The sequence below is a fragment of the Chiloscyllium plagiosum genome, unplaced genomic scaffold, assembly GCF_037043375.1.
Source record: "Chiloscyllium plagiosum isolate Xiang-an unplaced genomic scaffold, Cpla_swu_hap1 HiC_scaffold_31, whole genome shotgun sequence".
Taxonomy (NCBI): domain Eukaryota; kingdom Metazoa; phylum Chordata; class Chondrichthyes; order Orectolobiformes; family Hemiscylliidae; genus Chiloscyllium; species Chiloscyllium plagiosum.
This window is the reverse complement of record NW_028270169.1, coordinates 17,197,734-17,322,562: the sequence shown is the minus strand read 5'-3', so window position 1 is coordinate 17,322,562 and position 124,829 is coordinate 17,197,734. Positions and strand designations below refer to the sequence as shown.

Genomic DNA, 124,829 nt, shown 5'->3' with positions numbered 1-124,829 from the left:
CTGTTCCAGGGCAAATATAACAGTTTCTTGGTGGAAGACATTACCAGCTCTATTGTTGTACATGTAAGATTGTGTTTGAGACTTGGTGGAAAATTGAAAGTAGTGTCATATTCAAGTCTTAAATTGGAACAAACGCTGACAACTATGGAGTCTCTTTTTATCTCTGTCAGTTTAATGCTCCTTTCCCCTTTCACTCAGACACTTATTTAGCTTTCCCTTAAATAAATCCCTGATGTCCACTTCAACTAATGGCTGAGATAGAGCAGTCCACAATCTCACCAATCCCTGCATAAAGACCTTTTTTCTTTATTCCCCATTAGGTTTCTTGTTGTCATATCCTTATTCTCTATCTTTGCTTTTCCCACAGTTGGAAACACTCTCTCAGTGTCTTTCACTTGGTAACCCCTTAGATTTGTCTTTTTAAAAGACAAGTGATCCAGCCCAAGCCTCCTTCCCTGAGACCTCACTTCCTTTGTGTTAGTGTTCTAGATTATAACAAAGCCAGTGTAACAAAGTTAAGGACAGAATGAAGAAGTTATTTCTTCTGTTGCGAATTTATATCAAGAGAAGAAAGAGATGGTTGTTTTGGCTGTTTAAGAATACTGAGACTGATGTTACAGCAGCAGAGTCCAAGCTCTAGCTTAATGGAGCAGAGCAACAGCTGCATTTTGCGAAATGCAGAGCATGATTTATTTCAAAGCTGCTGCTTAACTAGATTGTGACAAAATTTCTAACTTTTGCTTACTTCTGTTAATACTCATGGCTTGTACTGTGATCGACACATATCACAATTAATGCGTGCTTGTAACTTAATTATTATTAAGTTATTTTCTTTGTTTCTGGCAATTACTTTCTTATTTGCCCGCTAGGAAGTAAAACGTTTAAAGCTGCATGCTATAAGAGGCACTACTTATACAGTGACTCTACAATAAACTATTGCTATAAGGAAGTTACAGTTGGGGCCTTTGTAAGTATGTCATTTTCTTTTATAAATCTGAAGTGGTTAAAATGGACATTTTATTTGCTGTTTGCAAGGATTTATTTTCGCAAAGTGACACAGGGCACTTTTGCGGTGAAGTCCTCACACACCGATTTCCAAACCTGTAATTTCCTCTCTGATGAGATCCCATGAGAACAAAGATCAAAAGAACAAAGAAGGTTACAGCACAGGAACAGGCCCTTCGGCCCTCCAAGCCTGCACTGATCCAGATCTTGATCTAAACCTGTCGCCTATTTCCTAAGGATCTGTATCCCTTTGCTCCCCGCCCATTTATGTATCTATCTAGCTACATCTTAATTGACATTATTGTGTCTGCCTCTACCACCTCTGCTGGCAACGCATTCCAGGTACCCACCACCCTCTGCGTAAAGACCTTTCTATGCATAGCTCCCTTAAACTTTGCCCCTCTCCCTTTGAATGCATGACCCCCTAGTAATTGAGTTCCCCACTCTGGGAAAAAGCTTCTTGCTATCCACTCTGTCTATACCTCTCATAATTTTGTAGACCTCAATCAGGTCCCCCCTCCATCTCCATCTTTCTAATGAAAATAATCCTAATCTACTCAACCTCTCCTCATAGTTGCACCCTCCATACAAGGCAACATCCTTTTGGTCATGTGGCGACCAGAACTGTACACAGTATTGCAAATGTGGCTGAACCAAATTCTTATACAACAGTAACATGACTTGCCAACTCTTGTACTCAATACCCCATCTGATGAAGGAAAGCAAGCCGTATGCCTTCTTGACCACTCGATTGACCTACATTGCCACCTTCAGGGTATAATGTTCCTGAACAGCCAGATCTCTATGTACACCCCATGGTGGGGTGATTTTGAGTGTCTGGCCATTGATGTCAAGAAGGGAGGAAGGATGCAGATCAGCCAAAACACCTCTAACTGACAGGCAGAAAATAGCATTAACAAAGCTGAAACACTAGGAACTTATCTTCTGGACAAAATGGTGTATATGGCATGGAAGTAAAGGAATAAAGGAAGGATTATCTGGCCATGGAATTATTTCAGATAATTTCATGTTATCCTACAACCAAATTTAGATAAACCACTCAAACTACAAACATTGCTTCTCACTGAAGTTCGTTTTGTCACTCAAGTAAAGGCAAAACACTCTGGATATTGGAAACCTGAAACCAATAGAGAATGCTGAGATTCTCTCTGCATTTGTTTCACGTTTTGTCAATGTTGACTTCACATGAAGTCAAATGTTCCCTTCACTTCTTTTCTTATGCTAAGTAATTTCAAATTCAAAACCTCGTCAACCCCTTTCTAACTGATTTGAACTCCAGCAAACAAAAGAGCAACTTTTTTTTAACAGCATCAGCCTGTCATCATTTGTAATCCTTTCCAGAAACTAGTCCAAATGCTGAAAAGAACAGCTTTCATGTCAAGAAAAATACTGGTGACCAAAGAGCTTATTCTCCATTGCAATTACACTCCAGTGCAGTTGGTTAAATGCCCATGGGAAAGAAAAGCTTCTTCAATGGAAGATGCAGATCCATGAAGAGATATCTAGGAACAGGAAAGGCCATCTTGGTAAAACATAATGATCGCTTATTGAACGTTTTATCAATTGTTGACAAAGCCTCACGAATTTAATGAAGACATTCTGTGGCAATTTGACCACTGAGTTGTCCCATGCTTTAGCAGGCGATGCTGTTTCACTGATTTCGATGGAGTGTGAGATTATCTCAAACCCAAAACACAAGTGAACAGAAATGTTTGCACCAACCCGTTCAGGAATATTGTTACTACTCTGGAGCAGCTTGGACTTGAACCCAGGTCTCCTGGCTCAAACATAGGGGACCGTCTTTATTCCTTCATTCACATCTTGAGGGTGCCACTGACTTGACCAGCATTTGTTGCCCCATCCATAAGGGGTCTGGAGTCACATGTAGGCCAGATCTAGATAGTGGTTTCTTCCCCTAAAGGACATTATGAACCAGATGAGTTTTTCATATGTATATCTCCATACACTGTCTAAACTTTGCTGTGCAATATCATATTTGCCCTCAAAAGCCCAGGGGACTGCATTGGTCTGCTGAGCAAACAGTTGCATTGGAAATTTATTGCACCGTAACTATTTCTTTCAGAGAAGCAGCACACAACATGCTTTAGCAAGCAATATCAGTTTCTCTAAATTATAATGTGAAGGTTTACTACAGCTTGCATTCAAAATTAACTCTGTCATCCACATTTGATTTTAATGGCTCTCAGACCGTAGTCAATAATCAGTAAATCAGTGCGAGTGAACTGCAAAACACAAGTGCAAATTGAGTAAGGTGTATTGAAAATGCAGCCAATCGAAATATAAAGCTCTTCAAAACAAACCTAGCTTGTAAATTCCTCCAAAAGAAAGTGAGATTTAAGGTTTTGGGGGTGGTTGAATTAACAAATCTTCCAGAGTCGAAGAGTGTGTCGCTGGAAAAACACAGCCATTCAGGCAGTATCTGAGAAGCTTCTGACATTTCAGGCATAAGCCTTTCATCAGGAATTGACAAATCTTCCAGTGTAGTGTGATAAGATTTGATGTACATTTAAACAGAATCAGCTCTCACTCATTATTGAATGTTTTAATTGCTTGTTTCTTTTAACATATTCCTCCTCCCTCCCCTTTGCTGACAGTCCCTATTACCATGCTGGAACCTTGTCCTGCCTGCAGTCTCTTGCAAAAAGGCTGTTTATAGGAAAGCAACCCAACAAGAGGTCTCTCCCTCTAATCTCTCTTCTCCCTCCCTTTGCCCTGACAAGGAAGCCCCCAGACTTCGCCACATTATTTCCCTGCAGGAATGCGGCTGATGCTGTAATTCACCGTATGGAACATTGCAGTCAGGATCCATTACCTTCCACACTGGCAGTGGCAGAGGGGTTGGCTCGCCATGACCTGCTGTGATTTTGGATGAAGCCACACCAAACCAGAATGTTGGAGATTGTGTACCAGGGCTGTGCTGAGCTAGCTCCTCTGATGTAGTCCAACAGTGAGAAGCATTGTTATTGCATCCGTGAGGTAGTGCACTGGAAACCGAGCAATGCTTTTCCTGGTGTCATCACAATGTTTGTAAAAAACATAAAGGTTTGCCGATTTTCCTATCTTTTAGATGTGATTGACAAGGTTTCTGTTCTTAACAAGAATGACAATTTATTACAAATAAATGCACTGGAGCTACAGATAAACCTTTATGAGCTGTCAGCATTTAACAATATTAGTTAAGATTTAGGTTCAGCAATCCTGTCATGTCTGGTCATGAATGGTGGTGAACAATTGACCAACATACTGGAGCATCAGGCTCCTCAAACATCCCACCCTCAATGATGAGGAAATTAAGGGCAAAAGACAAGCCTGAAGCACTTCTTCAGCCAAAGCTGTTGGTAAGCGTCCTCCTGAAGTCCCCAGCATCACATATAGCAAACTTCGATTCACTCCGTGTGATATGAAGAAATGGCTGACGACACTAGAGGCAATGTGCCCTGGCAACATTCCAACAAGATTTACGCTCCAGAACTAGCCACCTACCACCCCCCCCCCCCCCCCCCTCCCCCGCCAACACAGCAAACCACCCCCCCAAACACCGCCCACTAAGTACAGCTACCTAGTGATGTGGAAAATTGCCCAGTTATGTCCTGTTCGCAAAAAGCTAGATGAATCCAACCTGGCCAATTACCGCCCATCAGTCAACTCTGTATTATCACTCAAGTGATGGTAGGTGTTGTTGACAATGCCATCAAATGACATCTGCTCAGCAATACCCTCTCACAGATGCTCACTCCGCTCTTGACCTGCCTCAGTTCACACATGGACTCAAGAGCTGAATGTGAGATTGGAAATGAGGGTGACTAATTTTGATATCAAGGCAGATTTTGAACATGCATCAAGGAGCCCTAACGAAACTAAAGTTAAGGGGAATCAGAGGGAAATGTCTATGCTGTTCAGGATATTACCTAACACAAAGGAAAATGGTTGTGATTGCTGGAGGTCAATCATCTCAGCTATAGGACAACACTCAGAGTAGTGTCCTTGCCCAGGGCTGGGACAGTAGGTGACATCAGGGCCTATTAACTGGAGTGGGGTGGGGTTGGGGGGTGGGGTGTTGTGCTCCTCTTTGGTGTGGGGCAGCTGTGCTTTGCTCAGGGGGTGGTGGCCTGCCCTTGCCTGTGCACAACATTAGTGACCTCTCCTCCATCATAAGGGCAGCAAAAGGGAGGTACACCAATGATTTCTCAATGTTCAGGACCATTCACAATTCCACAGATTCTGATGCAGTCCATATCCAAACACAGCACGACCTGGACAGTGCCCAGGTTTGAGCTAAAAAGTGGCAAAGACCATTCATGTGAGAGAAATGACAGGCAATGCCCATCTCCAGCATGAAAGAATCTAACCCTTGTCCCTTGACATTCAACGGCATTACTGTGACTGAATACTCCACTATCAGACACTGGACCATCCATGTAAAAATGTGACTGTGAGTGTGACGATGCTGCTCCGTTAACAAGGTTAGGGTGTCCTTGCTGTTGTTTTTCAAGAGGTTATAATGACACAGACTCCAAAATGTCTGCGGTTGATTTACTTGAGAATGCTTTCAAGTTTCAAAAAAAAACTTGTACAATGAAAGGGGAGCGGCCCATTTCTCCCAGCTCAGCTTTTCTCTGGTTTCATTTGGGAGTTTAGAAATCTGGCTGTTCACTGAAAGCAGTCAGTTCAGTTTGAGGTTACTGGTCCAAGAAACGGCTACCTAAAAGAAGGTGCTCCACCCTGCCATCTCTCTCTTTCTCTCTCCTGCAAGACCCTGTGTTTGATTTTTGCTTTTTTTTGCCAAGGGGTGTTTATGGGGATTGTTGCAGGAATTTGGAACAGTATCACTAAGTTGAGATAATTTGTTGGGTTCTCGGATAGTTAAGTTATTTGGTATTCCATTCTCTTTTATTTGTGTTTCATTCAGTAACCTTGTAAATAAATTCTGTTTTGTTTAAAACTTGCTCTGTAGAAGTGGAAGTGGAACTTTCCACTTAGTTGTGAAAAACTGTCTGTGGAATCTGAGGATGGAGGGAAAGTGCTTAATGTATACTTTTCATCAGTTTTCACATTGGAAAAAGGCAATGTTAGTGAGAATAGGGAGATAGAGGCTACAAGATTAGATGGGATTGAGGTTGACAAAGAGGAGGTTTTAGCAATTTTGGAAGATCTGAAAATAGATAAGACCCTGGGGCTGGATGAGATTCATTCTTGGATTTTCTGGGAAGCCAGGGAGGAGATTACAGAGCCTTTGGCTTCAATCTTTGTGTCATCATTGTCGAAAGGAACGGTACCAGAAGACTGGAGGATAGCAAATGTTGTTCCCTTGTTTAAGAAGGGGAGTCAGGACAACCCTGGTAATTATAGGCCAGTGAGCCTTACTTCGGTTGTGGATAAGGTGTTGGAAAAGGTTATAAGAGATAAGATTTATAATCATCTGGAAAGGAATAATTTGATTAGGGATAGTCAACATGGTTTTGTGAAGGGTAGTTCGTGCCTCACTAACTTTAGTGAGTTCTTTGAGAAGGTGACAAAACAGGTGGATGAATGTAAGGTGGTTGATGTAGTGTACATGGACTTCAGTAAGGTGTTTGATAAGGTTCCACACGGTAGGTTATTGCACAAAATACGGAGTTTCGGGATTGAAGATGATTTCGCGGTTTGGATCAAAATTTGGCTACCTGAAAGAGGACAGAGTGTGGTGGTTGATGGGAAATATTCATCCTGGAGCTCAGTTACTAGTGGTGTGCTGCAAGGATCTGTTTTGGGGCCACTGCTGTTTTTCATTTTTATAAATGATCTGGAGGTGGGCAAAGAAGGATGGTTTAGTAAATTTGCAGATGACATTAAGATAGTCAGAGTCATGGATAGTGCCGAAGGATATTGTGGGTTACAGGGGGACATAGATATGATGCAGACCTGGACTGAGAAGTGGCAAATGGAGTTTAATGTGGAAATGTGTGAGGTAGTTCACTTCAGAAGAAGTAACAGGAATACAGAGCACTGGCCTAATAGTAAAATTCTTGGCAGCGTGGATGAACAGAGAGATTGTGCTGTCTAGGTGGATAAATCCCTGAAAGTTGCCACCCAGATTGATAGGGTTGTTAAGAAGGCATATGGTATGTTGGTATTTATTGGTAGGGGGATTGAGTTTCAGAGCCACGAGGTCATGCTTCAGCTGTACAAGACACTGGTAAGGCTACACCTGGAGTATTGCGTGCAGTTCTGGTCACCGCATTATAGGAAGGATGTGGAAGTTTTGGAAAGGGCTCAGAGGAGATTTACTAGGATATTGCCTGGTATGGAAGGAAGGTCTTACAAGGAAAGGCTGAGGGAACTGAGGCTGTTCACCTTGGAGATAAGAAGGTCGAGAGGTGACTTAATCGAGACGTATAAGATAATCAGAGGGTTAGATAGGGTGGCCAGTGATGGCCTTTTCCCTCGGATGGTGAAGGCTAACATGAGGGAATGTGGCTTTAAATTGAGGGATGATAGATTTAGGACAAATATTGGGGTACTTTCTTTACTCAGCAAGTATTAGGAATGGCCTGCCTGCAACAGTAGTAGTCTCATGGACCTTAAGGGCATTTAAATGGGCATTGGACATACATATGGATAATAATGGAATGGTGTAGGTTAGTTGGGAATCAGATTAATTTTGCAGGTTGGCACAACATCAAGGGCTGAAGGGCCTGTACTGCGCTGTAATTTTCATTCTAAAACTAAGGGGTTTGATCAGCTGTATCTCTCCTGGAATATCCATGTTGCACCTGCTTAAAACAACCAGCAAAGTTAGGGTCTGGGCTACTTCCTTGAAATGGTTTAATGGGGTCTGGCCTGGTCCATAACATATGAAAGGGTCAGAGACTGGGAATTCTGCCATGTGCACTCCCCAAGGCCTGTCCACCATCTACATGGCAGAAATCAGGATGGATGTAGCACAAGTCATGGATGAATGTAGCTCTGACAATACTCAGCAAGTTTTATACAATCTGTTTGGCACTTGAACCATTACCTTCAACATTCATTCCCTCTGCACTGATGCACAGCAGCATAGTGTGTATCATCTACCAGATGCATTGCAGAAATTCGCCAAAGCTCACCATGATAGCACCATCCAAACCCACCACCTCTACCACCTAGAATGACACGGGCAGCAGATACGCAGAACACTTCCATGTGTTCTCCTCTAGTCCACATAACATCCTGCCTCAGTAATACATCCCTGTTCCTTCTGTGTGGCTGAGTCAAATCCTGGAATTCCCTCCCAAACAGCATTGTAATTGTACCTATACCAAATGAATTACATCAGCTCTAGAAGACAGCTCACCAACACCAGACCAAGGGAAACTGAGGGCTTGAAATAAATGGTGGCCTTGTCAGTAACATTGAATATCAAGGGGGAGGTAATGGCCTTGCGGTATTACTGCTGGACTGTTAATCCAGACACTCAGGTAATGTTCTGAGAACTTGGGTTCGAAACCCACCATGGTATATAGTGGAATTCGAATTCAACAAAAGTCTGAAATTAAGAGTCTAATGATGATCATGAATCCATTGTCAATTATTGGAAAACCCATCTGGTTCACTAATGTCCTTCAGGGAAGGAAACTGCCATCCTTACCTGGTCTGGCCTACATGTGACTCCAGATCCACAGCAATGTGATTGACTCTTAACATTTCCCAGGGATGGATAATAAATGCCGGCCTAGCCAGAGGTGCCCTCATCTAGTGAATGAATTTTAAAAAAACAATGTGTGTATGAACAAAAAAACAATCACAAAGAACTTCACAGGGGTTAAATCAGACAAACATTGTCACTGAGGTGGAAGAAAACAAAATCAAGACTGCTGACCAAAGAAATAGATTTTCAGAAGTCAATTGGTATCAGGAGGGAATTCCAGATCTTGGAGTTTGGACAACAGAAGCCGACACTGACACCAGTGGGGTGAAGAAAGTTTGGAACTTTGCAGGTGGACCTGCCTGCCTACAGGGGTAATGACCTGAGTTGTGTTAATTATAGGTTGTTATACTATGGATACTGGAAATTCAAACATGCTCTTCCCTTGATTCCCATCCACTTTGAATGCAGAGAGATGAACATCACCAAATTGGCCCAATGTCTTTCTGGCACCAAAGGTGAACACAGCCTCCAACTGGGAGTGTGAAAGCCACATTGGTTGGGAGGTAACTCTTGAAGAACAAGGTAACCCAGCTGAAGATATAGATGCAGCACTGCACTGGATTCATACTAAGCTAGACCAGTCTGAACCACTTACTCTACATCATCAGCAGCAATGTGAGAAGATTAACAAAGGTTGGGGGTTGTAACAAGAGACACCATTCCTGATGCATTACACAGTTTCCAATCACATAAATCTGCCTGTAATTCACAACCATGTCTTCCTATCCATTATGATGGTGAAATGTATGCTGGGGCAATATGATTAAGTCAGAAAACAGACTCAATAATTAATGGTCTAAATATGGTAGAGTTTCATGTCTGCTGGGTTATTTATAAACTCAGATTAAGATGCATTATAAATATAATCAATATGCAGCAGTGCGTTTGAAAGCACTTAAATAATCGAGGTCGTTGTCCATATGATCGTATTGAAAACAATGGACTGCTGGTAATGGTCTAAAAAGTACTAAACTCGTTGGGGGGGTCCAAAGAGCATCGTAATCTATCATTTGAACTCAAGACTGGACCACATCCTGTGATTCCTCTCTCAAGTACTGCATGGTGGTTTCATTTCCAGCACGGTTAATGTGCAGTTTCCACTGTTCAATTTTCTCTGCCCTTTTTAGCACTTGGACAGCTCATATGTTAGATTTCAGTGATGATTCCAACATAGACTGCTATCATCTCAGCTCATCTGAGTTTACAGTACGTAATTTGTACACATCTCCCATGCTAAAATAGGAAGAAAAGTCTTAAACATTGCTCAGCCATCTTAGAGCCACTGTTGTTCTATAATAATCTTTTCAATGTACTTCACAAACCAAAAACTGATTGCAATGCCTTTGGGAAACATTTTAACCTAATACACCCATCATGAAGCTGCTACCTCATTCTTTTTAAACTCTACTCTCCCATTTAAGTCAACAGTCATTCAACCTCTTCAGCCTGTTCTGGAATATAATCCGATTTCTCAAATTTGTCAAACCATGCATCCATCGTCATGCACTCATCTTGAACTCTGCCTCTGTAATCAATAAACATTTGCACAGAGCTAATGAGATAACCAACATATATGATTGAAATGAGCCCAAGTTACTGGAGCATATTTATTCTGAATAATTCTGGGACTTTAACTGCCTTATGTGTTAGAATAGCTAAGCTGCAACTGAGTCTTGAGAACTGAAATGTTAACAATTGGGCTGTTCAGACCTTAATATTCTTAATGAGCATTGACATTATTGCTTTAAAAACATAAATCAGATCCAGTGAAGTTATATGGATGAAACTTAAAAATAAGAAAGGGATGATCACCTTGCTAGAATTTTATTACAGGCCCCCCAATAGTGAGCAGGAAATTTAGAAGCAAATTTGTAAGGAGATATCAGATATCTATAAGAAAAATAGGGTTAGAATATTAGGGGATTTTAACTAGATTGGGACTGTCATCGTGTTAAGAGCTTGGATGGGGAGGAATTTGTTAAGTGTGTTATGAAGATGTGGTTGTACCTTTAAGAGAGTTAAAAGCAGCAGAATTAGCGGACACAGCACCAAGTGTTCTCAATAAGGCAACAATGTAACACTGGGGGAAACAACTTGATACATTTGTTGCTTGGAGACAAAAACAAATTCGAATTTGGCCAATCAATTTAAATTATACCCCCAAAAAATACCAATTTCCAATCAAGTTTGAATTAGTATATTGACAATCTTAAAAGCCAGTGACACAATCCGATGCTCTTGGGTATAAGACCAGGGGGAAATTGACCAGTTGAGAGGAGAACCGCCAAGTCCTAGCATGTAACAGACGGCAGGAAAAAAAAATCTCTCTTCAAAGTACCTTTTTGATCAGTAACATGTGATGCAGAAATTCCTAACAAAGAAGACACAGGAAGATTCAAAGAGAAGAACCTACAGCTGCCTGGTTTTGAGATAAGAAGTGTTGTTTTGTAAATCTTAATTGGGAGTTTTATCAGACTAGTATTGTAGAAGGGAAGGTAACTGATTGATTAAAGAAAGAAATTGTAAATAGTGGTTAGCTAATTATTCTCTGTTATACTTTAAGAAATAAAGTTGTTAATTTTTACTTTACATAGTTCTTGGCCACTCGAGTTTTCACAGATTACAGCATGGGATAAATCTTTTCTGTGTTGCTGGTTTTAAATTAAGCAGTAGATTTTACCCTATGTCATAACAAGTGTGTACAAGAAAACATTCTTATTCATTATGTGGATGTACCTATTAAAGAACAGCAATACTTGATATTCTGTTGGGAAATAAGGCAGGGCAAATTATAGAGGTGTCAGTGAGGGAGCACTTTGAGGCAAGTGATCATTATTCTATTAGTCTTAAAACAGTTATGGAAAAAGATAGAACTGATCAAAAGTTCTAAAATTAAAGTTCTAAATTGGAGTAAGGCCAATTTTGACGGTATTAGTCAGGAATTTTCAAAAGTTAACTGGGGGAGGCTATTCACAGGTAAAGGGACGGTTGGGAAGTGGGAGTCATTTAAGAATGAGATGAGTGTTCGGAGACAGTATGTTCCTGTTAGTGTGAAGGGCAAGGCTGGCAGTGTAGGGAATGCTGGATGACTAGAGAAACCTAGACTCTGGTCAAGAAAAAGGAGGCACATGTAAGGTAGACAGCTGGGATTTATGGAAAGCTGGGATCAAGTGAATCCCCAGAACAGTGTAAGAGCAGTAGGAGTATGTTTAAGAGGGAAATCAGGAGGGCAAAAAGGGACATGAGATAGCTTTGGCAAATAGAGTCATATAGAGATTCTATAAACTCATTAAGGGCAAAACTGTAACTAGGGAGAAAATAGGGCCCCTTAAAGATCAACGTGGCCTCTGTGTGGAACAAAGGGAGATTGGTGTGATACTAAACAAATGTTTTGTGTCAGTTATTACAGAAGAGAAGGAAATGGAAGCTAGGATACTTGATGAAATAAATTGATATTTTGAAAAGTATCCATATTACAGAAGAGGAGGTGCTGGGGATCTTAAAATGCACAAAAGTAGACAAACCTCTGGAAGCTGATCAGGTATTTCCCAGAACTTTGTGGGAAGTTAGGCAAGAGATTGTTGAGCACCTTGCTGAGATATTTCTATCATCAATAGTCAGGGGTGAGGTGCCGGAAGGTAGAGGATAGCTAACATTGTGCCATTATTTAAGAAAGGCTCTCAGGAAATGTCAGAGATCTATAGACCGGTGAGCCTGACATCAGTGGTGGTTATGTTGTTGGAAGGGATTCTGATGGACAGGATGTACATGAATTTGGAAAGGCAAGGACTAATTAGGGATAGTCAACATGACTTTGTGCATGGGAAATACAGTCTCACTAACTTGACTGAGTTTTTTGAAGAGGTGGCAAACACAATTGATGTGGGCAGATGTTGTCCATATAGACTTTAGCCAAGCGTTTGACAAGCATGGTAGACTGATTAGTAAGGTTAGATCAGATTGGATCTGAGGGAGCTAGCCAATTGGATATAAAATTGGCTTAAAAGTAGGAGACAGAGGGTGGTTGTGGATGGGTGTTTTTCAGACCGGAGGGCTGTGACCAATGATGTGCCACAAGGATCAGTGCTGGGTCCGCTGCTTTTCATTATTTATATAATTGATTTGGATCTGAATGTAGGAGTAATGTTTCATAAGTTTGTAGTTGGCACCAAAATTGGTGGTGTAGTGGACAAGTGAAGATTATCTCAGAGTACAATAGGACCTTGATCAGATGGGACGATGGACTGAGGAGTTACAAATGGAGTTTGATTTAGATAAATGTGGGGTGTTGCATTTTAGTCAGGCAAACCAGGTCAGGACTTACACAATTATTGGTAGGGCCCTGGGGAGCATTGTCAAACAGAGACCTTGGGGTGCAGGTGAATAATTCCTTAAAAGTAGAGTCGCAGGTAGATAGGGTGGTGAAGATGTTTGGTACGCTTGCCTTCATTGGTCAGAACATTGAGTTTGGGAGTTGAGATGTCATGTTGTGGTTGTACAGGACAGTTGTGAGGCCACTTTTGGAATTCTGTGTGCAATTCTAGTTGCCCTTCTATAGGAAGGGTGTTGTTAAACTTGATAGGGTGCAAAGTATTTACAAGGATATTATTGTGTCTGGAGGGTTTGAATTATAGGGAGAGGTTGAATAGACTGGGTTTTTTTTTTTACTGGAGTGTTGGACACTGAGGTGTGACCTGATAGAGATTTATAAGAGCATGAGGGTAATAGATAGACTGAATGGCCAAAGTATTTTTCTTAGAATGGGGGAGTCCAAAGAGAGGGCATAGTTTGAGGTGAGAGGGAAAAGATTTAACAAGAACCTGAGGGGTAAATTTTTCATGCAGAGGGTAGTGCGTATATGGAATGAGCTGCCAGAGGAAGTGGTACAATGACAACATTTAAAAGGTATTTGGATGGGTCCATGAATAGGAAGGGTTTGGAGGGGTATGGGCCAAATGCTGGCAAGTGGGACTAGGTCAGATTGGGATATTCAATTAGCATGGATGAGTTGGACCAAATGGTCTGTTTTCATGCTGTATGACTCTATAGCTCAATAACTCGATGTAGAATCCTTTTTGTTTAAAAATGCTAAACAGTAATAAATATTCTCTCTCTCTTTCTTAACAGACTCCAGTGGAATAACACAGGAAACAACGGAGCTCAAGAAATAGCACCTGTGACAGGAAGACATGGTATTCTCACTTTGATTGGATTATATCATATAGCCACCTTGCCCTCACTCTTAGACAGATCTTGCTGACTGCGCAGGATTAGTGCAACCTCCTGCTGGAAGCACTTTATCTACGGCCTGGAGCCCATCGGAAAGAGATCACGGATCATCCAAACGATCAACTATTCCACTGAATATTGATCTGACTGTTTGAATACATTAAATTCTTAGAAATAACCATTTGGTCAAAAGTGCTTTTGGGTGACAGAGTGAACCTGAGCATTTTTTTAAAGTTGCTTTCAGGCAACTGACTCCAAGAGCACTTTATTTAAAGCACATGAATTTGTTTGGCTCAATATCCTGCAACGAATAAAAGTTGTACATTTATTGTGTGAGCTCTATTTGCAATGTACTTGGTGCACTGCTCAGGACAGGGTGCAAATGTCACCTTCTGACCCTACATCCTCCATGTGTTAGTAACTTCGATTCAGACAGTGTTTTTATGGCTTCGGAATGTCAAAAGGGCTTCACAGCCATAGAGTTACAGAGTCATAGAAATATACAGCATGGAAACAGACCCTTCAGTTCAACCTGTCCATGGCAACCAGATATCTTAACCTATTATAGTCCCATTTGCCAGCACTTGGTCCATATCCCTCTAAACCCTTCCTATTCATATACCCATCCAGATGCCTTTCAAATGTTGTAATTGTACCAACCTCCGCCACTTCTTCTGGCAGCTCATTCCATACACGTACCACCCTCAGCGTGAAACAATTGTCCCTTAGGTCCCTTTTAAATTTTCCCCCTCTCACCCTAAATCTATGCACCTCCAGTTCTGGACTCCCCCACCCCAGGGAAAAGACCTTGTTTATTTATCCTATCCATGTCCCTCATGATTTTATAAACGTCTATAAAGTCACCCCTCAGCCTCCGATGCTCCAGGGAAAACAGCCCCAGCCTATTCAGCCTATCCTAGTAACTCAAACCCTCCAACACTTATAAAAAGCCAATGAAATACCTTTGATATTTTGTAGCTCTGGTGCACAAGAGAAAAACAATTTGTGTGCAGCAAAATTCCAGATCAACCAAGTGGCTTGTTTAAGGAATAAATTGTAGTTTATTGCAAGATCTGGACATTTTGTTATAGTACACTCTCTGTAGGGAAAGAGTAAATAAAGTTAGTTTAATATTGGCTGTCTTCCTTACTGCAGTGCACACTATAAATGTTGCCTGAGACACCAGAATAAATTTCCCTGCTGTTTTGCAAATGGTGCTGTGAAATCTTTGACAGTGCTGGAGAATATCAGATCAGGCCCTGGTTTCACAATTCATTCAAAAGACAACATTCTCCACCAATGTAGCCTATAGCTGGTATAATCTCTCTGTACATTACAATGAAAAAATGTAGACAGACCAATTTGACAGTAAGTCTAACTAAATGATGAGCTCAAGCATCTGAAGGAGGGCTTGAACCGATAACCTTTGGATTCATTGTCGGAGAAATTAGCCCAATAAAGCAGAGATCACAAAACACAGATCAAAGTGAAATTAACAAACCATTTATTAACACAGTGATATCTGGAAGAGAAATTGACCAAACTGAAACAGCACAGGCAGTCTGTCCAGGTAGCTGAAACTCTCTTCCCCAAACTGAGAATCAAGCCAGTTTGTATAGGAATACAGTACAATGGTGTGAATTGAAAATGCAGTGGTCTTGATAGTCAAGTAGGTAAAAACAAGGACTGCAGATGCTGGAACCAGAGTGTAGATTAGAGTGGAAAAGCACAGCAGGTCAGGCAGCATCCGAGGAGCAGGAGTCAAGTAATCAAGTTACGATGGTGATCATCGCAAAGCAGTAATCAGAAGAATGCCCTGAATGTCAATACAATGAAGTGTCTGGCAGCATCCATCAGTTCTTAATGGGATCAGGAGACTCCAGCTTTCATCGAGAGTAGGTGAGAATGTCCCTTTTCTTGGCAGTGAGGTGTTTCCATTGTTGATGTCCTGTAAGCGAGGTATTCTACTGCCTCTCCGTCTGACCTGTTCTTTGTGTGGCTTTGGTGTCACTGGCATATGAGACTGCCCTTAGAGCTTTGGGACAGTTGTGTTTATTGGGTCCAGGAAGCTTATTGTCAGTTTGTCTTGGGAAGTGTATTCCCTGGTCTGCGAGTGACTATGGTCATGCCTGGTTTCCCTTGTCAGCCTGTTTGGTCAAAGCTGAGGCATTCTGGGTGTTCCTTGTGTGGTTTGGACAACTTGATTTTCTGTGCTTTGTGTGGCCATGCTGTGGTTAGGCAGGGTGGCAGATCTTTTCCCGCACTCATAGTCAGGAATCATGAGGGTTCATTATCAAAGCTGATACTGACTGTCACACCTTGGCCTTGCTACCTCTATAGCCATGAGGACAAGAGCAGCAATATCGTTGAATCTTAATTCAAAGTTACTTAGTCACTGAGATGTACAGCACAGAAACAGACTCTTCAGTCCAACAGCTGACCAGACATCCTAAATTAATCAAGTCCCATTTGCCAGTATTTGGCTCATATCCCCCTAACCCCTTCCTATTCATGTACCCATCCAGATGCTTTTTACATGTTGTTATTCTACCACATCCTCTGGCAGCTCATTACATACATGCACCACCCTCTGTGTGAAAAGGTTGCCCTTCAGATTCCTTGTAAATCTTGCCCCTCTCACCCTAAACCTCTGCCATCTAGTTTTGGACTCCCCCACCCTGACAAAAAGACCATAGCTATTCACCCTGTCCATATTACTTGCCCGTAATATCCGCATTCTATCATTGTTGGGCTGGGGCATTCTAGGATTTTGATCTACCACCAGACACCACACCCTTCACTGGAAGGATTGTAGCAGCTGGCGGTTTAACTTTTCAGAGCAACTGGGGAGAGGCAACAATTTTTTTTTTAAAAATGCATCCTATAGTCAAAAAGAAAAGAATTCCTGTGCCTAATGAATCCCGATCCTGCTCCTTGGAAGGAAAGAGAGAGGTGGGAAAGGGAGGGAAGATGACAACCTTTCATTCATTTCCTGGCTATGTGCTAGGAAGCGTTGGAAGAAAATTGGAATTAAATACGGGTGGACGTGATGGCAGGAGATGATGAAGGAGTTGCCGTACACATAGACACACAGAAATACAGAAGAGAGGAGCAGGAGGAGGCCATTCGGCCCTTCAAGCCTGCTCTGTCATTCATCATGATCATGGCTGATTATCCAACTCAGTAGCCTAATCCTGCTTTCTCCAAATAACCTTTGACCCCATTCACCCCAAGTGCTGTATCTATCTGCCTCTTGAATACATTCAATGTTTTGGCATCACTACTTCCTGTGGTTATGTATTCCACAGACTCACCGCTCTTTGGGTGAAGAAATGTCTCTTCGTTTCACTTTGATAATGAACAAAAAGGGTGAGAGAATTGCACTTACTGGGAGCTTCACAATCTGAATAGAATGAAAGGCTGGAAGAACAGGGGCCAGCACCGCACAGACACAATTTATATGAGGTCTTTCCTGTGACGACTGCTCCTCACTATGAGTGGAGGGTCATGAACTCACCATGTCTGTCTGCAAACTGCACAGCCCTGAACTAGCAGCACACAGTATCGAGAGCTCTTCAAATAACAGCTATTCTCCCAGCTTACTCCTGAAGTCAACGTTGAATTCTCTCCTGCAGAGAAAAGAATTTTCTCTCTTGCAATCATTCACAGCTGCCTGTGGTTTTCATCAATGTCACTGTGGGAAGCCTTAACCTCAAGCTTAGTATTCTTCTGTGCAGGAATTAGCAAAGGGTTAACCCACTTATTGCAGAAAGAAGACCATCGCACAAGCTCAGTAGGTATTGGGCTACCAACCTCAACTGCACAACTTCTTTCTCAACCCCAAATACGGTCAACCAAATATGGTTAACCGATTAGATCATCTGTGAAGATTCAGCTGAATAACTGGGTGTTACAAACAATCTCCTTGGATTTGCCACACCCCCACAGCCAACATGAAAACTGTACTCTTCAACCAAACATGCTTAAAGTTTTAACCAGTGAAGAGACTGAGCAGTATAGTCAGCTAGCATTTACACCACCATGCTCACACTGTGTGGACACCACCATGCTCAGACCATGTGTATACTGCCCTGCTCTGATCAGGTACACACAGCCCTGATCTGACCATGTGTACATAGCCAGGCTCTGACCAAGTGTACACCGCCCTGCTCACACTATGTGTACACCGCCCTGCTCACACTATGTGTACACCACTCTGCTCCAACCATGTGTACACAGCCCTGCTCCGATCATGTGTACACCACTCTGCTCCAACCATGTGTACACCACTCTGCTCCAACCATGTGTACACCACTCTGCTCCAACCATGTGTACACCACTCTGCTCCAACCATGTGTACACCACTCTGCTCCAACCATGTGTACACCACTCTGCTCCAACCATGTGTACACCACTCTACTCCAACCATGTGTACACCACTCTGCTCCAACCATGTGTACACAGCCCTGCTCTGATCATGTGTACACCACTCTGCTCCAACCATGTGTACACCGCCCTGCTCTGAACATGTGTACACCACTCTGCTCCAACCATGTGTACACCGCCCTGCTCCATGTGTACACAGCCCAGCTCTGAACATGTGTGCACCGCCTTGCTCCAACCATGTGTACACAGCCCAGCTCACACCATGTGTACACGGCCCTGCTCAGACCATGTGTACACAGCCCTGCTCAGACCATGTGTACGCAGCCCTGCTCACACCATGTGTACACAGCCCTGCTCTGAACATGTGTGCACCGCCCAGGTTTAAATCCCACCTGGGCGAAAGTCTTAGAGGACCATAGGGCTCCTTTCTCATTTGACAGAGACAACTGGTGGTGGTCACCACACGCCACGCTTAAATACCAGCCTCAAAGCAACGAGAGGACACACAGGAAAATACAAAAAGTGACTCAAATACATTGTCACATTGAGACTGAATCAGAGGCTAGATCAAAGTGCGACACAAAGGTTTGAAATCAATCTGTTCAAAGTTGCTGAGACACACTCCGAGAGCAGGTGGAATTTAAGTCAAGATTAGAGTGGTGCTGGAAAAGCACAGCAGGGCAGGCAGCATCCGAGGAGCAGGAAAATCAACATTTTAGGCAAAACCCCTTCATCAAGAATGATGGGCTTTTGCCCGAAATGTCAATTTTCCTGCTCCTTGGATGCTACCTGACCTGCTGTGCTTTTCCAGCACTACTCTAATCTTAACTCTGATCTCCAGCATCTGCAGTCCTCACTTTCGCCCAGGTGGGATTTAAACCTGGGCCTTCTGGCTCAGAGATAGGGACACTACAACTGCACTACAAGGGACAAAACAATTATACATATATACAATACTCAATGTGCTGACAAATTCTCATGCAATGTAAGGACATTTGGTGTCTCCAGATTTCATTTTTAAAATACCTTTCCAAGGAATTCCTCATGGAATTTAGTTTGATCATTTTGAAGAAAAGGGTCAAGATCTTGAGTAGAAAAAAAAACAAACTTTCAATTTGTGCATTCCTTGGTGTGCAAGTGTGGAACAATTCACCTCAGGCATCAAAAACATGATCAATATTGACACGGAATATTTAAGGCCCTTACAGAGCATTCCTCTGACTGCTATCTAAATGGATCTGATGAACTGGTTGAAGAGAACCCTGATTGTAGTTGTGCTGAAATAATGGCTGGGGAAAGATTTCTCGGAATATTGGCTGCCTGTTGCCAATGTGACAGGTAATTTTCCAGGTTTGTAACTCACAAAGTTTTCCAGGTTTGTAACTCACCAGAAGGCAACACTCAGATAGAGAATTTTGTTTTGATTTTTGAGAAGTCAGAAACAACATTTACAGTCCAAATTGAGTTAAAGTAACTAGACAAGTTAAGTTTCTGTGGAAACCAATAAGCTGCCAAGAAAGGCAGGGAGACAGCACAGTGGCTCAGTGGTTAGCACTGCTGTCTCACAATGCTAGGGACCCGGGTTCAATTCCAGCCTCAGGCGACCGTCTGTGTGGAGTTTGCATGTTCTCCCCATGTCTGCTATTGGGTTCCTCTGGGTGCTCCGGTTTCCTCCTACAATCCAAAAGATGTTCAGGTTAGGTGAATTGGCCATGCTAAATTGTCCCTAGTGTTAGGTGCATTAATCAGAGGGGAATGGGTCTGGTTGGGTTTCTCCTCGGAGAGTTGGTATGGATTTGTTGGGCCGAATGGCCTGTTTCCACACTGTAGGGAATCTAATTCTAAAGGTCAAAAATTAGAAACAAGTAAATGGTGATATTTCAACTTCCCAATTTAAGAATGAAGAGGTAAAATTCTATTAAGTCTCTATTGCTAATAACTCAGCAGAATAACGCAAGAATGTAAGAATTACAAGCAGCAGTAGACAATTGCCCTTCAAGCCAGCTCCACTGTAGAATATTAGAATTATTCTCATGTGTACTCAAGTACAGGGATACAGGAGTACAGTGAAAGGTGTATGAAGTCACCATTCTCCAGCACCATTTGGGTTCCTGCATAGACACTCTTAGGTACAAAATAGAAAAATAAAGAATTCAGTTAAAAGTTCACCATTACAGCTCTTCTTTAGCCATGGGCCTGCAGACGCACCATGCTGAGCTGTCCCCAAGAGGGCTCCATCTCTCTCCCCCTACATTGGGTTTGATTTCAACCCCAACCCCAACCCCAACCCCAACCCCACCCATGCTGGGCTCGATCTGTCTCCCCCCTACTCCCACACTGGATGTGATCTTCCCCCTGCCACCACACCACACCATGCGCTGCTTTCTCACCACCCACCAGCAGAGTTCTGCCCGGCTCACTAGCTGCAGAGTGCCAGGGTCCCACTCTAACCCCCCCCTCCCCTGTGCCATGCTCTGACCCCGACGCCATCACCTCCACAACCGAGCTCTCCCCAGTCAGTAAAACATACAAAATAGAATTTTTTTTTAAAAAAGAAGAAAAATGAGAAAAGCAGTAGCAAAAAGGAGAAAAGAAAGAAAAATGGGCGGAGTGGATGTGCCCTGTGTTCAGAGCACAGACACTACTTACTCCGCTGCCGCCCAACTTGCAACGTGATGATGACTGATCCAATTGGAGCCTCAACTCACCTTTCCTGCCTGCTCCTCCCTAACCCTTGATTCCCTTATGGATCTAAAATCTGCCAAACTCAGTCTGGAATACATTAAATGAATCATTGTTCAGCATTCATTGTTTTCTGAGGGCATTGGGATGTCAAAGCAAGAGGGTTTACTTGGGGTTGGGATATCAAAGGATTGGGATATCAAAGCAAGAGCTTGGCTTACAGCTCTCCCCCTCTCTGTACACCGTTCGTAACACAGTGACCAGCAACAATGACAGAAGTTAGATTAGATTAGATTCCCTACAGTGTGGAAACAGGCCCTTCAGCCCAACCAGTCCAAACCGACCCTCCGAAGAGTAACCCACCCAGACCCATTTCCCTCTGACTAATGCACCTAACACTATGGGCAACTCAGCATGGCCAATTCACCTAACCTGCACATCTTTGAACTGTGGGAGGAAATCGGAGCACCCGGAGGAAACCCACGCAGACACAGGGAGAATGTGCAAACTCCACACAGAAGTTGCAAAGTGTTAGTTACATTCTAGATCAGAAAGAATCCACAGTCATGGATACCAATGCTTCTTACATTGTAGCAGCTTTCAAAACATGAGGCACAAGTATGCAAAAAAATCAAAAAAAAAATTCTCTACTGCTCTGCTCTCATTTTATCACGTTTGGTTTTTGAGAAGATCAATCTCAGCTCAGAATAAATAGCTTTATAAAAGGAACCTGACAGGCAAACTCTACACAACTATTCACTGCTCACCGTGAGCTCAGGAGCTGATTCTTTTTTTGGATCTGCCTGGTTTTGTAAAAGGCGGCGCATTTGCAAGTTCTATGGAGGAGAGGAAACTGATTGATGGTGCATTAGATGACTGAAACAATAAAATGCAGCTGATACATCTTTGTCTTTGACACTGGCAGGCTGCCAGTGGCAAGTAGCAATGTATGTGAGAGTGTGTAAGAGAATACTCACCTCCATTATTCCTAACTGCTGTTTGAATCAATGCCACTGCATTGTTATGGATATGGAGGAGCATTTGGCTCATCCTGTCATTTCCTCCAGTGCTCCAATCAACTATTCCTCAAAATATTTGAGACTGCTACCTCTAATACCTGAGTTTTTGGCTTAATGCTAACATTCCCATTTCTAAGTAAGCGGGACACAAAACCTATTCCAGACAGTCCCACTAGTAAAGATCAAGTTTTTGGGTTGACATCCTGAGTGATGCAGGAAATCACTGTGTTATGTAGGTTAGGGAGCTCATTTTCTGCACTATTTGCTATTTTACAGATTTCTATATCCCCGTTCAAGGCCAAAAGACAAGATTTCTCAGTCTTTCCTCCTAATGTAGTCCTTTCATGGTATGAATCAGTCTCATAATTCAAATGAAACTAACATCGTCAGCTTTACCCCATTCAGTCAGAGCTCCAGAATACCAGAATAAGATAGAGAGTGAATGGAGGTCTCAACCCAAGTAAATGAAAGCTGTACAAAGAAGGAGGATACAAATCATGAGAGGAAAGGCAAAGGTTATCAATATCTTATTAATGATAAATTTAATATAAAGGCCACTGGGAACTGGATAGTAGATCAGACTTGAACAGTTCCTTTGCTTCTGAAAGCTGGGTTTGATTCCAGTCCACAATGAGACAAACGTCTCTCATGCCCGATATCTAAGAGACCTCCATGAAATGTCTTTGTGTGAACCCAGCTTTAACTTCATACAAATTCCTGGCACAAATCTGCTAGTAATCCCATGCAAATTGACACTGAATTGGTAGTTTGGCACTGACTCAGGAGGGACTGAATGATAGTTTGTGCAGGAGCCAAGAAACCCTCCTGCTTATGCAGTAGAGAGGGAGTGCTGATGTTAAGCCAAAGTTCACTTGTTAGCAATTTTTTTATGCATCAGTTGGGAAAGATTTTACTGGAGTGGAGAGTCCCGTGAAATGATCCATTAGGGAAACTTATCTGTGCACATGTAGATTTGTTAAAAAAAAATACGAAGTAGCTAAAAATGTGAACTGATAAGGTGCAAAGTAGGCAACAAGGCATTTTATGACTTAGGTCAATGACAGGACCAATTCTGTACTGTACCTCTTAATTGTTTACAAGAAAACTTTGCATTTATATTTCACACCCATTGACTGTGTGCTGCACTTTATAACCAACTTAAATGCTTTTGAGGCGTAGATAAGGTCAACATCCAGGAATGAACTTGAAGAATTGAGAAACAAGGGAAGGATTGAAAAAGAGCAAGAATTAGTGGCTGAATTCAATATCAATTCAGGGACAGAAAGAGAAATAAAAGTGAAGTAAAAAGACTTGAGTAAGTCAGGGAGAAAAAAAGAGGAACATGATGGGCAAGATAAAATTGAAACATTTGAATTTTTAAAAAATCAGATAACTGCGTGGCTGAAGAGCTGGTGTAAAGGGCAAGGATTCACATTTTTGGATCATTTTTACCAGGGGTAGAAATGACCTGTATAAGAGGGACAATTCCATCTGAATTGCAAGGGATGCAATATCCTGATGGGGAGATTTGCTATAGATACACGGGAAGCTTTAAACTAGTAAGGCAGGGAGGGAATGGGAACCAAAGCAACAGTGAGAAATGAGAGGAAGAGAAGTGGCTAAGGCTGGTGCAGTAGGTAAAGAGAGCAAGTCAAATAGACAAGGGAGACAAAAGCTTGGTAGAGAACGGGGTAAGACTGATAAATTAAATTGCATTTACTTCAGTGCAAGAGGCCTGACAGGTAAGGCAGATGAACTTAACTGGGAATATGGGACTGAGATATCATAGCTATTACAGAAACCTGACTCAGGGATGGACCGCACTGGCAGCTTCATGCTTTGGGGTATAGATGCGATAGGAAGGATAGAAAGGGAGACAAGAGGGGAGAGGGAGTGGCATTTTTGGTTAAGGATAACACCACGGCTGTACTTCGAGAGGTTATTCCAGAGAGATCAACCAGTGAAGATATAAGGGTGGAACTGAGAAATAAGACAGGGAAGATCATCTTGTTGGGATTGTATTATAGACCTCCCATTAGTCAGTTGGCAATTGAGAAACAAATATGTAAGAAGTTCTGAGATATCTGTAAGAATAATAGGGTTGTAATGGTTAAGGGAGTTTAACTTTCCAAACATTGACTGGAACTGTCATAGTGTTAAGGGCTTGGATGGGGAGGAATTTGTTAAGTGCGTACAAGAAAACATTCTTATTCAGTATGTGGATGTGCCTACTAGAGACGAAGCAATACTTGACCTTCTGTAGGAAAATAAGGCAGGAAAAATGACAAAGGTAACATTGGGGAAGCATTTTGGGGCAAGTGTTCATAACTGTATCAGTTTTAAAAGAGTTATGGAAAAGGATAGAACTGATCAAAAAGTTAAAGTTCAAAGTTGGAGTAAAGCCAATTTTGATGGTATTAGACTGGAACTTTCATAAGCTGATTGGGGGAAGCTATTCACAGGATGTTTGGGAAGTGGCAGATGTTTGAACATGAGATAACAAGCGTTTAGAAGCAGTAACTTCCTATTAATATGAAGGACAAGGCTGAGAGGTTTAGGGAATGCTCGATGACTTGAGAAATTGAGGCATGGTCAAGAAAAAAGAGGCATATATCAGGTATAGACAGCAGGGATCGAGTGAATCCCAAGAGGAGTATAAGGGCAGGAGGATATACTTAAGCAGAAGATCAGGAGGGCACGAAGGAGACATGAGTTAGGTCTGGCACATAGAGTTAAGGAGAATCCAAAGAGAATCTATAAGTACATTAAGGATAAAGGAGTAACTAGGGAGAGATTAAGGGCCTCTTAAAGATCAAAGTGGCTATCTGTGTGTGGAACCACAGGAGATGAATGAGATAAGTATAAGTAAATAAACAAGTATTTCACTTTAGTACTTATAGTAGAGAAGTACATGGAAGCTATGGAACTTGGGGAAATAAATGGTGATGCCTTGAGAAGATTTCATATTACAGAAGAAGAGGTACTGAAGGTCATAAAATGCATAAAATCCTTGGGACCTGATCAGGTATTTCCCAGAACTTTGTGGGATGCTGGGAAAGAGATTACTGGGCCTCTTGCTGCGATGTTTGTATCATCAGTAGCCACGGGTGAGGTGCCAGATGACTCAAAGTTGAGTAATGTGGTGTTACTATTTAAGAAAGGCTGTATGGAAAGCCTTACATCATTGATGGGCAAGTTGTTGGAGGGGATTTTGAGGGACAGGATTTACGTGCATTTGGAAAGACAAGGACTGATTAGGGAGAGTCAGCATGGCTTTGTGAGTGGAAGATCATATATCATTAACTTGGTTGAATTTTTGAAGAGATGATAAAGAAGATTGATGAAGACAGAGTGATGGGTGTTGTCTATATGGACTTCAGCAAAGCATTTTACAAGGTTTCGCATGGTAGACAGGTTAGGAAGGTTAGATCACATGGGATCCAGGGGGAGTCAGCCAATTAGGTACAAAATTCACTTGAAGGTAGGAGACTGTGGTGGTAGAGCATTGCTTTTTGGACTGGAGGCCTGTGACCAATGGTATGCCACAAAATTCAAAGCTGAGCCCACTGTTTCTTGTCATTTATATAAATAATTTGGATGTGACTAAAGCAAGTATGGTTAGTAAGTTTGCAAATAGTTGGTGTAGTGTACAGTGAAGGGTATCTCAGAGTACAATGGGACCTTGATCAGATTGTCCGTTGGGCCAAGAAATGTCAGATGTAGTTTAATTTAGATAAACATGAGGTATTGCATTTTGGTCAGGCAACCAAGGCAGGACTTATACAATTAAGTGCCTTGGGGAATGTTAGGGGACACCTAGTGGAAGCAGGTTCATAATTCCTTGAAAGTGGAGTCGCAGGTAGACAGGGTGGTGAAGAAGGTATTTGGCATGCTTGCCTTGATTGGTCAGAACATTTGAGTATAGGAGTTGGGGACATGATGTTGCAGCTGTGCATGACCCTGGTGAGGTCACTTTTGGAATACTGTATACAATTTTGGTCACTCTTGGTCAGAAAGATGTTGTTAAACTTGAGAGGGTGCAGAAAAGATTTAGAAGGATGTTTCTAGGACAAGAGGCATTGAGTTATAGGGAGAGGCTGAATAGGCTGGGGCTATTTTTGCTGGAGTGTTTGGAGGGTGAGCTGTGACCTTCATAAAATCATGATGGGTATGAATAGGGTGAATAGCCAATAGGTGGGGGAATCCAAGACTGGAGAGCATTGGTTTAAGGAGAGAGGGGAAATATTTGAAAAGGATCTAAGAGATAAGTTTTTCATGCAAAGTGGTGCGGGTATGGAACGTGTTGCCAGGGAAAGTGGTGGAGGTGGGTACAATTACAACATTTAAAAGTCACCTGGATGGGTATGTGAATATGAAGGGTTGAAAGGGATATGGGTCATGTGCTGGAAAATGGGACTAGGTCAGAACGGAATGTCTGATCAGCATAAATGAGATGGACTGAAGGGTCTGTTTCCATGTGTAAGACTCGACCAGTCTATAATTCACAATCTGGAGGATATAACAATTATCTTCCTGGTGAAGATAGTTGATTATCCTGTATTGACAATGATTACATGCTAATAGAGTAATTACATTATTAATTGCTAGGCTTAATTTCCTGTGGTGCAGCAAATTCTTGAAAATTATGGAGAGATTAAGGGTGAGTTGCTGGCTGAAGGTGGAACAGCCCCCACCGGCAATCAATTGCATGATGTTCTTCAATTTATATATTATTTACGTCGTGCATTGTATCTATAACCATCTTCGGCCCACAATCATTTTCCTTCATCCTGAATTATCACTTTGGACTTCATATTTAATTCATTTCTAAACTCCTGCCAAGCCCAAGAATATATTCAAATTTAGAATCAAATATCAGCTTTTAAAGAACAAGAGAATGGCTGTAACGCTTAAGCTCGATCAGGTCAAAATCTGGAAGACTGACCTTGAGAATGATCTGGTCCTGGAGGAAAACAAAGAAGCCACACAGAAGTGAAAATATTTCCCACCAGAGGGCGCCATGAGTTCAATCCCGTTTGGAGGAAGGGTGCCCTGTCCAAGGTGCTGAAACCCTCTGGTATTTTTCTGTTTTCAATAGTAAATAATTGTTTGATTAAGAAGGAGTCCAAAGACAGAATTGTCAATTTCAGCCACCTTGTTGGGAGGTGGGCAGGTGTAAAGATTAGAGATTAGTCAAAAATAGATCTTGTTTCACTGCAAGATCGAGAGTTTAGGATTATCATGATTTAGGTGAAAGTGAGGAGTGCAGATGCCGGAGATTAGAGTCGAGAGTGTGGTGCTGGAAAAATACAGCAGGTCAGGCAGCTTCTTCGGAGCAAGAGAATCGACGTTTCATCAGGAATTTCCCCTGAATGGCTTTTGCCTGAAACGTCGATTCGCCTGCTCCTCGGATGCTGCCTGACCTGCTGTGCTTTTCCAGCACCACACTCTTGACTGTGACTATCACGATTTTCCCAACGATTATAACTCACAGGAATGAGCAGCTCGGGCATGAAAGAGAGAGTGGAAACACATGTAAAGCTTGTATCGCATTTGAGTGGTGAAGCTTCAGTTAAAAAAAAACCTCATCTCGCTCTAAATCAGAACTTCATTTAAATAGGAGAGTGCTATATTAATAGCGAAACCTGTTTGCATACTGCAAGAGAAAAAGTTAGTTTAGACTCTGCATACTAGCTCCAAGTGCAGTTCAAGAGTAAATGGGGCGGTACTTTCCTGTGGTTATGAAGTGCATTGAATTAAATAGCACCATAAGCTGTATTGCTGTTCTGTTCATTTTCAGTCAGTTGCAAAGGTCAAGGTTATTATTGTACTATCATTATTCTATGGAATAACAATCCAATAACACGGAAACAAAAGGAAAAATGGTGACATACAAAAAGTAAAGTAAGCAAAAATGCTGATGTATTAAAGGGGTAAGGGTCCTGTCTCTGTGAATTTCTTCCACGCCCAGACTGGTACATATTGGTTTTGGAAGCAGAATATTGTAGCTTCCAATTTTTACACCAACGTAACAATCTGTGGCCAGCTTTGAGGTGACAGACGGAAATTGCCGCTATTCATCTGTGGCGTTAATCACAGATAACCTGAGGGACGGTATAGAAGCGTAGGAACCCTCCAGTATAGAAACAGGCCATTCGGCCCAACAAGTCCACACCGAATCTCTGCAGAGCATCCCACCCAGACTCACTACCCTGCCCTATCCCTGGAGCCCTGCATTTCCCATCGCCAACCCACCCAACCTACACAACCCTGGACACTATGGGCAAGTTAGCATGGCCAATCTACCGAACCTGCGCATCTTTGGGCTGTCGGAGGAAACTTGGAGCGCCCCGAGGAAAAACACCACGCAAACACAGGGCGAATGTGCAAACTCCACACAGTCACCCGAGACTGGAATTGAACCCGGGTCTCTGGCGTTGTGAGTGATTTCCCTCGCCCCCCACAAACATTGAGTCCCATTTCCCTTCTGCCCTGTTACCTGCAGGGTTCATCTTTTTGGAAAAGCAATGTATATAAACTCCGGACCCTCAGCCACAGATTTCATTAGAAGCTCACGGTTAATGCAGCTGTCTGAGCTTGACAATTACTGGTAAGTCACAGACTTCTCTTGGGCGAGAACTAAATGATGGGCAACCAGTATAAAAATATAACTTCCTCCCTTTACATACATATGTTCACTTGTGGCATTTTTAAATGCAATATCCTAAGTGTGTTGGATGCAAAGTAAACAAAAGCTTTTTTGTATATTCTTAAAGATTTCTGAGCTTCTGTTTAATTAGGTTTATGTTCATTTCCCCTGCTCCCCACTTTACCATCACCGCTCAATGTGCCTCTCTTTCTGCAGTACCTGAGAGGAATAATCTCCCTGTAACTGTCACCATTGACTGACTGTGTGTTTACAGCCGTGCAGACTATGAGACTCCCCAATTCCCCCCAGAAAATGGCCCTTCCCTATTGTCAGTGGGCTCTGGCTGCAGTTAGGAATTCACCATTGGAACATTTCAAGGGAAGGTCTTCTACTCTTCCTATACCACAAGTGAAACGTGCGGATGTGGTTTAGTTTACAATGACCTCACACTGTGAGAAGATACTTTTTATTACTTATTTGCTTTGCTCTTGTTCCGATTCAACAGTACTCTGGAGAAGCTTAAAAGGATCAAAGGATGTGGGGAAGAAAGCGGGAACAGAATACGAGTTCGACAATTATCCAGGATCGGTTTGAATGGCTGAGCAGGAACGTAGGGCTGAACGGCCTACTCGTACTCCTATTCTCTAAGCTCCTGTACCATTTGAGAAAATGCCCTTCAACCACATTGAGCAAACATTGCTGCCTTTCCTCCTTGTTTTGAAGGTTGCCTACTTATTCTTCAGCCTTTCTATATCCATATGGAGTTGTTAAAAACAAGCTGAAACTCCAATCATTGGCAGGTAAACACAGAAGTGATGAGAAAAAAAACTTAATTGATGTTGAAGGTATCAATCTAAATAGAAATCTTACATGAAATACATCTGAATATGGTTCATCTCGGCCAACAGCAATTAAGGACTGGCCTATAGAGGAATACATCAATGTTGCTAATTGACGTATGTATTTGATTTAGTTTCAGACGCTCAATATTCTTTTGGCACGTGGTTCACTGAGGTGAGGGAGCCAGCTATGCTTGGTATGTAATGAATGCAGGGATCTTCCAATGTCTCAGTGACTAAATGCATGGTGTACGGCAATACTGAGTGGTCTGGGGTAGAGTGTTGATGATGCCTGCTATTGGTTGGCTGTCAAAACTCTCTGACAAGGTTCACACATGCAGTATGGGCACTTGGTACCATTAGGTAACAGCAGTTTCAGGAGCGAATGCAATTTGGAATGGATTTGGAAGCAAGAGTTGCTCATTGGACAGTGCAAGCATGTCTCACAGATTCTTACTATCATGATGTTGACATCTTACTTAACCAACAGGGGAATAAAAGTTAAAAATGCAAAACATATTGAAGAATCTGAAACAGTAGTTGGGGAAGTGAATAGAAATGAAACACAAACTTAATTTCAGTCCCTAGGCAAAAGTGAGGACTGCAGATACTGGAAACCAGAGTTTAGATCAGAGTGGTGCTGGAAAAGCACAGCAGGTCAGGCAGCATCCGAGGAGCAGGAAAATCGATGTTTTGGACAAAAGCCCTTCAGGAATAGAGGCAGAGTGTCTGCTGGTGGAGAGATAAATGAGAGGAGGGTGGGGGTGGGGAGAAGGTAGCAAAGAGTATAATAGGTGAATGGGGATGGGGATGGAGGTGATAGGTCAGAGAGGAGGGTGGGGGAAGGTAGCAAAGAGTACAAGAGGTGAATGGGGGCGGGGATGGAGCTGATAGGTGGGAAGGGAGATTGGCAGGTAGGACAAGTCAAGGGGACAGTGCTGAGCTGGAAGTTTGGAACTGGGGTAAGGTGGGGGAAGGGGAAATGAGGAAACTGTTGAAGTCCACATTGATGCCCTGGGGTTGAAGTGTTCCGAGGCGGAAGATGAGGCATTCTTCCTCCAGGCATCAAGTGGTGAGGGAGCGGCAGTGGAGGAGGCCCAGGACCTGCATGTCCTCGGCAGATTGGGAGGGGGAGTTGAAATGTTGGGCCACAGGGCGGTGTGGTTGATTGGTGTGGGTGTCCCAGAGATGTTCCCTAAAGCACTCTGTGAGGAGGCATCTAGTCTCCCCAGTGTAGAGGAGACCGCATCGGGAGCAACGGATACAATAAATGATATTGGTGGATGTGCAGATGAAACTTTGGATGTGGAAGGCTCCTTTGGGGCCTTGGATGAAGGTGAGGGAGGAGGTGTGGGCACAGGTTTTGCAATTCCTGCGGTGGCAGGGTAGGGTTCCAGGAAGGGAGGGTGGGTTGTTGGGGGGAGTGGACCTGACATCCGCCAACATTTCCGCCACCTCCAAACAGACCCCAGAGATATATTTCCCTCCCCACCCTTTCTGCAAAGACCGTTCCCTCTGTGACCACCTGGGGGGGTCAGCCCCTGATGAAGGTCTTTTGCCTGAAACGTTGATTTTCCTGCTCCTCAGATGCTGCCCGACCTGCTGTGCTTTTCCAGCACCACTCTAAATAGACAGGGTGTTTTCCCTGGGATGGGGGAGTCCAGAACTAAAGGGTATAGGTTTAGGATGAGAGGGGGGTAAACTTAAAAGGGACCTAAGGGGGAACCTTTTCACACAGATGGTGGCACGTGTATGAATGAGCTGCCAGAGGAAGTGGTGGAGGCTGGTACAATTACAGCATTTAAAAGGCATCTGGTTTAGAGGGATATGGGCCAAGTGCTGACAGGTGGGACTAGATTAGGTTTGGATTTCTGGTCGGCATGGATGAGTTGGACTGAAGGTTCAATTTCCGTGCTGTTCATCCCTATGATGCTATGGGTCTCCCTCACAGAGGGTCAAGAAGGGGGCTTACCAGGGCAATTTGGGATAAGCAAAATAAATGCTGACCTTGTCAGCAACCTTCACATCCTATACAGGCCATGCAGGTGCAGGTTTGACTGAGGAGGACAACGTTAAAAAGCAGGTTATAGTCCAACATTCATACAACTATAGCTGGACTATAACCTGGTGTTGTGTGATTTTTAACCTAACCCCATACAGGAGCAGTCTATTTGGTGAAAGCACTGGACCCAACGACTATGAGGGAGCTCTGATAGATTTCTAGTGGCTGAGAGGAGAACTTGGAAGTGGCGTTCCTTTGTGGCTGCTCCTCATGACCTTGTAGATGCTTCAGGTCATGGGCATCTCCCCCTTACAGTTGCTGGCTGCAATAGTAAGAAATGGAAGAAAAACATGAAAAGAAAACACTCCACCAGGGGAAGGACGAGCCAAAGCTGCACAAGACCCTGCCCCCCGAGGGAGGGGAGAACAGCCAGCGCTGGTTTTCCGGTCACGTTGCGCGGTGTTTACGGCGGCGGATCAGCTGCTGGCGAGCGCTCCGCCCTGTCCTCCTCCTTCCCCGGCGTTTCCAGGAGCTGGTGCGGAATTTCCAGCTGCGATGTTCGTACACTTGTAAATCGAGCTCGGTGTGTCTGTGAGGGCCTGCTCTTGCCGGGGGGGGGTGGGGACAGGGAGATTGTGCCTTTGTTCAGGGTCTGGAGAGGCGGCTTCTCCGGTGAGTGCACAGTCTAGTTTCAGTGAGATTACTAAACCCAGGGCTTCGGTTATTGGTCGCTGCAACTATTCCATTTTGTGTGTGTTTGTGTTTGTGTGTAGGTTGGGTTCGGACAGCAGCTGCTACTTTTAAAATGAAATCATTTGCAGAATGTTGCGAGTGCATTCGGAGTTAACTCAACGCTGTGGTTTGTGCTGGGCTTGTCTGGTTCGGCTTTGTTTACAATGACCCCGTCTCTCTCCTCCCCCCCCTTTATCCGAGCAAGCTCACCTTCGGGGGCCGGATTGAACTCTCCTGTGAAAGGAGAGGAGGATTTCAGGCTTTGGAAACGGTGTAAACACATCAGGTTTACCGCTCGGCGTTGAATTCCCTCGCCCGGAGGCTGAAGGTGGCGTTAAAGACCGTGCATTTGTATAGCACCTCTCTCGATTTCGGGACGTCCCCCACCACCTTTATTCAGCCGGTCAGTCGGGGAGTTGCGCGGCAGCCAATCAGCGTATAGCAAGATTCCACGGACAGTGATGGTGATGAGGGATGATTAATGGTCAGAACTCCCCTGCTCTACTGAGATCCTGAGGGCAGGTAGGTCTGTGGTTATGTTCCTGACAAGTAGAGTAGGTTGTACCTTAGTAAGTCTCTCCACCAGAGTCCTGCCCCACACTAACATAATTTTGGAGAGCATGCGTGGTGTATGGCACCTAACAATACAATCTGGCTAAATGAATTATAATAATCATCTTTGTGGTCTGGGGTACTGTTCATCTTTATCAATTCTGTGTCAATACCAAAGTGGCCAACTGGACCTGATGCTGAAATATACATCTCAATGACTCAATAACTCTGACAGGACTGCTCTGGGGTATTAGTGTGGCCTCTCTCAGTGTTGGACTTCCGCAGAATCTTCAGGCTAATGCAAGCGGGTTATCAAGTATTTCTGTGTGAAAATGTTCATTCTTTCTCCTGCACTGAAGTCAATGAGAGCCTTTGCCGTTTTTGTACAACTGTAACAGTCTGTTACTGAAACATAATTGTGCCCTCATCTCTCTCTCCCAACGCATTGTTGCATTCTCCCCTTCATCCCCAGTTGTGCCCATTTTCTCTGTTCTTTCCAATATTAAGGTGTTAGTGCATAGTATTCTGTGCTAAAGTTTCATTTTCTTTTAATGGAAAGCCATATTATTGTTATTTATATTAAAATAAATAGAAATTTAACTTTAATAAAGCTCACCCTCGGATAGTCGCCTGGCCATTCATGTTTTTGGCAATTAGTATAGTAGTCCACAAAGTCATGATAGTTAACAATGGTGAGGGCAGTCAGTTTCTATTGGGGTATGTTGCAATCATTGGATCGGAGTGCTCATGGTGATTTATTCAATGTGGGTGGCTCAGTGGCTAGCACTGCTGCCTCACAGCAACAAGGGCCTGGGTTTTATTACACCCTCAGATGACTTTGTGGAATTTGCACGTTTTCACTGTGTTTCCTCCTGCAGTCCAAAGATGTATGGGTGAGATGGATTGGCTATTCTGAATTATTTGAAGTGTCCAGGTAGGGGGTTAAACATGAGAAATGTATGGTTACAGGGCTAGAATTAGTGGGTGGGATGCTCTTTGGAGGGTCAGTGTGGACTTGATGGGTTGAATGGCCTGCTCCCACACGGTAGGTACTCTATCTTATTAGTCATTGTGCTTGTTGTATAATCTGTTGCACATATGAGATAGTTATGGACATGTGTTGGTCGAGGAGTCTGCTGACATTTAATACTACCCTGCAGGAAATTACAGCCCTGGATTTATGTCATACCCACCAATTAGAAAAGCATTGCTAATAAGGATCATTCTGGGGTAGGTTCCTGTGGGAGTTCTAAATCCAAGCTTTTGGGGGTGAAATTGAACCTTATGAGGATGCAGATCAGGCAGAGTTGTTTTTGTTTCGAATACATGTCCAGTTTGCATGAGGTCACTGGGACTGAACAGATAGCAGGCCAACAGATGGGATGACATCAGTTGGTGTAGCAGCCTCGCCCCCACTGTCACTGGAACTGTGTGAACACTCAGCATTCCTTTTGGTCATGTACAATGCTACAAATTGCAGGGGCCTTGGCTGTAACATGGGCACTGAACTCCAGTTTTCCAAGGTCTTACTTAATGCAAGGGCATTTTAATCTCACACTCATTGTCAGCATGGATTCATCCCTTGTCCAGTTATTGACAACAGAATGGTAAATCTAAAGCTATTTAACTTAGTGAAGGGAATGGGTGATGCTGAGGAACCAAGGCTAACCTCAATATCATAGAATCCCTATAGTGTGAAAGTGAGCCATTCAGCCCATTGAGTCCACACTGACCCTCCAAAGAGCATCCCACCCAGACATACTTGCCCTACTCGATCACCCTGCATTTCCCATGGCAAGCCCACCTAGCCTGCACATCCCTGGACGCTATAGGCAATTTAGTATGGCTAATCCACCTAATCTGCACATCTTTGGACTGTGGGAGGAAACCCACGCAGACACAGGGAAAATGTGCAAACTCCATTCAGTCGCCCGAGGGTGGGATCGAACCTGGGTCCCTTGTGCTGTGAGGCAGCAGTGCTAACCACTGAGCCATAGTGCTGCCCTTTTATCCTCCTAGAACTCTTGCAGTTAGACAATATACAAGGAGCCTGACCATAATCTCCCAGTCTGGGTGACACAAGTCTGAGTGTCCCCTGGAAAGTGCTTGTGTTGGTCTCAGCTAGACTCTTTCAGAAGAGATGACAAAACTGCTCACGGTATCCATTTCAAGAAATGATTTTCTGCTAGCAGCTCAAGTAAGGAGTGAAATTGATTTTTAAATCAAAGCTTTCCAATATCACAAAAACACAAGTGAGTGATAGACATGGTTAGGAGGAGGTGAGGTTTAAAGCTAACTGGGGAAAGGAATGGACAGGGGCAAATCCACCTTGGAATGTGTGTACAATAGATGCTTACTTGGAAAGGGTTGGAGTATTGTAGCCTGTCGAACAAAACAGTGAAACGGATAAAGTACCTTTATTATTTTAGGTCTAATGATGCACATTCTGGTCTCCCTGCTATAAGAAAGATGTTGTTAAACTTGAACGATTTACAAGGATATTGTTGTGATTGGAGGGTTTGAGCTACAGGGAGAGGCTGAATAGGCTGGGGCTTTCTCCCTTGAGCGGCAGAGGCTGAGGGTGACTGTATGGAGTTTTCTAAAATCATGAGGGGCATGGATAGGGTGAATAGCTAAGGTCTTTTTTCCAGGGTAAAGGAGTCCAAAACTAGAGGACAAAGGTATAAGGTCAGAGGGGAAAGATTTTAAAAAGTGCCTAATGGGCAACTTAACATGCAGAGGATGGTGTGTGTGTGGGCTGAGCTGCCAGAGGAAGTGGTGGAAGCTGGTACAATTTAAAAGATATCTGGGTGAGTACATGAATAGGAGGAATATAGTCCAAATGCTGGCAAATTGGAATAGATTAATTGAAGATATCTGGTCGTCATAGACAAGTTAGACCAAAGAGTCTGATCCACGTTGTACAGCTCTATGTCTGTATTTGAGAGGTCCTGGTAGCTCTATAGCACCTCAGTAATAAACGCTGACCAAATGTCATTCTTTGGTTTTCCCAACATTAAAAATTTCTCCTGTTGAGGGCTGCACCTCTCTTGTGCTTTGGATATTGCCAGGTCCAGCAGACATTTACCAGCATGATACTGCGACTTAAGAGAGTTAACTTTTGAGGACAAGATGCATAAATTTTCTCTGTATCCCCATTGATTAAGGACATGATGGGATTATCATATAATTTAAACAGATTTAATGGGGTGGGTTCACTGGAAAGATCCCCTCTGAGAGGGGATCGACAACGAGCATCTTTAAATGTGAATGTGGCTATTCAAGAGGACCATTCAGGAATCACTTGTACATAATTAAAGAAGCAGAAATCTGGAATTCTCTTCCCTGCAAATTGTAGATGCCAGAATAATTGGAGTTATCGAGACTGAAATTTGTTAATGTTTTGATAGGTAAGATTTATTGAGCGATTTGGAGTTAAGATGTGTATCAGTTACAATTTGATTGCAGAAACAAGGGGATGAGTAGCCTACTCCCAGTCTTATTTTCTACTTTGAATCAAAATGGAGTCACTTTAGGGGCACACTAATTCTAACTGACTAGCTTTAAGTGAAATGTGGGACAGAATACATGATAGACAGTATGGATTCAATTCCCACACAGGCTGAGGTTACTATGAAGGATTCTCCTCATCTGAGGTATGGTGACCTTCAGGTTAAATCACCACTAATTCTGAGTGTGTGTGTGTGTCTCTCTCTTTTTGTGTGTGTGTCTCTCTTTTTGTTTGTGTGTGTGTCTCTCTCTTTGTTTGTGTGTGTGTGTCTCTCTCTTTGTTTGTGTGTGTGTGTCTCTCTCTTTGTTTGTGTGTGTGTGTCTCTCTCTTTGTATGTGTGTGTGTGTCTCTCTCTTTGTTTGTGTGTGTGTGTCTCTCTCTTTGTATGTGTGTGTGTGTCTCTCTCTTTGTTTGTGTGTGTGTGTCTCTCTTTGTGTGTGTGTCTCTCTCTTTGTGTGTGTGTCTCTCTCTCTCTCTTTGTGTGTGTGTCTCTCTCTCTTTGTTTGTGTGTGTGTGTCTCTCTCTTTGTTTGTGTGTGTGTCTCTCTCTTTGTTTGTGTGTGTGTCTCTCTCTTTGTTTGTGTGTGTGTCTCTCTCTTTGTTTGTGTGTGTGTCTCTCTCTTTGTTTGTGTGTGTGTGTGTCTCTCTCTTTGTTTGTGTGTGTGTGTGTCTCTCTCTTTGTTTGTGTGTGTGTGTGTCTCTCTCTTTGTTTGTGTGTGTGTGTGTCTCTCTCTTTGTTTGTGTGTGTGTGTGTGTCTCTCTCTTTGTTTGTGTGTGTGTGTGTGTCTCTCTCTTTGTTTGTGTGTGTGTGTGTCTCTCTCTTTGTTTGTGTGTGTGTGTGTCTCTCTCTTTGTTTGTGTGTGTGTGTCTCTCTCTTTGTTTGTGTGTGTGTGTCTCTCTCTTTGTTTGTGTGTGTGTCTCTCTCTCTTTGTTTGTGTGTGTGTCTCTCTCTCTCTTTGTTTGTGTGTGTGTCTCTCTCTCTCTTTGTGTGTGTGTGTGTGTCTTTCTCTGTGTCTCTGTCTCTCTGTCTGTCTCTCTGTCTGTCTCTCTGTCTGTCTCTCTGTCTGTCTCTCTGTCTGTCTCTCTGTCTGTCTCTCTGTCTGTCTCTGTCTGTCTCTGTCTGTCTCTGTCTGTCTCTGTCTGTCTCTGTCTGTCTCTCTGTCTGTCTGTCTCTCTGTCTGTCTGTCTCTCTGTCTGTCTGTCTCTCTGTCTGTCTGTCTCTCTGTCTGTCTCTCTGTCTGTCTCTCTTGTGAGAGTGCAGCCTTATGCTCTGTTAAGACTTTGGCCATTTTACCCTTGTACAGGGTAACCATTATTGACTAATATATTATTCATTCTGAACTAGCTGTTCTAGCACGGAATTGTGCTCCCGACTACTTCCGTGATGTTTGGAGAAGATAAAATAATAAAAGGAGTCTAAAACTGTTCAAGATTCGCACCATTTCACATCGTAATCCTCCAGAGCTGTCAATAGTGGGGCATGCTAGGAATATATCTAGATATAGTTAGACAGAATGATGCTATTTGTGAGGCCAGTTAACCATTTTGAGCAGTGTCTATTTAAAAAGAATAAATTTTATATGCTTACATTCGAATGAGGGAAGCTAAATTATCGAATCTTCGCTGAATTTGATCCCTGTTGGTTTCATTAGTTGGGTGATAGTATTGAATGTTAACTTTTTCAGATTGGGACTTGTTTCAGGTGACATTTAAATAGCGATGTTGCTAAATATTCCTCGCTAATAATTTGAACCTTTAAGCCATATTGTGATAGCTGTCTGATGTGAATTTTTAAAAAGAAATGTCATATTTTCATATGCGCAAGTGTTTCGCTTGCAGCCCTCAGTTCTAATGTGGCCCGTCACGTGCTCGCGCACACATTTCCACTGACTCGGAAGTTCACAAGGGTGATGTTGTCACCTTGGATTGGAAAGAAACGTCCCACTTGTACTCGCTCCTGATGGCATTTCAATCCAGTCCTAGTTAATTGGCTTCTATCTCCCTGTATAATTAAATCCCATATCTTCCTAATCACCATATTTGCGTTGCAGATCAGTTTGATGGTGAATTGCAAAAAAAGGTTTTGCTGCTGCTACAAAGATAATATCCTTTGACACCAATTCCTAGATGTTACTGAGGTAGATTTTGCAAGGTCAGTCATGCTGTGTGTATCTTTATCACGTCTTGATACATCAGTGAGAAATGGTTACCTCCTGAACCAACTTCCTGCCCTAACCACCCAGTCTGTCCTGGTTGCTGTAATGCATTGATCCCTTGTTAGATTCCGGTTCTTAAATCCTTGGTCCATCTCCAGTATCTCACCAAATGGACATTATTCATGTGTGAACCTACACAAGGTTATTTGTCTCTGGGAGGTGCGCATCGTGCTTTACCTGATCATGTCTTCTAATTCTAAATTCTAAATTCTACTGTTCATCCGCCCAATACAGCAGGGCAATGGGAAGTTCTCCTCCCAAACACAAGGGCCCCGAGGTGTCAATTATCTTACTTGCGGCTTTGGATCAGACTAACCAATTAAGCAGATGCCATGGATTGAATCTGGGATCTTACTCCTTGTAGCTCAGTTGCTCTTGAGGTAAGTGTACAAAGTGACTGGAGTATCCTGAAATTTCAGCTTGAAATAATCTCACCTGAAATCTCACCCATGCCTTTGTCACCTCTAGACTTAATTATTCCAACCATTTATTGTTTGGCATCCCACCTCCCATCTTACACAAACTGAACTTATCCCTAATGCTGTTGCTCGAATCCTAAATTGTGCCAAGTCCCATTCCCTTGACAACCCTATGCTTTCCAGGAGAAAGATAGGACAGCAGATGCTGGAGAGCAGAGTCAAGTGTGTTGTGCTGTAAAAGTATGGCAGGTCAGGCAGCATCCGAGGAGCAGGAGAATCAACATTTCGGGCGAAAGCCCTGATGAAGGGCTTACGCCCAAAACATTGATTCTGCTGCTCCTCAGACGCTGCCTGACCTGCTGTGCTTTTCTAGCACCACACTCTGAACCCTGTGGTTTCCAGTCTATATTGACTCCAGGTCTGGCATTGTTTCAGTGTTAAAATTCTTATACTTGCTTATAATATCCTCGTGGTGATCTCCTTATTATCTCTGTAACCCGACCAGCCTGCAAGACTTTAAGATCTCTGCATGTCTCCAATTCTGGCCTCTTGTGTTTCCCTGAGTTTAGTTGCTCAACCCCTGTTGAACCATAAACTGACCAGACCCTAATTTCCTCAGTTCCTTCCTAAATTCTTTCTTCATCTATCTAACTTCCATACAGAAGCTTCTTAAAGCCCACCTCTTTGTCTAAGCCTTTGTTCATCTTGGAGTAGCACGGTGGCTCAGTGGTTAGCATTGCTCCCTCACAACACTAGGGACCTGGGTTCAGTTCCAGCCTTGGGCAACTATCTTGTGGAATTTGCACATTCTCCTCATGTCTATGTAGATTTCCTCCCATAGTCCAAAGATGTGCAGGTGAGGTGGATTGGTCATGCTAAATTGCCCATTGTGTCCAGGGATGTGTAGGTTAGCTGGATTAGCTATGGGAAATGCAGGGTTATGGGGTTAGGGTAGGGGGGGTGCGGGGGGTCTAGGTGGGTCAGAAAGTTGATGTGGACTTGTTGGGCTAAATGTAGGGATTCTATGGATTTGACCTAACGTCATCTTATAAAGCTTAGTGTTGGATTTTGTTTGATAATCTATAACCAGCCTTAGGATATTTCACTGGATTAAGTGAGCTATAAAAATGCAGTTTGTTGTTGTATATTGTAGATATTTAAATAAGAAGTATTAATGAGTTGGAATATACCGTTCAAGTGGATCATCATCACCATGGCTAATTAGTGATGTGAATAAATGCTGGAACAAAAACAGAAATTGCTGGAGAAACTTTGCAGGTCTGGCAACGTCGTTAGGAAGAAAGTAGACTTAATGTTTTGAGTCCCTTGATAACTCTTAACATTAACTCTGCTTTCTTCCCACAAGTACTGCTAGTCCTGCAGAGTTTCTCCAGCAATTGCTGTTTCTGTTTCGGATCTCCAGCATCTGCAGTTCCTTTCCTGTTTTAGTGAATAAATGCTGGCCTTGCTAGTGATGCTCAGAACCCGTGTTAGAATTGTGAAAAAAAGACCTGTCTCTCAACTCTAATGATCCAACTAAGCTCCATCTGTCTGACCAAACGACTCTCCGTCTCTGTCTTCAAATCTTCAATAGTCTCAGCCTCCACAAGTCACATACGGGAGAGTGAATTCCAAGTTCCACTATCGGATGACTTTGGACGTTGGAACTTGAAGCAGAAGTGGTGGTCACAGAGTCAGTGATCTGAGTGATTGTATCAATGACTCTCTGTTAAACTCAGATGCCAGCAGCAGCGATGTTTTTAACAGCTGTCACCTGTACAGGTTGCAGCCTCTGGTGGCTGGCAAATGATCAAGAGGAGGAGCTTAAGCTAAGGCAATGACACAGGACATCTCGGGAGTCACTGCAGCAGGAGCAAATTGCATTGGATCTCATTGTGCTTTGTTTAGCTTCCATTATGATCAGTTTTGGATGTTAAATATCATTTCTAAACCAGACTGGTTGTTATATTCAGCTTAGGATCAGCCAAACCTAGATGGGGATTGTGGGGGGTGGTGTGGAATGGACGACCGACTAATGTCAACAGTAATGACTCTTTCTGTAATAGTTTCAAGAGGGTGGCAGTGATACCAGTGCTGGGATTTTGAGCCATATCACATTATAAAGTTGCTATATTTAGCTGTAATGGTAGGGGAGCCGCACATTCTGATTTCTTGTCCTTAGCAAACCAGTGACACATTTACTTTGATTTGTTCCCTAGCCCCTTTTCACATTTTGTGGGTTTTGGTAACTTTTTGTGGTTCAGAATTTGTTGGCTGTGATTTTTGATTTTTTTGCAATCCATCAAGACTATTTCACCAATCATTTGGATCACGGGTAATGTTGAAACTCCTAACTGGTATATATTTGTTGAATATTGGTACTTGTATAACCTCTGTCCGAGCTTGTTGCTAGTAGATTAACTGACATTACTTGTAATATAACCAGCAGTCTGACTTCTTTCATGATTCGTTATCAACTTCAAATGTAATGCTGATATCCAACTGGAAACTTGGTATAATCGTTGAAAACAGAACTTTTTTACACTTTACATCCATCTGGACAGAATGCCCAGATGCAAGAATGTCCAGTTTGAAATGATCACAGCAATTTATTTTACAGGAGTTAAAAAGGCACCCTTTTCTCCCATGATATAAAATTGTTGAGATCACTTGAAATTTTGCATTGATGAAGGCAACATGAAAACGTTTGGTAATGTTACCCCTTTTCAGCAATATTCGAGTTCTCCGCTTCTATGCAGAATGTAAGCATTATTTGCAATTGACTGTTAAAAGTTCTGCAGTCATTATTTTTAATTGTTATTTGTAATGGGGTGGTAGTCCAGAGTCATGGAGATCTACAGCACAAAAAAAGGACCTTTCACCCACTGTGTCCGTGCCAGTCAAAAACAAACACCTAACTATTCTAATCCCATTTTCCAACATTTAGCCCTTGCTATTTATTTCATAGTTCTTATCGATGGAGGCCTTTGATCCCACCTTCCTTATAGCCCTAAGAAAAGTCTTAAATTCTGATTGTAAACTTTCTCCATGCAATGAATACCACCGACATCCCAGGATTCGTTGCCTGTTTAGCGAGCATTACCTGTATCTGGACAAGACTCCAAGAATGAAGGCATGTTTCAGAATCAGAACAACAAATATTGTGAAAGAAATAGCCGTATAGAAGGTTCAAAGAGAAAACTGCAAATTCTAGGAACTATAATGGGGCCAAAAAATTCACATCAGGACCATCAGGAAAATAGAATAAAATGATGTCAGTGTCTCTTACATCAGACAATTCCTGTTATCAGTTCAGAACTGTGCAATAGTATAATCTATGGGAATCATTTATTTTTCTGAGAAGTTATCATTTGCACTGTTCCATAGCAGTATATGTCAAAGTGTGGGGATGAAAGGGCAATCATGTCACATGATTTGGGATAGCATTGATAAGTGATATTTAAGTGGTCCATAGAGGCTCATGATTCAATTTCTGAAGTGAATCAAGACAGGGAAATCGAAATGAGGCACAGACCAGCCTTGATGCGTTTGCAGGCCCAAGGCATTGAATAGAATGTTCCTTTGTTGCTGTTCCCATGGAAACACTGCTGTTGGTCTCAGGATCTTTCAGTTGATGAGAGGACAAGAATGCACCAGGGATACCAGTCCTAATTAACGTCCCTTGGTTAATTTCCCTGAAGGGGAAAAAAAAGTAACAAACCAGATATTGGTCTGTCTCATCTTGTATACTTCAAAACTGGAGGGCCACCACATCCATTACCAAGTATCGAAGGGTTTTTTTTCTCCTGTGAGAAAAGATTTTGTTAGGCTTTGTGTTGTAATAAAAAAAAGATTCACCGTGAAGGGCCACATGTGTGGGTGTGGAACCAGAATTCAAGGTGAGTACACAAGCAAAAGAAATCAGGGAATTGAAGGAGGCAGGGAAAAAGGAGACGAAGAATTTGGAGTGGATCTAAAGAGTGCAGCACGTGCTCCTGCTTGGAGGAGCCTGTGGTCAACAATGTTTCTTTTTTGAAGAGGTCGTCATAGAGGTGTACAGCAGGGATACAGACCCTTTGGTTCAACTTGTCCATGCTGACCAGATATCCTAACCTAATCTAATGTCATTTGCTAGCATTTGGCCCATATCCCTTTAAGCGAAAGTGAGGACTGCAGATGCTGGAGAATAGAGTCGAGAGTGTGGTGCTGGAAAAGGCTTTTGCCTGAAACATTGATGCTTCTGCTTTTCGGATGCTTTTCCAGCACCACACTCTGGACCATATCGCTCTAAGCCCTTCCTATTCGTATACCCATCCAGATGCCTTGTAAATGCTGTAATTGTACAGCCTGTTCTTGATTTTCTTCCTTCCTGAATTGTAAAACAATGATGGGAGCTGACGGACTGGTTCTTGCACAGCTCTGCAAGCAGTCTCAGCAGGAACTGTGCCAAAGCATCCTTGACTCAAATCTCAATTTGCCAACTTTTATCTGGGGACTTGACCAGACTTGCTTGATGTTTCTTCCTGGATTGCTGGTGGTGGCACTTCCACCCTTGGCTCACTTGATTGTATAGCATTGCCTCATAAGTGTTGACTGTCTGTTATTCATGACCTGTCAGTCAGATATTCAGCTGATAATACAGCAATGCCCTCAGCTTCAGTGATTGTGGTTCTGGGGGCTAAGGCCTCTCATGATCAACTTCTGAACTCTGTCCGTTTGTACTCTCTGAGATGCTTGTTACTGGCGTCACAGTTTTGTTCTTCATTTTTCAATTCTTACTCAAAGTAATCAATTGTAACTGCATTTTTCCATCCAGTACACCAAGAAAGATATTCCACCAGGGATATTACTTGAATCGAGAAAGCTTTTTTCTAACAAGGTTAGTTGGGAAATAGAAAGAAATCCACATATCACTCATTGATAAATAACATTATTAGCAGCACTGATTCATAACATTGATGTACAGCATACAATCCACTCAACAGAGGATTATACGCCTGTGAACCTATTTTGAAATAATAGTACCATGTTTCACTTTAATGATTGGGTCAACTGTTTGTTTGTAAATTAAAGTCCAAAGACGTAGATTGACCATGCTAAATTGCTCATCGTGTCCAGGGATGTTCAGACTAGGCGGGTTAGCCGAGGGAAAAGCGGGGTGATAGGAATAATGTTGGGCGGGGTGGGATGTTTTTCGGATGGTCAGTGTGGACTCGATGGGCTGAATGGCCCGCTTCCATATGTATTGATCTTATGATTTTAAAGACATTTTACTCCATAATGTGCAGTATCAGTGAGGGCAGAAATTTACACTGTTAATATCAAACTGTTATACACCTTCCTATCCGGGTTGATAAATGCAAATGGAGACATGACCCATGTTGACCTAAAAATACACCAGGTTCAATGATCTCCACTGGGAATGATATCTAGAAAGACTACAATTTATCTTTGGTGATTCCCCTCCCCTACTCCTTTGCTGGAACAGTTTCTCCTAATTATCATCATTGCCTCTTGGCAACTGTGTCCCAGATTGATCAGCTGAAGTCAAGAATAGCCCCTTGAATAAAAATCAAAATCTGCTGGAAATATTCAGCAGGTTTGGCAACAGCTTTGGAGTCAGAAACAGAGTTAATGTTTTTGGCCGGATTCATGGTCATTACCTTGAATCCTGAACTCTGTTTCACTTTTCTCCATTGTTGTCACCAGAGTTGATGAGCATTTCCAGCATGTTCTCATTTGGAGGGTGTTTTCGAGTTGTCGCTCTGCAGCAATTTGCATTTGTATAGCCTCTTGGAGATGCCGTCGGAGAATCATGCAGCACAGGAGGTTTCCATTCAGACTGCTGTGCCTGTGCCAGCTCTTCCAAAGAGTTGGTCAATTAGGAGCAGTCTTCTAAACATACTTGGTCTTGTTGTGCTGATACTGAATATTTACAGAGTTAGCTGAAGTAAGGAAAACGTTAACTTGTATTTACTCACGGGATGCTGGCATCTCTGGTTAAGCCAGCATTTATTGTCCAGAGAGCACTTAGCAGTTAACCACATTGCTGTGGATTTGGAGTCATATGTAGGCCAGACCAGGTAAGGATGGCAGATTTCCTTCCCCAAAAGACATTAATGAACCAGACAGGTTTTTCTCACCAGTAGATTTATGGTCATCATTAGTCTCTTTAATTCCAGATTTTTATTGAATTAAAATGCTACAGTGGGATTCGAACAGAGGTCCTCAGAATATCAGCCAAGCTTTTGGATTAATCATCTAGCAATACTATGCCATTGTCTCCCCAACTTTATTGGTAAAAGTGCTTACTCAGGCTTCACGTTGTCACATGATTGCAAGACAAAAGCAAAATCATCACAGAGAAGTGATAAATACTGTCTCACCTGTGTATTAATGTCAAAGTTAACTCCTTGTACTACAACCAGCTGTCTACTTTCCCTGCAATGAATAACCTGCCACACTTGTCAAGGTAGGTCATTTAGGTTCACTTTGCAGTGGGATTGGATGTTCATGAAAACATCTGGGAGCCTGATACAGAGAGAGACAAGGAGAGGAGAACATTTTGAGTTCCATTTCTGTGACGATATGGGAGCTCAGACACCTTGAAGACTGGGTACACTAATTGAAAATAAAAGTAGAATACGGGAGAAAGGTGGTTGGAAAGATTTCACGGCATTACAGTTGTAACCAAAATATTGGTCAATGTATTGATGGCTGCAGCTTCGAATATACAGTGAAGGAGGGATTTCTGTTTGAAGTGTGAAAGGGTTAATACTTGGGCAGCATGAAATAAGGACTAGTTAATGGCTTTTCAATGGAGATTCCATCTTGTATTCATTGAGATTTTGATTTGGGGCTTGGCAGCCAATTAATGTGACAACTTAAATTATGACAACAGGTTTCATGGACTAGACTTGTACACCCAAGAGAATAGGAGTTTAATAGTGATTTGTTGAGGTGTCTGAGATTGTCAAAGGAGTTGATGGTGCAGAAAGAAAGACCGACTGTGGGGCCATTACCTTAAATTAGAGCCAGGGTAAAGTCAGGATGGATATCTTCACACAGAGGGGATTAGAAATGGGAATTGTCCCCCTCCCCTTCCTCACTCCCAACACAAACCCCCTTTAATAATCAGCTGGGGATCAATTGAAAATTTCAAAACTGAGATCGATAGGTTTTTGCTGGGGAACAGTGTGAAGAGATGTGGGATTGAGTGAAGCAGGTGGGTTCAAAATACAGATTGGCCAGGATCTAATCGGCTGGTAGAAGGTGAGTGGGGCTGAATGGCCTGCTCCTATTCGGATAAGACAAATGGCAAAGGCACAGCAGGTCAGTTAGTATCAGAGGGAGTCTTTTGGGTGGTAATGTTTGGAACTAGATGGATAAGACCTGAGGAGATTCCTAATAGACCGACCAAACCAAGGAGGCAAGGAGAAAGCAATAGGCAGAGTTTGTAGGATCAAATGTGTCAAATCTTTCTTCATTGTGTGTGGCCTGAATAAGGTGGAGATAAATTATGTTTGCCATAAATAATAATTTTACAGTTGCCGCAAATGTTTCTTATTCCTGCTTATTCTTGCTTTTGCGAGGCCAGTTATATTTTGTGGTTCACATTAAATAAACATCATTAATAAAGGAACATTAAAAATAAAGCCAAAGACCTGTAGATGTTGGATATCAGAAACAAAAATAGAAATTGCTGGAGAAACTCATCAGTGTGGTAGTATCTGAGGCTAGAAAGCAGAGTTAATATTTCAGATCCAATTACCCTCTAGAACATTTATAAAGGAGTGCTACCCTTGAATTTACAGAACACTATAATTCAGAGTGCACACACAGGATTTTGCATGTGGGTTTCAGGATCCTGCCATCGAGTTCAATGGAGGGTGACTTAAACTTTTGACTCGGTCTGCAATTTTCCTCAGCATGACCAATGAATGGCCAGAGAGCAGGCTGATTAGCCAATCAGCAATGGTGTGTGGCGGTCCAATCAGACTGCTTCCAAAAGCAGTATCAGGATGCCACATCAGGGGAAGTGAGACTGGACATATAAACTGATCTTTGTAGGCACCCAGGCTGTCCTCCAGCTCTCAGGCAACATGGAGAAGCTGAAAGCCCTCGATTCTGCCCGTGGAGAATCTCGATGGTAGCCTGGAGCCTGACTGGGGAAACCCACTTCGCCGCCTCCTTCTCTGGACCTTTACTTATCTCAGTTGGTTACTCAGAGTTAACACAAGGATAGCCCTCCTTGGGGCAAGATATCCTCCGAGCAGGTGGAGGCAATACAACACCCAGTGGTATGTGATTCCCTGTCTGTCTGCCTCAGTTCCCAACCCTGACTGGGCCTTAAAGTCCTTGACCATGTTTTTGGTCAGAGATGTGGGAGAGGCTCTGGTACTATCACTGGACCAGTAACCCAGAGGCCTTGGCTAATGTTTTTGGGGATGTGGGTTCAAATCCCACTTGGTAGCTGGTAGGATTTAAGTGCTATGAATTAATTATAATTAATAAATAAGTCTGTACTTGAAAGCTAGTTCTACTGGTGGTGGTTAATAGTTAAAAACAAAAAAAAAGTCACGGTGGTTTGGCAGTGGGAAAACCGTTTGGTTGTGTGCAATAACTCTTCCAGATACAAAAGAAAATGAAAGCTAGTCTCAGTGATGGAGTGAGAGGGCCATGAAACTGTTGATTTGTTGCAAACCATCATTTGTTTCGGTCTGGAAATTGCCATCTCTTACCCAACCTGGCCAAACTGTTACGTTCTTTTCCTGAGGTTTCACACACAAGATACAATTTGCACACACCAACTTAGAGTCATAGAGATGTACTGCATGGAAACAGACTCTTCGGTCCAACCTGTCGATGTCGACCAGATTCCCAACCCAATCTAGTCCCACCTGCCAGCACCCGGCCCATATCTCTCCAAACCCTTCCTATTCATATACCCATCCAAATGCCTCTTAAATGTTGCAATTGTACCAGCCTCCACCACATCCTCTGGCAGCTCATTCCATACACGAACAGTTAAAGTTTATGAAAGCTTGTACAAGCTAGGTGACCCCCTTTTACCCCCCTTGCAGGTGTGCGAGGTTGAGTCAAAGTGAATCACTGAACAAAGAAAACACATCCCCTTTATACAGGTCAATTGACCATGCTTACAGATACTTGGCCACTCCCACACCATCACATGCCACTCAAGACAACCCCCAGTTACTCACAATCACGTTACCCCAGGTACAATGGCAGGTACAATTATCATCCTCGGAGATAATGCAAATGCTAATGCCCTAATCCTGGGGAATCATTATGCAGATGATTTCCTGACTCAGTGATTCCCCAAGACAATGTTGTTGTGATGTGTCCGAGCTTCAGTGGATGGCTAGAAAGCATTTCTGAATGGAAGACGTTGAATGATAATAGTAGGGGGAGTAGTAGTAAATGACTGTTGAATTGGAGTGGGAGTCATTCACATTCTTGCATGACTGTTGTTCCCACCCACTTCCAGAATGTTCACTCAGTGCAGTTTAACTCTTTACATTAATGTTCAGAGAGATATTCCCATTTAATTTTTTAACATTACAACACGACTCCAAACTCTCAGCAACATCCTGGCGCTTGGATGTGGGCTTGGAATCTGCTCAGTTGAGGCAAATTGAGATGGGCAGCAAATGCTGACCTTGCTAGTGTTGTCTGCACCCCATTTTAGAAATGCCAAAATCCATAATTCATAACTGTACAACCGGAGTGCTTTTCCAAGTGGCATTTTGTAAACAGACACATGCATAATCTGTAGAGTGCAGAATAGTAATGTATAATAAATCAAGCATCATTAAATTTGCAGTGTCCTTTGAAAATGAAAAAAATGGTTTCCTTGTGAAATGCTGTTTTTTGCAGAGGAACAGTGAGGGCACTGCACAGGGGCTCAGTGGGTTGAAAATGGTTGCTCATTCAGTTATGCAAAGGGGAGGATTTATTGCAGTGTCCTTAAAGGTCTCTGAACACGTTGACTGTGCTTCACATCATCGTCTCTCCTGATCATTAACCTGTCCTTTCCTCCCGGCTCAGACTGTTTACCCGGTCACCATGGAGATCTCATCTCTGGAGCGGCAGCTGCAGAGCGTTCAACGAAACATCGCCTTTTTAAAGGGGGAACACATGGACCTACTGCATGGGCTGCACATGGAGATCCTGCAACTGCAGAAACGCTGCACCGGTGAGTCTTTGCCATCACTTTCAACCTGAAAGGAGGGGCAGTGGGGTGGGTGGGCAGGTGGCGAGGGCAACCGTGCCTTTTATACTTGGGACAGGCCCCATCTGAGACAGGGCGGTAAAGGTGCAAGATTGTACAGTTGGTTTCTCTTTCCTCATCATGGCCAAGAGCAGAGGTGCTCCAGTTAGTCATCTCTCCTTTTAAAATGATCTCCCATGACGTTGTTTGTGAATAGTCCGGGGCAGAGAGCAGTTGTCGGGGGAGGCGGAAGGGAGCACGGAAACTAGGAAATAATTGCCTGCATCCAGACTGCTGAGCTTTTCCAGCAATTTCTGTTTTTGTTTCTGACTTCCAGACTACAGGCTTAACATTTAGGAATGTCCATGTAGCATGCAGCTAGTTGGGATGTGAATAGTTCTACAGCTATAAATGTCTACTATATCTAGATCTCTAAATCTCTCCTCTTTGTTCTTCAGATGTTGGCATTGCTGTCACAGCCAGTATTTATTGCCTATTCCACATTGTCGTTCAGCTGGCAGTGTTGAGTCACCTTGCAGAGCTGCTATAGTTTGTGTGGTGTAGATACACCCATAGTGCTAATGGAGAAGGAGTTCTAGGGTTTTGATCCAACAAGATGGAAGGATTGGTGATAGGATGGTGTGTGGTGTGAAGGGGAATTAGCAGGTGCTGGATTCCTGTGTGCCTGGCCCTTGTTTAGGAAGGTGTTGAGATTTAGAAGCTGCAGAGTAAAGAATCTAGACTTTTCTTTTGATTCAGATAAAGATGAGTTACAATACTATGCACTTATGTACTCTCCCTGCTGTACCATTTAGGCAAGGCTCATGTTATCTGTTCAGTACAAGTGGGAGCTGTTTGCTGTAATTGAAGGAGAAGCCATTATTTGTGTTTTCCCATTTCCTCACAGGATCTGTCATTAAACTAGCCCACTGTACTATAATAGACAGTCAATTGCACACAGCTTTCACAATAAAATTGCCTGATCCTTTAATCCCAAAGCATTCTAATACACCAAGTTTGCTGAGAACTGTACTCCTCTTTCTAGTTTCTAACCTCAGTTCGTTTTAAATTTTTTTTTTATTCATTCACTCAACGTGGACAGCACTGTTCAGGCCAGTGTTTATTACCCATCTTTACCTGCTCAGAGGGCACATTGCTGTGGGTCTGGAATCACATGTAAACCAGACCAGGTAAGGGTTGCAGTTTCCTTCGCTAAAGGACATTAGTGAACCAGATGGGTTTTTTTCCTGATAGTAAATAATGGTTTGATGGCCATCATTACATTCCTAATTCCAGATAGTTATTGAACTCCAATCCATGGCAGGACAAACTAAAACCCACAGAACATTACCTGGGTCTCTGGATTAATAGTGTAGTGATAATATAATACAATGGCCTCCCCTTAATCTGTTGCTGACTGCCACTGGTTTGGTTTAAGGGGGAATGGGCACATGTAAATGCCAAAATGGTCGTTGAATCATTAAAGTGAAATGTTGCCCAGATGATGTGAAGCTGTCTGGAAAAATTTGGCATTATCAGCCTGTACAGGAGCTGACCTCCGGGAGGGTTTGGGGGTTTCTAAAGAGATATAAGGGACTGATTTTTAATTTACTGAAGTTGGTCAAGGGGAACCTGTAAAAGGCAAGTTTTGTACTGAGGAGAAAGTGAGGACTGCAGATGCTGGAGATCAGAGCTGAAAATGTGTTTCTGGAAAAGCGCAGCAGGTCAGGCAGCAATTCTCCTGCTCCTTGGATGCTGCCTGACCTGCTGCGCTTTTCCAGCAACACATTTTCAAGTTTTGTACTGAGTCTGGATAATAAATGTTTCTCACACACTCGACTCATCTACTTATGAAACAACAACTGCAGAGACCCAAGAGTTGTCTTATGAACCAACTGGATGCTACAATGGAGATAAGAGGGGGAAATTGTTAGGACCATACTGGATGGAACAGAGGGACAGGATGCTGCCATGTGTCTGTGAATCACCATTTGATGAGGTCCTAACTGAGCTTGGACCTTACTACATACATTAGCCTTTCCCCAAATCCCTCAATACCTCACATTAATAAAAATGGATCAGTCTCCGATTTAAAACTAATGATTAATCCAGCATTGATTACTATTTAGAAAAGTTATTTTTAACTTCTGTTGCTCCTTATGTGTAAAATGAAATCCGAGCTTAACCTAAAGAGAATGTCCTCAGCGAGTGGAAACAACAGTTGATATAATGAGTGCTTTGAGTTGGTTATCTAAATTCCAGGTTGTATAAACCCTACTTTGTTTAAATAAAAAAGGAAAATACTTTAAATTAGTCTCAGCAGATCTGACAGCATCTATCGTATGTTAAATAGAATTAATGTTTCAGGTCTGCGATCTTACATTAGAAGTTTTCATAATCTCTTGTAATTTAACTCTTAGACTTGAAGCATCATTCTGGTAAACCTGCGCCAGACTGGATTAGGTGCATGTACTCAGACGGGCTGAATGGCCTTCGTCATTTACAGTCATTCCCATCATTTTTCAGAGCTGCCTGACCAGATATGTTTTTTCATTATTCTGTCATAAGATGTGGCTGTCATTGACTGGACCAGCATTTGTCATTCATCTCTTATTGCCCTCGAATTGAGTAGCTTGCTGGACCATTGCAAAGAGTCAATCAGATTGCTGTGGGTCTGGCATCACATGTAGGTCAGACCAGGTATGTACAGCAGATTTCCTTTCCTGCAGGACATTTGACATGAACTGTCCAAGTTCTAAAAAAAATTAAACCTCAATTATATTTAATTGATAGAAGCAGTGACTTTAGGATCATATGTACTTTTACTATAGGGTCCTCATTTAAAACACCAAGCAGTATCTCTCTAAACACTGACTCAGTGCACATTTCCAACATTTATCATTTTGATTTCCAGTTACTGGCATTTCTGTCCCATTCTTGGGCAGATTTAATATTGCGCTGTGTGTGATCCAAAATAAGTGAGCAAAAGGCACGGTGGCTCAGTGGTTAGCACTGCTGCCTCACAGCACCAGGGTCCCAGGTTTGGTTCCACTCTCGGGCAACTGTCTGTGTGGAGTTTGCACATTTTCCCCGTGTCTGCGTGGGTTTCCTCCAAGTGCTCCGGTTTCCTCCCACAGTCCAAAGATATGCAGGTTAGGTGAACTGGCCATGTTATATTGCCCATAGTTCTAGGTGCATTAGACAGAAGGAACTGGGTCTGGATGGGTTACTCTTTGGAGGGTCGGTGTGGACTTGTTGGGCCGAAGGGCCTGTTTCTGCACTGTAGGGAATCTAATCTAATCTAATCTAATTTCAATCTGATTGATTGTGAAAACATTGCTGCCTCTGGTTCCCTCATTTCGAAGTGAACAATATTGCACAGGCTCTGAATGTCACCTAGTGAACACTGTGTCTCACTTAAAAACTGTCAATGCAATCTGGCCTTGCAATGAGCGCATTTATAGCTGCACAGAAAGTTTTGTTTTTAATAATGATCTCATCCAGCACGCTGACACTTCATCCTCGTTGAAACTGATCATTCGAGGGCATGGGACAAGGAGACTGTCTGTCTGATTGGACAGCAATTAGTCAACTGCATTGATCGCACAGCCTCTTTGTAGTGGGTCACTGGTAAAGGCTGAAAGCAAATCTGCTTTGTTTGGGGAGAGAGAGAGAGTCATGCATAATCATCTTCATAAACAAGCAAAGGCAAGACTTAGACAATTAATGGTCAGGCCCTGGGTAGTGTTGTAGAACAGGGAGACATGGATATTCAGATGTATAATTCTTTGAAATTTGCATTACAGGTAGACAGGATGGTTAGGAAGGCGTTTAACATGCTTGCCTTCGTGCCCTGACCTTTGAGTATAGGAATTGGGACGTTATGCTGAGGTAGTACAGAACGTTGGTAAGGCCTCTTCTGGAGTACTGTGTGCAGTTTTGATCTCTCTGTTATAGGAAGAATATTATTAAGCTGGAGAGGGTTCAGAAGAGATTTACCAGGATGTTGCCAGGAATGGAGGGTTTGAGTTAGAGGGAGAGGATGAATAGACTGGGACATTTTTCACTGGAGCAAATAAAGGGTGACCTTATAGAGTTTTATAAAATAATGAGGGGTATAGATAAGGTGAATGGCAGGTGTCTTTTCCGTACAGTGGGGAATTTCAACATATTTTTAAGGTGAGAGAAGAAAGATTACAAACAAACATAAGGGGCAATTTTTTTTTGCACAGTGTGTGGTTTGTGCATGGAATAAACTTCCAGAGGAAGTGGTGGATGCAGGTACAGTTACAGCAATTAAAAGAGAAGTACATCAATAAGAAATGTTTGGAAGGATATGGCCCAAGTGCAGGCAGGTGGGACTAGTTTAGTTTGGGATTATGGTCAGCGTGGACTGGTTAGACCGAAGGGTCTGTTTTTGTGCTCTATGACTCCAGACTTTTGCTAGACTTGAAATAGATTTACCTCAGGAAAAACTGATCCTGCCTACAAACAGCATGGATGGATCAGGCAGTTTGTCTGGTCCATCTCTGATACTGTGGATAATCGAGGCCGAGACATGGATCAGTTGCTTGTAGATGGAAAGGAAGTGAATGGTAATGGCATAAGGGGAGCCAAATGCCAATGCATAAGGCAGACTAGGAAAGTATAAAGCATGATCCAGCAGTGTCTGTGTGGAGACACCTATTCCAGCTGCACATGAACTATCTGAAGGAATCCTGTTCAGTGTATTTGTGTTGCGATGTGCATGTACCTATAAAAGAGTATATTGAAACTGCTGTCCATCACTGTCTGCTAGGGGATAGGCAGTGGATGTACAATCTCATGCCTCCGACAGAGTAAAGCTGCAAGCCTACAAACCAGGTGCCTCTACCTAAATCCCAGGTGCCCTTATGTGTGTCAAGGCCACCAGATGTATCCACGTTGTAGTCCGTGAACTGAATTCATATTTCGCTTTCTTCCCACAGATGCTTTCAGATCTGCTGAGTTTCAGATCTTCAACATCCACTGTTCTTTGTTTTATTTTGGTGAATTAATACTACTTACTTGCTTGCCTTTTTTAAAATTTGTATGATTCAAATGAAAAATGGATCAGAAGTCAAGCTTTTTATTAAACGGGTTAAAGATTGGTTTATTGCAAACTGCTGCTGAATGTTCCTAATAAAGTTATTAACTAAAGAACTAAACAACAGACTTCCACACTATGGCTCAAAGGTCCAAAAAAAGTTGATGATAGGGATGCAATTGCTAATGCAAGGAACAGTAAACTAACAGCGGACTAAAGATGAAAACAAGGACTGCTATGTTAAATAGAACATTTGAGAAGGAAGCCCCAGAAGGTCTCTGGTAGAGACCATTGCTTAGTTCCTTATTGCTGTAGTGAAGAAGTTAACAATTGATGTTGGATCCAGCATATGTGATGACTTCTGTCGGCGGAAAGTTGATTTCTTGCAGCGGTGGACTCAAGCCGGTCAGCAGACTTTGGGACGGAAAGGAGGCTACTTTGTTCTCCACCAATTCTGTGGTTTTGACAGTTTTGTACTGCGTGACCTTCCTTCAATATAGCAGTATTCAGCCTTTCCCTTGTCCTCAGTGGTTCTCACAGTGGCCTTTCGGAGACTCAATGCACCAGTTAGGTGGACGATCTATTTTCATGCAATTTCGATCAACAGAAATGCCTGCCCCAGACTGTGGACGCACTTTTCTAACTGAGAAGGCTGATTAGCCCATGTCCTGAACTCATCCGTCACAGTTTAGCTGAGGCAAACAGCTTTCCGGATCCTTTATCTGTTCAATTTGAATGGCTCCTACTTTGGTATTTGTTGGGAACAGGGTGAGCTGTTTGCATGCCAGAAGCCCAGAGTAAATTACAAACGTTTTCATTTTCTAACTTAAGACTGAGGTAACACATTTCAATAGGTTTTGAAATAATCTAGTGTAACAGTCTTAGCCGGCTGTGGCTTCCATCTTGAACAGGCTTTTTAAAACCTAATGACCAACATATATATTTTAAAGTGGAGACATTCTTATAACATGCTTTTTTTCTTTAAAAATACCTATGATATTAGAATAACCTGTTTGTAAGATGTATACCTGGTGCTGTGCAGGGATTTGTGGTGCTGGAAAAGCACAACAGGTCAGACAGCATCCAAGGAACAGGAGAATGGTCCTGCTCCTCGGATGCTGCCTGACCTGCTGTGCTCTTCCAGCACCCCACACTCGACTCTGATCTCCAGCATCTGCAGTCCTCACTTTCTCCCTCTGCAGGCGTTTGGAAATGCTAGCTAGGGTAAGAAAATTCTTGTCAAGGAATAACGTTATTGGCAAAGAGGAGTATTACTGATTTAGAATGCAAACAGGCAGAAGCTTTATTGCACAATTAATATTAATACTTGCCATTTCTCTAGTTGAGGCCTGGCACAATACACTTGTCCAACATGTGTCAGTCTTCTTTTCCCACGGCTCACTGGACTTCTGAGATCTTCTTTTGGTTACTTGACCCTGGTCTCTTCAGACAACGTGAACGTTGCATTGTTAAACGACTACAGATAGCTTTTTTTTTTAATTTTGTCAACCCGATTCCTTCAAGATATCTTGTACCTTTAATCGAAGGTGTTACTTGGGGAAGAAAATGTATGTCATTTAAACTGTTAGACAAATGAGCTATTTGTTTCACTGGTTAAACCCTGCAGGCTATAAAGATGGCTGACCTGACCAAATGCTGTGCGCAGGTTCAAAATCAGCCGGACAAATAACTCATTGCAGATGTTCATCCAAGTATTCAAATAAGATTTACCAGAGTGTTCTTGGGTATGGAAAGTTTCTGTTATAAAGAAAGGTTGGATAGACTGGGAATTTTTTTCACTGGAGCATAGAAAGTTGAGAGGTGACCTTATAGAGGTTTATAAAATCATGAGGGGTATTGATAAGGTTAATGGTATTTGGGGGCTTTCATAGAATGGGGCACATTTTCAAGGTGAGGGGAGAGAGATTTACAAAGGACATGAGGACCAAATTTTTTACATAGAGAGTGGTTTGCATGTGGAATGAATGACCTGAGGAAATGGTGGATACTGTTACAACATCTAAAAGACACTTAGATAAGTACATGAACAAGAAAGGTTTGGAGGTGATATGGGCCTGGAGTAAGCAGGTGGGACTAATTTAGTTTGGGATTATGTTCAGCATGGACTGGTTGGACGGAAGGGTCTGTTTCTGTGCTGTATGACTCTACGACTCTGAGCTTCTGTCACCAAATGTTTTATCAGATTAGGATCAGCTACAAAGCTCTTGGAACATCCTTAGGCTGTGAATACCAATGCATGTTTTACCTGTAAAGGAGGCTTCAACTTTGAGTTAAGGATTAAAGTCTGAAATCAGGTGAGAATAGCCACTGTTCATTTTAAAAAAAAAAAATACTATTTTGACTTATTCCTGTTGCTTAAGTAGCTTTAGCCTTCCGTTATACCCAGTCAAAATCTAATCATCCAACCTAAAAGTACACTGTAACCCAATTTAATATACCAATGGAATAGTTAGTGGTCAAAAACGTGTATTTGCGAAGGAATGCGAAAAGATACATGATCTATTTAATGTATTTCTGCATCTGGCAAACACAGGGTACCAAAGTTGTTCAGCAGATTCGGCAGTGTAAATATCTTTTAAAATTTTTACTAATGCAAGGGGAGGGAGATGAAGAACAAAGTGATGTAATCTCAAAATTCAGGAGAAGAATCACAAACCATTTTTCCACACTCAGTGTACAGAGGAAATCTGGAATTCTTTTCATGATTCTAAATGTCTGAGGACAACTGGACAATTTCAAGACTGAGGTTGATTAGCTTTTGAATCTGAGAATATGGAGCGGTAGGGCATAGTTCAACTGTGATCTAGCTGAAGGGTTGCACAGGCTCAACATTCCATCCTCAGTCAGTCAACATCTAATTGTTCTTCCACTCTTGTTCCTAATGCAACCTGAGACTTTATTACCATAATGTTAACACAGAACAATGTCAACACATTGAACTATTTGCTGAGCCCTTTGCCATTATCAGTTGAACAGTGCTCATCGGGTAGACTGCGAATCCTCCTGAGTCACATCACTTGATGAACAGTACTGGAGTAGACCTTCTTGAGACTCACCCAGTTTAGATGCCCATACTATGGCTCAAAGGTCCAAAAATAGTTGTTAATAGGGGTGCAGTTGCTAATCCAAAGATGCCCCCATACCCTTTTAGAGGTGAGAATGTCCAGTTGAGGCACAGTGTTAACGAATAAGAGTCGTGTTATCTTGTCAGGTGTGAAGGGCATAGTAGCATTGTGTTTCTATCAAAACCAAAGCAAACTTCATTGCTGGCCATTAGATCAGGTGAGGAGGTTCAATACAATTTCAAAATCAGACCCTTCACTTAAGCCATGGCTCCATTGTTGCAATCTCACCTCTGAGTCAGAACCCACTCCTGGAACTTCAGTTCAGTAATGTCAGGGTATTGTACTGTCTTATGGACGAGGTGTGAAATCAAGGCCCTGTCTTCCTTTTTTTGTCATTCATTCATAGGAACTGGGTGTTGCTGGCTAAGCCAGCATTTATTAGGCAAAAGTGAGGACTGCAGATGCAGGAGTAGAGTTGAGAGTGTTATGCTGCAGAGCACAGTAGGTCAGGAAGCATTCGAAGAGCAGGAGAATCAACGTTTCCAGCAAAAGCCCTTCTTCAGGATGGCAAAAGCCATTCCTATGAAGCGTTTTTGCTCGAAACGTCGATTCACCTGCTCCTCGGATGCTGCCTGAGCTGCTGTGCTTTTCCAGCAACACATTCTCAAGGCCAGCATTCATTGTCCATTTCTGATTGCCTGGAAGACAGTTAATAGTCACCCACATTGCTGTGGGTCTGTAGTCACCATTAGGCCAGACCCAGGTAAAGATGGCAGATTTCCTCCGCGTAAGAACATTAGTGAACCATATGGGTTTTTACAACAATCCACAGTGGTTACATAGTCACCAATAGGCCAGCTTTTTTTTGAAATTCAACTGTGATTCAAACTCATGTCCCCAGAAGAGCCCGAGGTTCTGCATTTACTAGTTTAGTGATGTAACTACACCAATATCTTCCTTGCTAAGTAGCTGTACAACATCCCGTAATAATTTTCAAAGTGGAGCATTTAGTGAGAGCTTGCTGTGCACAAATTACAAGCTGTGTCTCCCACATGAAAACAATGACCGCTTTTCACAGATACTTCCATATTATAAATACTTAAATTGTGAAAGTGCTGCATGAATGCATTCAATAAAACAAAGAACTGTGGATGCTGACGATCTGAAATAAAATAAATGCTGGAGAAACTCAGCAGTTCTGGCATCATCTGTGGGAAGAAAACAGTTTCAAGTTCAGTGACTCTTCATCAGAACAGGGTCACTGACTTGAAATATTAACTCTGCTTTCTTCCTACAGGTGCTGCCTGACCTGCTGAGTTTCTACATATATGCATGTCCCTCCAGTCTTCAAGTAAACCTTGTATTTTGTACATGATCTCTCATGCTTAGTAACGTTTGTCTAGTCCTTTAATACTTTCACTAATTCATTTAACTCAGCTATGTGGATGGATAGAAGTTGGAACTGTTGTGCTTGAAGAATGGAAAGTTGAGAAGAAGGGGCCTGGATTGAGTAGGTCAAGAGGAACTGTTTCCACTAATAGAATGATCAAAAGAGGGAAAGCATTAAGATAACAATTGCTTCTTTTGCAAGTTATGGATCAGACCAGATTTCCTCAAAATGTACAAGAGAAGATAGCCTAAACCTAAACTTTCTCTTATTTTAAAGGCAAGTGCCAGGCGATGTGTTCTGGATGCAATTGGATTGGTCAAACTACCAGATTTGAAACAAAACACGCTTTGTTCATAGACAATAGTTCAAGTACAACAAAAGAAAGAAGAAACTGGAAAAACCTAACTCTCTTGGAAAACTTAACAGAATAGTAGATTATTTAACTACTAACCGTAATTGTTACAATATACTAACAGGAGAAAGTGAGGACTGCAGATGTTGGAGATCAGAGCTGAAACTGTGTTGCTGGAAAAGCGCAGCAGGTCAGGCAGCATCCAAGGAAAGGAGAATCGACATTTCGGGCATGAGCCCTGAAGAAGGGCTCATGCCCGAAACGTTGATTCTCCTGCTCCTTGGATGCTGCCTGACCTGCTGCGCTTTTCCAGCAACACATTCTCAGCTCACAATATAGTAACATGCTGTAAACACACTCTTGACAAAGGCAAATTCAGTAAACTAGATTGTTTCACAGGCAATTCTCCAGTCCAGGAGGGAAACAAAATCACAAGAAAACTCTGCGAGAGAGTGTAGCAGGGAAAGATGTACTGCAGCTTCCAAAACCTGCTTCAATACCATAGCAACTGCTGCTACTGAAAACTAAAACTAAAAATCCTAGTTCTATGGGAGCTTAACCCACCCATTCAGGCTGCTTCTATCATTCCAACTTAAAAGGAAACCAAGATTAACAAACTGTCAACTCTTATAGCTTTAGTAGACTGTTCGACATCTCTCTCTCTCACCCTTTCCTCATAAAAATAATCCAGAACAAAATACTCCCCTTAAAGCCATAGTATTGTCACACAACGAAGACATGAGGAGAAGCCTTGTCGCATAATGTGTGGTTAAGATCTGGAACGTGTTGCTGAGAGTGTGGTGGAGGCAGGTTCCACTGAGGCACCTAAGAGGGATTTGGAATATTAACCCTGCACGTTCTTCCTTTCTGGTCATGGGGTTGGAGGAGGTGGAGACGGAATGTCATGAGATGCATTGCTCGTTCAGAAAGTCAGTACTGACATGATGGGCTGAACAACCTCTTGCGGTTCTCTAACAGCTATGTGTGACTATTCACTGAGGCTTGAGGAGGAAATGTGACGCTGGGGTGGGGGGTGCAGACACATCCTTTCCCAAGCAAATTCTCGTTTCCTAGTGTGCGATCTGAAAGGGTCTCCGTCTAGACTGCCCACTTTTCAATTTTCTACGTTGCCCCAATTGTTTCAGAGTCTGAAGACTGGAAATTGCTGGGAATATATGGTATGATCTATCATGGAACTGAATCTCAGCAATTGGAAATGGAGACAGACAATATCACTCTTCACCCCCATTAGTCTAGACTAGAAACCTAAGAGGTGACCAGATAATGTACCGCAACACACATGACTTTCACCAAGCGGCTGCGGACGATTGCCTCATGCCCTGGAAGCAAAAGAGCTTCTTGTAACCTGCTGCTGTCTCAGTGAATTCCCCAGTGTAGCTGCTGTAGAAATGACAGAACCCGCTGGTCTCTGTCTCCCTCTTTCTTTCTTTCTGTCTCTGTCTGTCTCTTTCTTTCTCTGTCTCTGTCTCTTTCTTTCTTTCTCTCTCTCTCTTTCTGTCACGCTCCTCTCTCTCTCTGTCTCTCTCTCTCTCTCTCTCTCTCTCTCTCTCTCTCCAGCACACCAGATTTTCAAAGTCACTGAATTCTCAAGGTACAATGAGGTTTGAGAGGAACTTAAAGCATTAGGTCAGCTGCCAGTAAACTATTGATTGAAATTCAATCCGTACTGTACAGTGCAGGAATGTAGCCAAGGAGAATGTGGTAATGCTGAATCAGAGCTGTAATACCTTGTGCCGGCACTCCACATAAACCACTATCTTCTCAGTGAAATACTGAGGACCACAAGGAGGTACTGGATTGCGTGCATTAAACAACAACATTCGTATAGCACCTTGAACATATTGGATTGCTTCAAGGCATTTCATGGGAGCATTATATTTAAAAAAAAACAAAGGGAGATATTACTACAGGTGACCAGAAGCTTGGTTAAAGGGATGGTTTTAATGAAATACTTTAAGTGTGGTAGTGAGGTAGAGGAAAGGGGCGTCCAAAGCTTGGCATCCAAATTGTTAAAGGCTAAATCTCTGTTTTTGTCACTAATGAATGGCCAAACGATCTCTGTTTATAAACAAAGGAGATGGAGACAGAACATAACAATGTATTGGGGCAGAATGGGATCTCTGCTTTCAATAAGTTGTTCGTGTTTATTAAGGATTAATGACTCTCCCTTTATTTTTCTCACAGGCCATTTAAGACTTTACCCCTGGTCACTTCTGCTTCAATTTTTATCATTATTGCCTGAATATTAAACAATAGTCTCTAAGCGCCAATCAGTTGAAGCACATGTAATTTTCTTATATTTCTAATTATATTTTAGTTTAGATCTATGATTACTGTATTTGGGAGTTTCTATTCTCAAATATGTTTGATAAAGATGTTGTGGAAAGACTGGAATATAATGGTCTCTTGGTTGTGAAAAACAAATTTCATGATTGAAGTCATGTATTTGTCTCTAATGCTCACTCCCCCCAACCTCCAGATAGGGGTGGAGTGGGAGGAGATTGATCTATCAGTAGCTTTATGGGCTTAAGTATTTTTACACTTATTTTGGCTGCTATTTCCAGACAATAGTCATTTTATGTTTTGCTCTCCTGATCTTTTCTTTTCTCTTCTCCACTGCTCCTCTTCCTAGCAACAACCTTTCCCGTTCTTCCTTCAGTCCCGACAGTGGCCTGCAACCACGGCTGATATCCTGACACAGGGACTTTCAGTTCCCCTCTTGGTCTGCTCCAGTGTGCCCATTGAAGGTACCACCTGGCCTCCTAACCCTAACCCAAGCTGTCCTATAATTGTCACTTATCAGCTGTCTTGCCCAGTATGCCCACAGGGTGCCCTACCTCGCCAACCTCCTTTCTGGTTCACTCACCCAGCCACCACTGCCAGTGGATCAGTTGTCATGCATGGAGAGGAAGGAAGCCATATTACCTTCATCACAGAGGCAAGCCACTTCCATTTCTGCTCCATTGTGGGACTCCACCAATCCGCTATGGAACCCTCAGACATGCATGTTTCACTTCTGACTTGTACATTCCAGTGGTGCCTGGTCAGCCTCTCATCCATTAACATCACCCTGTCTAAAATTCTTCCTCCTGGACCCTAGCCGACATTACCCCAGCTCACCATGACCTTGCTGTCCATGCAAAGCTTTAAACTTAAAATTCTCATCAAGTTTAAATCCCTTCGTGATATCACCCCTCCTTTACCCAGTAATCCTCTGCAGCATCTATATGATGCGTTGCTATGATTTTGTCCTTTTGATGCATCTTCTTTATTGCACCCAAAATGTATACATTTGTTCATCTCACCCCTCTTGCTTAAATAAGACCCACTTTAAAACTCTTTGGGTCATCCTTCCGATGTTTTATTCTTTTATGTCTTGACATTTATTATCTTTTATTCGTTCACGTGATGTGAGCATATTTGCAATCTCCTGTGTGCCCTTGAGGAGATTCATTCCATGGGAGTAAATACACCACTGTGCTGATAGGAAGGGATTCCAGAATCGTGACCCAGCAACAGTGAAAGAACCAAATGATATAGTTTCAAGTCAGGATGGTGAGTGGCTTGAAGGAAAACTTGCAGGTCATACTGGTGTTCCCATGTATCTGTTGTTCTTGTCCTTCCTGGTGATCATGGTAGAGGCCATGGGTTGGGCGGTGCTCTCAGAAAAGGTTTGGTGAGTTATGGCAGGGTTTCTTGTAGTTGGCATACAACTGGTGCCACTGTGCATCAAAGGTGGAGAGAGTGAATATATAAAGGCAGTTGATGGAGTGCCAGTCAATTGGCCTGCTTTGTCCTGGTTGGCATCAAGATCCTTGAAGGTTGTTAGAGCTGCAGTCATCCAGACAAGTGGGAAGTATTCCATCACACTCCTGACCTATGCCTTGGAGATGGTGGAAAGGCTTTGGGGAAGCCTCTGTTAAGTTACAGGATTCCTTAGCCTCCAACCAGCTCTTGTAGCCACAGTATTGATATGGCTGGTTCAGTTTTCTGATCAATGGTAACCCCCCAGGAGGGTAGTGTTGGGAGAATTCGGTAATATTAATGCCAAGAGGCAATGATTGGATCCTCTCATGTTGGAGATGGTTATGTCCTGGCTCTTGTGTGACAGGTATGTTTCCTGGTACTTTTTGAATCAAGCCCAGACATTGTTCAGGTCTTGCTGCATTTAAACATGGACTGCTTCAATATCTGAGGAGTTGCAAATGACGCTGAACTTTATGCAGCCACCAGTCAATATCTCATTTTTGACCTGATGGAGAACAAATGAAGTAGTTGAAGATGATTGGGCCAAGGAAACTACCCTGAGGAACCCCTGCAGAGATATCCAGTTACAATCCGTAACATGCTGGGTATGACAACAGCCAGCAGAGAGTTTTCTCCTTGATTCCCATTGACTGCAATCTTGCTTGGGTGCCTTGATGCCACACCCAATCAAACATAGCCTTGACCTCAAGAACAGTCACAGCCACCTCACTTCTTGAATTCAGCTATGATGAGATTAGGAGCAGAGTGGCCCTGGTGGAACCCAAACTGAGCACCCCTGAGCGGGTTATTGATGAGTAAGTGACACTTCCTTTCATTTCACTGATGATCAAGGTTAGACCGATCAGGTAATTGTCAGAGTCGAGAGTGTGGTGCTGGAAAAGCACAGCAGGTCAGGCAGCATCTGAGGAGCAGAAGAATCAACTTTTCAGGCATGAGCCCTTCATCAGGAGTGAGGCTTGTGGGCTGGGGGCTGAGAGATAAGTGGATGGGGTGGGGGGCGGGGCGGGAGGGGGAAGGTAGCTGAGAAAGCGATAGGTAGGTGAAGATGAGGGAGAAGGTGATAGGTTGGGGGGGTGGAGCAGATGTATGGGAAAGGTGATGGACAGGTCAGGAGGGCGGTGGGAGGGGGAGTTGAAGTGTTCAACCATGGGGCAGTGGGGTTGGTTGGTGTGAGTTTCCCAGAGATGTTCTCTGAAACGTTCTGCAAGAAAGCGTCCTGTCTCCCCGATGTCGAGGAGACCACATCGGCTGCAATGGATACAGTAAATGACATTGGTAGAGGTACAAGTAATTTTCTGTCAAATGTGGAAGGAATTGTCAGTGTCTGTGGAACTTCTCTTGTTTTTTTTTAACTCAACAAAGAGAACTCAAACAATAAGTTGTTGCTATTTTGGGATAAGACAGAGATCTTATGGTGAAAATGTTGAGTTCCTGTCAGTATGTTACAGATGTACTCACAGAGATACATTGCTGGATGTGGAGGAGGGTTATAAAGCTGATCAAATAAACAAACTGCAAATAGGATACTTTGAGTATAGTGACTCACTGGATTCCTGTTGAAAACAAATTAAGTGTCTCAATGAAGCATGTCTGACTAGAAATTGAGCTCATTTCTCTGAGAAATCCAAAATAATTTCTAGAAAAAAAATGGCAGAGCAAACCGAAGTTAGTAAGGCAGAGGGATTTATTTAATTGCAAGATGCTTATTTGGAGTGTCCTTTAGTTCTGATAAACTGTGTGCAGCATTCTGCAGTCTTGTGTTTAGTGGTCACTTGTGAGTTTAATCATTTGAGTAGTTGCAGGCTGTTAGGAGATCACAAACAAGTCCAATCTGGTCATTATCAGACAAGGAGACAGACTCTACTAAAACAAATTCACTGAAGAATGATCATATGGGGCACAACTGACCGATTTAGGTTTTCCTTCATTTGCCATGGGGTCCCCTCAAAACTGCTCTGAAAATATTGGCATTTGTATGACTTCAGGACAACCTTTGTTTCAATCCACTTCAGTAACTAACTTGGTTGAACTATCTGAATCCACAGTATTTCAAATATAATATCACATCACCTGAAGTGTGTTCAATTTTTATCCAGTGTCAGTTGGTAACACTTTGAATCCAAAGATTCAAGTTCCACTCCACGGACCTGATACAAGAACAATTGTAGACTTGACACTCCAGTGCAGTGCTGAAGGAGCACTGCGTTATCAGAAGTGCCATTACTTGAATGAGAGATTAAGCCAAGATTGGTCTGATCTTGCAAGTGGGCATAATTCCTGGCCAATATTTATCCTTGAATTGATGTCGGATTATCTAATCGCATTGCTTTTGTGGGAAGTCGCTCTGTTAAAATTAGCTTGCCACATTTCCTACACTATAATTTTTGTTTATTTGTTTACAGAATGTGGGTGTCACTGGTCAGGTCAACATTTATTGTTCATCCCTACTTAGTCAGAGGGCAGTTCATTGTCAGCCATATTACTGTGGGTCTGGAGTCGCATGTAGGCCAGACCAGTTAAAGACAACAGATTTCCTTCCCTCAAGGACATCTGTGAACAAGATGGGATTTTTTTTTTTAAAATGGCAATCCGGTAGTGGTTAGATTGTCACCATTAAACTGGCTCTTTGTTCCCTCTGCCATGGAAGGATTTGAATCCATGTATCCAGAACATGCAGAACTGATTCCTAGTCAGGAGACATTACCAATATGCCACCAACCTTAATGTCATTCAAGTACATTTTTATGTGCTTTGGGACATCCTAACATTGCAATATGTACTATTTAAATACAGATCTTTCTCTGCTTTTTATTTGTGTCTAATCTTCAGTTGGTGATGTGGGGTTTACAGTGGCACAAAACTGGTCTGAGTTTTGTCTTGTATCTCCGATAGGTGACCCAGCCTCTAGATGTTCTGCTTATCAGGCAGCTTCTGTGATCACCGTTGGTCTGTCTGCTGGAATTACATTGTCTGGGAGCATAAGACTCCACCCAGACTGTGTGTGGTGCAGCCAGTCCAAACCATCTATGTACACCATGCAGCACTCTCCTTAATGTCCCGCAACGACCCTCCATCATCAAAACCATTCATGACAATCTGCCAGGAATGACGAATGGCTGGAGACCCCTTACCCTTTTTGGAAGATCTTCAATGATCTTTTCAAACCCTAAAGTAAATTGGGGAAGAGACGGTTTTGTTATCAACATAAATACTTGATGAGCAACCGTTCCTGATTTATCGGAACACAACACTTGCAGCATCCTTTTGTTCTCTAGCTGGTATCTGTGCAACAGAGGCTAATGTGTGCACATTTTTAAAAAACAATTCTCAGTTGTGAGCCTTTTTATTTTCAGTTGCAGTGCCAATGATGTATCTCACTGCACAGCAAAATTAAAATTAAGTCCCCCTACACGTTGTCAATTTGCTCGCTGAGCTGGTGGGTTTTTATTTTCAGATGTTTTGTCACCATGCTAGGTAACATCAGTGAGCCTCCGATGAAGTGTTGATGTCTGTCCCGCTTGCAATTTATGTGCCTTGGTCTATTGTGGTGGGTGGTACCATTTCCAGTTCTGTTTCTGAGAGGTTGGTAAATAGGGTCCAAATCTATATGATTGTTCATGGAGTTCCAGTTTGAGTACCAGGCCTCTGGCCTTAGTTTAGCCCATCCCAGGATGGATGTATTGTCAAACTGGTGTCCCTCTTTGTCAGTGTGTATGGATATTAGTGATAGTTGGTCTTTTTTTTTGTGGCTAGTTGGTGCTCATGCATCCAATGGCTAGTTTCCTGCCTGTTTGTCCAGTGTAATGTTTGTTGCAGTCCTTGCAGGGTATTTTGTATACTACGTTCGTTCTGCTGACTGTGGGTATGAGATCCTTTAAATTCATCAGTAGTTGTTTTAGTGTGGTAGTAGGTTTGTGGGCTACCATGATGCCGAGGAGTCGGATTAGCGTGGTGGTCATCTCTGAAATGTCTTTGATGTATGGTAGGGTGACTAGAGTCTCTGGGCGTGTCGTGCCTTCCTGTTTAGGTCTGTTGTGCAGGAATCAGTAACTGATCGGGTAGCTTATCGGGTAACTGATCCACAACCTGAGCTACAAATCTTCTCTTAAATCCCCACAATCTACATGTTGTCTCAACTCAATATGCAGAATGATTTTAGATGTGTGCGCATTTATTTCTCCTGACTCTCAAATTTTCCTTTCCTTCACTCGCCCCAGTGCCTCAACTCTGGCTCTGTGTAAAATATTAGGCAAGTAACCTGCTCCCTATGTGTTGATGCTCCAAAGAGCAGCACTAGGGATTCGAATCAGGAAAGTCTGGAATCCTGTGCGGAGGCCCAGGATTGGTCCATCGCATCTATCCAAGAGAGTTAGTAATTTAGCTCAATTCCCCTTCTGCCATTTACCTACTGCTTCTCTGACTTTTCCCTCTGCTGTCTACCTGTTGGTTCCCAAACCTACATTGACCATCCCATTTCCTCAACCCAGTGAAAATGACCTATTGGTACAATAGAATCATCCAGTATACCAGGAGGTCATTCGACCATCTTATTAGTACTGGCATTATAAAAGCTATCCAAGTGGCCCAGTTTCACCCACACTCTCCCCAAAGCTCTGAACCTTTTGCCTTTTTAAGTAGAGATCCAATTCCTTTTTGAAAATTACTGCTTCCTCCTGAACCAAATACCACAACTCAAAAGTTAAACCATTTTTTTTCTCTTCTATCAGTTTTACTGATCTCCCACAGTTTTCGGTCATAGTTTGTGCCATAATGTGCAAAAGCTAGCTGTCTATCATCTGATTGCCACTGTGTTGTCTACTGATCAGCCTGAGCTTTCAGCTTAGTAATAGAATTAACCTCATTGGCACCGTTAACAAACTGAAGTCTCCTCACTGGCTGATGCACAAATCCATCAGTCAGAACTAATACGGTGTTGTTCTGTCAATGATAGGATTTGACAAACCTGGGGCTGTAGAGAGGTAAATATTTAACTTGAGTTTTGCCAAGGGTTCCAAATATGTGTATACACAAAGTTGAATTGCTGGTGCCAACTTGCTGCTGGGTTGAGTCCTTATCCAGGAAGGGAAAGAGAGGGAAATTCAAGGATTTGCACTTTGCCACACTCTGAGTTCCATTTCATAGTAGCTCTGTCAGAAGCCTAAAAATAGGCCCAACCAGCAAAGTGGTTCACAGGCAGGTCACGAGGACATATATGTATATATTTCCACCAATTGAAGGAAGGTCTATTGATTACTCCAGTTTTGTCAATCCCCTAGCTATCTCCTTCTGCAGATACATTCCTACTAATACCACATGCCTTCAACTTCTGGGATGTTGCTGTACATACATATAACGTGTGGTGAGACCCCTACTAGACAAAAGAAGGAAAACCGAATTCTGCTTCAGTAGTGAAGTTAAAAGAAGTGTTTGTTGGTTCAAGGATAAATGTGAGCTGTGTACAGTCTTTTGCAATAAAAACTATGTGGGAGCTCACTTCACCAATGCAGGGATTCTGTGGAATGACTCAAGGCTAAATGGTAATATAGAACTGAATCCACATTCAATTCTGTGTTCAGAAACTTTAACTGCTGTTTCATTGGACCCACAGGATTTATGTTTGTTTTTTTCTTGAATCAATAGAGCTTGCATAATAAATTTTAAAACTGCACACTTAAGGGAAGTGTTGGATTGTGTAAGGGAACCTTGTAAGTGGCTCAGCTCATAGAGAACTAGGAAAGTACATGATTCATAAAAGCTTTCTGTCAGCCTCTGGGGGAATATCCACGGAATGATAAACATCTTTTCTGCACATTTGTGAAATATGACCAACTGTTTTCCTACGTTAGTATTAGTTCTCATTTGTACGATGGTTTGGATTTTATCATGGGTGTCAGCTGTGCCTCTCCAGAGTCAGAATCATTACATTCTGCTTTTAATTCCCATTGCAAGCGCAAAAATCAAGACTAATTCGCCAGTGTAGTACTGAGGGAGTGCAGCACTGTCAGAGATGCTGTCATTCAGATAGAATGTCAGATAAATCCCCATCTTCCTAATTGTCAGGATGCAAAAGATGTCATGGTGTTGTTGCAGAGAAGAGTAGGGGAGTTATCCTTTAGTGGTATTATCACTTAAATATTAATCTAGAAACTCAGCAAATGTTCTAGAGATCTGGGTTCAAATCCCACCATGGCAGATGGTGCAATTTGAATTTAATAAAAGACTGGAATTAAGAGTCTAGTAATGACCGCAAATCCATTGTCGATTGTTGGAAAAACCAATCTGGTTCACTAATGCCCTTTTAGGGAAGGAAATCTGCCATCCTTACCTGGGCTGGCCTACAAAATGACTGCAGACCCACAGCGATGTGGTTGACTCTTAACTGCCCTCTGGCAATTGGGGATGGGCAATAACTGCTAGCCTGGCTAAAGCTGCCCACATCCCATGAGTAAATAAAAAGAGAATCGCCTGGCCAATTCTTATTCCTCAATCAACATCTCCGAAAAAACAGATTATCTGATCACAGCCGCAGTGCTGTTAGAGGGACCTTACTGTGTGCAAATTCGCTGCTGTGTTTTCTACATTCTACAGTGACTACCCTTCACATTTACTTCATTGGCTGTGGAGTGTTTTGTGACATCTGGTAGTTGTGAAACAGGTGATATCAAAGCATCTGCCTTTTCTTTCTTTATTGCACTAAAGAATTCTGGGTGGAAGGAGAGAGTGAAGGTGGAGGTGGCAGCAGAAGATGCCAAATAGTATGAAATTTATGCAAAGCTTTGGATTCTCCCATTACATGTCAGCCAATAACATATTGAGTAGGGAGTTCTCCAGTGTCTTCCTTCAATTACACCCCCAATATTCAATTAATTAGCAATTCACCACACAAGATAGAGATGTGTGATTGATTTTTGTTTACATAACAGATATAAAGCGTATCTGTTGTGCAGGTACAGGTCCAATTATCTGTTTATTAATCCTCCACACGAGCCCCATCTCTCACTATCAGCAAGCCTTCTGTAAGATTAGAAAGCTATGTGCTCTAGTTCTCTTTCAGAGCATCCTTGCTATTCCTGCCCCAGCTGAAGTACTCTCCTCTTCAACCTTGTGCCACGTCTGAGGCGCGGTGACCCTCAGGTTCATCTACCACCAGTCATCTTTTTCCCTCATAAGAAAGCAGCCCTATGATCTGGAAAGACTATTTCAACTTTTTAATGTATTTCAATTACCTCTTGAAGTAGTATGTTCCACTTTGCAAGTGCCCTCTGGACAAAGACGATTCTTCTGAATTCATTTTGTTTGTGACACAGCTATGTTTATACCGCCTAGTTTTGAAGGCTTCAAAATGTAGCAGTATTCTGTCTGTTTGCCTTATTGAACCAGTTAATAGGTCACCCCTCGACCTTCTCTCTTCCAATGGAAACTGTCTCCACTACTTCAATTTTTCTTGATAATTATAATTTCTCAATTCTGGCATCATCCCTGTAAGTCATTTGTTTTGCATCTTCAGTGCCTCATATTCTTTTTCATAATATAGAGACCAGAACTGTGGTCAGTATGTGTGATTGGACCAAAGTTCCATTCCAATTTAACATACCTTCACTTTTCAGTTGTGTTTCTCTAGAAATGAACCCCTTGCTCTGTTTACATTTCTTTATGGCCTGATTAACCTGCATTACTATTTTTAAATTATTTGGCAATCATTATAATTACAACATTAAAATTCAAGATACAGTATTGAGGTGCTATTGAAACAATCCTTCTTGTTCTCCAAAACTAGAACTCCAGCATTGGAATATATCAAGATAATGAACACAGCTACAAAGTCAGAGGAGACTACGTTTGCAGGAACAAGATGAATGACTTTAACACTCTATTCAAATACTCAACATCATAAACACATTTTGAGTCAACCCATTAATATACTGTGTGGTATGTTATGGACCAGGCCAGACCCCCCTCAAAACATTCTAAGAAAGTAGCCCAGATTCTAACTTTTCCAGTTGTTTTAAGCAGGTGTAAGTGGATATTCCAGGAGAGATGCAGCTGGCCCAACCACTTAGTTTTAAACACAACAGAATTTATTTACAGACTACTGAATGAAATACGAACAAAAGAGAACAGAATAACTTAACTGATCCAAACACCCAATGGACTATCCCAATTTGATGATGCTGTTCCAAATTCCTGCAATAATCGCCATAAACACCCCTTGGCAAAAAAGATAAAATCAAACACAGGGTGATACAGAAGAGAGAGAGAGAGAGCAAGAGATGGCAGAAGGACTCAGCATGGAATACCTTCTTCCATGGAGCTGTTTCTTGGTCCAGCAGCCTCAAAAACTGACTGCTTGCTAAAACCAAGCCCAAACCAGAGAAAATCTGAGGTGGGAGAACTAGCCATTCGCCTTTCATTGAACAAGTGATTTTTAAAAAAAAAACTTGAAAGCCTTTTCAAATAGATAAACCCAGACATCTTGGCAACTCTGCCTCGGATAACACTTTTGGAAAAAAAACCTAGGACAACCTTGTTAAAGGAGCAGCATGGTCACAGGTATTACTCATCAGGAATTAGAGGAAGCTTGTATTGTATATTATGTATTTACACTGTTAAAAGTTAGAACTAGGAACTCACGTTATGTTTAAGTCTTTCAGTGGGTTCCTTTTTCACAGCTGGACTAGGGCTAACATAGGGTTTCAGAGAACCTGTCTGAACTAGTGTGGTGTCAGCCTGCAGAATAAACAAGATGAGTTCTTATTCCTAGAAAGTTGAAGTGTGATTATTCAAATGTCACAGAACTCCTATCAGAATAGCCTTCAGTATTCTAGGAGTAGCAGGCAGCAGATATTTGAATCTAGATATAGAGGTGTGATTGAGTTGTCAGTCCAAAGACATTTATTGAACCACTTTATTTCAATTAAAAATTCTTGTGTATTATCATAGAAATTGTCTAAGTAAACTGGTCGTGCTATAATTGCCCTATTCCTGATTGTAGAAAGTGAGAACTGCAGATGCTGGAGATCAGAGTCAAGAGTTATGTGCTGGAAAAGCACAGCAGGTCAGGCACCATCTGAGGAGCAGGAGAATCGATGTTTCAGGCATATAAGCCCATCATGCCCCATGGGGAAATGTGGGGTTATGGGGATAGGATAGGGGTCTGGGTGGGATGCTCTTTTGAAGTATTCAGTGGGCTGAATGCCCTCTCCCCACGCTGCAGGAATTGTTGATTCATTCCTTTTGTTTTAGAGAATAAGTACCCACCTCTAACAGGACCACTGTCCACAGTAGCACATCAGGAATGTGGTTATAATATGATATGCGTATTGTGATACAATCATAAATCTGAAACTTCCACCAGTTGTTTCGTTGCTATATCTCTTATTGTGCAAGAGTGGGAATCATTCAAGTCTGTAGGGGTACTGAGGTGGAGTCAAAGATGGAACAAAGATTTTGGACGCACAAGTTCAAAGCAGGTGTTCCAGAATTCTGTCTGACAGAAATGATATTGGTGTCCCGATAATGCGATGAAGATTTATGCTGTATGGCAGATGTTTGCTGCCTTCCTGTGTCCAGCTATTGCTCCTGTGCAGACTTTCTGCTGCATTTGGATTTGATTCACTATCTCCATTTCCCAAGAGAGAATGTAGAGGATGGGTATTAGTGAGAGGAGGTCCATTCCATTGAGCAAGCAAATGGGGAAAAAAACATTGCAACTCCAATATAAGACAAAGGAAATATATACAACATTGTTCTTCAGCGGTTAGCACTGCTGCTTCACAGTGCCCGGATCCAGGTTCAGTTCCAGCCTCGAATGACTGACTGTGTGGAGTTTGCACATTCTCCCCGTGTCTGCATGGTTTCAGTCCAAAGATGTGCAGTTTGGTGGATTGGCCATGCTAAAATCCTCATAGTGTCTAGGGATATGCAGGCTAGGTGGATTAGCCATGGGGAAATGTGGGGTTATGGGGATAGGATAGGGGTCTGGGTGGGATGCTCTTTTGAAGTATTCAGTGGGCTGAATGCCCTCTCCCCACGCTGCAGGAATTGTTGATTCATTCCTTTTGTTTTAGAGAATAAGTACCCACCTCTAACAGGACCACTGTCCACAGTAGCACTATTGATATCAGCTGTTTTGCTGAAGGACTGGGGTAGGATTGTGAGCTTCCAGTGGAAGCAAATACAGAGGGAGATGGGCATGACCTTGTTGGTTTGGGGGCAGTTTCCTAGCACCATCCAGTGCCTCCGGAGATGGGGGTAAAGCAGGGCTACTTGTCCACAAGTGGCAGGTTTCCACTTGAGGCTTCTTATAGCACTGTGAAGCGTATTGTCAGAGACATCTGGGACCAATGGCCTGGCCTGGAGGTGATCTGCTGGCAACAGACTTGGGAGTCAGCTCTCCAGGCAGGCCTAGGGATCCTCTGTGCCTGCCTGAGTTCAGCTGCAGGCCATCCTGTGGTTCCCTCCGTCTTAGGCGCCTGAATGGACAGCCTGCTGCTTCCCCAGCACTGGTGGGCTTCCTGTTGCCCCTCCAGCCTCTATTAACCGCCCACTTCAGAGGGTCGGTACAGGCCACCAGGTAAAACCACATTCTGTCACTTTTCGTCACACGATGCCAGCATACAGCCCCCAAGTGAGCCTGACTCTGAGCTCCTGAAGCTCTCCACGGAAATCCCCCAGGTTTCGGTTCCTGTCAGTCCATGGTGTTTCCGACATTCCCCATGCAGCCCATGAGCAATTGTGATGTTCAAGATGTGATTTTCAACAAAGTGCCACCTTAAATCTTTGTAGGAACATTGCCTCAGCCAGTTGCAGGATGCCAATCAGCATTCTCACTTTGGTTGGGAAAGACCAACCCTCAGCACTTTCTGTTGTTTAAATACACTCCACATTATGATGAGCAATCCCAGGAGATCAGGAATCTGACCATTCCCTACTCTCAACCAACACGGTAGAAAGTTTGAGCAGCTTTTAAGTGAAAGGTGAATAACTAAGTCTTAGAATGTGTAATGGGGTAATTAGATGTTTATCCCCCCTACTCCAGGGTGATAGCTCTTTGGGTACAGGCTTGTCATTCCCTATGAGTGAGTGATGGTAGTTTAAGCTGCGTGCAGGTACTTCAATTTTTGAAGTTTGCATCACATATAGACAGGGTGGTTAAAAAGGCATTTGGCGTGCTTGCCTTCTTTGCTCAGACATTTGAGTGTAGGAGTTGGGACATTATGTTGAGGTTGTGCTGGACACTCTTCTGGAATATTGTGTCCAGTTCTGGTCGCCCAGTTACAGCAAGGATATTATTATTAAGCTGGAGAGGGTTCAGAAGAGATATACCGCAATGTTGCCCAGAATGGGAGGTTTCAGTTATAAAGAAAGGCTGGGACTTTTTCACTGGTGCATAGGAGGTTGGGAGGGGACCTGACAGAAGCTTATAAAATAAGGAGAGGTACAGATAGAGTAAATGGCAGTTGTCTTTTCCCTGGGTTGGAGGATTTCAAGACTATCGGGTACATTTTTGAGGTTAGAGGAGAGAAATTTAGTAAAGACATAAGAGGCAATTATTTTACACAGAGGGTGGTTCAAGTATGGAATGAACTTCCAGAGGAAGTGGTGAATGCAGGCACAATTACAATGTTTAAAAGATGTTTGGATAGACACATGAATAGGAAAGGTTTGGAGGAATTTGGGCCCGGAGCAGGCAGGTGGGACTAGTTTAGTTTGAGATTATGTTCAGCATGGACTGGTTGGACCAAAGGGTCTGTTTCTGTGCTGTATGACTCCATAACTCTACATGCCCCCTTAAAGGTACATGCACATAATACCACAACAAGGACAGTCAATTTGCATACAACACTCTCCCACAAACAAGAATGTAATCAGATAAGCTATCTTCAGTGATCATGACTGAGGAATAAATATTGGCAGGAATAAACTCCCTTTGAAATAGCACCCATAGGATTGTTTTACATTCACCCAAAAGGTCAGAAAGGATCGTGGTTTGCTATCTTGTCTGAAAGACCACATGCTAGTGAAATAAATCACTATTACCCCATTGCATAGTGCCATCCTTCAGAATGTTGTGCTCCAGCTTTGATGTGAGACTTGAACTTACCACCTTATAATTCAGAAGTGTGTGCTACCTGCTGAGTGCATCCCTGTATATCTTGTGCATGGTCAGCTCTCCTGAATGAGGCTTGATAGTGAGCATTCGGTCATTGGGCTCACCCATCAGTATGGGGTGAATTGAGGAGGTCAAAATATCCCAGCAGCACCTAGAGTCAGTCGAAGCTCCCCAACTGAGATCAGCTGTTCTGGCACATGCCAAGTTGTGCCAGAAGGTCATGTGCCGCAAATGCAGTAATCCATCATCTCAGAATAAGGACTGACCTCCTTCCAGAAGCCATGGGGACTGCTTGCTTGAAAACCACTGAAATTCTAAGTATCAAGTGACCCACTTGCCTGTATTTTGCACTAGTTGGAGGAGTACAGAACTTCACTCTCTCAGGCTTCCACCTTTCACCAATTCAAAACGTTTAGTGAGTCACAAGAAATCACATGGTCCAGGGCTAGCTGGATGGCTCAGTAGGTCCTTTGTTGTCCGTTATCATTCACATGTTCATCAATCCAAGTGGATTGGGTGGGCCAGTGTCATGGAACGAGTGGGATCATGTCTATCTGACCTCACTCATTGTCTCCTTCACTGTACTTCCAGTCACTGATCCCAAAGGAGCTCATTCTACAGCTCTCTGTCTACTCTGTCTCTGTGAAGGCAATGCAAGTGGAGTCTTTCTTTGTCCTGAGTACTTAACATTGCCTTATTGCTGATGATGAAAGCACATTGTAAACTCTGTTGTTGAAATTACTGATAGGCACCTCCAAACCTTAACCAAAATGGTATAGGAAGTCACAGTTATTTCTTTATAAAAGAAAAGCAGACATTGTTTGGTAGAGTTTAAGTTTGAGTCCATGCTACTTGATGGGAAGCCTCTGCAAGCACACACCAAGGTTTTAGAGATACAGTAGTCAGGAGTTTACAACCAACGTTTGGAAAACCGTACCCATTGCAGGTCCAGACCTTTAATATGAGCTGCCAGAAGAGACAACCTCAGTTGTGAATACTGCTCATTATGTTGTCCTCTTGATATTCATTCAGTCAGCTGACTTAATAAAAGAGGCAGGTGGCAATCCCATCCCTCTCCTGTTTTCCCCCGCCCCGTTCTCTAACCCCCCCGCCACTCCTCCCAGCCCTGTGCACATAATGGCTGCAAGAGTTGAACCTTTTCCATACTGATTTGTACTGTTGGCTGTCTTTTTCAGAGTTGACCTGTGAACTAACATTGAAGTCATCAAGAAACGGCCAATCAGGTAAGCGATGTGCAACATGGCAACTTACAATGTTGCATATTATTTTGGAGTATTTTATTGTGGAGCTTAGCACTGTAAGGTAAAAAGTAACATTGGAAGCATCAGGGTAAAGGAAACTCAGCAGCTGCCTAAACTACTCTGGCAGTACTAGAGACCCCGAGCAATAAGTTGCCATCTGCACTGATCTTGCATCTTTGACTCCAACAATACTGAGGCTTTAATACTGAGGGTGATCTCTAAAACAAGAGAAAGGTTGTAGCAAGGGAAGAGGCCAATCACTGATTTTGAGCAGTTTGTGCACTGCCCTCTCAAACGACAAGCGAATTAATCCCAAATGAAGTAGTGTCCTTTGGGCCAATTAATCCTTTGGTGGATGTTTATTGTGTCATGTCAGAGAATGAACAGGAGATCATTCAACTTATTGTATCGTTGCCAGGTCTTTGGTACAGATATCTAATTAGTTCCACCTGCCTACTCTGTCTTCATAGCATTGTATGTTCCCCCCTTCGAGTATTGATCCCATTGCTTTTTGAAAGTTCCAATTGCACCACCCTTTCAAGCAAGGAATTCCAGATCCTCATCAAGTCACTGCATTAAAAGAAAAGTTGTATTTGGCTGTTTTGGTAATCGTCTTTTGTTCTTTTGGTACCAACCTCCTATCACTGATAAAAAGTTTCTTTTAACTTGACTTATCAAAGCCCTTTTTGTCTTATATTCTGGTGTAATTGACGTTGCCAAATCATGCTTTTCTGGCATCCATCTGTTTAGACATGTCCAGTGCCATAAGATCTTTTTTTACTGTCTCCAGATTTGCTCAGATGATGCAGAGTTAAGCCTGCAAACCAGTGACAGTGAAAGAGGAAAATAGGGAATTAGCACAGGAGCGGACAGAAAGTTGGCACATCATTTAGTTTAGTCATTAGTGTTGGCCATGCACGTTGGCAATAGATGTGCCATCAGTCACTCCAAAAATGAACATTACCAATATGAACTCACAAACAGTTCTGACAAAAGGCAGTGCCTCAAATCTAATGTTTAAATAGTTTTGCACAGCTGGCTTACGACTGTGAAGCTTTAGAAAATTACCAAATTTGTACTTTGTAGTGCAGTGATCATTTTGGAAATGTAAAACAAATAATGGTGGTTACAGAGGTAGACTGGCAGGATCAAACCAGCAGCCTGTTCTGAAATCTTTTCAGCGATTGTTTTCAAGGTAAGTTTTAATTCACTCAAAGCCAAGGGGGTTACATATCTCTTGATAACCAATCAGGGACTAAAGCCCTCTTTGTGCAAGTTGGTAACATGCACAGATAAGCAGTGTTCAGAGTACCTGGTTTAAGGTGATGGAATATGTCAAATTTCATTTCTCCTCACATGGGATTCTACAATTTGTCCATGCCTTGAGGAACATATCTAATTAGTCTGCCCCTTTTACCTGCTGTGATAATGTATGTGGGGACTAAAACAAGGCCAATGCTTTCTGGTGACTGAATAAATAAAGTCTTCTATTTGATTGGGTGGAATTTGAACAGATGTCTTCCAGATGCCCAATTCTGTTTTTGAGTGAAACCTGAAAGCTAATGCCATTGCTCCTGAATTCTATAATGTCCGCACCAATGATTTTTGCACTGACCGAGAATCTCTTTCCAGCATCCTGTAAACCAGGAGAAATTATAAACAGCTTCTACTGAATGCCCACCTTTCCCTCGACTAAACATGAAGCAATAGTTTTCTTTGCAAAATTGCTCCACTCAGCATCTATCACATTTGGTGGATATTTACCAATAGGCAGCTTTTTGATAATTTGAGTTTTACTTCACGTTCTCATTTCCTCCACTTATACCAAGACTTGTACACTTGGACTGGGGAGAGTATTTCACTCTTGGTTAATGCAGCTCTTGAAGGATCTCTGAACAACCCAGAAACTGATCTCAGTGTCATGAGTTTTATACCTAGGCCAGCCAGATTGTAACCTGAGAAGAAAAGTACTGCCCATTCTTTATTCTGTCAACTTTGTTTTCTAATGTTGCCTATACTTAGCACTTGGTTCTCACAACAAATTTAAAACAACGATAGTGCAAGTTTTGCATAAAAGTCTAAAGGTTACTACAGACTGCAATTTATTTACAGCCCAGAAACAGACCATTTGGCTAAGCAGGTCTGTACCATTGTTAGTGTTCCACCTAACCAATATCTCATTCTTTTACTTTCTCTCTCCTTATCCAGTTAAATGCATCTATACTGTTCACAACAGGGCATTGCTACTGTAATCAACTATACATTAACGTAGGATGAGGCAATGAACACGGTGGGTCAGTAGTTAGTACTGCTGCCTCACTGAACCAGGAATCCGGGTTTGATTCAATCCTCGGGTGACCGTCTGTGTGGAGTTTGTACATTCTCCCGATGTCTGCATGGGTTTCCTCCAGCTACTGTGGTTTCCTCCCATAGTCCAAAGATGTGCAGGATTGGAGGATTGGACATGCTAAATTGCCCCAGGGATGTGCAGGCTTGGTGGGATAGCCATGGGATATGCAGGGTTATAGGGATAGGGTGGGTAGGTGAGCTTGTGTGGGATGATCTTTGGAGGGTCAGTAGCACTCTCAGCTCAATAGGGCTGAATGGCCTGATTCCACCCTGTAAGGGTTCTATGATTTCTTCTTATACACTAAATTTCCATTGACTGCCTTGGCTCAGTGGGCCACTTGAATATATAGAAGTCGAGCAGATGGTTGTGCATCTGAGGTTAGTGCCATATGTGTCCTGACCAACTACAATGTCAGAGTGCTAGGACATCACACTGGCATCCACAGCTAACCTTCTGCTCTGAAGCTGACGCCTGACATCCTTGAGGTCCCAGAAATGAATCCAGGGAGAAACCAGTAGCTGGTGAAATATTAATTAGACGTATTTCCCTGGGACCATCACAGGCATCAAACAGTCAGCCATTTTGGTTGGGACGGAAGGGCCTTTTGTGGATACCCCCATTTCCCTCCTCACAGGCCTTCCCCCTCATTGCAAACACTGCATGATAACCAGTGCACACCTTTTGATCGCTGGGTTTTCTTTCACGTTCTGGTTTCCTCTGCTCGTACAGAGTCTTGTTCTCCTGGACAAGGAACTAGGTTCCCTTGCAAGCCCAGAGGTATGATAACCACAGCCTCCCGTGGCTAGTATAGAGGTGGCCTCCCTGAATGTGTGCAGCAGACCACTGCAAAACCTCCAGGGACAAGTCTCAGACAGTCACTAACTTTCTAACACTAAGTCCAAAGCACCTCATCTACAAACCTGACACCCAGCCCTTTAAATAATGCCAGCTGGGATATGGAGGGTGATTCCCTGGGGCTACTGTTGAGCTGAGACTGCTTATTGCAGACACGTGCAGTCCAAGTTTCTGAAATAGGCATGAAATCAGCCAGAGCAGCTAAATGATTTTCTGGTAGCTCTCCCTGGCACTTCTCTGGTGTGCCCACACTCACTTACTTCCTATGCCAGAAATGTAGCCTGCACCATTTTTGTCTTTTGGACCTTTTATAATATCACTATCAATGGTCCCACACTGCCCAACTCTGAATATCTTGTATTCTCACTTGTACTGTAGTACAGGAGTACAGTGAAAAGTTTTTACAATGGTTGCTTTTTAATGGTACATCTTTGGTACAAGTACCCAGGTACAAATCTTAGAGTTTTAAAAAAAAGTAGTGTTGTTATACAAAAGAGTCTCTGGAGGTGATATGCAACATTTAATGACTTTTAAAATCATCTTTCCAGAAGGTCAGGACAGTCAAACTTTATACAGTACCATGGGATCCAAGGAAAGATGTAAGAGGTTTGAAGGAAGGTACACCTGTGTTGGGTTAGCACTGTGCCTGTCAGATAGTAAACAGAGCAGCACATCACAGGGGTGTTGCATTTGAGGAATTGGATTCAATCTCGGAACATAAGTGAGCGACTGATGAATGTTACAGTGCAGATCTCCACTGCAGTTCTCTGCTGGACAACTCAGTGATCTTTAAACCCAGCAGAAATTAGCTGCATCGTGTCCGGGAAAGGTTAATACACAAGGACAAAAGCCCGAACTTACTTATCCAGCTCTGCCAATTACATTCTTGGAATGGCTGTCTCAGCAGAAATTAGTTCTCATAGACCAGGAAAGGGCTGGAGCCAGCGATCTTCTAGGGCAACTCACTCACTGGCTATTAGACTCACTAAGCCATTTGCCGAGTTCAGAGAGCTTGGCTTTTCACAAAAACCAGTGGTTTCAAAGTGAACAAATTATTAATGTACTAAAGTGTCCGATGTCTCAGTGAGCTACATAAGGCTACATTAAGAGAGATGGCCCAAAGCTTGATCAAAGATGTGTACTGTAAGGAGTCCCTTAGAAAATAATAGGAGATGGAAAGGTGAAAGGAGAGGTTGGATCCTAGGCAGCTAGTGACAGGGGCACCAACGTTGGAGCAATCACAATGGAAGATGCTCAAGTGGCCAAAAATAATGGAGTGCAGTTATCTCAGAGGGTTTTGTGAATTACATATAAATGGGAAGGGGTGAAATCAAGGCATTGCTTAACAGGGGGCAAACTTAGGTGAGGTGAGATGATTGGGTAAAAATGACCTGGGTGAGAGAATAAGCACAGGCAGTGTGTTCATATTTCCATATTGTAATACCTCATCACCAGTTAGTGCAACTTCTAAGAGGAAACAATGCTTTAATCAGTAAGATTGAAAATGGAGAACTTAATAGTTTTATATGTATTTTATTCACAGTGGCAATGTGGGTCAGTTTTTGTGGTGTTGGTTCAGAGGTAAATGATATGGTGTCTAAACTCCCATTCTTGCAAAATAGTGCTTACATAGTTACATGGTATAGAAACAGGCCCTTCAACCCACTATGTCTTTTCTGACAAACACCAAATGACACTAATCCCATTTACTTGCATTTGTTCTGTAGCCTACTACGTCCTAGCATTTTAAGTGCTCTGAATTAGTGGTGCTGGAAGAGCACAGCAGTTCAGGCAGCATCCGAGGAGCAGTAAAATCGATGTTTCGGGCAAAAACCCTTCATCAGGAATGCAGGCAGAGAGCCTGAAGGGTGGAGGGATAAAGTGAGAGGAGGGTGGGGATAGGGAGAAAGTAGCATAGAGTACAATAGGTGAGTGGGGGACGGGATGAAGGTGATAGGTCGGAGGGTGGAGGGTGGAGTGGATAGGTGGAAAAGAAGATAGGCAGATAGGACAAGTCATGGGGACAGTGCTGAGCTGGAAGTTTGGAACTGGGGTGAGGTGGGGGAAGGGGAAATGAGGAAACTGTTAAGTCCACATTGATGCCCTGGGGTTGAAGTGTTCCGAGGCGGAAGATGAGGGAGGCGTTCTTCCTCCAGGCATCTGGTGGTGAGGGAGTGGTGGTGAAGGAGGCCCAGGACCTCCATGTCCTCGGCAGAGTGGGAGGGGGAGTTGAAATGTTGGGCCACAGGGCGGTGTGGTTGATTGCTGCAGGTGTCCCGGAGATGTTCCCTAAAGTGCTCTGCTAGGAGGCGTCCAGTCTCCCCAACGTAGAGGAGACCGCATCGGGAGCAACGGATACAATAAATGATATTGGTGGATGTGCAGGTAAAACTTTGATGGATGTGGAAGGCCCCTTTAGGGCCTTGGATGGAGGTGAGGGAGGAGGTGTGGGCGCAGGTTTTGCAGTTCCTGCGGTGGCAGGGGAAGGTTAAGTGCTCATTCGGATGCTTCTTTAATGATGTTAAAGTATCTGCCTCCATCACTGTCTCAGGCAGCACGTTTCGTATATCTGTCACCATCTGGGTGAAAAAGTATTTTCTCCGATCTTCTCTAAACCACTTGCTCTTTGTCTTAAACTGGTGCCCTTGGGTTTTAGACATATCTGGGGAAAAGATTCGTTCAATCCTCTTTGTCTGTAACTCTCATAATGACTCTGATCCCACTCCCTTCAACCTCCTGTGCTCCAAAGAATACAAACCCAGCCTATCCAATCTTTCATCAAAACTGAGACCTTTCATCCCTGCCAGCATCCTGGTGAATCTCCGAAACTTCACCAGGCCAGGCAACGCCCAAGGACAGGCTGGAGAGAGGATGTTGCTAGTACATATGAGCCCAGTCCATGTCTGTTCAGGGATGTGGCCATGCCTGTGATTTTTCTGTATCTGCTGCTGCAGGCACCGCATTGGTTTGAACTCTTATCAAAATGAGGCACCTCTGGCAGTGCAGCACTTCCCCAGTACTGCCTCTGAGTATTAATCTAGATTTTGTATTCTGGAGAGGAACTGGATCCCATAACCTGGTGCACAGGTGAGAGTCCTATCATCTGAGTTCTACCATGCCTGATACCTGAAATAATCATACCCTGGATGAAGAAGACACATTTTTTTCAGGATTAATCTCCGTGTGTCTTCTGTACTGCTCTCTAAACAAACATTTCCAATATTAAAATATGAACATTCATGTTCAGGTCGATAATTATAGAAGATATTCCTTTCTCCTTCTAAGATTTCACCAAATGTATAATAGTCAGCATAATGACCTCAGTAGATACTGCTGCTTTCATGAAAATTCCATATTTGCCAGCACTTAAAGCAATCTAAAACTTATGAAACATAGCACTAGGAAAGACTGAGTTTAAGATTTATGTTGTATTCAGAAGCATTTTTAATCACACTTATTTCTTATTTATTTCTGCGAGCACTCTAGGGAAATCAAGTTTAATTTCATTATTACTAAGTGAATGATGTTATTAAAATTGATACAAAGATAGCCTGAGGTAACCTTTCCCTTTGTAATGTTTGATTTTGATGCAAGCCCAACTCCAGAATTTATAAAGAATATGAGAGTTAGGAGCTGGATAGGATGTTGGTTTTTCGAGCCTAGTTCATCGTTCAACAAAATCATGGCTGACATTTGACTTCAACTGCTCAGTCCTCATATTCCCTAGTTCCCTCAAAGAGCCAAATATTTATTGATCTCTGTCTACAATATAGTCACTGACTGAGCTTCCACAATCATTATTGCAGACAATTCCACAGAGGCACATCACTTTCTGAAGAAACTTCTCCTTGTCTCAATCCTAAATGACTGACCTCTTATTCTGAGACTGACTCCATGTTCTATTCTCCCAAGCCAAGGGAAGTCCAAATTGCCTCCTTCCCTAGAGTGCTCGCAGAAATAAATAAGAAATGTGTGATTAAAAATGCTTCTGAATACAACATAAATCTTAAACTGAGCCTTTCCTAGTGCTATGTTTCATAAGTTTTAGATTGCTTTAAGTGCTGGCAAATATGGAATTTTCATGAAAGCAGCAGTATCTACTGAGGTCATTATGCTGACTATTACACATTTGGTGAAATCTTAGAAGGAGAAAGGAATATCTTCTATAATTATTGACCTGAACATGAATGTTCATATTTTAGATTAGATTAGATTAGATTAGATTAGATTACATTACTTACAGTGTGGAAACAGGCCCTTCGGCCCAACAAGTCCACACCGACCCGCTGAAGCGCAACCCACCCATACCCCTACATTTACCCCTTTAACCTAACACTACGGGCAATTTAGCATGGCCAATTCACCTGACCCGCACATCTTTGGACTGTGGGAGGAAACCGGAGCACCCGGAGGAAACCCACGCAGACACGGGGAGAACGTGCAAACTCCACACAGTCAGTCGCCTGAGTCGGGAATTAAACCCGGGTCTCTGGCGCTGTGAGGCAGCAGTGTTAACCACTGTGCCACCGTGCCGCCCGCAAATATTGGAAATGTTTGTTTAGAGAGCAGCACAGAAGACACATGGAGATTAATCCTGAAAAAAATGTGTTTTCTTCATTCAGGATTAGCCTCCTTGGATTAGCATCACTCGCCCAACCCAATTCCGCAATAACATAACAAAGACATACCAGAGTGACACCCACTTTTAAACAGATAGCAGTAATCTGGTAATAAAGAAGAGTTCAAAATCAATTTTCTACTCTTGTTAGGTATTCGCTTACTCTTTCCAGTTTTCCTGTTGCCTGGAGTGGGACAGATTTTGCTCAATAGCCGCTTCTAAATCCAATATCCTGTTGACGGAATGCCACTCAACCCGGAAAAGAAAACATAATGTGGAGTTGCTGGTGTTAGACTGGGGTGGGCAAAGTCAGAAGTCACAAGACACCAGGTTATAGTCCAACAGGTTTATCTGATATCACAAGCTTTCGGAGCAGCGCTGCTACATCAGGTGAATGTTTGGGCTAGAATCTGGTGTCATGTGACTTCTGGAAAAGAAAACAAACCACATAAATCTCTTTGAAGAAAGACATCATACTCAGGTGCTGGAAATCTGAAACAAACACGGAGAATGCTGGAGGAGCTCAGCGAGTCTGGCAGCATCTGCAGAGAGAGAAAAACAGAGTTAATCTTTAGAAGCTTGTATGTCTCTTCAGAAGAAGAACCACTTCTGGAGAAGAGTCAGACCAGAAATGGAATATTAGCTCTGTTTCTCCCCCCACAGATGTTGCCAGACCTGCTGAGTTTCTCCAGCATTCTGTGTTTATTTCAGGTAAATGTACTTTTTTTAAAGCTGTAAATGTGTTGCTGGAAAAGCGCAGCAGGTCAGGCAGCATCCTGGGAACAGGAGAATCGACGTTTCGGGCATAAGCCCTTCTTCAGGAATGCCCGAAACGTCGATTCTCCTGTTCCCTGGATACTGCCTGACCTGCTGCGCTTTTCCAGCAACACATTTTCAGCTCTGATCTCCAGCATCTGCAGACCTCACTTTCTCCTCGTACTTTTTTTAAACCAAAGCCTCAACTTCCTTGTAATTGCGAAATGATTGACTGTGTATTACACCCTCTAAAAATAGGCCTGCTTAAAATAATGTGATTGAGTTGATTGATGGAGCCCCCCTGTATACAGGATAAAGAAACAAAAGATTGTATTTGTATAGCACCTTTCCAAATGACCGGCCATCTCCCAGTACTTCGCAAAGTATTTTTGGGGTGTTTTCACTGTTGCTATATGGGAAACTCATCAACTAATTTGCACACAACAAGCTCTGCTTTTAAGAAACACAGGAAAATTCTCACCCGAATCTGACAACAGTACCACATATCCTTCTGAATGCCAGGTGAAGGATGATACTAGCATCAAAATTACTTCCTGTAATGGCATACAGTGACAGTGAGTAGGATATTGTGGAATGTGCAGTGAGCTTGGAATTCATTTATAGGCATGTTAATGTATATATTTTGGATCTCTTCATTTAACCAGTAAATTTGGGTGAGGGTGCACGCTCCAGAAACTAAAACAAATTTTAGGACCAGAGTGACAGATTTCATCAAGGTTGAAAACAGTTCAACCTAAAATAAGTCAAATATCATACATAGGTGATGTAAGCTTGGATTTTAAAGTCTATACATTGTAGGAGGAAGAGGAGACTGTGGGAGGCAGAGTGGGCCACAGATTTGATGCAATGGGAAAGGCTGAATTCAAAGCAGCGTCATGATTTTGAACACCCCTATCAAACCACCTCATCTTCTCTTCATGAAGAATGTTTCTGGCTTCTCCAGTTTATCCACCCATTTGAAGTCTCTCATTGCTGGATCCATCCCTGTAAATCTGTTCTGCACCCTCTCCAAAGCTTTCACATTCTTCCTAAACTCCAGTTGAGATTGAACCACTGTTTCATATACATTTATCTTAATCTCCTTGTTTCTGTATACTCTGTTTATGAAACCCAGGATCCCGTATGCCTTATTAACCACTTCCTTCACCTGCTCTGCTATCTTCAATGATTTGTGCATAAATTCTGTCAGGTACCACCACTCACGTATTCCCTAACAGTTATGGGATTAAGTCCAATACCAGGATTTTAAAAAGTACATAATCTAATCTGATGCTACAGGGCAGTACAGAGAAGATTTTCAAGAGGCATGGTCTTTTGGCTAAACAGTTTGTTGAGTTACAGAAATAAATGTAATAGACTGAAGATACTGGAAATCTGAAATAAACTCAGAATACTAGAGAAACTCAGTGGGTCTGGCAGCATCTATGGAGAGAGAAACAGAGTTAACGTTTCAAGTCTAATATCACTCCTCTTCAGAACAGAATTCAAACCAGATTTGGAACGTTAAATCTGTTTGTCCCTCCACAAGTGTTGCAATGTTGCCAGACCTGTTGTGTTTCTGAATTGCATCAGGACACTATTCAAAAGGGCCACAACACACTGCAGTACACCAGAACTGCAAAAAGAAGAAGAGGAACACCTATACAAGGTATTCGCCAAAAACGGATACCCGCGCAACTTCATCAACAGATGCCTAAGAGAAAGACCACGGAACGAGGACATACCACAACCAAAAGGACTAGCCACACTACCATACATCAGGAGCATCTCGGAACTGACAGCCAGACTACTGTGACCCCTAGGACTCATAACGGCACACAAACCAACAGCCACGCTCAGACAACAACTCATCAGAACGAAGGACCCGATACCCAACATGAGCAAAACTAATGTAGTGTACAAAATACCATGCAAGGACTGCACAAAACACTATATAGGACAAACAGGAAGACAGCTAACAATCCGCATACATGAACATCAACTAGCCACGAAACAACACGACCAGCTATCCTTAGTAGCCACACACGCAGACAACAAGCAACATGAATTCGACTGGGACAACACTACTATCATAGGGCAAGCCAGACAGAGAACAGCCAGGGAATTCCTAGAGGCATGGCATTCATCCACAAACTCCATCAACAAACACATCGACCTGGACCCAATATACCAACCACTACAGCGGACAGCTGAAACTGACAACCGGAAGCGGCAGGGACAGACCACTATAAACACCGGAGGAAACATCAAAGAAGCGCTTCGCAGGAGGCTCCCAAGCACTGATGATGTCGCCTAGCCAGGGGACGAAACGTTTGCAACAAAAACTTCCAGCTCGGCGAACAGAACCACAGCAACGAGCACCCGAGCTACAAATCTTCGCACAAACTGTGTTTCTGAATTACATGTTGGCTTTCCTTCCTAGCTCCTAGCTGCACATCCAATGCACTGATCTGATTCACAAGGGACTGAGAGGTCACATGGGAATTGTATGGGGGTGGTCTCTATCCAGCTGCCGTTGTGTATGTCTGATTCTGAGATCAACGTGAATTCACTTGCATGAGATCATGTAAGAAAAATAACATACAACTGGGAGTGAATACCTGAGGTCTTGGCGGTGGCACAGAATTTGGATGTTGGGTTCCTTAGGCCTTGGATTTTGTTGGGTGTTCTTGGTGGGGAATGTGGATTTGCAGAAGCTCAAAGTAGCCATCCCATCTCCTGGCCATTTCTACAGAGTCAGAATCGAAATTTGTCAAGGCTCGAACTTACAGATTCAGAGGCCAGAATCCAACCAAAAAGCCACACAAACAATACCTATGCAAAACTGGAACAGTCCCTTTAAGAGATTAAATTCCAATATCCCGAATGAATACTCGAGAGGTGGAGGGCACAGTACAGAACAGCTAACTTCCAGAATTATAGAGTCTGGCATTAAGTACTTCAGAAGAGTTAACATGGGGGTTATCACTACTTAACAAGACCCTGAAATACTGGGTTCCATTACATTCAACATGTAGAACTGTATGAAGAACTGCACTGACACTTTTTGTAACAAGCTTTTTGTTTTACAGACTGTCCATTTCTTTTCAATACAATTCATAGATTAAAAAGTCCATGCCCGCAACTCCTTTCCTCCCCCCCCCCCCCCACTTCACGCACGCTCGCTCTCTCTCCCCCTCTCTCCTGCCCATCCCCTCCAAACCCTCCAGCCCTCTGTCTCCCCCGTCTCTCCCCCTGTTTCTCTCTCTCTCTCCCCCTCCCTCCCCCCCCTCTCTTCCCCCTCCCTCTCCCCCTCCCTCCCCTCTCTCCCCCTCCCTCCCCTCTCTCCCCCTCCCTCCCCTCCCTCTTCCCCCTCCCTCTTCCCCCTCCCTCCCCTCCCTCTTCCCCCTCCCTCCCCTCCCTCTTCCCCCTCCCTCCCCTCCCTCTTCCCCCTCCCTCCCCTCCCTCTTCCCCCTCCCTCCCCTCCCTCTTCCCCCTCCCTCCCCTCCCTCTTCCCCCTCCCTCCCCTCCCTCTTCCCCCTCCCTCCCCTCCCTCTTCCCCCTCCCTCCCCTCCCTCTTCCCCCTCCCTCCCCTCCCTCTTCCCCCTCCCTCCCCTCCCTCTTCCCCCTCCCTCCCCTCCTCTTCCCCCTCCCTCCCCTCCCTCTTCCCCCTCCCTTCCCCTCCCCCTCCCTCTTCCCCCTCCCCCTCCCTCTTCCCCCTCCCCCTCCCTCTTCCCCCTTCCCCCTCCCTCTTCCCCTCCCCCTCCCTCTTCCCCCTCCCCCTCCCTCTTCCCCCTCCCCCTCCCTCTTCCCCCTCCCTCTTCCCTCTTCCCCCTCCCTCTTCCACCTCCCTCTTCCACCTCCCTCTTCCCCCTCCCTCTTCCCCCTCCCTCTTCCCCCTCCCTCTTCCCCCTCCCTCTTCCCCCTCCCTCTTCCCCCTCCCTCTTCCCCCTCCCTCTTCCCCCTCCCTCTTCCCCCTCCCTCTTCCCCCTCCCTCTTCCCCCTCCCTCTTCCCTCTTCCCCCTCCCTCTTCCCTCTTCCCCCTCCCTCTTCCCTCTTCCCCCTCCCTCTTCCCCCTCCCTCTTCCCCCTCCCTCTTCCCCCTCCCTCTTCCCCCTCCCTCTTCCCCCTCCCTCTTCCCCCTCCCTCTTCCCCCTCCCTCTTCCTCTTCCCTCTTCCCTCTTCCCTCTTCCCTCTTCCCTCTTCCCCCTCCCTCTTCCCCCTCCCTCTTCCCCCTCCCTCTTCCCCCTCCCTCTTCCCCCTCCCTCTTCCCCCTCCCTCTTCCCCCTCCCTCTTCCCCCTCCCTCTTCCCCCTCCCTCTTCCCCCTCCCTCTTCCCCCTCCCTCTTCCCCCTCCCTCTTCCCCCTCCCTCTTCCCCCTCCCTCTTCCCCCTCCCTCTTCCCCCTCCCTCTTCCCCCTCCCTCTTCCCCCCCCCTCTTCCCCCCCCCTCTTCCCCCCCCCTCTTCCCCCCCCCTCTTCCCCCCCCCTCTTCCCCCCCCCTCTTCCCCCCCCCTCTTTTCCCCCCCCCCCTCTTCCCCCCCCCCTCTTTTCCCCCCCCCCTCTTCCCCCCCCCCTCTTTTCCCCCCCCCCTCTTCTCCCCCCCCCCTCTTCTCCCCCCCCCCTCTTCTCCCCCCCCCCCTCTTCCCCCCCCCCTCTTCCCCCCCCCCCTCTTCCCCCCCTCTCTCTCCCTTCCCCCCCTCTTCCCCCCCCCTCTTCCCCCCCCTCTCTCTCCCTTCCCCCCCCTTCTCTTGTCCCTCCCCCCTCTCTCTCTCTTGCCCCTCCCCCCTCTCTCTCTCTTGCCCCTCCCTCCCAAAGTCCTTGAAAGTCAGGCCAATTGGCTGGCTACTGGCTGTTCCAGGAGGTCTCACTGACCTTGGGATGGATGCGCTGAATTGCTATCATTTGAGCTGTCTGTAGAGTCCCAGTGCAGGGGATCACTTTCACACTTTAGCAAGGATCTGAAGGGTGGATTTAGGAGAAGCTCTCATACACTTGGATTTTAATCATGCTGTCTGACAACAATTTCCCTGGCAGTTTGGTTGGCCTTTTCTCTGAGCATAGTAAAAAATGCAAATCTTCAAAGTTAAATTACACAGGGATTATTTTGCATTTCTAATAGGATAATCAACCATTGCATTTGATATTTTATTCCATGTAACAATGATGAGTGTCTTTAACTTAGCCAACATCATAATTTTGAAAAAAAAATCTGGTCTCATTTAATACACTGGCTAGATTTTTGTCATTATTGCGAAGATAATACCTTATTCTAAATTGGCATGTCACATTTGGTGTTTATCTACTTCACAAATTTGTGCGTGGCGACATCAGGAGAGAGAGAACTAAACTACTTTAAATTTTCAATCGGAGCTGCCTCGTAATACAGTCCATGGGCTTTCAAAAGCCAAACATTGCATCATCCAATTCCTCCTCACTACATTCTCTTCCCAACAATGCACACTTTAACTTTGGTGGCATCCTTCTCCCAGATCGCTATATAAACATACGGATGTGCCTAAGATTCAAAAGCCCTAATCCAGTGTAGAAGGCTAAAAGGAACCGCAGAGAATTCGAGATCAACTCCAGTTGAAGAACTGTTAGTAGCACAAGCCCAGTGGACTGAATGGCATCATCCTACACATGACCATTTCCTTTTTAATGTATACTGTAGTCCCTGCATCAATAGGCTCTTGAGATAAACTATTGCAGGCTTTATTAGGTTTGTGTTGAAAGATTTTGATATTTTCCTCTATTGTTATTCTACTAGTAATCCTGAATCTATGAGCTCTTGTTTGTCAGTCAGTGGAAATGATGTTTCACAATTCATACTCTCTGAACCAACATGTTGAAAAACTCTCTTTAGATTGAATCCAGAGGCAAATGGGGCAATGATGAGAAACCAAAACCCTCAACTTGCTTTAAGTCCAGTTTCACAGCCATGGTTGTTCTTTTCATCTTCGTGGCAGCTTTTTGGCATTCAATATCATGGCTTTTAGCTGCACATAAATCACTTGGTCACCGCTTAGGAATGTGAAGAATCAAACTGTGTTGCAGTTGAAAGAGATCAAAATCATGTTTTCATGTATCTAGACATTTCGTTTCTGGACTTCAAAAGAGCCATTGGTGACTGAATGTGCTGAAGGACCACCTGCTGTGCTATACTATTCTCTGATCTCCCCATACCTAAACAAAAGATGAGTTTCCATTATCTAATGATTATTTATATATTGCAGAACCTGTCGCATTTAGTCATTGCTGCATCTTTGCTCGGATAGGAATTGAAAATCGAAATTCAACTATCATCAAGTATTTTACTGTCATCCAGTCGCACTTCCACCCATCAACTCAGGTGAAACATCAGGGCTTTCTCACAATCGACTTGCCTACGCAGCCATCATTGTCACTAGAGCATATCATCTTCTCCTACATTCTCCCAAACCCCATCATTAACCCACCCACCACCCCAGCTAATTTTAGGTACTAAAATATTGACCAGAATTGCAGTACTGAGAAAGATTTAGCATTGGAAAGTTTTAAAGAAAGATAAAGAGAACAAGCTCCTATCAATGCTGTACTGAGGAAGTGCTGCATTGTCAGAGTTGTTACATTTCCATTGAGCCACATCTCTTTCAACATAGTTAAAAATTATCTTGACATTATTCATAGAGTACTTAATTCCACATTTGAAGATTTATTGATTGTCTTTCCACATAAGCGATTTAAGCTAACATGTGGCTGGGTGGTACAGTGGTTAGCACTGCTGCCTCACAGCGCCAGAGACCCAGGTTCAATTCCCGCCTCAAGCGACTGCCTGTGTGGAGTTTGCACATTCTCCCCGTGTCTGCGTAGGTTTCCTCCGGGTGCTCCAGTTTCCTCCCATAAATGTGCAGGTTAGGTAAATTGGCCATGCTAAATTGCCCGTAGTGTTAAGTGAAGGGGCAAATGTAGGGAAATGGGTTTGGGTGGGTTGCGCTTCGGCGGGTCGGTGTGGACTTGTTGGGCCGAAGGGCCTGTTTCCACACTGTAAGTAATTTAATGTCTACTTACAAAGTCCCTAAAAATTAACAATGTGCACTAGATCCCTAAAAATGGATAATATGCAACATTATTTCCAAGGAGACTGAACAATTATCATTTGTAACTTGTTTAGATGATTAAAAAAAGACTAAAAGACACATTGCATTGGAAATATTTAAACAAAATTAGAAGCTTTTGCTGAGACAAGAAGGTTTTAAGTGGTATAAGATGATCAGAAGCCATTTGGTTTACAACAACCCACTGACTTACAGTAGTTTGTCTTCTGTGCCAGTAAATTGAAAGGTTGATGCAGAGAGTCCAATCATATCTGCTGTTCAGTAAGTTCACTCCACTGTGAAATCAATCAATCTAATGATTTGTATCAGTCCTCATTTCTTGAATTGTGGAGCTAGAGATGTATGCAAGAGGCATGAATCCAAATTAGATTGCTAGGATTGTGTGTCTCAGGACTGCAGTATCAAGCAAGTAGATGTAGGGCAATTGATTGGGGAAAAAAGGTTAGATGCTCAGATCAGTTCTAGAAATGATTGAAACCAGTAAGCTCAAGAAGACCTCTATGGGAAATCCAAAAACAGAAATTGCTGGGCAAATACAGCAGGTTTGGCAGCATCTGTGGAGAGAAATCAGAGTTAACGTTTCGGGTCCAGTGACGTTTTTCTTCAGAATTCTGGGAAATCCAGATCTGTAACAAATAATTTTTTTTGTCTTTTTAAATGCTATAATTTACGCTTATCAGCAATAAATTTAATCTACCATTGTGTCATCACTTCACAGATTCTCCATGTTTGGGAAGTGGTGGGGAGTGATGCTGAAGGACAGAAAATGGAAACAAAGCACAAACAAACTCCCAGTTTTAATCCATTTAGTGCTCCATTTCCCTGTCCCACATCATTGCTTCCTGGTTTCATGGAGTATTTTATCTAGGACTATAGGCAGACATGCTGCTAGTAGGCTTGTGTATAGTGCTGCTAAAACCCTCCCAAAAACTTCGTTGAGATGCGTTCCCTGTAATTTGAATATGAGCCCCCATCCTTCCACAAAACCCCCACAATGATGTGTGTGACTTGCACTCTTATCAGATCTGTGATGGGGAACTTACACCCATGAGTTTGCTGATGGATATTACCATGGCAATTGTCTGATGTACTGTGCAGTTTCTCAGACAACAAACAAAGCAAAATCTTCAGATGAAATTTGGCAAAAGACAGATAACAAAGGAAGGTGACAAGGTGCATTCAATGAGTATACAGCATTCACCTTTTGTGACAGTGCAGTATGTTGGCTGCTAAGTCTCTTAGAGTCATAGTCATCAGGTTTACAGCGTGGAAATGAGCCCTTCAGCCCAACTTGTCCATACTGCCCAGTTTTTGCAATTTATCTAGTCCCATTTATCTGCATTTGTTCCATATCCCTCTAGACCTATCCCATCCGTGTCCAAATGTTTCTTAAATAACAAAATTATGCTCGTTTCCACCACTACCTCTGGCAGCCCATTCCAGAGACTCACCACCCTCTGTGTGGGAAACAATTGCCCCTCTGGACACTTTTGTATCTCTCCCCTCTCATCTTTAATTTATGCCCTCTAGTTTTAGACTCCCTTACCATGGGGGAAAGCTGTTAGCTATCTACTGTATCTGTGCCTCTCATGATTTTCTAAACCTCTACACTGTCAACCTTCATCATCCCTTTTGGTTTTGATTTTATTCTGTGTACTGAAGTTCTTGGAATGAGTCTCCATGTTGCTAACCTCATTAATTGTTCATTAACTGAATTCACTTACCATCCCGACACCAGCTCACCTGTTTCCATTATATTAGTTGCTTGCTTATTCCTGGGGGAGCTGAACCATTGATTATTCATTTAATCTTAATGTCTGGTCTTACTTTCACAAACAAATCTTACATTCAATTAAACAACTCATGAAAATGTACACATCACACAAATAAAGTGATTGCTAAAGAACCTTTTATTGGTTATGTTAGGCACAGAATGAGAAAAAGTCATTAGATTAGATTAGATTAGATTATTTACAGTGTGGAAACAGGCCCTTCGGCCCAACAAGTCCACACCGACCCGCCGAAGCGCAACCCACCCATACCCCTACATTTACCCCTTACCTAACACTACGGGCAATTTAGCATGGCCAATTCACCTGACCTGCACATCTTTGGACTGTGGGAGGAAACCGGAGCACCCGGAGGAAACCCACGCAGATACGGGGAGAACGTGCAAACTCCACACAGTCAGTCGCCTGAGGCGGGAATTGAACCCGGGTCTCTGACGCTGCGAGGCAGCAGTGCTAACCACTGTACCACCGTGCCGCCCACCGTCCCACTCATCTGGCCCATAACATATGTTCTCTTGTTCCACACATTGTGTATTATCCATCCTATCTTACACCCTACATCATGTCTTTAAGCCCTTATATACAGACTCACAAAATATCTCCATGACCTCAAAAAATGCTCCAAAATATCCATCAATTCATGGGTCCATTGCTGAACTACGGCTTGTGGCAACACACACCTCACTGGTTAAAGCAATATGATTAATCATTGTAATTGGGTGGCTATACAGGATTCTGTCAAATTTCTGTGGAATGAGTGAGATCTGGAAGTTCAGCGATCCTGTCACTCGTTAGCAATGAGACCCTGATAGCACCAGGTATAGCTCTTCAACAGTCAGTAAGAGATTACTACTCCTAAGGTAATGGACTAAAGGTCTCTGACATTGTGGAAGGAAGTTGAGATCTGGGCCCCAATGTTGAAAGGGGAAGGTACTAGGAGATAGGAGTGAGGATGGTCGGCAGCCAGTAAAAACCTCTCTTTTGAGTAATGAATATCCTTCTTATTGTCATGTCCATTCAATATAAATTACAGTGAAAAGCGTGTACTGTTGCTTGTACATAAGCGTCATTCACAGAATAAAATTTTAAAAAGATCACTTAGAGATTTCAACTTCTCCTTCTCCACTGTTATAACATACCACTACCAGAGTCCCGCTCTGGGCTTCCCAGACACGCCTTGCTGCAAAGAGAGTCCCACTCCTTTAGGGCAGATTCCTACTCAGCTATTAGCCGGGTGCACGGTTGGGTGAGAGAGGTAGAGCTGGAATGTCAGAGCCAGGCACCTGCGGATGGGTCTGAACCATCCAATTGAAATGAAGGGGAGGCAGATCAGCATCAGTGTGTGAGCTTGGGGGACCGTACGGACTGCCAAAGATGCCTTTGTGCACCCTGGGAGATTATGGCCCTCCCCCTGGCCTACATAGTTAAAATCGAGCTGACCCTTCAGCACTTACCTTCCATGATGGACAAGCCCCAGCTCAGGCTCTCCGTAGGTCAGCAATCACTTAGCCCTTGCTCTGACCTGTCATTAGGTTTAAGGCATGTTGCAGTGATGTTTGAATGTCACCCCACTCATCTTTGACACGAAGATGACTTAAAATGTGAAGAGCTAGGAATAGGTGATGATTTGGTTGCTCATTTGAGCCCCCCCAGCCCACCGTCTCCAAAACAGGTTAAGTCTGGGTTGGAGAATTTAAAATCAAAGCCCTGAAGTACCCTGAAATATGCAATTCAGCGGCATTACATCTTCGATGTTTGTATTGTGAACTGACCAATCTGCTGACTATGATCGATGGTGCACACTGTGGTTTAATTATTCAAAGTGTTGTACTGATTTCTTTTAGAACTAGAAGTGGTTAATAGTGACATTAAACGGGTCAGTACAGGATGGGGCATTGAAAGCAGCCACAGCGCACTATCAGACTTTTGCCTCATTTAAAATCTCTAAATGTGGCAACAATACTTGTTTCTCAACTGGTCATGTGGAAGTGATGTGTGTGTGGGGGGGTAGGGGAGTGGATTCATGGCTATTCAGTAAGCGACGTTCAGTGAGAATTAGGGAATGACCTCTGAGCTCCCAATGAAGGTTAGAATGTTATGGAATTCGGTTCCATTCCAGCTCCAGAGACTTGAACTTGAAGATCTAGGTTGATGTTCCAATGCAGTACAGAGGGAGTGCTGCACTGTCAGAAACCTGTTATCATTTAGGTGAGGCATTAAACCGTGACGCCACTTGCCTTCTCAGGTGGATATAAAAGATCCTATGGCATTATCGCAAAAAGGAATTGTCTGCTGTGCTTTGGCCAATATTTACCTCCCAGTCAACATTGTATTGGGTCATTGTTAGATGACTGTTTGAGATGGCTTCTTGTGATCAAATTGGCTGCTGTGTTTTTCTAACTGTGCATTGGAAGTACATCATAGATGTTTAGCAGTTTGTGAGACATCATAAAGTTTGGAAAAGTGCAATATAAATGCAAGGCATTTCCTTTACCATGCTCTCAATAGTCTGCCAGTTGGACTTTAACTTAAACAGCTGTTGTGATCGCAGTTATTATCCAAGTCAGACTCCAGGTCAGGAATCTGACTAGGTAGATCGTATTTTTATTTGTTTTAGTAAAGTAGTCCCTCACTGAAACATAAGCACACAATGCTATAGGTTTTGCTTTAACAATAAAACAGAAGTTTATTACATAAGAAGGGTAAATAAAATAGAACACTCTAAACCATCTACTGAAAATACTAACTGAAAGATTTTTAAACTTAATAGAAGTATAATTCCATTACTCCCAGAATACTCATCTCTAAATTGAAAAGATAAAGGTTTTTGTACAGTATCCAAAACAATCTTGGTAAGTCATCAAAACATCACTCATACTAGACTATGGTAAAAGCATCATATCTACCTGTGACTTCAACTTTTAAACTGAAATGCAGATAGCTTCTTTCTGAAGCTGTTATATATTTGAGTTTTGATGTATTCAGCTTTCAGGTTTTTATCGCAACACGTCTGGCCCTGGGACCTTTTTATTCACTCATGGGATGTGGTGTTGCAGGCTGACTAGTATTTATTGCCTATCCCTAGTTGCCCTTGAAGTTGTGGTGGTGAGCTGCCATCTTGAATCGCTGTAGTCTACGTGCTAAAAGTTGATCCAGGAGAGAAATTCAGGATTTTGACCCAGTGACAGTGAAGGAACTGCAATGTATTTCCAAGTCAGAAGTTGCTATCTGAGGAGCTTTGATGAATTCCTGCAGTGCATCCTGTAGATAGAATACACTGCTGCTACTTAGCGATGGTGATGGAGGGTGTAGATGCTTGCGGATGTGGTACCAATCGAGCGGGCTGCTTTGACCTGGATGTTGTCAAGCTTCTTAAGTGTTGTTGCAGCTCCACCCATCCAGGCAAGTGGGGAGTATTCCATCACACTCCTGAAGTGTGCCTTGTAGATGGTGGACAGGCTTTGGGGAGTCAGGAGGTGAGTTACTCATTGCAGTATTCTTAGCCTCTGACTTGCTCTTGTAGCCATTGTGTTTATGGTGAGTCGAGTTGAGTTTCTGGTCAATGATAACCCCCAGGATATTGATAGTTGGGGACAAATGCTGACATTTTTGTGGTGCAAATGTTACTTGCCCCTTGTTAGCCCAAACCGGGATGTTGTCCAGATCTTGTTGCATTTGAACATGGACTACTTTGCTATCTGGGGAGTCACAAATGATGCAGAACACTGTACAATCATAGATTCTCATTTCTGACCTTATGATGGACCTCAGACACGAGCCCGAGGAACTCCTGCTGAGATGTCCTGGAGCTGAGATGACTGACCTCCAACAACCACGACCATCTTCATGTGTGCCAGTTATGACTCCAACCAGGGAGAATTTGCCCCTGATACCCATTGCTTCCAGTGTGGCATCTAGGGCCCCTTGATGCCACACTTGGTCAAATGCACTTGATGTCCATGGCTGTCACTCTTACCTCACCTCTCACCTTTGTCCATGTTTGGACCAAAGTCGTAATGAGGTCAGGAGCTGAGTGGCTTTGGCAGATCCCAAACTGGAAGTCACTGTGCAGGTTATTATTGAGCAGGTGCTCAGTAGCACTGTTGATGACACCTCCCATTATTTTACTGATGATTGAGAGCAGACTGATAGGATGGTAGTTGGCAGGGTTGGAGTTGTCTTGCTTTCTGTGTATAGGACATACCTGGGCAATTTTCCACATTGCTGGTAGATGCCAGTGTTGTAATTGTAGTGGAACCACTTGGCAAGTTCTGGAGCACAAGTCTTGATTACTAACACTGGAATACTGTCAAGATTAATAGCCATTGCAGTGCCCAGTACCTCCATACATCTCTTGATATCATGTGGAGTGAATTGAATTGGCTGAAGATTGGTATCTGTGATGCTGGGGTCAATTGGAGGAGGCTGAGATGGATCATCCACTCAGCACTTCTGGCTGAAGATTGTTACAAATGATTCAGCCTTATCTTTTGCACTAACATGCAGGGCTCTTCCATCATTGAGGATGGGGATATTTGTGGAAATGACTCCTCTATTGAGTTGTTTAATTGTCCACCACCATTCATGGCTGGATGTGGCAGGACTGCAGAGTTTAGATCTGATCTGTAGGTTGTGGGATCATTTAACTCTGTCTATCAGTTGCTGTTTAGAATGCGAGTAGTCCAGGTTTGGTAGCTTCACCAGGTTGACACCTCTTTTTCAGTTATGCCTGGTGCTGCACCTGGCATACCCTCCTGTACTCTACAAAGAACCAGGATTGATACCTGGCTTGATGGTAGCAATTGAGATGGGGATATGCCAGGCCATGAGGTTACAGATTGTGTTGGAGTACAATTCAGCTGCTGCTGATGGCCCACAGCATCTCAATTATGAGTTGCTACATCCTTTCAAAGTCTGTCCCAATTAGCACAGTGACAATGCTACGATAGAAGGTATTCTCAATGCGGAGATTGGACTTTGTCTCCATGAGAACTGTGTGGTGGTCATTCTTACCAACGCATCTGCAGCCAGCAGATTGGTAAGGGTGAGCTCAAGTTTTTTTATCTTGCTTCCTTCACCACCTGCCTTTGACCCAGTCTGGCAGCTACACCGTTTAGGACCCAGCCAACTTGATCAGTGGTGCTGCTGCTGAGCCACTCTTGATGGTGGACATTCTGTGGAACTCATTGCCACAGACGGCTGTAGAGGTCATGTCATTGATTGTATTTAAGACAGAGATAGATAGGTTTTTGATTAGTAACAGGATCAAGGGTTATGGGGAGAAGGTGGGAGAATGGGGTTGAGAGACATATTAACCATGATTGGATGATGGAGCAAATTCGGTGGGCTATATGGCCTAATTTTGCTCATGTATCTTATGGTTTATCTCTGTGCAGCCAAAGTAGTACAATTGGCTATTCACTTCCACAGTGTGTGGTGTTTTTAAAGTCATCAAGGACAGAGATTGTGCCCTTTAGGGAATGAAACTGCCATCCTTACCTGGTCTGGCCTACATGTGAGTCTAGACCCACAGCAATGTGGTTGATTCTCAACTGCCTTCTGGGCAATTAGGGATGGGCAATAATTGCTGGCCTAGCCAGTGATGCCCAGGTCCTATAAATGAATAAAAAACACTGTCCTATAACCACAGTTTCTGAGTAAGGGAGAATGAGTCATTAACATAAGAGAGACAATGCGTGAAGATTTTAGTAGCAGAGTTTCTGGGTGAGGGACTAGCGCAGTATCATTACTATAGAGCAGTAATTCCCCAACAATTTCCCAACTGTGAGCTGAAAATGTGTTGCTGGAAAAGCGCAGCATCCAGGGAACAGGAGAATTGACGTTTCGGGCATAAGCCCTTCTTCAGGAATGAGAAAAGTTTGTCCAGCAGACTAAGATAAAAGGTAGGGAGGAGGGACTTGGGGGAGGGGCGTCGGAAATGTGATAGGTGGAAAGAGGTCAAGGTGAGGGTGATAGGTCAGACTGGGGTGGGGGCGGAGAGGTCAGGAAGAAGATTGCAGGTTAGGAAGGCGGTGCTGAATTCGATGGATTTGACAGAGACAAGGTGGGGGGAGGGGAAATGAGGAAACTGGTGAAATCCGAGTTCATCCCTTGTGGTTGGAGGGTTCCTAGGTGGAAGATGAGGCGCTCTTCCTCCAACCGTCGTGTTGTTGTGGTCTGGCGATGGAGGAGTCCAAAGAACTGCATATCCTTGGTGGAGTGGGAGGGGGAGTTGAAGTGTTGAGCCACAGGGTGGTTGGGTTGGTTGGTCCGGGTGTCCCAGAGGTGTTCTCTGAAACTCTCTGCAAGTAGCCGGCCTGTCTCCCCAATATAGAGGAGGCCACATCGGGTGCAGAGGATGCAATAGATGATGTGTGTGGAGGTGCAGGTGAATCTATGGCGGATATGGAAGTTTCCTTTGGGGCCTTGGAGGGAGGTGAGGGGGGAGGTGTGGGCGCAAGTCTTGCACCTCCTGCGGTTGCAGGGGAAGGTGCCGGGAGTGGAGGTTGGGTTGGTGGGGGGTGTGGATCTGACGAGGGAGTCACTGAGGGAGTGGTCTTTACGGAATGCTGATAGGGGAGGGGAGGGAAATATATCCTTGGTGGTGGGGTCCGTTTGGAGGTGACGGAAATGACGGCGGATGATGCGCTGTACATGGAGATTGGTGGGGTGGTAGGTGAGGACCAGTGGGGTTCTGTCCTGGTGGCGGTTGTAGGGGCGGGGCTCAAGGGCGGAGTTGCGGGAAGTGGAAGAGATGCGGTGGAGGGCATCGTCGACCATGTCGGGGGGGAAATTGCGGTCCTTGAAGGAGGCCATCTGGGTTGTACGTTTTTGGAACTGGTCCTCCTGGGAGCAGATGCGGCGGAGTCGAAGGAATTGGGAGAATGGGATGGCGTTTTTACAGGGGGCAGGGTGTGAGGTGTAGTCCAGTACCTATCACCTTCACCTTGACCTCTTTCCACCTATCACATTTCCAACGCCCCTCCCCCAAGTCCCTCCTCCCTACCTTTTATCTTAGCCTGCTGGACAAACTTTCCTCATTCCTGAAGAAGGGCTTATGCCCAAAACGTCGATTCTCCTGTTCCCTGGATGCTGCCTGACCTGCTGCGCTTTTCCAGCAACACATTTGCAGCTCTGATCTCCAGCATCTGCAGACCTCACTTTTTCCTCAATTTCCCACTGTGAGCCCAGTTAGAGGCTTGAAAATTGTTATGAGCCTTCAGTGAGGGCTGTAAAGGTGGGAACATGTGCGCCTTTCTGTCAGAGGCCCATAGCTGCTATTGCTGACTCTGAACTCACTACCCGAAAATGGCAGCTACTGGGGTTCCTGACCCCCATGTTTATCTTAGAATGAGCTTTATGATCACATGTACTCAAACGAGGACAATGAAAAGTTTACAAGTCGTCACTTACAGTGCTATCTTAGATATAAGACCCAGATATAGATTCTTAAGTATAAATTCTTAGGGAAGAAGAAAATTAGAAAAATTAAAGAAATAAAATGTCCAGGATTACGGATCATAGGAATAAATTAGAAAAATAGAGAAACAAAATGTTCGGAATAACAGACCTTCCAACCCAGTCCAAGCTGGCACCTAGCCTCTAGACTGCATCGGGCCTTGACTCGAGACCACTCAGGAATCATCTCGAAGCTGGAAGTTCACGCTGAGGCTATGCTGGACTGAAGGATCACTGAGCTAGGCCACCAAGAGACTGCCATGCCAATTTGGGAAGCCCTGGCATGGAGAGTTCTCTGATCAAGGTGTGCTATGTTCTTACCTTCACTTCCCATCTATACAGATTTGAGAGTTTTCTGTCTGACCTCGTTAGCAAGTGAGCTCCGTTCCTAACTGCAGCGAAGGCAAAGGCCAGGAGCGTGAAAAAGAAAATATCAAACAAAGTGGGTCACTGGAGGACTTTGTTGACTTAGATGCATTTGTAGGAAAAAACGAATACATGCCCAAAGAGCTTTTGTGTAGTGAACTAGTCATGTGTCCGTAGTGTAGGATGCTGGAATCGAGACCCACTGTTCTCCAAGTTATCACAACACATTTTAATCATTTTATAATCATGTACAAAATTCCCCACTTTACCTGTCTTTTCACCATAAAGTTAACAGAAAAGAAGAATATGTTTCGGTACTTAACAAATCTTACAAATTATTACAAATAAATAGGTTCTGGCTGCTGGTGAAAACTATGAACTGTTGAATGTAAGTCTACTAGTAAAACTCAAAATCCTTGTAAACATCTCCTACACATACAGACAAAAAAGAAATGGTGTTATGGGTGAAGGGAAAAACTGGAAAGGCTGTTCAATTAGATCATCCTTGTGCTGGTCAGGACTTCTGTTTGTCAGTCTCTCTCCAATTGTTTTTCATTTGTTTGCAGAATCGTAAATTATAAAGTCTCTGATTTAATGATTAAAAGCCACAGCTTACTGCACCTGGTAAGGGAAAATAAACTGGCTTTCTTCAGATTTTGTGTTTCTTAACTGCAGAGAAAAGGATATCACCTTCTTTTCCAAAAGTTCAAAGACTACTGGCTATATTGTTCCTACCCACAAGCTGTTCAGCTACTAGGAGCCAATCACATGGTTGTTGGCAGGCAGAGGCCTTTGTCATTTGTAGACCAATCAGCTAGTTGTTGCGACCAGAATCTTACTTTGTAAACATCCCCTGGGGCCAGTTCATCTGCAATGATCCTTTGACTAACAGTGCGTGCCAGTATGTTGCTTTTACAAAACATAGCAATCGCTTCCACATGCCTTGGTTTTAAAAGCCATCTTTTTCCCGTTTCAGTTCACAATGAAAAATACAGAAATTGAAAATATGCCATCTTTACACAGTCAAGGTATAAACTTCAAGGAACTTCAACTTTGGAGTAGTGGGATTTGAACCTGGATCTCCAGGCTCAGAAGTAGGGACACTACCACTGTGTCACAGCAGCCCTCAGAGTTAAAATCTGAGGAAGAGGTCAGCAACATTAACTGATATGGGGATTGAAACCATAACCTTGGCATTATTAGCACCACACGTTAATCATTTAAGTTTACCAGCCACTAGCATCACTAGGAAGGTCAGGCATTAAGGAACCATGGTGGTTGAGCTCTTTGTTTCAGGATTTACCAGCAGTCATTAATCCCTATGTTTCCTCATTAATAAGCATGACACTTCAAAAGGGGAATTAGAAACTCAAATTAGATTCCTGAGATCATTTAATTCACTTTAACTTCTGTTAGTTCACTAATTGCCTGCAGATTAATGCAAGTTCAGAAAAGCATATTTGGGTAGAGCCAGCAGATCCTTAATTCATAAGGCATTGTAGTTCATTACATTCGAGGCAGGAAACTGTAGTTACAGTGTGCCCTGTTCCTCCTTTGTCATTACTAACAGCTTTTATTCATTTCCATAACATCAGAGCGTGTGACATTATGGCATCGAAGTAGATTAAAAGTGAACTCCTCCTTATTTGGTGAAGGTCTTTAAAAAGATATTCATCAATTCACAGTTCTGAAGCATTGCGCTCCTGGCTGTGTGTTACTATGACAATCGCTTTTTTTAAACAAACAAAAATCTGCACCTTTGTTGACCCCCTGTCAAAGCCCTTGCCAATCAATTAAGCTTTCTGCATTCACTCACGGGATGTGGGTATCATTGGCTAGGCCAGCATTTATTGCCCATCCCTAATTGCCCTGTATAGTGTATGAACCACTACAGACCTTGTGGTGTAGGGATACCGACAATGCTGTTAGGATGAGAAATCCAGGATTTTGACCGAGTGACGCTGAAGGAACAGCAATTATATTTTCAAATCAGGATGGGGAGTGACTTGGAGGGGAACTTGCAGGTACTGGTGTTCCTATGTATGTGCTGTCCTTCTGATTCTAGATGGTAGATGTTGTGGATTTGGAAGATGCTGTCAGAGGAACCATGATGAGATGCTACAGTGCATTTTGTAGATGGTACACACTTCTGGCATGGTGCATTGGTGGTAAAGGCAGTGAATGTTGAAGGTGGTGTATGGGATACTAATCAAGCAGACTGCTTCATCCTGGATGGTATCAAGCTACTTGAATGTTATTGGAGCCACCCTAATCCAGGCAGGTGGGGAGATTCCAAACACTCCTGATTTGCATATTCTAGAGGGTAGACAGACTTTGAGGCAACAGGAGACGATTGGCCTCTTACCATATTTATAGCCACAGTATTTTTATGGCTGGTCAGTTCAGTTTTTGATCAAGTGATATGCCACAGGTTGTTAATAATATGGGATTCCGCAATGGTAATGTCACGGAGAGAGTACTTGTTGAAGTATGGTCAGTGTTGCAATATAATCTAAGAATTTTCCTGTGTAACTTGACCCCCAACACTACATGCCACCCATCTCCCTCTTACTTACAGCATGGCCATTTCCATCTGCCTCTGAGTGTCAATTCACGTGTTTCAGTTTCAGTAGTATCAATTTAAATTCAATTTATTCAGCATTTTACCAGTCGTATAATTTATTCTGTAATCCAAATGGCGCCAGAATATGATGACACTATACACCTATCACAAGTGACAATGTTAAATAGATCTTAAGATTACCCCAGTTCCACAGCTGGTGCTAGATTTTAGAATAAGGGACTGAGGATTTAAATATTTTGTTGATTTGATTTATATAAGTTGGCTGTATGGGGTGTTGGCCTGTAAGATTAGTTGCAAACCTGACAGCCAAAGAGATGAATGATAACTAGCCTAGTCCAGGCTTCTCTTATCTTTGATTCAAGTGGTGAGGATGGCACACAGTCTTCAGAGGAATATAGCAGGGGCCAAACAAGTGCAAGAGGGGACATAATGTGGGAAATTGTGATGTTACACACTTTGGAAGAAAGTATAGAGGAGGTGAATATTGTAGAAATGGAGATAGACTATAGGAAGCTATGGAACAGAGGGGTTTGGGAGTCCTTGGTTTTGTGAAGGGCAGGTCGTGGTTTTGTGAAGGGCAGGTCGTGGTTTTGTGAAGGGCAGGTCATGCCTCACAAACCTTATTGAATTCTTCGAGAAGGTGACTAAGGAAGTGGACGAGGGTAAAGCGGTAGATGTGGTGTATATAGATTTTAGTAAGGCGTTTGATAAGGTTCCCCATGGTAGGCTACTGCAAAAAATACCGAGGTATGGCATTGAGGGTGAGTTGGAGGTTTGGATTAGGAATTGGCTGGCTGGAAGAAGACAGAGGGTAGTAGTTGATGGTAAAGGTTCATCTTGGAGTGCAGTTACTAGCGGTGTTCGGCAAGGATCTGTTTTGGGACCATTGCTGTTTGTCATTTTTATAAATGACCTGGAGGAGAGGCTAGAAGGTTGGGTGAGCAAGTTTGCGGATGATACGAAAGTCGGTGGAGTTGTTGACAGTGAGGAAGGATGTGTCAGGTTACAGCGGGATATAGATAAGCTGCAGAGCTGAGCAGAAAGGTGGCAAATGGAGTTCAATGTAGGTAAGTGTGAGGTGATTCACTTTGGTATGAGTAACAAAAAGATGGGGTACTGGGCTAATGGTTGGATACTTGGTAGTGTGGATGAGCAGAGGGATCTTGGTGTCCATGTACACAGATCTCTGAAAGTTGCCACCCAGGTAAATATGCGGTGAAGAAGGCATATGGCGTACTGGCTTTTATTGATAGAGGAATTGAGTTCCGGAATCCTGAGGTCATGTTGCAGTTGTATAAGACTCTGGTGCGGCCGCATCTGGAGTATTGTGTGCAGTTTTGGTCGCCATACTATAGGAAGGATGTGGAGGCACTGGAACGGGTGCAGAGGAGGTTTACCAGGATGTTGCCTGGTATGGTAGGAAGATCGTATAAGGAAAGGCTGAGGCACTTGGGGCTGTTTTCATTGGAGAAAAGGTGGTTTAGGGGTGACCTGATAGAGGTGTACAAGATGATTAGAGGTTTAGATAGGGTTGACCATGAGAACCTTTTTCCACATATGGAGTCAGCTATTACGAGGGGACATAGCTTTAAATTAAGGGGTGGTAGGTATAGGACAGATGTTAGGGGTAGATTCTTTACTCAGTGAGTCGTGAGTTCATGGAATGCCCTGCCAGTAGCAGTGGTGGACTCTCCCTCTTTATGGGCATTTAAACGGGCATTGGATAGGCATATGGAGGATAGTGGGTGAGTGTAGGTTAGGTGGGCTTGGATCGGCGCAACATCGAGGGCCAAAGGGCCTGTACTGCGCTGTATTCTTCTATGTTCTAAATCAGAGAAAGCTAGCAGTTGAGTAGGGAATAGGGAAAGCAAATTGACTGCTGGCATTGAGGGGTGGGACCACACTATCAGAAAAGTGTGAACAGTTCTGGTCCCCTACAACCTTCCAGAATAGGTTTAATAGGAAAATCCCTCCATACATGGGATTAACCTATGAGGAGATGAAGAGTGGGTTGAATTTGTTTAGAATTAGAGTGTGGAAGAATGAGGCGCAACCCCTATGAAATGATTCTTATGGGGCTTTGCACAATAAATGCAGAGAGGTTGTTTCCCCTTGTGGGAAAGTTTACGACCAGAAGGAATAACTTCAGAATACAGGTCATTCTGCTATAACTCACGTTTCATCGGTGTGAATTGGCTATAACACGATTGACGAATTGTCGACGTTGTTTGGATATGTGAACCTTCTACTGAACAGGCATAACGGTTTTCTATTAGCAATCTGCTATGGCTGTTTTCCATAGCTCGATATTTTAATGTGCCAGGTTGCAGAGGAACACAACTATCTCGCTAAAGCATGTTGACCTGTAAGCAGTTGTCCATTTATGACAGAGAGGAGGAGGAATTTCTTCTCTTAAAGGGGAGTGAATCCATGGAATTTATTACCGTAAAGAACTGCAAGGGCTGGATCGTTAAGTATATTCAAGGCTGAGGTAGACAGATTTTTAATTATTAAGCGAATCCTGGGTTATAGGGGAAAAAGCAGTAAATGAGGATCAACAGAAGAGTTCAGTCGAAGAGCCAAATAGTCTACTTCTGCTTCTTTATCTTACGATTTTGCTAATTTAGAACGTGTTTCCAGATAATGACATAGAATCCTTGTTTTATGCTTAATATACAAAGGAGTAGACCATTTGAACTTTTTAAATCTGTTCAACATTACCTTCTCCCTCAATTGTACCTCCTTGCACTTCCCCCAAATCTTGTAGTTCCTGAAATGCTATTGAACTGTGTCTTGATGTCATAGTTACTGAGTACATTTGGCAGCTCTTGGGGGTGAAAAAGTCAAAAGATTCACAATCTTTTAGTAAAAATATTTTTTCTCACCTCAGTCCATTCTGTTGAGACTGTGAGCCCATGTTCTAGGTTCTACAGGCAGGGGAACCATCTTTTCTGTATCGTCCTGTCAAGTGTTAGGAAGTTTGTGTTAATCCGATCAAAAGACCATGAAGCAATCGCTCATGTACTTGTTCAGAATGCAAATTAGAAACATTATTAATGTTACTATTTACTGGAATAGTTTTTGCCCCACACTAGTCAATATCTCAGCCCAGACTCATGTCCCAGGACAGGGGTTCTAGCAATTGTATAACCAGGACGCTAGTATTAGGGCCACGCTACTCAGAGCTGGGAGTCTGGGCCAAAAGCAACACTCAGTTCCGTGATGATGGTCCCTGCCCCTACCTCAGCCTTTACCTATCCCTACCCAGAAACCCTCAGCTATTATGTGACCATTTCCAGTCTTGCCTTTGGCCAGCCATTTTTGAGCAGTGCATTAGATTTTCAGTTTCTGCCTCATATCATTTGCCACATTAACAAAAACGTTTTCAAATCCCACAAATCCTAAAATAATCTAACAGTAAACAAAATGCAGATGAGAATAAAAGCACAATACTGCAAATGCTGAAGATCTGAAGTGATAACAGGAAGTGCTGGAGAAACTCAGCAGGCCTGGTAGCGTCTGTTGTTACGGATTAGACCAAACCCCCTCAAAATATTCAGAGAATAGTCTAGACCCTAACTTTTTCTTATTTTAATGGTGTGGGAAAAGATCTGCCACCCTGCCCTACCCATAGTAGGCCCACACAGAACGTCGGAAAGCAAACTTGGCCAAACTATACCAGAAACGCCCGGAATGCCTCAGCAGTGAGCAAACAGGCTGACAAGTGAAACTTGACAGCACTCGCAGACAAGGGAATACACTTCCCAAAACACACTAACTATACCCGGTCAACACAGCTGTCCCAAAGTCTTAAGGGCTGTCTCATAACACAGCAATACCAAAGCCACACTAAGAACAGGTCAGATGGAGAGGCACCACCAAGGACCTTGCTCCCAGGACAGGAACAGTGGAAGCACCTTACTGTTTAAAAAGAGACATTCTCACCTACCTGCAAAGAGCTGGAATCTCCTGATCCTATTGATACTGTCAGGATGTTGCAATGTATTGACAATCAGGACATTCTTTTGATAACTGTTTTTCAATTATCATCGTTGTAATTGGATTATTCAATTTCCAAGTACATTGTATCTTTCCCCATTTTAATTAACCTTATTGTACAAGATTCCTATAAAACCTGACTTCATCCTTAGTTTGAGGAAGAAAACCCTTGATCTACCTGTACAGTTCTACCTATCTTCCTTTCCACCTATCCACTCCACCCTCCTCTCTGACCTATCACCTCCATCCCCACCCCCATTCACCTATTGTACTCTATGCTACTTTCTCCCCACCCCCACCCCCAACCCCTCCCATTTATCTCTCCACTCTGCAGGCACACGACCTCTATTCCTGATGAAGGGCTTTTGCCCGAAACGTTGATTTTCCTGCTCGGATGCTGCCTGACCTGCTGTGCTTTTCCAGCACCACTCTAATCTAGACTCTGGTTTCCAGCATCTGCAGTCCTTGTTTTTACCTAGTTCTGTGTCAGCCTAGTCAATTTCCCTTACAGCGATATGGCTTGTAATAAACAGCTTGTCAATTTCACCCGATCTGGTTTGTATGGTCTCTACTTTATTGGGCTAATTTCTCTGACCAAAGGTAAATAGAGTCATAGCGATATACTGCACGGAAACAAACCCTTCCGTCCAACTCATCTTTGCCGACCAGATATCCTAAATTAATCTAGTCCCATTTGAAAGATGTTGCATTTCAGCTGCTATTCAATTGGTCAAACAACCAGATTTAAAGCAAAACACACTTTATTTATCATCTATAGTTAAAATACAACACAAGAAAGAGGAATGGTAATCGCTTAACTCTACTGAAAAATGTAACAGAATAATAGAGACACTAACTGTTACTAATTAACTGTTCCTATATAGCAACATCACATAAACACGCCCTTGCAAAAGGCAAATTCAGAAAATAGATTGTCTCACATGCAACCTCAGTAGTCCAGGTCAAAAAAGAAATCGAGAAAATTCTGAAAGAGTGTAGCAGCTTCCAAACCCACTGAGACCCCCAACAACAATTACTGAAAGCTAAGACTAAAAATCCTAGTTCTGTTGGTGCTTGACCACACCCATTCAGGCTACTTCTATTGTTCCAACTTGAAAAGAAAATCCCAGGCTTCACCAGCTGTTTAATTCGTGGCTCTGGTAGATGGGTCAGCAGCTCTGCCTTAAAACCTCTCTTTTAAAAAAAAAAACAGGACATCATAATCTCTTAAAGCCATTGTATTGCCACACTGTAGAGAGAGAAAGAGTTAATGTTTTGAGTCCAATATGATGCTTCCTTGGAACTGAAAAAGTGATGGGTTTATTACTGTAAAACAAAAAGGAGGAGAAAGCGGAACAGATAGAACATAGAACATTACAGTGCAGTACAGGCCCTTCGGCCCTCAATGTTGCACCGCCCTGTCATACTAATCTGAAGCCCATCCCACCTACACTATTCCATGTATGTCCATATGCCTGTCCAATGACGACTTAAATGCACTTAAACTTGGCGAATCTACTACTGTTGCAGGCAAAGCATTCCATACCCTTACTACACTCTGTGTAAAGAAACTACCTCTGACATCTGTCTTATACCTATTTCCCCTCACTTTAAAGTTGTGTCCCCTTGTGTTTGCCATCCCCTACTTGGAAAAAGGCTCTCCCTGTTCACCCTATCTAACCCTCTGATTATCTTGGTGACTTTTTTTAACCAGAGGGCTGTGGGTATCTGGAACACACTGCCTGAAAGGATGGTAGAGGTGGGAACCTTTAAGACATCAAAGAAGATTTACAATGAACACTTGAAACACCGTAGCATTCAAAGCAAAAGACAAGTGCTGGAAAATGGGATTAAAATATATAGATGCTTGATGGCTGACATGAACATGATGGGCCAAAGAGTCTCTTTCCATGCTATAAAAATTCTAAGAGTCTCTGACTCTAAATGTAGCCCAGAGTGACAGGCAAAGAGAGTGTCAATGATAGTGCCGTCTAACATGTAATGCCAATGGTGTTTGAAGTGACCAATACTTTGCCACAGCCGACAACACGTTTGAACAACCTCAATCCAGTTCCCAGCCCAAAGTGCCCAAAGTTTGACAGTATCACTTTATATAGGAGAACTAGCAGAGAAAATGTTTTCAAAGGAATATATTGATGGAATGAATTGGATGACTTGTTTATTTGCGGTTCAAAGACATTGTTATGACATGGAGACAGACAGCTGAACCAAACCAGTCTCTCTAGCTCTGTATTCACAACACGTTAAAATTAAATAACATCCAAAAGAACTGCAGATGCTGTAATTCAGAAACAAAAACAAAAATTGCTGAAAGGTCTGAGCAGGTCTGGTCGCATCTGTGAAGAGAAATCAGAGTAAATGTCTCAGGCCCGGTGACCCTTCCACAGAACTGAGCTTTTCCAGCAATTCCAGTAAGATTAAAACCCCCAAAGGTCCTCAACATTTATTAGAAACCACTGGAACCAGACTTTTAAATAACCAAACTCAGACTTTGCAAATGATCAATTCTCAACGCTCTTTTGTATCTTAAACAGAAGATTTAGCAATTTGTTAATGATATAATAACTTCAGCAGAGCAAAAATTAAATAACAAAGTAAACCATTTGGTCTATACATCAAACTCCAAAAAAACCTCCATTTTCACATGCTGTGAATTTTTTAAAAATGGGTGGAGTGAGAAAAATAACACAAAACCAGAGAAAATAGCAGGTGGAGGCCATTCAGCTCTTTGAGCCTGCTCTGCCATTCATTATGATCACCCAACTCAGTACCCTGTTCTCACTTTCTCCCTGTTCCCTTTGATCTCTTTAGCCCTAAGAACGACATCTAACTCCTTCTTGAAAAGAGTCAATGTTTTGGTCTCAACCACATCCTGTGACAGAGAATTCCACAAGCTCCCCACAAATTGGAAGGTCTGTGATGGAGTAGAAAGTGGGAGAGATGAAATGGCAATAAGAATCCGAAGTGTGGGGCTAAAGCCTGCAGTAAACATATGTTCAAACGTACAAATTAGGTATAGGAGTAGGCCATGTGGTCCTTTCAGCCTGTGCTATTATTAAATAAGAACATGGCTGATCTGACTGTGGCTTTAACTCCACTTTCTGCCTGCTGCCAATAACATTGACTCTCTTGGTGTTCGAGAGTGTACCTACCGCCACCTCATGTATTCTCCAATGAACTGCCTTCCACCACTTTCTGGGGAAATGAGTTCGAAAGATACTCAACCCACTGAGGCAAAAAACAATTACCTCATCTCTGTCTTAAAGGGGAGAATTTTTAGTTTTAAACTGTATAGTTAAAAAAAAAAGGCTAAAAGCAAAATACTGGATGCTGGCGACTTGAAGTAAGATAAACAAAGTTCTGGAGAAACTCAGCAGATCTGTTGCGTGAGAGTTACCGTTTTGAGTCGCTTGCGACTCTTACTCAGGACTAAAAAGAAAAAACAGATGTGTCCAGAGGAGCAGTGAATGGCAGAATCACGAACAGTAATTGCTTGAAACCAAACAATAAGAGAAAGAGAGAAAAGAAACTAAAGTAACAAAAAAACTTACACTGTAACTTTGCTCGCATTTTAAAATTGTTGAACTCAATTGAGTACTTCAGATGGGTCAGTTTTTGTCAGGTGTGTGCAAGAGGATTTCCTCACACAGTATGCAGATAGACCAACAAGAGTAGAGGCAACATTGGATTTGGTACTAGGTAATGAACCAGGTCCAGTGTTAGATTTGGAGGTGGATGAGCACTTTGGTGATAGTGATCACAATTCAGTTACATCTACTTTAGCAATGGAAAGGGATAGGTATATATGCACAGCAAGAGTTGTAGCTGGGGGAACGGCAATTATGATATGATTAAGTAAGATTTAGGATGGGGAAGGCAACTACAGGGGTTGGGCTAACAATTGAAATGTGGTGCTCGTTCAAGGAACAGCTACTGCGTGTCCTTGATGAGTATGTACCTGTCAGGCAGGGAGGAAGTAGTCAAGCGATGGAGCCGTGGTTTACTAAAGAAGTAAAATCTCTTGTCAGGAGGAAGAAGAAGGCTTATGTAAAGATGAAACGTGAAGGCTCAGGGTGCTTAAGAGGTACAAGCTAGACAGGAAAGACCTAAAGAGAGAGCTAAGAAGAGCCGGAGGGGACGTGAAAAGTCTTTGTCAGGTAGAATCAAGGAAAATCCTAAAGCTTTCTATAGGTACATCAGGAATAAAAGAATGATTAGAGTAAGATTAGGATCAGTCAAGGATAGTAGTGGTATGCTGTGAGTGGAGTCTGAGGAGATAGAAGCACTAAATGAATATTTTTCATAAGTATTCATAATGGAAAATGACAACATTTTTGAGAATACTGAGATACAATTTATTAGGCTAGGTGGGATTGAGATTCATAAGGAGGAGATGTTAGCAATTCTGGAAAGTGTGAAAATAGATAAGTCCCTGGGGCAGATGGACTTTATCCTACGATTCTCTGTGAACCTAGGGAGGAGATTGCAGAACCTTTAGCTTGGATCTTTATGTCATCATTGTCTACATAAATAGTGACTGGAGGATAGCAAATGTTGTCCCCTTGTTCAAAAATAAGAATAGGGACAACCCTGGTAATTATAGACCAGTGAGCCTTACATCGGTTGTGGATAAAGTGTTGGAAAGGATCATAAGAGATGATAGGATTTATTATCATCTAGAAAGGAATAATTTGATTAGGGATAGTCACACGGTTTTGTGAGGGGTAGGTTGTACCTCACAAACTTTATCACATTATTTGAGAAGGTGACCAAACAGGTGGATGAGGGTAAAGCGGTTGATGTGCATATGGATTTCAATGAAGTGTTTGATAAGGTTCCACACAGTAGGTTATTGCAGAAAATACAGAGGCATGGGATTGAGGGTGATTTTCCTGTTTTGGATCAGAAATTGGCTAGGTGAAAGAAGGCAGAGTGTGTGTTGATGGGAAATGTTCATCCTGGAATCCAGCTACAAGTGGTGTACCACAAGGATGGTTTGGAGCCACAGCTATTTGTCATTTTTATAAACGACCTGGATGAGTTAGTAAATTTACTGATGACACAATGGCTGGTGGGGTTGTGGAAAGTGCTGAAGGATGTTGCAGGTGACAGAGGGACATTGATAAGCTGCAGAGCTTGGCTAAACAGTAGCAAAAGGAGTTTAATGCACAAAAGTGCGAGGTGATTCACTTGGAAGAAATAACAGGAATACAGAATATTGGACTAATAGTAAGACTCTTGGTAGTGTGGATGAGCAAAGATCTAGGTGTCCATGTGCATAGATCCCCGAAAGTTGGTACCCAGGTTGATAGGGTTGTTAAGAAGACGTATGGTGTGTTAGGTTTTATTGGTGAGGGATTGAGTTTCGGAGCCATGAGGTCATGTTGCAGTTGTACAAAACTCTGGTGCAGCCGCACTTGGAGTATTACCTACAGTTCTGGTCACCGCATTATAGGAATGATATGCAGAGATTTACCAGGATGTTGTCTGGTATGGAGGGCAAGTCTTATGAGGAAAGGCTGAGAGACTTGAGGTTGTTTCATTAGAGAGAAAGTTCAGAGGTGACTTAATAGAGACATAAAGATGATCAGAGGATTAGATAGGGTGAACAGTGAGACCCTTTTTCATCAGGTGTGATGGCTAGCTTTAAATTGCAGGGTGATAGATAGAGGACAGATATCAAAGTAATTTCTTTACTCAGAGTAGTAAGGGTATGGAATGCCCTGCCTGCAACAGTAGAACTCACCAACTTTAAGGGCATTTAAATAGTAATAGATAAATGTATGGATCATAATGGAATAGTGTAAGTTAGATGGTTCACAAGTTGGCGCAACATCGAGGGCCAAAGAGCCTGTACTGCTCTGTAATGTTCTATGATTAGATTAGATTCCCTACAGTGTGGAAACAGGCCCTTTGGCCCAACTAGTCCACACCGACCCTCTGAACAGTAACTCACCCAGACCCATTCCCCATATTTACCCCTGACTAATGCACCTAACTCTATGGACAATTTTAGCATTGCCAATTCACCTAACCTGCACATCTTTGGATTGTGGGAGGAAACCGGAGCACCCGGAGGAAACCCACGCAGACACGGGGAGAATGTGCAAACTCACACAGCCATCCAAGGCTGGAATCAAACCTGGGTCCCTGGCACTTTGAGGCAGCAGGGCTAGCCACTGTGCCGCCCATAAGTTCAAAGTTGAGCTTAGTCTTTTGTAAGATGCCATAGGATGAGGTATTGGTCCTTCTATTGGTTTACTGTGCTACCATTTGTGGTAGTCGAGGGGGTCAGGCTCCAAACAGAACAACTTTTCCCATTAGGCAATGGAGAGAGAGAGAGATGCGTTTACCTGAACGGAGCCTGTCCCAAGTCCATTGGTGTGACCTGTGTTTCTCATTGCCTTTGCAGAGGACTGTGAACACCAGGAGGACTGTGCCCCCCTCGAGGCTGAGATCAGGCAGAAGGAGCTGCAGAACGTGGCGCTGAGGAAGGAACTCCGCCACAAGGAGGCCCTGATAGCGGCGCTGGAGGACAGCCTGCGACGGAGGGAGCGGCTCTTCCTCGAGGAGCTCAAGAGACGGAGTCACAGGATGACCCTCCTGAACAGTGAACTGCAGAAGCAGTCGGAGACTGCGGCCCAGCTCGCATTCCAGTTGCACAGCGTCAAACAGAAGCTGAGTAACTCCAGGCAAGGCGGTCGGCCTTCGGACAAGCCCGCCGATAAAGCCATCCCGACATCTCCGGTGTACACCTCAGTCTCGCTGAGGAGGCACCATAAAGTCCACTCGAAAGTGACCGATAGAATCTGCACCGAGAGCCAGCAGAGGCGCCGGGCAGGACTGGACGAGCTAGACCCCATGCCCGACCCTGCGCTTTTCCTGCGGGCGAGGTGGCATCACGGCGGGCGGCAGAACCAGGCAGGCGGCTTGGCACCCGTCACTCACGAGTGCAGACTGGAGAGCGGAGGCCTCGCGCCTGTGCAATCGCAGTCGCTCGTGCCCAGGACTGTGGCGGAGGGCAGCTCAAAGTGCTCGAACTTTCTGGGACCTCCCGCCGAGACAGAGATCCCCCTCACGGACGAGGAGAGCGCCGGCGAGGATCTGCAAAAGGCGCGGGAGAGCGTTCGGAAGTAGAGCAACTCTTTGTCACGGGGTTAACGATTAGAAGGAACTCGCTTTGATCACTCGCGTCTTTTCACACCCCGAAACGCATTCGCATGCGATGTTGGTCACCGTGCAGGCAAATGCAGCAGCCGCCTTGCACCGAGCGAGGCCCCGCACATAGCAACGGGGTGACCAATCACCTGCCGCTCCTCTCTCCTGCCATTCACTGAGGCTACAGCCCCATCTACAACACCCCAAGCCGAGCTTCAGCCCCCGCGAATAACATTTTGGAAGAAACAGACTATTTAAGGTGAAGAATAGGCAAGATGAGCATAGGCAAGTAATATACAGAGCTTTCTTATTAATCTCAGGAACCTGAGCCTCTATTCAAACAAATCAGTGGGTGATCCAGCTGCTTAATAGTTTTTTGAAACTGTTGTGTTTATCCAAACAATCTCCCCAGTACAAAAATTCGAGACACAGACCCTGTATACCACATTGCAGGTAACCCTATTCCAAACATTGGCATACTTTTTAAAACATAAATACAAGGCAATAAAGTAATCATGTGGAACTTAGAGACAGTCTCCAGCTACAGAAAACAGCACACACACACACACAACATCTTCATGACCTACCTGACTCCTATATGAATCACCTAGTGTTGATTGACTGTCAATAAAGTCTTAAGAGGGATAAGGGGCCTACATTTTACCAGCAGAGAGTGCTAACTATCTCCCCTTGACATACTTTAGTATTACCACAGCTGAATCCATCACGAACAACATCCTGGAAACCAAAAACTCAAATAAAAGCAAAATGCTGCAGATGCAAATCTGAAGGTCCTGAAGAAGTGACATTAGACCCATAACATTAATCCTGCTTCTCTGTCCACAGATGCTGCTTGACCTGCTGAGTTTCTCCACTTTTTCTGTTATTTATCCTGAGGGCTACCTTGGATCAGAAACTCGGCTGGCCATGTAAAGAGAATGTAAGGAACTGGACATTCTTCAGCAAGCAACCTATCTCCTGACTTCCCAGAAACTTTCCACCATCTTCAAGGCACAAGTCAGGAGTATAATGGAACATTCTTGGCTTACTTGAATGAATGTAGTTCCATTAATGTTCAGAAGGATCAATACTATCCAGGACAAAAAGCTAATTCATTTGGCCATTCATTTCCTCTACCATGGAACTACAATGGCAGCAGTATATACCATCTACAATATGCACTGCAGCAATTAGCCAAGGGTCCTCGAATAGCATAATCCAAACTAATGCCCTCTACCATCTCAAGGGCAACTAACATATGAGAACGCCACCACTTTCAAGTTCCTCTCTAAAGGGGAATTATAGTAATATCACTGGACCTGCTATCCAGAACCCAGGGGCATGGGTTCAAATCCCATGGCTGATGGTGGCATTTGAATTCAATAAAGGTCTGGAATAGCCAGCTGTAACCATTAGCTATTGTTGTAAAAACCTATCTGGTTCACTAATTTGGCAAGAGAAGGAAATCTGCTGCTTTTACTGAGTCTGGCCTACATGGGACTCCAAACCCACAGCAACATGTTTGATTTTTTTTTTCCCCAGCACCCGTGGTGTGTGTGTGCAGGTGTGAGACACAGTGAGAGACACAAGGTGCACGAATCTTTATTCAAATTTCCACCACCAGGAAGAAAGGAAACACCCGAGTGGCCAATAGACAATACATGCAGGAGTAGACCATTCTGCCCTTCGAGCCTGTACCACATTCACTATGATCATGGCTGATCATCCTTAATCAGTATCCTGTTCCTGCCTTATCTCCGTAACCCTTGATTCCACTATCCTTGAGAGCTCTATCCAACTCTTTCTTAAATGAATCCAGAGACTAGGCCTCCACTGCCCTCTGGGGCAGAGCATTCCACACAGCCACCACTCTCTGGGTGAAGAAGTTTCTCCTCATTTCTGTCCTAAATGGTCTACCCTGTATTTTTAAGCTGTGTCCTCTGGCCAGTGACAAGCAGTGCCCTTCACATCAAAGGGCAATGCTGTGTGATCAAACAGTGAAGGGGAGGGCAGGGATTAAATCAAAATAGAGTTGGAGGGGGAAATAATGCACTCCATTCCTTGCCCACCTCTCCCTGAACAACTACAGGGTGTTATGTGTTTGATTCTTAACTGCCCTCTGGGCATTAAGTGCTGGCTTAGCCAGTTGTGCGTACATCCTGTGAAGGTATAAAATATGTCACATTCCGTGTTGGCTTGGAATTACTTTGCTAGCCCAACACTGAGTGAGATAAAATCCTGGAAGTCCCTTCCCAATAGTACTACCAGTATATCTGCATCACATACGTGTGTTGCAGCAACTCACCATTACTCTCTCAATGGCACTTAAGAATAAGTCATAAATGCTAGCCTAATCAGCAATGCTTGCATACGGGAATAAAAAAAATGCATCCTATCCTTTCAAAGCTATGCAGCTTCTAATTAATCATGAGAGATTCAGAATTCTGGATATAAAGCACTTGCATTCAGCACGTGCTTTGTTACGCCCTCACATTATTTCAGATGCAAAACAATGTTTAGCAATCATTGACTGCTTTTGGCTTGGACAACATGATTTACAAAAAATTCTCACCTTTCACAAATAACGATTTGGTGCTAGTTACTGACCAATGATTGGATGATATGAGCTTGAAAGGACCCTTAGTAGCAAACTGAAGCAGAGAAAACAGCCTTGCTGTTAAAATGAATCGAACTCATTGGAATCAATGACTCAAAAAGATTGTAAATAATAAAACAAATTCACATTTTCTTATAACCTGACAAAATATTATTTCACATTTACTTCAAGAAAGATTTGCATAACTCCAGGAAACTCCAATGTCATATCGGAAATGTGTCAGCTATTTTGTGCACTGCACGCTTCCACAGCAAAGTGACAATGATCAAATCGTCTGTTTTTGCAGTGTGGAGTACGGAACAAATATTGGCCTGAGCATCAAAGATACTTTCCCTACTCCTCTTCAAAACAAAACTACAGATCTTTTTTATTCACCTCCAAGGGCAAATGGGATCTTGGTTTGTCAGCTGTCTTCAGTGCTATAAAGGAGTATCAGGCTCTTTGGCTAAGACTCCTGGGGTGGGACCTGAATTCTCAACTTTCTGAATCAGGGGTGAAAGCACAGTTCACTGAGCTAAAGTGATTGAAATAGCTAAACAAGTCAGAAAACACTAAATTTATCACATTAATCCTGTATTATTTTCAAACATATACATTATTCATAAAAGTCATGAAGCAAAATCATTGCAAAAACACTTCAACTGGAATATTACATAATTTGCAAGAAAATTCAACATACCCCAAGGCAACATGTTCCGCTTAATTTGACTGTAATGGTCTTAATATTGACAAAATGCATGCTATGTCAGGTATACAGCCTGCAGGCAAAACATTTCAAGTTGAAATGAACAGAAAGTGCAATAAATATGTTCCCTATACAACACATTTCACTGAGGTACATTTTAAATGCTCACAATTTACAACATACTTTCTTTGTGAGGTACATAGTCTGTGCGATATCACAGTTTCCAGTCCCTTGCTATACCATGGCTGAAAGGTCTAAGCAGTGGCCTTTCCTATAGCTGCCCCAAATATTAATGCATCCCTCAATATGTACTGAATCAGTTCTAACTAATATCAAGGGATATTCATCAGTTTTTAATGTAAATTTGCTATTGAGCAACATAGATATATCCTGCACTGAGCTGTGTAGATATTTTATAATTAACCTGTTCAGAGATTTTATCTCAAACACCTCTGAAACAGATGATACTTAAACCCAGGCCTCCTTCATAAGAGATTGAGACATTACCACTAAACCACAAGCACACCTTGGCTGAGCTCTGTATTAAATTATGCTTAATCAGATTAGATTAGATTTCCTACAGTGTGGAAACAGGCCCTTTGGCCCAACCAGTCCACACTGACCCTCTGCAGAGTAACCCACCCAGACCCATTTCCCTCTGAGTAATGCACCTAACACTATGGGCAATTTAGCATGGCCAATTCACCTAACCTGCACATCTTTGGACTGTGGGAGGAAACCAGAGCACCCGGAGGAAACCCACGCAGACATGAGGAGAATGTGCAAACTCCACACAGACAGTCGCCCGAGGCTGGAAATGAGCCTGGGACCCGTGGCACTGTGAGGCAGCAGTGCTAACCACTGTGCTGCCATGGATAGTTGCTCCAGTTAATACTTTCTGATTCCTGTTTCACTAACCTTGAAAACTCTACCACAAATAAGAATACTTTAAAATGTTATCCTCATCAGAAACCTCCATAACTTTTGGGGAGGTTGGGGGTGGGGTTGTGGGGAGATGGTGGTTGGAGGATAAAGGGTGAGCAATCTCTGAATGAAAGCAAAGAGTTATCACATTTAATAATTCATCTGCCTAATACTGCTCTCTAGAATTTTCAAGCCCCCACTTCAGTTATGAATAACAGCCCAATGCTATTTTCTTTTCCATGATTAGCAAAATATCTATAAACATTAGTTCCAGAACTCTTATTTGTAAAAGCTGGTTTTCATGCTGCAATAATCACATGCACTTCTATAGTCTCTCAATGAGAATGTTTATCTGTTGGGATTAATAGTTAATCATTTTATCTCTACAGCAGGTTTAAAAAGGACAAATCAATGCAATATTGTAATGTTTGAATTGTGCGTGCAGTTGTAATTGAAACTAATGTCTAAACAATAACCTGAATGACTTTGCTGAAGACTTCATTTCTCTGTAGCCAAGTTAAAGGGACACTGCTGTTACCTTTAACATAAATGTTTTTTTGTTTGGCGAAGCAAAATTCTCAGCAGAGCAAGTAGTATGAAGAGACTCCTGGGGTTGCGAGAAGGGTTGTGTCAATTCTGCACAGGGGGCTTCCATTTTCTCTGCTGCCCTTAGTTTCTTTTCCCTTCCTCTCTAGAAAATGCTGACTGTCATGACAATGCAGTTCTCTGGGCACGAGCCCAGATCTGATCCCTGCTCCAGGCAGATATTTTTGATGCATGTGCCCTACAGTGAATTTTGACTAGCTATGGGGTGCATCGTGTTTAAGCTCACTGCTGACCATTCTTAGAAAACTCTCATTACTATATGTATAGATGCCTGGTGAATCCAACAGATTGGCTTCAGGCCATCTTGTTCTGCTTGGCTCAGACCAGATTAGGTAGAGCAGTTGACACCCATTGTAACAGCTTCACTGTACAACAGAGGGGTTCGCCTGAGCTAGCATTCAGACTTGCAGTCCCTACTCTTAATCAAGTAGATTACAAGCCTTCTGTCTCACCAGCGAAGCTGAGCAGGAACACATTTTGACATCCCCCTTTTGTCATTGATTTGCTCTGAAGCATAAGTACATTTTGCCCATGGAGACATAACATTATGTAAGACACGGGAAATGGAATAAGTCAGAAATATTTGTGCATGGAGAGTTGCCCTTGCCTTATCTATTGCCTAATGAAATGTCTCTTTCCCCCTTGAACTAAATAATCACTTGTCATTCTCTTGAATGCTTATGATCCATTGTGGGCTAGAGTTAATTATCTTTCTTTGTCTAAAAGTAATACAGCAAGCTAAAGAGTTTTTTTTAACAATACCAATCATTTTGGCAAAGGCAGTATGTAAAAGCATTGAATTTTAACTGATTTATTTCCATGCTACATTCTTCCCTAAGAGTGGTGCTGCCAGGGATACCATTCTTCCCATTTCTCAGTCTCCACGATTTTCCCAGTCTCTCTGTCTATGTCTATGCATCTGTTCCAATGATCCCATCTTTCAAACCAGCACTTCCAACATTTTTTCCTTGTTCCTCAATTGAGGATTCCCACTCAGCATGGTCAACAGAATCTTTTAATGTGTCAGATCCATTCCACAGATCTCTGCTCTTGTCCCTTGCCCTCCTTCCCAAAACCACATTAGGGAAACCTTTGTCACTTTGCTCCCACACTGATCTTTCTGTCGATGGCCTGTTACATTGCTCCAGTGAAGTTCCAACACAGGCTTGAGAAACAGCAGCATATCTTTCAATATGACACTCTATAGCATTGAACTCAATATTGAGTTCACCAACATGAGCCTCTGCCTTCATCCTGATCCATGTGTTTTATCTTTCTTTTGAGTTTTGTTGCTGGGTTGATATTTGTTTCAATCTTCATCCAATTATGTTCCATTCAGATTTTTTTTATGATTGTCATTAATGCCCACATTTTGACACAACTTTTGTCTCTTCTCAATTATCCATTGTCACTCTCCTTGGCTGTTCTATCATTAAATCTTTTGTGCATTTTAAAAAATTCACCCCTGGGTATCACCCTATTGTAGATTTTCTTCCTCTATACATCCTGCCCCAGCCTCTCCCACTGGCTCAAAGACACAGGTTTCTTTGTCTCTTTAGTTTTGATGAGCAACTATCAACCCACAACATTAACCCTTTCATTCCATAGATACTGCCTGACCTGCTGCCTTTCTCCAGCATTTTTTGTACTTATTTCAGATTTCCAGGCATGTTGTGTTTGCATTTAATATGTGTGTGTAAACATCTTGCTCCACCACTCAATAAGAGTGATTTTCTACCTCAACTCCACTTTCATGTCTGCTCCCTATATCCTTTGATGTTGTCCAAAAATCCCATCAATGTCAGTGTTCAGTTCACCGAAGACTGATCATTCGCAGCCTTTTAGAATTTCAACAATACACTGAATGAAGAAATGTTTTCTTATCTCAGTCACTAAATAGACAACCCGTTGTCTTGAGATTCTGACTTGCCCCCATGTCCAGCTCAAGGCTTGGCAGCCAAGGAAAACAAACTCCATCAAGAATTTTAAAAGCTTCATCAGCTCTCACTATTCTAAACTCCAGGTAATATACGCCGAACATCTCAAATGTGTAATTTAAGAACAAATCTGACTCTGAATATTCCTGTCATGACTTATCACAGCGTGATTCACAGAATGAAGCCTGGACCCTATGCAAATGCAATTCATAAAAATAGATCCTAAATTAAATTCCCAAAGTGTTCTTTTTAAAATCCCAACAGTAAATGGTGAATGAGAGATTTCTGCGATTGTAATCATCTAAATATTATTGAAGGTTAGACCTGTCTGTTAAAACACAAGAGCAGAGTTCCCCAGTCATGGGACAGAGTTATTCCTCTGAATTCCCCTTGATTCCCGGTTTCTTAAATTTCTCTGCGCACTGCTTTGCAAGAACACAGTTTCATTTGACTTTTTCCTGTGCTTCCATGGCTTCATTAATACACATTATATGTGACAATGGGAAAAGGGGACGAGTGGGTTAGTGAACCTTGCTTTTAGAGTGGCAAATCCCCAGTCCTGAATTTAAAGGGGAGAGTTGCTTTTTGCAGTCAGTTGGGATCATTTCAACTGAATTTGTGTTAATTAACAATAGATAATCTTCACGAGCTTTGTGTTTTTCCGAGTACCTTGTAAGGTTTTGCTTAAAGGTGCCAAGTTGAATGGGATGCGAAAGAATGAGATCTCAGATTCTATCTCAAAGAATCCTTATACAGTGGAAGCAGGCCATTCAAAACCCAATAGTGACCCTCTGAAGAGCATCCCAAACCCCTTACCCCTGCATTTCCCATGGCTAATTTAACTAGCCCGCACAACCCTGGACACTATGGGCTATTCAGCATGGCCAGTCCACCTAACCTGCAGATCTTTGGACTGTGGGAGGAAACTGGAGCACCCGGAAGAAACCCACACAGACATGGGGAAGAATGTACAAATCCCATACAGTCAGTCAAGGACAGGAATCAAACCCAGGTCCCTGGCGCTGTGAGGCAACAGTGCTAACCACTGAGCCACCGTGTCACCCTATCATTTTGTGTGGCATCAATTTATTAAAGGCACTGCCTATGGTGACAGTGATAGACCTTTACCTTAACTATTTAAACACTATTTAATTCTTCCCTTTGGAAGCTTTTGTTCTGTTGGTAAAAATGTTTTCAAGTCTTGTGGCATTGTTCCAAGGCAAACGTTTCTTTAAAAAAGGTGTGACTGTAACTAATGTTCGATTTTTCTTTCTGTAACTGATTCAAGTTCCATCCCATTCTGCAGCTTTCACACCACTCTCTCTGTCATCCTGTTCTCCTCATTGTATTCCTGTCATGTACTTGCCTCATTGTCTCAAGTACTAAACTATTATGATTCATATGTAAAAAGGCTGTTAAAGACTTATAGAATACAATGGTGCATTCATTTGAGGGGAAAGGTCAATCATTGCCCTGTGGCTTATTCTGTTGTTTTCCTTCCTCTCTGTGCTAACTGTACAACAAGCGTTAATAGCAACAACTTGAACTCACATGGTACCAATCTAAAGATTCTTCAAAAAAGCAGTATGAAACAAAACTTAATACTGATACATATCAACATAGAGGACCAAAAGATTGATTGAAGAGGTAGGGTTTATGGAGTGCCACAAAGGAGGAGAGAGAGAGATTTTGTGAGAGAAATCCAGATCTTACAGCCTTGCAGTTGTAACCATGGCAATCAATGGGGTATACAAGAGGCCAGAATTAGAGGAGGAAGACAAAAATCAGATGGCTGTATCAGATTTGAGACCAGGCAAACACAGTACTGTCAGATCGAGAGGAATGGCATGCATAAGAATTGTTGCCTAGTTTCCATTTAAATTGTTAGTTTTATTCATCATTTGTACATCTCCAGACATTTACAATTCGGTTTGAAATCTGTTTCTTGACTACAGGCAGTTAGGAGCACAAAAACAGTCTTCCCTAACAGGTTACTCAAACATATGATGGTAGCACCACATTTTAACAGAGATAAGTTGCTCCAATGAGCAGCAGGTTGCGTGACATAACCATTTCCAAGGATCTTGTGGTGTAGTCAAAGTATTTCTATCTCTGGGCCAGAAAGTCCAGGTTCAAGTTTCACCTACCCTGGAGGAGTGTTGTAACGAGTCCAAACAGATTGGTTAAAATATATTTATAACCATTCCCATTCTGGTAATGGTGAAAGGTTAGTTCAACTATTAAGCTGCCAGCTTGTGTCTTATGTCCTGGATCAGGAGTGTCAGAAATGCGTACCCAGCAGAAGTGAGAGGAACAGGTCATTTTATGTCAAAATTGTTAGCTTTCAAAGTATGAAATATGGAAGAGAAAGTAGCTGAGCCTTTCACAGGAGACCCTTCATGAGAACTGGCAGCTTTCCTTCCATTTTGGAGCTGTGTCTGACTCATCCCTTTCAGTTTCCTCAAAGGTTGGACGTTTTTGGCAAGACCCAGTTATTGCCCAGTTGTGGTTATCTTGAGATAATGATTGTGTTGACCCTTCTTTCCTATTTAAACATTGTGAGGGAACACCTTCCCCAACAGTTCAGGGGGATGGCCCATTCACTTTCTCAAGGGCAGCTAAGGATTGGGAACATACAGCAGCCTCACTTCAACATCCATATCCAAAGAATGAATTTATCTTTTCAATTAACGGTCAAGTGGATTTGAGACCCATGAGCAATGCAAGCTGTTTTCGGCAGTCCAATACTTACCACAGCTTACTATATTCAAATCCTT

General features: G+C 43.1%; 1 protein-coding gene across 3 annotated transcripts; it reads left to right on the top strand.

The window, feature by feature from the left end:
- The first annotated feature begins 32,011 nt into the window (after positions 1 to 32,011).
- ccdc92ba (coiled-coil domain containing 92Ba) lies at positions 32,012 to 123,495 on the top strand. Of its 3 annotated transcripts, XR_015752327.1 has the most exons (5): positions 32,012 to 32,191; positions 49,017 to 49,164; positions 76,170 to 76,217; positions 114,538 to 115,568; positions 116,130 to 123,495. XR_015752327.1 is itself a non-coding variant. In XM_043718331.2 (4 exons), exons 2-4 carry the CDS (start codon positions 49,035 to 49,037, stop codon positions 115,260 to 115,262), a joined length of 903 nt encoding a protein of 300 aa, XP_043574266.2. In that variant the 5' UTR covers positions 32,012 to 32,191; positions 49,017 to 49,034; the 3' UTR covers positions 115,263 to 123,495. The 3 variants fall into 3 exon arrangements, 2 of the variants coding, with proteins under 2 accessions (XP_043574266.2, XP_043574267.2); XM_043718331.2 differs by having other exon boundaries at positions 114,538 to 123,495; XM_043718332.2 differs by lacking the exon at positions 32,012 to 32,191 and adding an exon at positions 32,551 to 32,773 and having other exon boundaries at positions 114,538 to 123,495.
- The last annotated feature ends 1,334 nt before the right edge of the window (positions 123,496 to 124,829 follow it).

Bases quoted from the DNA above. Each gene is read 5' to 3' on its own strand.
- ccdc92ba (XM_043718331.2), top strand. From the start codon at position 49,035: ATGGAGATCTCATCTCTGGAGCGGCAGCTGCAGAGCGTTCAACGAAAC. The intron at 49,165-76,169 runs GTGAGTCTTTGC...TGTCTTTTTCAG, and splicing joins ACTGCAGAAACGCTGCACCG to AGTTGACCTGTGAACTAACA. The intron at 76,218-114,537 runs GTAAGCGATGTG...TTGCCTTTGCAG, and splicing joins ATCAAGAAACGGCCAATCAG to AGGACTGTGAACACCAGGAG.